Source organism: Melanotaenia boesemani, chromosome 17, assembly GCF_017639745.1.
Source record: "Melanotaenia boesemani isolate fMelBoe1 chromosome 17, fMelBoe1.pri, whole genome shotgun sequence".
Lineage (NCBI taxonomy): Eukaryota > Metazoa > Chordata > Actinopteri > Atheriniformes > Melanotaeniidae > Melanotaenia > Melanotaenia boesemani.
In genome coordinates, this window is record NC_055698.1 from 32,629,726 (window position 1) to 32,773,904 (window position 144,179).

The following is a 144,179-nucleotide window of genomic DNA, read 5'->3' on the forward strand; positions in this document are numbered from 1 at the left end:
CTTGGCTTTATGATATTAAAAGTGAGATTCTCACCATAACTAATGTATTCTGGCTGAGTCCTGTCCTATGATGAAGCCAAAGTTTAATGAACAACATATAGCCTTATTTTTGATTTTTTTATTTATTCATTCATTCATTCATTCATTCATTCTTAAAATAGGGACAATTTATGGACATTAAGCACAATGGCTCTTAATGTTCAAAGCCTCAGGGACCCTCGTGTGATCTTTGAGGGACCCCGTTGGGGGTCCTGGACCCCTGATTTGGATGATGAGATTAAGTCGCAGAAACATTTTTACCTCATGGCGGATCTACAGCACCTGTTTATCTACAAAGGACCTGTTTGATGTGAGACTTTGAATCTGTGATCATAGACAAAAAATGCTGTTGGTTCTGCAATAAATAAAATGATAAATAAAATATTTTGAAGCTGCAGCATTATCAGAGGATCCACTGATGCAGAAGATGAATTCTTTTAATGTTTCTAAGGAAATTTTATGTAATTTCTATTCCTTTGTTGGGTCTTTTAACTTTTTTTTTAGGTTATCTGTTGGTTTCCAGGTCTGTCAGAGAGAAAAAGATCTTGAACAATATTGTTAAAATGTTCTCTAACATCACTGCTGTCCAGCTGACGGAGTTAGAAACCTTGTAAAGAGAGATGCATCATTGATCAGTCTAATCATGATCTGTCATTGGACGTTCATTGTGCTTCTGATGGTAGCAAATCTGTTTTTTGAAAAGCTTGATATATAGAGACTAGCCATTTATTTCTTATGAGTTAGGCTATTTTAACTTATTTTTATTGACTTTTAGTAATTGTTAAGATTTAATTGTAACCGTTCTGCTGCACTGATGTTTTAATTGCACGTGATTAATTGTTAATGTTGTTGTTGTGTGTTTTTGGGGGGTGTTTTTCATCTGTGATCTAAAGTTGTCTGAATCTGAATCTTATTAAACATTTCTGGCTTAAATAATTCCAATAAAACCCACTAGGATCTGATCAGATAACTGGTTGGTTTATCGGGGGAAATGATCAGCTGTTATAGGATCCAGGTTAATGTAGTTAAACTTGGGAACTCTTTCATGACTTAATGTATTTTCCAGGTAAAGTAAATGTATATTTTTGAAACAGATATTTTTACTGTATTTGAATATGTGACTGTGAATAATGGTGGGTTTTCTGTACTCAGGTATCATTTATTTTGTAAAAATGATTAAATGAAGGTGAAAACCAGCTGCTTGAAGCATCTGACTTTCACCTTTTCCAGCCTCCTGATCGTCTGTAAACACAGAGGGGCGGGTTGAACTCACACGACACAACCCATGAAATAATCCTCCTCTGGGAGCTGAAGCTGGGATATTTCCGGGATTGTTTGTCACCGGCGGAGGACACCGTTCATCCCTCCGTCACCGCGGCCACCGCCCCGGATCACGGACCTGCTGTGAGGTCCCTGCTGCCGGTTTGTGCAGGGGAAGCCCGGTCGGTAGTGGCGGAGGGGTACAACGTGACCTGATAACAAGGAACCTCCGGGAAAACCGTCAGTCCTAAACTATGTTCAGCGCAGCGGCAGAAAGGGGTCCGGCAGGGGGGTTTCCGCGGAGCGATACGACCTGCGGTTGTTATCGCGAGATTAGGAGTCGGAGGAGGAGGCGTTTACTGAACACACACATACGGAGGGGTGAGATTTTGGCTTCGGTGCCAGGAGGCGGTGGCGCGGCCGTCGAGTGCCCCCTTCGGACCGTGTGGGACACCCCGTGTCTGAGAGGCGGAGACGGGACCCCCGCTGACGTCAGAGGGCCTGTCTGTTTCCTGCAATAGAAAGTGAGATAGAAGGTGAAGCAGAAACAGAGCTGAAACCTCGGTCACCAAAGGTGTGCTCCCACCGTGACAGGAGCTCCAGCCGCACCTGTGAGTACCAACCCTCCTCCGGTCACCTGCCTGCTTTGGGAGCGCGTGCCCGCCTGCAGCCGGAGCGGTTCCGACATGCTTATGCGGTCCGGTTTCAGCCTGCCGTGAACTCTGGGTGCAGCCCGGTCGGTGGGAGGCGGGCGGTGTTTGCGCAGCCTTGTTGTTTTTTGGGGCTTTTGGAGGGGACTCTCGTGAAGCTCTCCTGAACTTTAGGTAAGCCCTGAGCGTGTTTCTGTGTCACTGATGTAGCAATAAGCACGTGCGGGGTGGAGGTTTTGACGGCCGAGTGTTTGTTGGAGAAGGGAAGCGTCCCATTGGAGCTGCGGCGCAGACAGCGAGGGGTTTTCCCTGACTCCGCCCTCTCTTCCAGGGCGTTCACGTGTTGCAACAGGCACACAACACGCCATTCCCACGCACGCACCAAAATCCTGTGCATGTCACCACCCCCTCCCCCCTACCCCCCTACAGTTACATAATCCTCGCGGAGCTTCCTCAGGTGTGGAAGCTATCACTTCTTGGTCACCTGATCGGGACGCGGTGTCCTTTTTTGTGTGTGTTTTTTTTAACCTTTTCACTGTAACGGGGTGTTTCCTCAAATATGCGCACGCGCTGACAGAAGGGAACGCGCAGGCTGGGACTGGAGGCTGCAGGTGAGTCCGTGTGCGCCGCTTTCACGCGACCTGCTGCAGAAAGATGCACCGTGAGATGATGTCATCGCTCCAGCAGCGCCACATGTAGCATGTAAGGAGAGAGCAGCATCCAGCTGTAGTAGGAGTTATGTAATAATGAGGAGAGACAAAGGCTGCAGAGATGCTGCAAAGGCTGAGGAAGCTCTTCATCATCCTCATCATCAGATGGGATATTTATCCGTGACTGTGTGATTTCCTGTCTGCCTGCAGAGGTGAGGTTTTTCTCTGCGGTTGTTTATGCTCATCAGGTAGCTTTGTGGGTTCAACCTTTAACTTCAGCTCCCACCTCTGCTCATGGCTCTGAGCAGAATTTGCATGCTGGTTATTTTAAGCCTCTGATCTTTCATTTTGTTAAAGGGCAGTCAGAGTGAAAGCAGTTCCCCGCGAAGGCGTTCTGAGACCCGGTTCAGCTCCTAACTTGATTGGGAGGTTTGTGATGCTCGTCTGCAGGAACTCTTTGAGTCGCCGAGGTATCAGAGAGCAGCTGCTGCAGAGGCTAAAAAGAGGCAGAACGTTTTCACGTAGGAGTTACACAGCAGCAGCCAGGTCCCACCAAGTCCCACCGGGTTCGGTGCCACCGGGGTCCCACCAAGTCCCACCGGGTCGGTTATACTGGGGGTCCCACTGGGTCATTACCACTGGTCCCACCAAGTCCCACCGGGTCGGTCCCACCGGGCCGGCCTGTCAGGGACTCAGTCACCCTCCCCGGCAGCTCAAACTTCATCTTCATCACCTTTGTGTTTCTCTCCTGCAGATGCACCCAGACGAAGGCTCAGGACTCGACTCTCTGCAAGGTTAAAAAGTCCCAGGATGCACCTGTGAACCGAGGAAGAAGATGCCGCGCACCAAGCAGAACAACCCCAAAAACCTAAAAGGTGAGTTTGCACTGTCTGCTGGTGCTGCTGAGTTTTGGGTGGAGGGAGGTCTGGTCGCTGCGTTGTCAGTCTACAGCTGCAGGTGTGTCAGGACGCCCCTGAGCATGTGCAGAATGTGTAAACACACACCGTTTTCTCCAAGTGAAGCTGTTTAATGTGAGTCTGGCGATCTGAGCTGGTTCCATCTATGTTGTTTTGATTGGTCTAGCAGAAACTGGAGCCACTTCAGGAACCTTCAGGTTCTGGTTTATGGATTCTGGGTCGTTTTGGAGATCTTTTAATGCCCCAAAACACCCACATTGTCTCTTCGTCCTCTGCTACCTTTTTAGTTTATTCCGACCAGGTATGAACATGCATGACAGAAACAGTTTGGTGGGTTTGTTAGACCGGGTCATCAGGATGTCCTCCAGATGGAGCATCTCTCACAGCTACGGGTGCTCGTTTGCTGTCGTGTTTGCTCCAAACATTTGTGTTTTAAGGAGATGGATTCTAGAAGTTTCCTCCAGACCTGCTTTAATCCTGGTGTGATAGATGAAGCAGGTGGTGGAAACCTTCCTCAGAGGTTTTCTCCATATTAACATGACAGCATCACACAGTTGCTGCAGGTTTGTCGGCTGCATCCACGATGAGAATCTCCCGTTCCACCACATCCCAAAGCTGCTCTACTGGACTGAGATCTGGTGGCTGTGGAGGCCGTTGGAGTCCAGTGAACTCATCGTCATGTTCTAGAAAGCAGGTGGAGATGATCTGGCTTTGTGACATGGTGCATTATCCTGCTGGAAGTAGCATCAGAAGATGCTCCACTGTGGTCATAAAGGGATGGACATGGTCAGCAACAATACTCAGGTAGGCTGTGCTGGTTAAACCAGGCCACGTTGGTACTAAGGGGCCCAAAGTGGGCCAAGAAAATCTCCCCCCACCATCACACCAGCAGCAGCCTGAAGCGTTGATCCAAGGCAGGATGGATCCATGTTTTCATGATGTTTCCAGCAGATTCTGAGCCTAACATCTGAATGTGGAGCTGAAATGGAGACTCATCAGACCAGCAACGTTTCTCCATCTTCTATTGTCCAGTGTTGGTGAGTGTGTGTGAATTGTAGCCTCAGTTTCCTGTTCTTAGCTGGCAGGAGGAACCCGGTGTGTCTTCTGCTGCTTCCTGATCCAGACAACTGCTGCTCTGGATGTTTTCTCTTCTTCAGACCATCTCTGGAAACCCTGGAGATGGTTGTGGGTGCAAATCCCAGTAAATACTCAGACCAGCAAACATGCCACGTTCAAAATCTCTTAAATCCTCGTTCTTCCTCATTCTGATGCTCAGTTTGAACTTCAGCAGGTCGTCTTCACCACGTCTACATGACCACATGCTGCCGTGTGATTGGCTGGTTGGACATTAGTGTAAACAGGAAGTAGAACAGGTGGAGCTGACGAGGTCATGTCTTTATGCTGTGTTTACTTCAAATGGGATTTTCCATTTCTGTTATAAACACGGATGAACACAAAGTTTTCTTCAGGCAAAATCACCAGCTAGAAAAAGTTTTGTTCATTAACAGGTAAAAAACTCTTTTCTGTTCTTTCTTTTTAACTTCCTCTAAAGTATCTCGTAAGTAATATCATGACTATTTGTCCTAATAGTAAAACATGAGTGACTCTGAAAACACGTCATTGATGTTTTGATGACTTTAAATTTTATTTATAATTTACGTCCAGGAGGTCAAACTCTTCTTAGTCCAGGTCCCACATCCAGAACAGTCTGGTCTCTAGTAAAATAACAATGACCTGTAAATAATGATAACGCCTTATTTTTATCTTTTAGAATTACACAGCACGTTATCAAGATGTTTATATAGTTTATATTTAGTGAACTATTCTTTTTAGACCTGGCCTTTAGGGACCATGTTGCCTCAGTTTCCCGGTCTTGCCGATTTGCTCTCTACAACATCAGGAGGATCAGACCCTACCTGACTGAACACACGACCCAGCTCCTGGTCCAGGCTCTGGTCATTTCACGCATTGACTACTGCAACTCCTTACTGGCTGGCCTGCCTGCATGCTCAGTTAAACCTCTGCAGATGATCCAGAACGCAGCAGCACGTCTGGTCTTCAACCAGCCCAAAAGAGCTCATGTCACTCCGCTGCTAATCGCTCCAGAGCTACACTCCCTCTCCACAGTTACGCTCTGCCAGTGAAAGACGCCTAGTGCTCCCACCACAAGGTGGCGCCACATCAGTAGCTAGACTCTTCTCCTCTGTTGTTCCCCGGTGGTGGAACCATCTACCAAACTCCGTCCGATCCGCAGAGTCCTTATCCACTTTTAAAAGCAAGCTAAAGACTCAGTTGTTTAAGGAGCATTTCCACACTTAGCTTAACTCTTCTACTCAGAATGAGGTAGAAAGATTTGTCCAGAACTTTGGCTCAACCAGGTACTGAAGAAGCTGCTGCATTTATGCCCAAGATGATGCTGTTTGATGAAATCATGATGTTGGTATTTAAACAAAGGACTTAAAAAAAAGCATTGTCTCTAGCACTACATGGCAGCACCTGGTCCACCTGGTCCACCTGGACTCCAGCAGTCTGACTAGTACTTAATGATGACGTCCATCTTGTTTGAATTCATGCTTGTGTTGTTCTTCCTCTCAAATGTAAGTCGCTTTGGATAAAAGCGTCTGCTAACTGACTGTAGAATAGAATAGAATAGAATATATGAATGTATATGAAACAGTCACATTTTTATTTAATTTATATACACATTTTATTATTTTATCTATTTATTTCCTCATATTTTAAGTCTGAAAATCTATTTGGGCTAGACATGTTAACGTGTTATAATTGCATTAATGCATTAATTAATTAACGCCGCTCATTTATTTTATCTCTCGTTAATGCTTTTTTTTTTAACTTGCTACTGGCTCTGAACCAGAGGAACTTCATGCAGAGGCTGCATCCAGGCCTCTTCCTCCATGTCTGGTTCTGCTACAGCGGCTTTATTAACATGAAGAGACATTTTCTGTCTGGGACTTAAGAAAGAAGAAGAAGAACAAACATTTCTCTTTGTCCGTCTTTGTTTTGGACCAGAAACTGCTCCAAAAAAGGCAATGAGAAACTTTTTTTTTTTATCATGCTGGATAGAAGTTTTGAGGCCAGGCAGCAAAGGTGAGACATTTTCTATGTATTACATGTGTGCAGCATAAATCGGGTCTTCTTCTGCCTCTGGTTCGGTGAATCTTGGTCGTAGCGAGATGAAACTTCCAGCTGTGGAATCTGTGAGATGTGAGCTTTCAGTAGAGGAGCCGTTTGTTCGTGTTCATGAGGAAACATCATCTGTGTTTACATGTGATTTCAGACTTTGTGTACCTGGTCTTTTAACTATTGTTGTCTTAACTGTGTTTGTTGGTGATAGAAATGGTTTTACTGAGCTGGTAGCTGAGATTCTGGACTTTCTGTGGATACCACACATGTTTATAGTTACATCTACAGACCTGACGCTACACCCGGAAACGAGATGTTAACCCTTAACTCCCGGTAGCGGAGGCTGCAGGTGCAGAGGTGAAGCTAAACAGTCAAGCTAAGAATGAAAGTTTAGAGAATTTATATCCAGAAATGTGGATAATGAAGCAGTGAAGGTGCATGGATGGAAGTTATTGTGCATATTGTGAATATTTCTCTCTCCTCACCATCTAGAAGCTGTGAGATTCTCATCCTGCTTTCTGTCTGTTCACCTGATGCTGATATTCATCACATATTGTTCCTTCTGTGTTTAGAAGGAAGCAGCTTCACAGCTTTAAATTCATCCTGCTGACTTTTTACCTTTTAGTTAGTAAATCCTGAACATTTCATCCTTCTTTCTCATAAATATGTGGTTTTGTTACATTAATATTTATTAGAATATTACAATTACTTTTATTAATATAATAGTTACTTTTATTGTTAAAGTTACTTTTATTATAATATTGCAGTTAATATCTTCCATGTAATTGTCATGTTTACCACATCCATCCTGCAGGCCAGATTGGACCCTCTGGCGGGCCGCTTTTGGCCCCTGGGCCACATGTTTTAACACCCCATAATGAGTTGAGGGATGGATGGAAACTCCTCCAAGATAAAACCGATCAGATCCAGAATTTATTGATAAATCAGCAGTTTGACCTCAGTGAAGCTGGATGGACCTGACCCCCCCCCCCACACACACACACACATATACACACACACACAAAGCAGCAATAGTGAATCTTTGTTGCTGATGTTGTTTACTGGTGATTTTATGATGTAAACAGAAGTCTGTGAGTCTGCATGTTGACGTCTGTTGCCCACGGTTACCTCCCATCAGCTGTTTACGAGGGAGGAAACTCCAGTGGAAGAAGCTGAAGATGAAGGCGCGTCCTCTGTGTGAGTGCAGCGCTCTGATTGGCTCAGCGGGTGTCGGGTCGTGTTGCGCTGACAGGTTTTCATGTCAGCAGACGTTTGCGGTTCACAGATGGAGGGATTCGTGGCGTTACACGCTGGGTGTGAACATGTGCAGCCGTCTGTCTGTTTATCACAGAAAGGCTTCCCGTCTGCAGCCTCTTCCTTCAGACGCCATCAGTGATTCAGCGGAGCACACGGGAAGCTTGTGTTGGTCTGGATCTGGACTTTTTCTGGATAATTTGATCAGATTCATGAGCTCCATTTAACAGAAAACATCCAGTTTTTATAAAAGCATTAAAATCTGACATCTGTTAACCCTTTCCTCACTTCCCATCTGCTAATCTCTCCACTTAAAGCAAACCACACAAACCAGGAGTCACATGACAGCAGAGACGCTGCTGCTTCCAGAGACGTCCGTCTCACCACGGTGGGACAGAAACTCTGGAGCTAAAAGCCAGAACCAGAAACCAGGTCTTACTGCTGCTGTTTGTGGAGAAAAGTTTGATTCCAGCTCTAAAACCTCTGTTGATGTGTTCTCCTGCAGGGCTTGAAATACCACGTGCATGAGCAAGTTTGTGCACGTACGACTGGAGCAGTGCACCTGATTTTTTACTTGGCTGGTAACTTAGAAGCCCCGCCCTCCCGAGAAGGTCAAGTTAACTTGATCCGCTTTCGTGCCACTTGACTGCAGCCGCCGTGAACGGGCTGTCATCCCCTTCCCCCCGCCCCTCCCTTTTATTTATTTTTAAATACTATAACCTATAACCAGGCGTACACGCTCATGAATTCGTCTTTACCGATTACATTAGAGCGATGCCGGACAGCTGTGCAAACACCAGCGAGCAGCCTGGAGGCGTGCGATCGTCCGGGCGAGCCGGAAGGTGACGGCCCGGCACCGGGTCTCTGTGAACCCTACGCCGGAGCTTCTGACTGCGTTCACGCTGCAGGATGACTGAACCAAATGAGTCATTTGGGAGATAATGTGAAACGAACTTTATTTGCTGTAAACAGGGCAACGAATCAGGTACGCAGTGTCCTGCAGCCTGAACTAGTTCTAACTAAACTACGTCAAATATCTAAGTAGAAAATTAACTTTGCAAAAACTATTTATTACCAATGATTGATCATTTATTCTAACCTGATTGGGCTGTTGGTTATTAAAGTCGGTTTCTGGAAGATGAATCACAGTTTACATCAATATTCTGATGTCTGGCTGATCTTCAGATCAGTGTAGATCCCGTCCAACGTTTTCTGCCCAGCTCTGCATGTCAGCAGGTGGTGGCAGGTACCAGGTCATTAGGGGTCACGGGATGGTGCAACACCTAAAACAGCTGTTGAATTTGTCCGTAATTTATTTATTGTGGGTGTGTCACTTCAGACAGGAAGCAGAAAAATAGGCCATGTTTGATGTTAAGTAGGTTTATAATCAATTTCAAGCAATTTTTTTCCATCTGAAGTCACTTCCTGAAACTTTCACATCATTGTTATGGCTCAGTGTGTTTGATGCACAAACCTTCAGCATGAACGTCTCTGCAGTAAATTCCTGATCAACGGTTTTCTCTTCCAGGTGTTGAGTTAATATTTATTAAAAAAAAAATTGACCCCAAAAAAGGACAGAAATGGATGCGCACCACCAGCTGGTGAAGTCAGAGACGACGCTGAAATACACAGAACAAGCAAATCAGCGGAAGTAAAAAATGAGACGTCATAAAGATTAACTTCTGATTCAGATGACAGGAGTCAGGACCTGATCGGCTTCTTTGATTCTCCCAGAGAGGAAGAGCTGCTTCTTTATTGACTCTCGCCAACAAATAAACATTTAAATCTGAAACTGAGAAACATGTAGAAGAAGAAACACGGAGCCTTTTAAAGGGGCTTTGGTGTCCGTTTGCTGTGATGAAACTGGAACTTTCCTCTTGCAGTAAAAACAGGAGCAGTGGGTAGAGAGAGAAGCGGTTTTGGTTCTTCTTCTGTGGTTTTCTGCAGCTGGTTTGCTCTGCAGGCCCAGCGGAGGAGCATTTAATGTGTCTGAGGATCAGAAAGGAGCTGCAGCTCGTCTCGTCACCAGCTGAAACCTAGCGGGGAGCACCCACCGCACTTCCTCGTTGCATCTGTTTGGCTTCTGGTTCACCCTCTGACCCAGTTCCTCAGCGCTCCTCTCGAGGCCTTTCCTCCAGCACACAGGAAATGCTCATTTCATGGCGTGCTGTCACATGATTACACTCTGCTCTGGAGAAAGTTTTTAAAGAATCCCCCTTTCAGCTGTCATATGATGATGATTTTAAGCTTTTCTGCATAGAGTTGGGAGTGAATCATTATCCTCTCATCACCTGTTCGCACTAGGGTTGTCAAAAAATAATTATCAGATACTAATCAATACTAAAAGTTAGTATCTAGGTAGATATTAATTAGCATGGGTATCGATACTTAAATGCCAATTCAGCGTCTGCTGGTTCACGGAAGAAAACAGTCAACAGTCTGTCCATTTTAAACAGGCACTGCAGCGGACAGCCCCACCTCTACAAGTTCTCTCTGGAGGACCCGTTGCTTACTGTGTTGCAAACTTAGCAACTTGTTGCTATAATTAGCACATTTAAGACCTCTCTAGCAACTCTTTAAAAGACAAAGAAGAGACTAGCAACACGTTTAGTGACTTTTTCTGGTGTTTTTGGAGATTTTGACACAGACGTGAAAACGTCTCGTTTACTCGTCTCAGTCGCGGTGCTACCGGAGGCTCCGCCCCCATCCAGAAGCCCTGCAGCAGCCCAGCTCCGAGCTACAGAAAGAGCAGGAGAAGAAGGAGGAGGAGGAGAAGAAGGAGGAAGAAGAGGACGAGATGGAGGAGGAAGAGCAGGAGAAGGAGGAGGAGGAGGAAGAAGGAAGAAGAAGAGGAGGAGATGGAGGAGGAAGAGTAGGAGATGGAGGAAGAAGAGGAGGAGATGAAGGAGGAAGAAGAGGAGTAAATGAAGGAGGAAGAGCAAGAGAAGAAGGAGGAAGAGCAGGAGAAGGAGGAAGAAGAGGAGGAGATGAAGGAGGAAGAGTAGGAGATGGAGGAAGAAGAGGAGGAGATGAAGGAAGAAGAGGAGGAGATGGAGGAGGAAGAGCAGGAGTAGAAGGAGGAAGAGGAAATGGAGGAGGAAGAGGAGGAGATGTCTAGATGTCAGAAACCTCATAAACAAGGAGAATAAAGTTCCAAGATTTTTTAATGTGACATGAGTACGTTACTAAAGACACCTTTACAGCACATTTCTTCATAAGTGTGGATGTGGTAGTGGGATGGGACTCAGCCACGTTATTACTGTGGACAGAAGTGGCCATGCAGGAAAAGTTAAGTCTGTGGCTTCTCAAGTTAGCAGCTAACGCTAAGGCGTTTGGTTCTCAAGTTAGCAGCTAACGCTAAGGCCGTTGGTTCTCAAGTTAGCAGCTAACGCTAAGGCCGTTGGTTCTCAAGTTAGCAGCTAACGCTAAGGCCGTTGGTTCTCAAGTTGGCAGCTAACGCTAAGGCCGTTGGTTCTCAAGTTAGCAGCTAACGCTAAGGCCGTTGGTTCTCAAGTTGGCAGCTAACGCTAAGGCCGTTGGTTCTCAAGTTGGCAGCTAACACTAAGGCCGTTGGTTCTCAAGTTGGCAGCTAACGCTAAGGCCGTTGGTTCTCAAGTTAGCAGCTAACGCTAAGGCTGTTGTTTAAGTTAGCAGCTAACTCTAAGGCCGTTGGTTCTCAAGTTGGCAGCTAACGCTAAGGCCATTGGTTCTCAAGTTGGCAGCTAACACTAAGGCCGTTGGTTCTCAAGTTGGCAGCTAACGCTAAGGCCGTTGGTTCTCAAGTTAGCAGCTAACGCTAAGGCTGTTGTTTAAGTTAGCAGCTAACTCTAAGGCCGTTGGTTCTCAAGTTAGCAGCTAACGCTAAGGCTGTTGGTTAAGTTAGCAGCTAACGCTAAGGCCATTGGTTCTCAAGTTAGCAGCTAACGCTAAGGCTGTTGGTTAAGTTAGCAGCTAACGCTAAGGCCGTTGGTTCTCAAGTTAGCAGCTAACGCTAAGGCTGTTGGTTAAGTTAGCAGCTAACGCTAAGGCTGTTGGTTAAGTTAGCAGCTAACGCTAAGGCCGTTGGTTCTCAAGGTTCCCATGGGGGAGACCCGGGTTCAAATTAATAGTTGTGATGAAAACATGTTGCATTTTTGGAGGAGTCCATGGAAGTAATTTCGTGCTACTAGAATGACTGCGATATAACCCATGGAGTGTTTTTTATATGAGGACAGACATGCATATAGCAATAACAAAAAAAATTAATGAGAAGAAACTCTTAAGACATTCAAATATAATGTTTAAACATGATGACTATATTGTTAGAAGAATAAAGTTCTCACATTATAAAATTCTGTTTTACTTTGCTTGGCAGCAACAGGCTTCCATAGAAAGACGTCACCGTTGAGCTGCTGGTGGAATTACTGAACAGATTTGGCGTTTAGAGTCAAAATCTTTCCACTGACCAGGCAGGCTGTTGCTAAGTAACAGCTGCTGTAACTAAAAGGTGCAGCAAGTTCCTTTTTTAAAAATTTCCTGCAGAGAGCAAATAAAATGTATAAATTAAATAAGTTTGCATGGTGCTGTAACACTGAGAACTGAGCAGAAAACAGAATTAATAAGATACTGTACCTCCTGAGCACAAAAATGACACAAGTAAGTTAAACTCCAGATTTCTGCTAGTTTTTGTATTTTTCACTTATTTTCAAGTTAATGTCTTTCTTAAGCTTTCTTGAACATCAGATTTTCTGTAAAAAGTTACAAAGCTTAGAGTTATGAATCCAGCATCGTCTTCGTCCCGTCTCTCTTCTGGGATCTCCCCTAACGACGGCTAATCCAGCATCGTCTTCGTCCCGTCTCTCTTCTGGGATCTCCCCTAACGACGGATAATCCAGCATCGTCTTCGTACTGTCTCTTCTCTGAGATCTCCCCTAACGACGGCTAAATCAGCATCATCTTCGTCCTGTCTCTTTTCTGGGATCTCCCCTAACGACGGATAATCCAGCATCTTCTTCGTCGCATCTCTTCTCTGAGATCTCCCCTAACAACGGATAATCCAGCATCGTCTTCGTCACGTCTCTTCTCTGAGATCTCCCCTAACAACGGCTAATCCAGCATCGTCTTCGTCACGTCTCTTCTCTGAGATCTCCCCTAACGACGGCTAATCCAGCATCGTCTTCGTCCTGTCTCTTCTCTGAGATCTCCCCTAACGACGGCTAATCCAGCATCGTCTTCGTCCGTCTCTCTTCTGAGATCTCTCCAGCTAGTAAAAGTCAGTCTGATGTTGTCTTATCTCTTGGTCTTTGTGTTTCTCTCTGTGCTCCTAATAGTGTTGCTTTAAACTCTGGTTATAGGTCTGAGTCCAGTTTAACTTTTCCAACAGCACTGAGCTGCATTCACTGTCTGTTGTATGCACTCATTCAGACGATGCTTTCAGGGTCCTGAAGGGTGATTTTCTCACCTCACCTTTGAGAGATCCCAGCAGCTCCAGTGTTTATGGAACCAGTCTGCATTCCTCCGGTCTTATAAAAAGGCTCCTCACGGTGAGGCCCAGCATGTCTGGTTCCCCGATTTACTGAACAACACGCCGACTGGTGACGGCAAACAACCGCAGTAAAAGGAGGCTGTTTAACGAGCTGGAAAATGTTTACTCTGTAAAACTGATGCAGACATATGCAGACGGAGTTTCCCATCTCTCACTGCTGACGCAGATGATTCTACTTGGAAATAAAGTTTGGATCTTGGTTGATGGAAGCAGGTGTAAACTGACGTCTGGATTAAATCTGTGCAGCAGAGACGGGATTTTTGGCTCTTTGAAGGGAGCCGGATCTTGAGGAGCCGTTCCTTTCAAAGAGCCATTCAAAAGACTGGCTCGTTCTTACAGTATCTTACAAAATTTCACAATATATAAGAATGACAAACAATGAAAATATGTACCTATATGAAATCTACTATACAAGATTAAATAATTATAGGAAAAATATAGATAAAAAAGGATAAACCTGAGCAGTCAGTGCAAATTCTAGTAAATGTTTTGGAGAGAACTCACAGTATTTGTTTCTAAACAAAACTCTCTGCCCATAGATGCTTCACATGAATAGAGCGTGTTGGACATCAGGCTTCTATGATGTCACATGTTATTTATTTTATTTTCATTTGACTCAACTGTGCTACTTCTTATTTACTTATTTATTCATTTATTCATTCAGTCAGTCTTAGCTGGAAGGGGGGGGGGGGGGGGGGGGGGGGGGGGGGGGGGGGGGCTTGGCGTGTGTGTGTGTGTATACGTGTGTGCTTGTGACTGTGTGAAAGATTTCATTGAGTGTTTTTATTCTTATGTTTTTAATCATGTAAAGAACTTTGTGTTGCCTATGGCATGAAATAAAGTTTGATTTGATTTGATGAAGGCAGTGTCAAAAATTTGTATATATAAAGAATGCCTCGCAAATGAACGGCTCACAGCTGTGAATCGATTCCCATCGTTCATTTAAAAGAGCCGTTCAAAAGAATCGATTCGTTCATGAACGTCACATCTCTACTGTGCAGCATCAGTTTCCTGTTAATGATTTTCTCTGAGCTCAGCATTTCCAGAATCAACTCTCACACCGAGCTGTTAGTTTGTGGTGTTACAGCTCTAACTGGTCATCTATAGAGCCCATTTACATGCACACCAAAGACCTGATCATTATCTGATTCCTAGAGTCATCACATTATTCAAGTGATCATGTAAACAGCATAATCTGATTATGCTTTATCAGATAACAGCAGCTATTTGAGTCTAAAAAAAATCAGATAAAATCACCTTGAGCCCGTTTACATTTCATCTTCATCCAGATGAAAACATCCATATAAACCAGATGACTTCAATTAGTCGAATTGATCTGATCTGACTTGTTTACATGCTCCTCTGAATTATTCTAAAAACACTGCTCTACATTTTCTAGTCCGTTTCCGCTGCTGTCCTGTTTGTGCTCGACACAGAAGTCGGGTACGCAGACGCACGGACCGGTTCGTCCATCTTCTGCATCGGTTATAGGGAAGACGGAGCGATACCACTGAAAATCGCAGGAGCAGTGCTGAAAAAAACGGGTAAAAAAACAGAAGAATGACGACCAGGACAACTGTAGAAATTGCGCAAGCTTTTGAATAAAGACTGTGCAAGTGGGCAGAAATAACTTTATACGAGCGATGTCTGAAACAGACATTACTGTTTACGTACATAAGGGAGCATAAATGGCCTTTAGCGTTAGTTGCTAATGTGGGATCTAATAAGCTGCTAAATAGACACGTAAATGTTTTACTTCGTTTATACTCCAACTTCCTGCTGCTGCACGTCGTTGTTTTACTTTTGTGTCTCACTCACACTGTGAGTTAACGGAAGAAAAGACGGAAACGTTTTTTTGCACGTGTGCAGATAGGGGGAAAAACAAAACAAAAATGAGATAAAATACAAAATTAAATCAGATATGTGGATCTACATGGACAAAGACATCGCAGTATTGGGGAGAAATCTAAGCATGTTATCCCAATTTTTTCATAATCGAATATCTGATCTAATAAACCAAACTCAGATTATAGTGTCTACATGACTGCTTAATCTGATACCCCCATGACATATTAAAAATCTGAATTTGGCATTTCCCCAGTGAGAGAAGCTGATTTACATTAGGGTACATAGGTACCTTGTCACAGCTGTAAACATATCCACCAAAAGAAGCTACTTTCGTCTCATTATTTCTGAAGTTTCTGATAGTTTTCCAGCCTTACATCTAGAAATTTTATCATTGTCATAAAGACTACAATAAATCCGATATAAGGGTCTATAAATATGAAGACATCAGAGTATTGGGAAGAAATGTATGTGTTTTAATCCAGTTTCTCAGAACCCAATAATGGTAGTTATTTGATAAAGCATAATCAGATTATTCTGTTTACATCACCACTTGAATTACCAGATAACTTCAGAAATCGGGTAAAGGTCAGATTTTTGGTGTTCATGTAAAAAGACTCACTGAATCACTTAAATGCCCCAATCTATGACTTGTTTTGTCTGGAAACAGGAAGATCTATGAATCACAGCAGCTTTAATGAGAATTTAATAATATTCCACTCAGAGTGTAATCAGAGTTGGAGAGAATCAAAAGGATGTGAAGGAATGAATCAAAGCAGAATGTAAACTCGTCTACTTGTCAATGCTGTTTTTTTTTAAGAACAATGTTCAAGAAGGGACAGCGAATGACCTGACTGTACTATAAAAACGTCGCTGTGTGGTTTTTCAGTAATCTGGTGCATCAGATCATCAACCGGTGAGTTGTGACCAAACCTGGACATTAATCCTTTAAAAACGGAGCGGCCGCCGGTGGCCACTGGAAGTTTCGAGTTAGCATAATTTCAATGAATCTGCCCTAAAATAAAAACTATAATAGCTAGAACAATAATTTTTTATCTGAAAGCTAAGACCCTCACATTCTCGCACGTCTGGAGTCGATGGCACAGAGGAAATACTCGGCGAGCAGGTGAGGGAGCTGCTGCCAACTTCTAGTAGTATTTACACAATAAACCTGCAATCTGGCTTCAAAAACAAACAAAATATATATAGTCAAATAACTTCGTAACCATTTAATATTCTTTTTATTTAAAAGTGTTTTGGTTCGTTGTTTTTGTCTGTTCATTTAGAAACACTAACCCCAACTCAGTTTCATGAAATTTCGTTAGACTTTCAGTCTTTAACCTTTTTTCTGTTGTACACATTCTAGGGATGTAAAGCAGGTAAAATGCTCCATGAAATGACACCACAGTGAAAAAATGCATATGTACAGTATATATGTAAGTTGTTTGGTATTGCAGATGAAGCCAGTGAATCAGTGAAAATGCCTTTTGTACTTCTAAAAAGTGTGTATCACACAAACTAAAAGAGACAAAATGTGACTCGTACAGTGTAAAGCATCATTTTCTTTATTTTGGTACATTTAGAAATGTTTTGGATCACTTACGTTTTGCGTGTTTATTTTGCGAAATGTGATAAAAAAAATCATATTTTTGTGAATTTTTTCATACTGCGTACTCTACTGCAGTTTTTAAGGGGTTAATTAACATGATATTGTGCAGTGATGAGAGTTAACTGAAGTTCAAGTAATTTTTTATTGTTCCTTATGGGAAACTAAGTCCTCATCACATCAAAAACATCAAATAATAAAATCCACTCTCACGAATCAAACATGGTTTTCCACTGGAGTCACCGATAAAAACCACAGAGGAAAAAACACTAAATTTAACATTAAAAAAACAAACCAATGACACTTAAATAATTAAAAATGCTCAAGATAAAAACACTAAAAAAAGAATAAAAACAACAAAAATGATGATTCAGTAAAAAGAATAAAATCTGCAGCTGTTTAAGATGCTAGTCCACGTGGAACAAAGGTCTGTTTGGGGTCCGCGGTTCTGAATCTCAGACCTGAGGGAAGCAGTTAGGGTGCTTCCGGTTTCCCACAATGCCTCTGGCTGGCTGAGGAGGCCTCCTTCCCCACCCTGATTAACTTGCTAGAATCTTTCCAAACCAGGAAATAAAGAAAAATGTTCAAACCGATTCAGTAATTGCTGCTGCTGCAACCCTGGTGCAGGGAAAGGGTTAACGGCCTGCAGGCTTTCTGCGTGTTGTGTCACGTTCAGGCACCAAACTAGTGTTTCCGTGCAGTCCCCTCAAATTACAGCGTGACTGCAGAGATTCACACAAAGGGAACTTCTCTCCCAGAGGCAGGGACAGACCGGGTTTTAGCAACAGTAGCTACAACAGACAAGCTGAAACTGGTCCAGGGATGCTGGTTTAACTGGAACCCCAGAGAGGCTTTCGCTTTGCAGGGACAGGGCGGGACCGACTCCTGAATTTTACAGCCTGATTTTGTGAGAATGAAATTGAAAATGGTGAAAAGACGAAAGTTGTTTTTCTCACTTTGCCATCATGAAATCTGGGTTAATGTGCGTTTCCGGTTTTAATCAGATGAATAACACGAAATCTCGCTGAGTGGGGGTTTAATGGCCGGCTCGTGCACTCAGGGATGCAGAATGATGGAAACTGTGGGAACATCAGCTGTTTTTCATGCTGTATGAAGTCTAATTGTGCTGGTTTGTCACACCGGCAGCTGTTTAATCACTCTGCTAAATGAAGGGCGGTTTCCTCCTGACGCATCCGCCCTCAGGGCGACACCTGGAAACATCTGGTCTGAAGGAAACCAATTTGTCAGGACGTCAGACGGCAGCTGGTTCGTGATTTATTATGATATTTAAACACAAACTAAAAATGTTTATACACGGTAACAGCAGGTTTGATTTATTCATTTTACATTTGTTTATTCAACCAAGTAAATGGAAGTTGTGGTTTAAAGTGTCCAGTACCAAACACATGATGTAGGTCGGTAGGCAGGCCAGTGGTTCCCAATCTGGGGTCCAGGAGCCCCCAAAAGGGCCCCCCAAAAAGCACAGGGGGGGTCCCTGAGGCTTTGAATATTAGGAGCCATTGTGATTAGTGTCCACACATTGTCCCTATTTTAAAAACAAACGACTATATGTTAATTTAATTAATTTAACTTTGTCTTTATCGAGGGACAGGACTACATTGTTTACGGTGAGAATCTCACCAAACCAAGTATGTTTGAGCACGGGTTGGGGAGGGGGGTCATTGTTAGTATGCATGAAGGGGGTCCCCGAGGAAAATAGGGTGGGAACCATTGATGTATGCTACCAAATCACGCCACAAATCATAAAGATAAAAAAGGAAAGAGACATAAAACATCAGAATGATTCATCAATAAAGTTGAAAACATGAAACAAAAAGTCCTCTGAAATATTCCAGAGGTTTGAATGAGAACTTTTTTTAAAGCAACTCTAACTTTACGACCTTACAACACGTTTGGATTATGTTCATTCGTGGAGCCGTCGTTACCCTTGCACCCCGGACATTTTCCCCGTCCCAAAACACCACTTTACAGCCACATTTCGCCAGCACTCTAGCAACTGGATATCAAGATGCAAAGCATGGCTGCATTCACAAGAAACGTGAGCTGCTATCGGAGAGGAAACGAGAGAAAGAGTGACTGGTTATTTCACCCTGATCTGCCTTGTCTCTTGCTTTGAGTTTTTTGTGGTTGTTTGCTGGTTTTAACCCTCAGGATGTTCCTCCCACCTCATCTGGCTGCAGACTCTCAGTCTGACTGTCGCTTTATTTGATGACTAATCCTGTATCTGCCACCTTCGCCTACCTGTCCAGGAAAGATCGTGTTTGTTTCTTCTGTTTGGAGGATAACATTTTGTTTTTAAATTGTTTCCCGTTAACCCTTAAAACTATCTCTTCTATCATCACCAGTTTCTCAGGTATGGTAGTGTATACCTGTGGGGTAAACTGTGGTTGATAGCTAACCTGTAGCTGCCCTTTGTCACCGATTCTGTTCATAACTTTTATGGATTCTTCTGAGCAACTGAACTCTGAAGACTACGTTTAGTCTTTTTTCTTTTTTTTTTAAATACACTTTAGTAGAAACGTAACAAAACCAAGTACATTTAAAACATGTTTGTTAAGCGATGGCATAAAAATTCTGTAATATTTAATATTCCTGTGTTTTTAAGGTCTACCTGGAAAACAACAGAGTGTAATATACTTGTTTTTTTAACATTTTTACTCGGTCAGTGTTAACGTTCACTAAAGCGTCCTATGATATGCAGACTTATTAAATTCAGACGTTTAAGGGATTCAGTTGTGGAGGAACACAAGTTCCAGACTATTTGTGAGCATTATATGTTTAAAATGCAACCCTGTTAAAGATGAAATGTGTCAACGCCTGAAAGTCTCTGGTTTTTGTTTTGTTCATGTATTTCTTTTATGTGCTGACCAAAGCCTGGAGCAACATTCTGCATCACATCATGACTAAAACATCACCAGGACTGTTTAAAACCACTCCCAACCGCCATTGGCTGGACAGCTACCGCTGTAGGCCTGTCTTTGAAGATGTGTTGAGTCTGTGTTTCTGCAGAGCAGGAACCTGCTGAAAATCAGTTTTTACATCGTTTTAGCCTCAAAATCTGACAGCTGAGGACGTCCTGGAAGCATGTCTGCACGCTGGCCGCGATTAAAGCTTCAGCTTCTACAGGCGGGTCTAGATTAAAAAACAAAAACTGGTTTGGAGTTTTAAGGGTTAAATGATGACGACATCGTTGTTCAGTAATGGTCTGTTAAAGCTTCTTCTACCTGTCACAGGTAGGAAAATCCAGCCAGTCACTCCACAGGTGACTCGGTACGTCCAGTCAGATTATCGGGTTTAAACTCGTCAAAGTGAAGCATAAGTGACGGACTCAGACCAGGTCCAGGTAAATTGGACCTAATGAACCGTGACCCCCCTCATACTCCTCAGGTGTGTGCACACATGTACTCCCCCCTCCCCTTCCTGGAAACTGGGCTGATGAAGAAACCCTGCCTGCAGTGGTGGCGCAGGACCAGGGAGAGGATGAGGATGAGGAGGCAGCCCTGACACAACCGGGCTCTGGCAGAGGCGGTGTTGGGTTTAATGGTTCTGGGGAAAGTGTGACGTGAGGGAAGCTGCTGGATGGAAATACATTTAAAAAGCTTTAAAAAAAAGTGCTGAAATTTAAAGAAGAGAGGCTGAGATGTGGCAGCCGGAAACCCTTAAAAGGCTTCATGTGTGGGGGCGCGTTTCTGAGCGTGTGCAGAACTGGCATTGCCCAATGTGAGGGTTGCCAGGGAAACAGAGCAGCATGAGTCTGACTGCAGGTGCTGTTCTTGTGTCCGACTGCTGGAACCTCCTACGGATGGAGGGCTGGGGGCCGAGTCGGGCTCAACGGGACGAGGGGGGCTAAACTGAATCTGCTTTATGTGCACTCATACGAGGAATCTGACTCCAGGTTTTCTTTCGTCTTCTACAAGAGACAGACGAGGACAACGTCCCCAGTTCTGAAAATTACACAGGATATAAAACAGATAGAAAGTAGAGAGTGAAGAGCCATAAAACATGAAAATAATTAGAATAAATCATAAATGCTGGATTCACAAATTAGTGTGAGGCATCAGGAAACTTCTGATTACAGGTCTGATCAATCAGCTGCAATGATCCCTGATCTCCTGATCCTCTTCAACCAGCACAGGCACAGTGCAGCTATTTAAATTATTGTTCTAAATATTAAACAATTATTTGCTTTTCTTATAAAATTGCTTATTTTTCATATATTCCTAAAACCTTTTTTGATTTTCTTATTTTACCTGATCTAAAGTTTGCTGCTGCTTGTAATTAGTGAGCGATTATAAAACATCCGTGAGTTCCCGGACTCCTGCGGGAGAAGGTAGATGAACTTTTATAAATCAGGAAGATGATGTAAAGATATCAAAGAAATTAAGAGTTCAAACTTTAAGAAGTGAAAAATAATGTTTCAGCCACAACAACCAGAGAAATCATTCAGGATGCAAAGAAACCTCCACGATAACTTCAGCTGACAGACAGGAAAACCGTGGTTGGCTGTTAGAGGTTGCTTAGCAACATAGTGATGTTTTTATGGTGAAATGTGATAAATAATGCTGTTATCATGGATCATTGTGGATTTACCAGATAGAGTCTCTGAATAAAACTACATTTAGTGGCTGGATTGTAAACCTCCTGGACGGGATAGAAATGCTGGAAATCCCAGTTTACAAACTACCGCTCCTGAGATGCTGATGGTAGAAGAGGATGGACCTCAGGAGGCAAATTAATAACTGTCATCAGATTAATGGCTAATTTTTAAACTAGTTTCCAGAGAGGATCCGTCCCTCCGCCAGACCGGTTAAGGTCCGGGTTCTGGGGCGGATCCATCCCTCCGCCAGACCGGTTAAGGTCCGGGTTCTGGGGCGGATCCATCCCTCCGCCAGACCGGTTAAGGTCCGGGTTCTGGGGCGGATCCATCCCTCTGCCAGACCGGTTAAGGTCCGGGTTCTGGGGCGGATCCATCCCTCTGCCAGACCGGTTAAGGTCCGGGTTCTGGGGCGGATCCATCCCTCTGCCAGACCGGTTAAGGTCCGGGTTCTGGGGCGGATCCTTTCCTCCGTCAGACCCGTCCTACTGATTTTCTGCTCATGTTCTGGGTCTTGGGATTATCCGGGTGAAGTCCGGGTCGAGGGATCATTTTAATCTGACTCTAAAATGTCTTTTAGTGGATTTCTGCTAAACCTGCTGAGCTGTGCAGCAGCAGCGTTTCTGCAGCCTCGAAGATGAAAACCTCCAGTAAGAACTTGGAGAGGAGAGTAGAAAGAAAGCAGCAGTGAGAATGTGGAGATTTCTGGGTGTGACAAACTTTCAGGGGGTTAATCAGGAGGAGGAGGAGGAGGAGGAAGGTTGCTGCCTGCTGGCAGAGCTTCATCCTCTTGTGTAACTCGGGCCATGCCTTCCTTCAGCTGCTGTTGCCATGGGGAGAGATGTTGGAGGGGGCGGGGGGATTGTGAGCTGCCGTGGTCCCTGATGTTTCTCATAGTTCCAGGAGGAGGAAGCTGATTGGTTGTAATTCTGGATGTTTTCAGCTGAATCTCAACAAGAACTTGCTGAAACAAACAACCTGTCAGAGATTTGGTGTTAAATGCTGCAGCCGTTGATGTGAGTCAGGTTCAGGTGTTCAGCTGCTGCCTGTTACCATGACGATGACTCACGGCTAGTTCAGGCTCAGGACGCTGACAGAAACCTGGATTCTCACCCAGATTCTCAGACTCCTGGGACGCCGCTATCACCACTCATTTCCTGAACCGATTCCATTTCAATTCAATGTCCATTCATTTCCAGATATTTTTGTAGCAGTACCAACTTTCCTTGAAAGTTAAAGATGTTCTCAGATAACTAGCTTGTTATAAAACATAGTCTTTACATGAGCATTAGATATCTGGGAGTAATCAGATTACTGTACTAATCTAATATGACCCGTCTACATGCACTTCTGATATACGGTATTTGTAAGACTTGTCTGTTGATTATTGGATTTATTTCAGAGTAAACATACGTGCACGGTGACATCACGTCACAGGGCTCAAATATACAGAAATATATGAGTAACGGTGCAGATGGCAAAAATAATTTAGGTGCACAACCCAAATTTGTAAAAATTTACCTTTAAATTTAATCTTATAAAATATTACAAAAATCTTAAAAAAGCTAAATGTAAAGCTAAATTGAGTTTTTTTAAATCAAATAAAACTTTATAAAGCGCTTTTCATGCTGAAAGCAACACAGTGATTTAAAAAAAAAAAAAAAAAAATTCAAGCATATTTCAATTCGTGCACATTAAAAATAAATAAAACTACATAACATAAAAAAACACTCATTAAAATCTTTCACACAGTCACACGCACACACATGTACACACAGGCCGTGGCGCATATATATGTATATATGTGTGTGTATATGTATATATATATATATATATATACACACACACATGTATATATATATATGTGTGTGTGTATATATACATTTTTTATTTTTTTTATTTTTTGTCGGTCTGTATCTAATAAGAACATCAGTACTGTAAATCACATTATAATAACGACGCATCGATGCAGAATCATGGTAGAAACCATTAAATTTAACATTAGATGAACTCTTCAGTTGGGTGTAAACAGCTGATCTTTGTAATTAACGGTTGTTGACAAACAGCTGACCCATCACTGTTTAAAGAGGAGGCGGAGCTATGTCAGGTCCAGGTTAACGGTGGTCATCACACCTGCCGGTCAGCGGCGTCTCCAGCAGACCAGACACCTGATTGGATCATTGCTATGAGCTGATTGATGGGTATTTATAGCCTCTGTGGGAGTGTGAGGGTGCACGCCACAAGTAGGTTAGCAGCTAATCTGATGTTGACTCGGTGTGTGTGCAGAGGAATTAAAGACCTGTCTGTTTTTAGAGCTTCATCCTGCTTTGTTTGGCTTTTTATAGCAGAGAGAGCTGCGCAGCTCGGCTTGGGGAAGTCTGTGATCAGGAAGGGAGGGCTTTCCCTGATGGAGAGAAGGGATTTAAAAAAGAGAGGAGGAGGAGGGAAGACGAAGGCAGGCGGGGAGGAGAGAGGGAAGTGGTGCTGACGGAGGAGAAAGCAGGCAGAAGTGAGAAGTGAAAGCTCAGAGAAACAGCTGTGTGGACACAGACCTCCGTTTTCTTCTTCTGCTCTCTGGGAGAACACGCTCGGGAATGTCGGCTGGTAGTGTTTGGAAATGTTTGACTTGGGAATGTCAGGAGTTTCCCCGTGAGCGAGTGTGAGGAAGTGTCCTCCTCTTCCTTGTTTATCAGGTACAGTGAAGCTCTTTGTTTTTAGTCTGGGTTTGGTGTGGGCGACTCTCCGTCCTCATGACATCACTTTGCTTTTCCTCATCGAGCCTGAGTTGGTTTTCTCTTCCCGTCAGAGCTGCTGTGGTTCTCCAGAAACCCGACAGCTTTCCTGACAACATTCAGCTCAAAGTCATGTTGCTTTCTCACCGCCGCTCAGTTTAACAAGTTGTGCATTGGAAATCAAAGCTGTGCAGAGCTGTAAACCGACCAGACCGAGCAGCTCTCTGACCTCCCGGCTGGTTCGGCTCAGAGCTGAAATTCAGTCACGTAGCAGCTCGTCCAGAGGAGCAGACCCGTTAGGATGGTTCAGCTTCTTAATTTCATTAAATCATCATCTAGTTTGTTCTTCCTGCAGCTTTAAATCCTGTTAACCCTTAAAACGTCACTAGAAATCCATCACCAGTGTCTCAGGAGCGGTGGTGTGTATCTCTGTGGGGTAAATGTGATGGATATTTTACCCTTTAGCTGATCTACAGAAGTTTTCCAGGCATTTCTATCCCGTCCAGGAGGTTTACAATCCAGCCACTAAATGTAGTTTTATTCAGAGACTCTATCTGGTAAATCCACAATGATCCATGATAACAGCATAATTTATCACATTTCACCATAAAAACATCACCATCACTACTATGTTGCTAAGAGACCTCTATTTAGACCTGGACATGATGATGAAGCCACTTCCTGTCAGACTTTCCACCAATCAGAGAGCTTAGATTGACGGTAACGTCCAATCAGGAGCAGCCAAAGATCAACCAGTGAGCAGAAAGTTCTATGTGTGTGTGAAAAGAAGAAAAATAATGCTCCTCTATGGCTGGAATAAAGCCAAGAAGACGTTTCTGATGCACGGTGGCGCCACAAAGCAGCTGAGCTGGAGTTGGTTTAGTGAGGATAGCAGGTAAATAGTAGCAGGAATAACTGGAAATGGTTATTCATGGGCTCATAATCTGACAACTGAGGCTGTCCTGGAAACATCATGTCTGCATGCTGACTGGGATTAAAGCTTCAGCTGCTACAGACTGGGTTAGATAAAAACAATAAAGCAGCAAAAATGACTTGGAGTTTTAAGGGTTAAACATCACACAGTGATGCAGAGGAGACAAACTAAGTGGATCCTGATGTGCAGGTGTCATCTGAACCAGGTTTCTCTGAAGATAAATGTTAAATAACGAGTTATAGGATGGAAACTTTACTCTGGGACAAAGACAACTTCTTCTGTCTTCTAACGCCATGGAAATCTGTTTGTTTGTTATTTTAACAAAGAGAAGCAGAGTTGAAATGATCAGCTGACTAATCAGCTGATGGAAAAAAGTAATGACGGGAGGAGCGGGTGAGACGTGGGAGTAAGAAAGGGCGATGACAGAAAAAGGGAGATGAGGAGGAGGAAGATGAAGATGAAGCAAAGAAGGAATGGTGTGTGTTCTGAGTTACGTAACGTTTCCTCCTGCTGATGGTGGAGCAGCACAAGTGGAGGTGGAGGAGGAGGAGGAGGTGGAGGAGGTCGGCAGCCTTTCTGTGGAGGCTTCACCTGAAATCCTGAGCCGGGAAGTCGTCTGCAGAAGTTTTTTCTCTTTTCTCTTGAGTGTTTGAATGCAGGCTGGTCCAGAGTGAAGCTGACATGCTGCTCAGTTTTCAGTTGTGACGTGTCCGTCGGTGTTTACATACCACTTCAGTCACATGTATGCAGGAACACGTATGTTCAACATCAGGTATTAAAGCAGATGGTAGCATCTGTAGACAGAAAGTAGAGGCTGAAAGCATCTGCAGGAAACCCAGAGAGAGTCTGCAGACAAGTTACAACACGCAGTAGCACGCCTCCACATGCTGTAAAACACTGACACACTGTAACATACCTACACACACGGTGCAACACGCCTACACATGCTGTAAAACACCGACAAACACTTTAACACATGTACACACACGCTGCAACACACCTATACATGCTGTAACACACCTGCACACGTTATAACACGCCTACACACACGCTGTAACGCACCTGCATATGCTGTAACACGCCTACACACACACTCTAACATGCCTACACATGCTGTAACACGCCTATACATGCTGTAACACACCTGCACACATTATAACACGCCTACACACGTTGTAACGTGCCTGCATATGCTGTAACACGCCTACACATACTCTAATGTGCCTACAAATTCTGTAACACGCCTATACACGCTGTAACGCGCCTGCACACCCTGTAACACGCCTGCACATGCTGTAACGCACCTACATATGCTGTAACATGCCTACACACGCTGTAACACTCCTGCACACGTTATAACATGCCTATACACGCTGTAACACACCTGCACACGCCTACACACGCCGTAACATGCCTATACACGCTGTAACACACCTGCACACCCTGTAACACACCTGCACACACTGTAACACACTTAAATACGCTGTAACACACCTGCGCACGTCACACGCCTACACATGCTGTAATACACCTAGACACGCTCTAACATGCCTACACACGCTCTAACGCCTACACATGCTGTAACATGCCTATACCCGCTGTAACACACCTGCGCACATTGTAACACGCCTACACATGCTGTACCACACCTGCACACGCTGTAATACACCTGCACACACTGTAACACACCTAAATACGCTGTAACACACCTGCACACGTAACACTCCTACACATGCTCTAACACACCTAGACACGCTCTAACATGCCTACACATGCTGTAACATGCCTATACCCACTGTAACATGCCTGCGCATATTGTAACACGCCTACACGTGCTCTAACACGCGTGCTCTAACACGCCTACACACGCTCTGACACGCTCTAACACGCCTACACACTCTCTAACACGCCTACACATGCTGTAACATGCCTATACCCACTGTAACATGCCTGCGCATATTGTAACACGCCTACACATGCTGTAACAACCATGAAATTATGGTCTTTAAATCTTTAAATAGTAATTTAATGGCTAGAAATAAATATTGTGAGTGATGGTGTCCAGGGACCCGGCAGCTGGTGGTGATGTGTTACGACCCCCATCAGGTGTTATTATTCGACCACCCGGTTTCTGGATTCTGGTACAACGTGTGAAGCTGAGATTTGATGCTTATGGAAAACAAAACATGCAACTAAATGTAATTTTGTTTTCATCTACAGACTAAACAAATATGGACTAAAAAATTTAAACTTAAACTTTCTGGGTTTTTATTTACTCATCAACATGTCAGCTCCCTGAAGGCGGTGAAAAACTCAGTTTTTCAGTCTAAATAAGAGGAGGATGAGGAGGAGGAGGAGAGGCAGGCAGCATGCCGAAGCTGAGCTCGAACATCATCCCACTGCTGTTCTGTAACCTGATCAATGACCTCACGTCCCTTCAGCTCCATGTTTCCTGACAGGCCGCTTCTCACTGCACTCGGCCTTCAGATCTAATTAAGACTTGTCTCCCTTCCTGGAAAGCTCTGCGGGTGTAACGGTCTCAGCTCCTGCAGAAGAACAGCAGCTGCCAGCTGGAGGAAGATCCTGTTAGAGTCCTCTGATGGAGCGTCAGAGCCTCCGAGTTATAAATGTCTCGGAGGATGAGCGTCGTCTTCAGGCCTTTCAGCAAAGTTTCCGTCCTTTCACCGCAGTCAGCGGACTGAACCGTGTACCCGGATACTTCAGGAAAAGTACTGATATCGTTGATCCCTCCGGATCTTTTTCCTGATCTGTTTCACCTGTTTGTTCTTCTGCTGTTTAAGGCAAAGTGAACACCAACAGCAGAATATTTCAGGGGATTTTAACTCATTTTATCAGGGCGCTACCTCCATGTTTAGCCATGTAGCTCATTCCACAGAAACAACATCTTCACCAGTTCTGCCTGGTTGTAAAGGTCCGGCTGCTGTTGGTAAACATTATGGGATGATTACATGTTCTACCCCTCTATGGTTATGAAAGAAGTGGTTGTCAAACAACCCCAAAGGTGACATGCGTTGGTGTTCATGACCCCCCCCAAACGACTGAGTGTGATATATCAGATGTGTCGTCCTGCAGCAGCCTCGACGTGAGGCTGGAAAAGTGTCTGCAGAAATAAGGAAGATGAAGTGGTTTTTAGTGGATTCTGTTAACGGCGGTAACAAGGCACCCACATGCCCAAAATCAGCTTTTATTGCTGATATTGGGCCAAATTCTGTTTTTAAAAATTGCTTGAGTAATAACTTTATTGTTTATGCATTAATGCTTAAAAAAACTACCATGTTAATTTCACAGAAACAGGGTGTTTATGTCTTTACAATGATGCATTCATTTTGACAGGCCTAATAAAAATCCCAAATTTATTTGATAAATATAGGATATATAAGCGCTTTGAGTACCTTGAAAAGTGCTTTAAAATCAAATTTATTATTTTATTATTATTTTTGATTCATTATTTTTTTGTTTTGTTTTGTTTTTTTTGTTTTTTTTACAATGATCTGGCGACTGCCGGAAATTATTATAGGACACCTGTGGGGGTTGGGACCCCAGGGTGAGTAGGGGGGCATTAAAGGACGAATAGTCCCCTCCTCAAAACTGCTATAAAAGCATTAGAGATTAATATTTTTCCATTTTTTTTCTTTAATATTTCAATCAACTTAATTTCTTAAGAAAATCACCAAATATTTAAATGAATAAATCTTGACGAGAGAAGCTGGTTTTGGGCATGTCGGTGCTTTTTTACGGCTGTGAACCAAATCCACTAAAAAACACTCGGCATGTTTTCCAGCCTTACATGCCGAGGGTGCAGCGGGATGACCCGTCTCATACATCATACATTAACCACTCAGTCGTCACATCTGACGACTGTAAAAGAATTTATTAGAACTCATATTAGTAATTAATCATCTGTGCTTAAATGTACTCGGTTTGAATAAATGAGGCAAGGGTGCATCCTCTGACAGAGAAGACGGTGATGTCGGGTCGGCAGCAGGTTGAATGAGTGTGTGTAGCCCAGATTAACCCAGTGGAGGTTACCGGTTGGATTACCTCACTGTGCTGCATCATCAGCAGCTCAGCTGTCATTAACTCAGATGTTCCCACACAGATGAGGCTCAGTGTCCTCGCACAAACACAAACACTTGACAGGCGGCGTCTGCAGAGCGATCAGCTGCTCGTTTTTAGAGACACAGCGTTAATCTGCTGAGCTGACTCACTACTTATTTCAGTGCCAGAACCAACCTGATACTGCAGCCAAATTACAGCATGCCATGTTGATCTACGTCCTCACCCGACGGTGACGCTGCACAAACTGTGTGGTCATGCCGCAGGGCGTCTCTGGAAAACCTGCAGAATTCCCCACGGTGTTTCTCCCAGTATAAACCAGTGTGTAACAGCGTTTAATCCCAGTATAAACCAGTCTGTAGCAGTTTTAAATCCCAGTATAAACCAGTCTGTAGCAGCTTTTAATCCCAGTATAAACCAGTCTGTAGCAGCTTTTAATCCCAGTATAAACCAGTCTGTAGCAGCTTTTAATCCCAGTATAAACCAGTCTGTAGCAGCTTTTAATCCCAGTATAAACCAGTCTGTAGCAGCTTTTAATCCCAGTATAAACCAGTCTGTAGCAGCTTTTAATCCCATTATAAACCAATCTGTAGCAGCTTTTAATCCCAGTATAAACCAGTGTGTAGCAGCTTTTAATCCCAGTATAAACCAGTCTGTAGCAGCTTTTAATCCCAGTATAAACCAGTCTGTAGCAGCTTTTAATCCCAGTATAAACCAGTCTGTAGCAGCTTTTAATCCCAGTATAAACCAATCTGTAGCAGCTTTTAATCCCAGTATAAACCAGTCTGTAGCAGTTTTAATCCCAGTATAAACCAGTGTGTAGCGGCTTTTAATCCCAGTATAAACCAGTCTGTAGCAGCTTTTAATCCACAAACTGCTGGTTAAACCAGCAGCGATCAGAGTCCACAGACGTTAAACCAGCAGCGGTCAGGGTCCACAGACGTTAAACCAGCAGCGATCAGGGTCCACAGACGTTAAACCAGCAGCGGCCAGGGTCCACAGACGTTAAACCAGCAGCGATCAGGGTCCACAGACGTTAAACCAGCAGCGGTCAGGGTCCACAGACGTTAAACCAGCAGCGATCAGGGTCCACATACATTAAACCAGCAGCGGTCAAAGTCCACAGACGTTAAACCAGCAGCGGTCAGGGTCCACAGACGTTAAACCAGCAGCGGTCAGGGTCCACAGACGTTAAACCAGCAGCGATCAGGGTCCACAGACGTTAAACCAGCAGCGATCAAAGTCCACAGACGTTAAACCAGCAGCGGTCAGGGTCCACAGACGTTAAACCAGCAGCGGCCAGGGTCCACAGACGTTAAACCAGCAGCGATCAGGGTCCACAGACGTTAAACCAGCAGCGGTCAGGGTCCACAGACGTTAAACCAGCAGCGATCAGGGTCCACATACATTAAACCAGCAGCGGTCAGAGTCCACATACGTTAAACCAGCCGCGGCCAGGGTCCACATACGTTAAACCAGCAGCGATCAGGGTCCACAGACGTTAAACCAGCAGCGGTCAAGGTCCACAAACGTTAAACCAGCAGCGGCCAGGGTCCACAGACGTTAAACCAGCAGCGGTCAGGGTCCACAAACGTTAAACCAGCAGCGGCCAGGGTCCACAGACGTTAAACCAGCAGCGGTCAGGGTCCACAGACGTTAAACCAGCAGCGGTCAAGGTCCACAGACGTTAAACCAGCAGCGGCCAGGGTCCACATACGTTAAACCAGCAGCGATCAGGGTCCACAGACGTTAAACCAGCAGCGGTCAAGGTCCACAGACGTTAAACCAGCAGCGGCCAGGGTCCACAGACGTTAAACCAGCAGCGGTCAGGGTCCACAGACGTTAAACCAGCAGCGGCCAGGGTCCACAGACGTTAAACCAGCAGCGATCAGGGTCCACAGACGTTAAACTAGCAGCGGCCAGGGTCCACAGACGTTAAACCAGCAGCGATCAGGGTCCACATACGTTAAACCAGCAGCGATCAGGGTCCACAGACGTTAAACCAGCAGCGGTCAAGGTCCACAGACGTTAAACCAGCAGCGGCCAGGGTCCACAGACGTTAAACCAGCAGCGATCAGGGTCCACAGACGTTAAACCAGCAGCGGTCAGGGTCCACAGACGTTAAACCAGCAGCGGTCAGGGTCCACATACATTAAACCAGCAGCGGTCAGAGTCCACATACGTTAAACCAGCCGCGGCCAGGGTCCACATACGTTAAACCAGCAGCGATCAGGGTCCACAGACGTTAAACCAGCAGCGGTCAAGGTCCACAAACGTTAAACCAGCAGCGGCCAGGGTCCACAGACGTTAAACCAGCAGCGGTCAGGGTCCACAGACGTTAAACCAGCAGCGGTCAAGGTCCACAGACGTTAAACCAGCAGCGGTCAGGGTCCACAGACGTTAAACCAGCAGCGATCAGGGTCCACAGACGTTAAACCAGCAGCGGTCAAGGTCCACAGACGTTAAACCAGCAGCGGTCAAGGTCCACAGACGTTAAACCAGCAGCGGCCAGGGTCCACAGACGTTAAACCAGCAGCGGTCAAGGTCCACAGACGTTAAACCAGCAGCGGCCAGGGTCCACAGACGTTAAACCAGCAGCGATCAGGGTCCACAGACGTTAAACCAGCAGCGGCCAGGGTCCACAGACGTTAAACCAGCAGCGATCAGGGTCCACATACGTTAAACCAGCAGCGATCAGGGTCCACAGACGTTAAACCAGCAGCGGTCAGGGTCCACAGACGTTAAACCAGCAGCGGCCAGGGTCCACAGACGTTAAACCAGCAGCGATCAGGGTCCACATACGTTAAACCAGCAGCGGTCAGGGTCCACAAACGTTAAACCAGCAGCGGTCAGGGTCCACATACGTTAAACCAGCAGCGGCCAGGGTCCACATACGTTAAACCAGCAGCGATCAGGGTCCACAGACGTTAAACCAGCAGCGGTCAAGGTCCACAGACGTTAAACCAGCAGCGGCCAGGGTCCACAAGCGTTAAACCAGCAGCGATCAGAGTCCACATACGTTAAACCAGCAGCGGCCAGGGTCCACATACGTTAAACCAGCAGCGGCCAGGGTCCACAGACGTTAAACCAGCAGCGATCAGGGTCCACAGACGTTAAACCAGCAGCGATCAGGGTCCACATACGTTAAACCAGCAGCGGCCAGGGTCCACATACGTTAAACCAGCAGCGGCCAGGGTCCACATACGTTAAACCAGCAGCGATCAGGGTCCACAGACGTTAAACCAGCAGCGATCAGGGTCCACAGACGTTAAACCAGCAGCGATCAGGGTCCACATAAGTTAAACCAGCAGCGGTCAGGGTCCACAGACGTTAAACCAGCAGCGGCCAGGGTCCACAGACGTTAAACCAGCAGCGGCCAGGGTCCACAGACGTTAAACCAGCAGCGGCCAGGGTCCACAGACGTTAAACCAGCAGCGGTCAGGTTCCACATACGTTAAACCAGCAGCGATCAGGGTCCACAGACGTTAAACCAGCAGTGGCCAGGGTCCACAGACGTTAAACCAGCAGCGGTCAGGTTCCACATACGTTAAACCAGCAGCGATCAGGGTCCACAGACGTTAAACCAGCAGCGATCAGGGTCCACAGACGTTAAACCAGCAGCGGCCAGGGTCCACAGACGTTAAACCAGCAGCGATCAGGGTCCACATACGTTAAACCAGCAGCGATCAGGGTCCACAGACGTTAAACCAGCAGCGGTCAGGGTCCACAGACGTTAAACCAGCAGCGGCCAGGGTCCACATACGTTAAACCAGCAGCGGTCAGGGTCCACAAACGTTAAACCAGCAGCGGTCAGGGTCCACATACGTTAAACCAGCAGCGGCCAGGGTCCACATACGTTAAACCAGCAGCGATCAGGGTCCACAGACGTTAAACCAGCAGCGGTCAAGGTCCACAGACGTTAAACCAGCAGCGGCCAGGGTCCACAAGCGTTAAACCAGCAGCGATCAGAGTCCACAGACGTTAAACTAGCAGCGATCAGGGTCCACATACGTTAAACCAGCAGCGATCAGGGTCCACATACGTTAAACCAGCAGCGGCCAGGGTCCACATACGTTAAACCAGCAGCGGTCAGGGTCCACAGACGTTAAACCAGCAGCGATCAGGGTCCACATACGTTAAACCAGCAGCGGCCAGGGTCCACATACGTTAAACCAGCAGCGGTCAGGGTCCACAGACGTTAAACCAGCAGCGGCCAGGGTCCACAGACGTTAAACCAGCAGCGATCAGAGTCCACAGACGTTAAACCAGCAGCGATCAGGGTCCACATACGTTAAACCAGCAGCGGTCAGGGTCCACATACGTTAAACCAGCAGCGGCCAGGGTCCACAGACGTTAAACCAGCAGCGGCCAGGGTCCACAGACGTTAAACCAGCAGCGATCAGAGTCCACAGACGTTAAACCAGCAGCGATCAGGGTCCACATACGTTAAACCAGCAGCGGTCAGGGTCCACATACGTTAAACCAGCAGCGGTCAGGGTCCACATACGTTAAACCAGCAGCGGCCAGGGTCCACAGACGTTAAACCAGCAGCGATCAGGGTCCACATACGTTAAACCAGCAGCGGTCAGGGTCCACATACGTTAAACCAGCAGCGGCCAGGGTCCACAGACGTTAAACCAGCAGCTGTCAGGGTCCACATACGTTAAACCAGCAGCTGTCAGGGTCCACAAACGTTAAACCAGCAGCTGTCAGGGTCCACAGACGTTAAACCAGCAGCTGTCAGGGTCCACATACGTTAAACCAGCAGCTGTCAGGGTCCACATACGTTAAACCAGCAGCTGTCAGGGTCCACAAACGTTAAACCAGCAGCGGTCAGAGTCCACATACGTTAAACCAGCAACGCCACTATGGACATGCCAGTATCTTTATGAAATGTCATGATGAACAGCAATGTTACATTTAATTTTAAAAAGGTTGTCGCCTGTTTTTCTGTCTTGGTTACCTTACTTACATATTTACAGAGTGAAAGGTGGATAACATTACAAAACCATTTAGGATAAACCTACGTGCTTGATACACATTTAATGATCAGAGTGAATGGTGGATAATATTTCTATAATAAAAACGATGTAGGAAACGATCTGTGGACTTTGTCTGAAATAAAATGTTGCATCATCCTCTGGACACACACCAGTTGTAAGAGCTGCACCCGCCTTCTGAAATGTGTGTGTCATGTAACATAACGTTAACCAATCATCTCCCTTCCCTCCACTGATCAGGTCTAATACAACAGCTGACCGACCGAGCTGCAGGTTCTGTGTCAGAGCCGGTTACCTTGGCAACGCGTCACAACGAAATAGTTCACTCAGCTTGTTCTTGTGAAAAACTTACGATTTTACCGGTAAACAACTACATTAACGCATTAATAATGTATTTATATTTTTTTCTTTCTTAAGTGACCATTTTATAAGCGGGATAATGTCCTCCTCGGAGGGCATTTTCCCTTATGTATATATATATATGTATATATGTATATATATATATATACATATATACATATCTATATATATATATATATATATATATATATATCATTTTAAATATACTAAAAACTAAAGATTTCATCTGTAATGTTTTTTGAGTTTATTTTTTGGGGGGAGAGGCTTTGTTTGTCCTCTAAGGACCCAAAAGAGTATTAATTTTTATATCTGATGCAGCAAGAAACACAGAATGTGCATCAAAATAAATGTTTTTAGTAATATTTACTACATTTAAAGACTGATCTTTAAAAAAAAGACTCAGCTTCCCACATAAAGGCATTTACAGTTTATTTTATTTAAATAAAAACAGTAACATTGCGTCATTAAATTGGCATGTAACCAATTAAATAATTAGAATAAATAAATATTTGGACTTTTTTTTATAAGAACTGAAGTTGATCAAAAACAAGTTAAAACATTAATCTGTAATATTTTTATATATATATTTTTTTTCCTCAATGAAAAAATAAAAAGTTGAAAACAACAACAATACATCAAAGTAAATCATTTTTTAGTTTATTTAAAGACAAAAAATAGAAAGAAAATACCCAGCTTCTCAACATGTAAGTTAAATAAGTCAATGTGCATATTTTTAAATAAAAATAGTGAGATCATGTCATTAAATGATGAAAAACTAATGAAATGATCTGAATCTGTCATGTTTTTCTATCAGTTTCTGGAAGTAAATGTGAAACATCACATAAAACGGTTTAGATAAAGTTTTAAATGTCCAATCAGGAACTGAAAACAAAACAAACGTTGAGCTGCAGCCTCATCGTCAAAAAGGAAGTGAAACAGCAGCTGTGGGTCCAGAGGTCGTTCTTCCTCCTCCTCCTCCTCCTCGGCTGCAGATTCCTCCCCCTCCAGCAGGGAGGGGGCCAGGAGGAGGATCCCCTGGAGGTGCTGGAGCCGGTTTCAGTGACGTCCCACCTCCTCCCGGGCCTTACAGGAATTCCCCTCCTCGTCACATAGTTCTGAGGAAACAGCAGCGGAGGCCCCGCCCAGCTGCAGCTGATTGGCCGGAAACACACTGACTGCTGGTGTTGACACAGCGTGTGTGTGTGTTCACTTCTTATTTCCCAAACCAGAGGAGCAGCTGAGAGTTCGTCCTGAGTGAGACGCGAACATTTTGTCCTGCAGAGTGAGACCCAGATCCTGCTGGTCCACGCCCCCGACGGAGGTGTCTCATCAAACTGACTAAAGACAGGAAGCAGGCGGCGGCTGTCAATCACCCAGGGTGCTACGGTAACCAGTGTGGAGTGGGAGCTGAGGTGTTTCTGTGAGGCCAGGTTTGGTTTGACGAGGCTGGAGGACGTCAGCTGATGAGTAAGTCTAAACCAGAAGAAGAGGCAGATCTGGAAATATTTCCTTTATTTCTTCATACTAGCTTTATCCTGTCAGACAAACCGGATTCTGTGATCCAGAACGTCAACCTTAAAACTAAAATCCAGTTTTAGTAGCAGAAATAGCTGCATGAACACTATTTACATAAATAATAGAACAAAGTAAATTCCATCTAAATCTCCTCGTCTGTTAACAGAATAAATAAATCCTTCATATTACCTCAGAGAAATCAGATGAAAGGCTCCAGGACCTCTACCTGGACCAGGACCTCTACCTGGACTTAGGAGGCTTCTTTCTGGAAACGACATTATACAAATGCTTTTGAACATTTCTTTAGAAAGCAGCAAACATCTGTCTAGCTTTGACTTCCAGCTGCTGTTTGACACATAAAGAACCTGGAACAGTGGGAAGCTGAATTGAAGCCATCTTGGCAGCGTCACATGTGTCGTCATTCCCAGAAAATCCAAAAATGGGCAAAGAAGTGGAGCTGTGAAGGTGGGTGGTGCCAGCTTAAAACCGCGGTTGTGCGACACTCCTTACTTTCTGCGGATGTTGGATACCTGTCAATCAAAAGGACACATCTCTAATTATCCCAAATTTCAAGATTAAATAACGTCCAAATGGATGCGTTAGAAAAAACTCATCCCCCTCACAGTTGTCATGAAGTTAAACTTGACCTATTAATCCTAAAATGGATTTTTATACCAGGCTTTAAACATGTTTATTTCTGCTGTGAAGTTGGTCTTTTTAACACGGGAGTCTATGGGGGTTTGCTCTGTTTTGGAGCCCCTAGTGGACGAGGGGGGAACTGCAGTTTGTTGTACTTAGGCTTCACTTTTTACCGGCGGAGGCTGCCGCTTGGTTTTTGTTTCCATGGGTAATAAGTCACTTCATCCACAAGTGGGCAGTGCTGAGTTCAGCATTGACTTCTGAGTCTTGACCCTGGTTGGTAGCCGTAATGTGTCACTCTAAAGTTGTTTCCAACCGCCCGACACACCCTAAACACTCGCATATAGTCTCTATTCTACAGTTGTGCTCGTCTTCATTCTTCTTCTGCTTTTTTGTTCCCTTCCTGATCCTCTTTTTCTTCTCTGGTTTGTTTCTTTCTCTGTTCACGTGTCAGCGATTTCTGGTGGTATTCTGCGTCAAGCGACGGATAGCTAAACTCCCTGAAAACGAACAAATTACGTACATAACCGACGCAGGAGACGGACGAAACTGTCCGTCCATCTGCGTATCCGTCTTCTGAGTCAAGCATAAATGGGCCTTTATGTTGGTGAAACATCAGCATCATTTAACCAGTTACTGAACGTTTCCTTTACTTTGGCATAAACAGAGATAAGACTATTTGTCCCACGCTGGGGACGTCTCAGCGTCCTGTGGAATAAAGTTATTTGTACTCATTAAAGAGTCTGACAGCAGTGGGACGAAGGAAACGCTCCTTTTTACAACCAGGACATAAAAGTCACCCAGAGGCTGATACAGGGGTGAGAGGTGTTGGTCATGATGGATGTTCACTTAGCCAACGTCCTCCACTGAGTCCAGAAGACAGCCCAGGACAGACCTGGTCCCCCTCACCAGCTGCTGGTTCTCCTGCTGGAGCTGAAACATGTTGGATGGATTTCTTTATGTCCTGATTTACAGGCTGAGACGTCCTCCTCCATCACACCTGGATCATGTTTCATCCCACCAGGAGGCTTTAATCTGTTAGTTTGGAGGGAAAAACTCTGCTGTTAACTCAGCTTCTACAAGCTTAAAACTACATTTCTGTTTAGAAGATTAGACATAAATCTGTTCAACTTCACTTCCTGGAAGGAGAGCGGCTTCCTGTCCCATGAGGACCCGCCTCGAGGTCCGCCGGTCTGATGGTGGTAAAGCAGAAGCTGACTTCAGACACTGGTGTTTGTGGATCTGAGACGTTCGGCTGAACAGCAGCAGCTTTACTGATCATTTCATCCACTTTCACATCAAAGACAGGCTGATCGGTCGGATTCATTCCTGGGTTTTATGTTCATCTCCACTAAGGAGAAGTTCAGAACATTTGAAATATTTTCCATGCAGGACGTCTTCTGGGGTGGGGGGGCAGGTCGCTCTGTCCTGAACACTAAGACAGATTTTCTTTAATTAATTTACAGTGTATATGATTTTATGTCACCTCCAAATCTGAACATTTAAGCTCAAATCAGGTTTTTGGAGGCGGAAAATAAGCTCATAGCAACAGAAACAGCAGGTAAAAGAAGATGAACACAAATATGATCTGATCTGACGAATGAAAACGTGGTAGAAATTTTATTTTCCAGGGTTGAAACTTCTCTCTTCTTTATTCTGATGGAAAATCAGTAAAAACTCTGGTTAATACAAGGCGAGGGAAACTGTTTCTGGTCCAGTCACCATGACAACGTCCCATTGTTATCCAGTTTCACTCAGTAAATTCAGCTGTGCAGGAATGTGGTGGCTTACAAGAGGAAACTCAGGGGGATCCTCTTCGTTTGGAGGAATCCCATCAGGCTGCTTCTGTTGCCAGGAAAACACAGCGACTCCTTGTTGATACCCAGGGCGTTCACGTGGCTGTTCATATGTAAACAGAGCTGCATACCTCCGTCTGCCCGTAAACACTGTTGCTGTTGCCGTGGTTCTGCATGGGTGGGGTGGGGTTATGTAATGGCTGGCGTGTGCCATGGATGGAGAGGGGCGTGTCTACTATAACACATCATGACATCATCCTCTGAGGCCCGCTCCAGTTTCCCTGCACGGTGCTGTGAATCGCACGGGCTGCAGGACCGACCCAATCTCTGCTCTCCAGCAGCTCTGCAGGAGCTTGTTTCATTTTCAGATTGATATATTATTATATATTATTCATTTTATATATTACATCTTTATTTTGAACAAGTAGTTAAAACTGTTAATTCCAATATAACAACAAAGCCAAGAGAAAAAAGTCGTCTGTATGCTGGAAAATTTGCATCTATCTAAAGATTCATTTAACATCAGATAAGATATATAAACTATAAATATATATATATGTATGTATGTGTGTGTGTATATGTGTATATATATATATATATGTGTATATATATATATACACATATATATATATATATATAAAATTTGTTTTTCATATTATTGTATTATATCAATATATTTACATGTAGAATTTTAAAACAAGTAGTTTTTTGAATATTTATACTATAGTCGCTGCTCCCACCACCTGCACCAAGAAAATTAAGCTAATCATCAATAATAATCATAGTCATGGCATATTTAAAGTTATAAATATTGCTTCATGTCGATGGTGCAGAGATGCTGCTGGCCGTAACTATGCTACAAAACAAAAATAACAGGTTTGTGATTTCTGAGCTTCTGACATGTTCAGTGACGCTCTGTAAATGTCAGAATGATCCTGGTTTGTCGTGGTGGTAAATCTATTGTTTGGTCCTTGTTTTACTCATGTTTTCCAGTGTTTTTGTGAAAGTGCTGCTGATCTGTAAGAAAACATTCATAAAAATACATCACCAAAAATGAAAACAAAAGGTTCCAAAGGAGTGGGTGGAAGCAAAAGCTTATATAACCCCACCGCCGTATATTATATCACATTCTCTCTACCGCTACCAGTCGCTAAACATTTCCATAGAAACAGCTGTGCTACGTTACAACATTCAGTCCATACAATCGTTATCTCCCTATGGAAAATGTTTTTATCATGAAACTATGTAATAACTAATCATCGCGCTAACAACATTACAGTAATAATAGTAATAATATATCAATAATATTATCCTTATTATGTTACATAATCTATAAGCTTAAATAATCAATTATAATGGAGTTATTCAGTAATAACAATAATAACAATAACAGCAATAAAAATAGCAACAATTACAACAATAATTATTAGAGAGATACTCCATCTATTCCAGACCACTTCTGTACCAATCAAATATCTCTTTATATACTGATTTAAATATTTGTATATTTGGAGACCGCCTGTGTTCTTCCCCCATCCTGGTCCACAGTTTGACCCACAGACTGACACACAAAAACTTTTCCTGCTGCTTCTCACCGAGGGCATTTTAAAAACTGTGTCCCTCGTAAATTATACCCCCACCTCTCTGGCTGAAAAGCTTCTGTTTATGGTAATAAGTTCCTGCTTTAAACATAATCTGTGCTGCGTGATAATTAACCAGGTCCTGGAGTTTTAGTAATTTGGATTGTAAAAACAGAGGTTTTGTATGATCCAGATAACTGACCTTATGTATAACACAGATTGCCCTTTTTTGTAATATTAATAACGAATAAAGTGTTTTCTTAAAATCATTGCCCCAGACCTCTATACAGTATACTAAGTAAGGTACTATTAGTGAACGATAAAGAATATAGTGATTTGTAATCCAGGACCTGCTTCATTGTATTTATGATCGAGATATTTTTTGCCATTTTATTTTCTATTTGTTTGATGTGAGAATCCAACTAATTTTATTATCTAGTATCACTACAAAAACTTTATTTCTTTTACATATTCAATAATTTAATTTATGCGTATGTTATATCATCTTTCTTTTTATAATTACCAAAGACCGTTGCCTTAGTTTTTCCTATATTCAGTGATAATTTGTTATCAATCCATTTTTTAATTTTTCTAATTCATTATTTATAGTAATAACTAGCTCCTTATAATCCTTTCCAGAAAGAAAGATATTTGTATCATCTGCAAATAATATTAATTTTAGCAACTTAGAGACTTGAAATATATAATTTATGTATATGTTAAAAATTTGGGGCCCAATACTGGCCCCTGGGGGACACCACAGGCAATCTCCACACAGCCAGACATGATCTCCCATCTTCACAAACTGTTGTCTTTCAGATAAATACCTAGTAATCCAGCTCAACGCCGCTCCCCCAACGCCATACAGTTGCAGTTTATTGAGAAGTGTAGTTTGATTTATGGCGTCAAATGCTTTTCTACAATCTATGAATATAGCAGCTGCATGCTTTCCTCGATCCAATGCATTATTTATTATTTCCACTGCTTCCATTAATTCGAATGATGTCGAACTCTTTGCTCTAAATCCATATTGACTGTAGTTCAGTAATTCATATTTATTCAGGAAGTTTTCTAGTCTTTTGTTAAAAAGGTTTTCTAGTATTTTTGAGAATTGTGGGAGGAGTTACACTGGCCGGTAGTTTGTGTACTGATGTTTGTTCCCTTGCTTAAATATCGGTATTACTTTAGTTATTTTCCATTTCTGTGGGAATGAGCCAGTTTGGAACAATAAATTACAAATACAAGTTAGTGGCTTTAAAATGCAATCAGTACCTCTTTATTAATACCATATCAATACCATCAACCAGTAGACAGTTTGTTTTTACATGTCATGACAACAGATTTCACCTCCAGCTCGTCCACGGCTGAGAGGAAGATTGAATGAGGATGAATCCTTATCAATGATCCACTCACAGCGTCTTTTACATGATCTGGAATATTTGCTGCCAACTCTGGTCCAACGTTAATAAAAAAGTTCTTCATTCCATTTACTACTTCCTTCATGTCATAATTATCACCACAGTTGTCAATAAAATATTCTGGATATGTCATTTTCTTTGTCCCACTTCATCTTAGTTTATTCAGTATTTCCCAGATGCCCATTTTAATCCCTTTGGGATCATTTTTCATCTCGATCGGACCATCAGTTTCACCGTGTTCTGCACATGGAACAATTCTTCATAAAGTCTCTTGACAAATTTTAAAGTTCAGTTTTTTTACGTTCAGGCCTGAAATGAAGCTGATTTTAGTGGCGAAGAATAAAAATCACAAGTTTTACTATTTATCTAGAAAATGAACCTCTGACATTACAGAATGAATAATTATTTACGACAGCTGTTATATTAAATTATGTTGGCTTATAGTGAGTTTATGGGACATTTTTGTCCTAAAAAAGTATAGACAACAACAAAGAGGACATTAAGTAATCAGATTACCAGTTTTCTTTGGAAGTGGACGTCTTTGTCCATAAAGACTTTAGACGGTAGTAAATTAAACTTGAGGGTTAATGGTAAGAATTTACTTTGGAAATAAAGACAACTACACTGGAAAGTATGGAAATCTTCTTTTGGGGGGGCAGGTGTACCATAAACACCCAAATGGCTGCCTATAAATATATAATACACACAATATGCTTCTATAATAATAATATCCCGGGTTTGTTTTTAAGGCCCGTCTTCTCCGTATGGTGTAAAAATCATTGTTTATATTTCTTTGTAAATAAGTTGTTGTTTGGAAGTTCATCTGCTGAACGTCCCTGTGTGCTGTAAACCCGAGGCAGCAGATATGATGAATATTGATCACAGTAACAGCGGCTGCATCACCTCCCACCCGCACACATGGCCGACAGAAAGCAGCTCGTGGCCTGAGTGGAGGAACTGACCCCCCACGCTGTCCGGTGCATCCTGCTGCAGCCAGGCGGGAAGCGTCCTCATCGCTGCGTCACTCAGCTCCGTCCTCTGGTTGAAAATGTTTTCTCTTCTGTTTCAGATAAAATCGAAGAGGCACAGAAAGAGCTGAAAGAACCGAAAGATTCGCAGAAAGGTGAGGCAGCCTTTACTCTTTTAGTCTCACATCTCAACATCTGGTTCGCTAAAAAAAAAAAAAGGTTTTTGGTGATCTGGTCCGGCTCGTTTCCGTGGAGCTGAAACTGGAGGCAGAAGCAGCTGCTGAGGAACATCTGGATGTTTTACTGGATTTTAGAGGCTCCGTTCTGTCTGAAGATGCTTTATTATTCTTTTAGTTAAAAAAGAAAACTGGACAGAGCTGGGAAGTTTTTATTATCTTTAGTTTACTGGGACGGCGCAAGTTAATGAACATCAAAACCTGCCGAATTATTGATAAAATGGTTCTCTGCATGAAGTCCTGAGGCGGGAAGAACATGTCATAAAAACCAAAAACCATTTCAGATAAAACGAAGACATAAATGAAAAAATAAATATAACAGAATTTAAAAAGATTGATGATCACAGACCCCACCATCCTGTAATTCTAGTTTGAGATGAAGCTTAAAAACAAAGGAGGTACTACGAGTTTCCCCCCTCACGGTGATCCCGGTAGCACGAGGTTCCACCCCACTGTGGTCCCGGTAGCACGAGGTTCCCCCCTCACAGTGGTCCCGGTAGCACGAGGTTTCACCCCACTGTGGTCCCGGTAGCACGAGGTTCCCCCCTCACAGTGGTCCCGGTAGCACGAGGTTCCACCCCACAATGGTCCCGGTAGCACGAAGTTCCCCCTCACAGTGGTCCCGGTAGCATGAGGTTCCACCCCATGATGGTCCCGGTAGCACGAAGTTCCTCCTCACAGTGGTCCCGGTAGCATGAGGTTCCACCCCACGATGGTCCCGGTAGCACGAAGTTCCTCCTCACAGTGGTCCCGGTAGCACGAGGTTCCCCCTCCCGGTGGTGCCAGTAGCACAAGGTTCCAGCCAACGATGATCCCGGTAGCACGAAGTTCCCCCTCACGGTGGTCCCGGTAGCACGAGGTTCCCCCCTCACAGTGGTCCCGGTAGCACGAGATTCCCCCTCACGGTGGTCCCGGTAGCACGAGGTTCCCCCTCACGGTGGTCCCGGTAGCACGAGGTTCCACCCCACGATGGTCCCGGTAGCACAAGGTTCCACCTCACGGTGGTCCCGGTAGCACGAGGTTCCACCCCACGATGGTCCCGGTAGCACAAGGTTCCACCCCACGATGGTCCCGGTAGCACGAGGTTCCCCCTCACGGTGGTCCCAGTAGCACGAGGTTCCACCCCACGATGGTCCCGGTAGCACAAGGTTCCACCCCACGATGGTCCCGGTAGCACGAGGTTCCCCCTCACGGTGGTCCCAGTAGCACGAGGTTCCACCCCACGATGGTCCCGGTAGCACAAGGTTCCACCCCACGATGGTCCCGGTAGCACGAAGTTCCCCCTCACGGTGGTCCCGGTAGCACGAGGTTCCCCCTCACGGTGATCCCGGTAGCACGAGGTTCCACCCCACGATGGTCCCGGTAGCACGAAGTTCCCCCTCACGATGGTCCCGGTAGCACGAGGTTCCCCCTCACAGTGGTCCCGGTAGCCCAGTCGGGTCTCTGTTTAAAAAATAAAATCAACAGATCAAAATGTGAGATGAATAAAATTCTGGAAACTATGAATTTTTTGTCTCAGGATATAAAATAATGAAATTCGAGCTTTTTAAAGAACTTTTTTTAAGACGAGTTCTCCCTGGAGATGACCAGCTAGTGATGCAATATTTGATGTGGGGAAAAGCAAAAATTATTATTATTATTATTTTTTTTTTTTCGTTAGAAGTTCTGTAAATGGAATAATTTTAGTATTTCAATGACTTTTAAAGGATGACGGAGAATCCAACCCCAGGATAATTAAAGTTCCTTCCCTCAGAAGAACGACTTCGTGAACATCATAAACGGGTTTTTAAGACAGGTGATTAGAAAGCCGAGGGTGGGCCTGTTAACGGGTTTTTGTGTAAAAGCTGAACCTGCAGACCAGAGTTCAGCTGAAGGTTTAAGCGTCATTAGAAAGAGAATCGGCCTGAACCAATCAGCTGTTTCCTCAGCTGATTGCTGATGGAAAACTAGAGGCTTTTAGTAAAAGTTTAGCTTATTTACAGTGTGTGTGTGGAAGAGATGAAGTCATGTGAGCCGCATGTCATCATGCCAGCCGGCCTCGAAGGAACCCTGACCTCATCCTGGGAAATACCAACACGAGCCAGGAAACTGTGGCAGGGCTCTGCGGGTCTTATGTAACCGGGCCTGGAACCACGAGGCTGCTGAGCGCTGCCACCAGGTCACAGCTTGGTTTTCTGATCGGCTGGTTGGCATTTGGGGAAAATGAGGAGGAAGAGCTGAGTGTGTGTTTATGTAATGATGAGTGGGCCTTGTGTGTTAGTCAGACCCCGTTAGTCCGCTGTTTAAAAACCACAGAAGAAGTTGATGAAGTGATTTCGGTGTTATGTAACAGCAGCTCCGAACACCCACAGATGTTTCTGTCAATGAAAATCATTGTTCATCTGACAGCTTTTAGGTTAGAATTAAAATAATGTTCCAGGTTTTTAACGTCATGAAGAACAAAGACGGTTTAATAATTCTTTTTTCTGCATTTACTGAAGTCATTTATTTTTATGTTTTATGTAAAATCTGGTGCATCTTTAATGCTTTTATGTTTTGTGTTGCTAAATGAATTTAAATAAATAAAATTAAAACTAAAAATTAAAATGAAATAAATATAAAATAAAACCAAATTAAAAGTACTTTTATAAATAAAATTGATGTATAAAAATGTTTACATAATTATTACTTTCGAGACCGAAATGGATCTTTCGAAGCTGATGCCGATTGCAATATTTGGCAGAAAAAAAATCTGATAAGTGAATAATCAGCCAATTAATTAAAAAATATATATATATATTATAAAATAACTTTAATAACTTTAATGTAATTTATTTTATATTATATATAATCATCCTGCAGCTTTGCTTTTTCCATGTTGATCTTTTTCATGTTTGTCGACAGATGTGACCCACAAATGGCTACGTTAACTCTGTTATATTCATTTAGAAAATATTCCACTGATTCTCACTGCCGGTCACACCAGGATCATCTCAGCACTGATAGGCTGTCACGTTGTAATTCTTCACTAAAGTTAAAGGATTTTTGGTTTGAATTCATTCTCATCAGCTGATCAGAAAACAGGTCTACTGGCAAACATCTACACATTTAAAATCTTGATACCCATAAATTAGACTTGTGTATTTGTGTTTCTGTCTACAGAGAGCGGTCGCAGAGCTGCAGACATCAAAGGCCTGAAGAGGAAAAAGGTTGTTGCAGAGAATCAGCTGAAAAAAATTCCCAAATCTCCGGTGAAGAAGCCCCTGCAGTCGAAATCATGTGATGCTGTTCACGAATCATCATCCAAAGAAACAACACCTTCCCGCTCCTCCTCCTCCAACAGTCCCTCCCACAATCCTTCAGCGTCCCCCAGCAGGAAAACAGAGTTCCAGTATGTCCAGCCAGTTGCAGAGTCCCCAGACCAGGGGCCACGTTCCTCTGAAGCTGAGAGGGTGAAGCCGGAGGAAACAGCTTCTCCATCGCCCAAGCAATCAGAAAGTGAGGACAGTTTACAGACCGCTGCTGAAGACTCTCGGCCTAAAGACAGCAATACCCGCGAGCGAAGCCTGGAGGGAGGTTCTTACAGCAGCAGTGCTCCCCTCGATGTCCTGCTGAGAGCCATGGAGCCCGACTTCAGCACGCTGGCTGAGAGGAAGAACTCAGTTCAGGCCATTAGTAAACCCAGCGGGGAGGTCACAGCACTGCCAGCTGTCACTGTGGGTCTGCAGACCCAACCGCCGCACATGCAGACCTATTACATCGACAAACAAGGTAACTTCATTGGGATTGCAGCAGCGCTGCAGGGGGGCGCGCGGACGTCCACACCGGGAACATCGCCGCATTTTATGTCTGTTGCTTCTAATCCAGAAAAGTCTAGTTTGCACATGAACTTTAACCCCGGACCACCGGCTATAACTCACGCTCCGGCTCCATCGGACTCCAACACTCTGCCACAAAGCCAACCGCCAGTGGTGCACACATGCCATTCCCTCTCTGCCAGTGTTCCCAGTGCCATTCAGGTCCCAATGACGCCTGGCAGCAGCCATGTGCCAATGACCAATATCATGAACTTTGGTGCTGAGCAGGTATCCAAGGAGCAAAAGCCCAAGAAGCTGGGAAAGTATGTGTGTGAATACTGCAAACGGGCCTGTGCTAAACCCAGTGTGCTGCTGAAACATATCCGGTCCCACACTGGAGAAAGACCGTATCCCTGCATCACCTGCGGATTCTCCTTCAAAACCAAGAGCAACTTGTATAAGCACAAGAAGTCCCACGCTCACGCCATAAAGCTGGGGCTCATTGCACGCTCTGAGTCCGGAGGAGGGTCTCTGTCTCAAGAATCAGACAAAGCCACGGGGACACACTCGGAGGCCGAGGAGAGCGGGGACAGCGATGAAGAGGGTAGCGCTGCAGACCTGGACCCTGACTCCTTGCAGAGCTGCATGGCAGCTTCAACTGAAAACAGTTTACAGAGCGCAGGTACGACCTCGGCGGAGGGAGACTCACTGGTGAAATCGTCCCCAGGTCAGAGGGCCCATGAGCCAAAAGTCACAGCAGCGCTTCCAAAAGTCGTTGTGTATCCAGTTAACGTGTCTCCACTGAGGGCTGACAGTCCACGGGTTACAGGTGCAGCACCTGAGCAAGCCGCTGCACAGCGACAACGGGAGTTCCAGACCGCCAACCTGAGATCAAGTATCACAGTCCTGTCGTCTCTGAGGGAGGTGGACGGTACGAATCCCTCGCTGGACACCGTAAGCGAGGATGAAGACCAGCAGTGTAAGCCCCCTCTGCTGAGTGGGCATGCTCAGCTTCAGCGGCAGCAAGCGACGGACTTCTCTCAGCAGCAGCAGCCCAAGTGTCTGCTCAGCCCCCGGAGTTTGGGAAGCACAGACTCTGGATACTTCTCCCGCTCTGAGAGTGCAGATCAGGCCATGAGCCCTCCCAGTCCCTTTGTAAAGATAACTCCACCAGGAGACACAGACATCACAAAGACTCCTCTTCCCAGTGTCCCTCATGTGGTTGCCACAGTGATGCATGTAGCAGCTGAGCATAGACCACGGCCCACAGAGAGACCGATGCGGCCGCCGTTAGAGGCCAGTGCACGCTCTCTGGAAGAGCGCATCTCCAAGTTGATCTCTGATAACGAGGCTGTAGTGGACAACAAGCAGCTGGACAGCGTGAAGCCTCGGAGGACCTCCCTCTCCAGGAGAGGCAGCATAGATTCCCCTAAGTCGTACATATTTAAAGACTCGTTTCAGTTTGATCTGAAACCTCCAGGAAGGAGGTCCAGTTCCAGCTCGGACATTCCCAAATCTCCATTCACCCCCACAGACAAGTCCAAGCCAGTGTTTCTCCTCTCCGTTCCCACTCAGTACCCCCCAATGGACTGTCTGCCTATTACAAGGAGCAACTCGATGCCGACGACACCCGGACACTCTGCTCTTCCCCTTAACGTCCCCCCCGTCCCCCACCCACTGAGAGTCTGTCAATCATTTGATGACAAAATCAGCTTGCTTAATGACGATGTGTTCTCCTCCGCCCCACCAACCCCAAATGTTGCCATCCATTCTCGTACTCTGGTCAGACAGAAAGCAGTGGAGGACTTTTCCACCAATGAAGGGCACGGGCTCCCGACCGTTCGCTCCATGGATGAGGGCTACCACGGGCCGAGCAGCTCCACAGAGCTGGTGCAGAGGAGCAGATCGTTTGAACACGGTCCAGACAGAACCAGGAAGCCCCAGCAGAACAAAGGCACCATGTACGAATGTGAAACGTGTCGGAATCGGTACAGAAAGTTGGAGAATTTTGAAACTCACAAGAAATTCTACTGCTCTGAGCTTCATGGCCCGAAGAACAAACATGTGGCTGTGAAAGAAGCTGAGCAGGATGTTTTTTACATCAGCATCCAGCAGCCCGTTATTGAGAGATCGAGTGGGTCAGGGATCTCGGATCAGCAGACATCAATCAGGAAGAGGAGGAAAATGAAAAGTGTTGGCGATGAGGACGACCAGTCTCCGACTGACACCATTCCTCCATGTTCAGTTAACTTTGCGTCCCAGATAGCTCCAACACACGGAACCTTTCCTCAGCATGGTCTGATAGACATCCAGCCCAAAAACAACCAGTCAACGCTACCTCAGGTCCAGCTTGTAGCACGAGGGATGAACACGGTGGATTCCAGACTGTCCCCGATACGAGAGACTCAGATCAGCAGCTCCAACAAGGCTGAGCTGCAAAGGCAGGGCAGCGGCACCTCAGTCATCAGACACACCAACTCTCTGAGCAGACCAAACTCGTTCGAGGCGGAGTCTGTGGACAGGATCTCTCCTGCTGACGGTATGGAGAAGGATTCTCCAAACAAACCCAACACAGACAGGCCAGCAGGTGTCACAGCCGACACCTACCATGAAAAAATGTCCAAACCCACTGCTGTTGAGTACGGAAAACAAAGGAAGGAGCAGGGTAGCGATGGCGCCGTCAGTGCCAACTCCACGCCCGTCCATCAGTCTCGCCTTGTCCGTCAAAGTAACATCCAGGTTCCTGAGATTCTGGTCACAGAGGACTCAGACAGGGAGCACGAAGCACAGCCCACTGAGCCGGCGGACAAGCCTGCAGATCAGTTCAGCTGGCCTCAGAGAAGCGAAAGTCTTTCAAAGTTACCTGCAGAAAAACTCCCCCCGAAGAAGAAGAGAATTCGCCTAGCTCAGATGGAGCATTCTTCAGGCGAGTCCAGCTTCGAGTCCAGCCTGTCCCGCAGCCTCAGCAGGGACAGCAGCCTCTCGCGTTGTTCCAGCATCTCTGCCTCTTTTGACAGGGAAGAACTGTCTCGATCAGAGAGCCCATCCAGAGCAGAGGGTCCCAGTAAAATCCAAGAGCCTCAGGGTTTGTCCACTGCCTTCAACACCCTCGGCGTGCCTGGAATGATGAGACGAGCCGCATCTGAGCAGATCAGCTGTACTCAGCCCTCTGTGGAGATTTCATGTGACTATCGTAGCAAATCCTTTGACTGTGGTAGCGTGTCTCCGAGTAGATCTTTGTCACCTGTTGGTCAGCCAAAGACTGGACAACTGCCCCAAGCTGCCCAGGTGCCACTAATTGAGCGAAGACGTGGGCCGTTAGTGCGGCAGATGTCTTTAAAGATCGGCCCGGAAAGCCAGCAGCCTGTTCGAAAACCTTTAGACAAATCTCTCATCACAAATATCAGCTCCTTCACCAAGAGTCGATCCCAGCAGATTCACATTGCCAGCAGACATCCCGTGGCTCAGCCGTTTGTCCTCCATGCAGCAGCGACGCCGCTGCAACACGATGAGCAGATGGTGCAGAGCATTAACCTGGGCAGCCCCACTCAGCAGCCTCAGATCCACGGCCTTCCTCACCCCTGGCATCAAACTTCAAGGGTTCAGATTTGCCAAAAGATTCAACAGCCGCTTAGCCAGATCTCGGTTTGTCGTGAGAATGTCCACAACAGATCAAGTCCCTCTGAGGAAAAGAAATGCTTTGTGCCCAAATACCAACTACAGTGTCCCGCTCTGAGAGCCAGACAAACGTTTTCCTTCTCCAGCACGCAGGCAGCTCAGATAGCTTTGCCAATATTAACAATTCCCATCGCCAATCCTGTTCTGAGCATCTCCAAACCATCTGATGGAATCCAGAATGTCTATGTTGCCAGTCAGCAGACCTCTGACATTAAGACACAGACCGTTGTTTTGTCAGGCGAACTGCTAAAGGACCCATTTGATCAGAACCAATCGGGTGTCGTTCCACTGCCACAGATCCTGATCACCCATGAGCAAATGCACCCTGCATCCTCTCTGTCCAGTAAAACAGCTTCGGCTCACAGCGTGGAGGCCGACGTCAAGAAAGACCGGAGTGTAGATCAGCCTCCATCTCTGGGCTCCCTACAGAAACTGGCCTCGGTGACACTGTATCCTCAGCAGGAGCCCACCGCTTCCAGTAAACGCATGTTGTCCCCCGCCAACAGTCTGGACATCTACATGGAAAAACACCAGAAAAGGGCCAAAGACGAGCATGGTGTGGCCTGCCTGACTGACGGCAGGTCAGTCAGTTACCTCAACTCAAAGATGTCCGAGGTGACGCGGCAGCGAAAGCTGATGCTGGTCAGGCAGGTCTGCACAACAGAGCCAGTGGACAGTCCCATCGAGACCGAGGCACCGCCTCTGCCGGACGTCAAACCAGACGAGGACAAGGACTCAGATGATATCAAACCCATGTCACCTGATGCTGCAGGGCTGGAAAAACAAAATCCTGAGGAGGCAGGTCTGGTTCTAAACACTCCACCGGGGAGTCAGGTGGCCTCTCTGCAGGCTAACGCCACCCTGAAACCTCAAGAGAAAGCTGAGGAGCAGAGATGGACTCCGGCCAAATCGCTGATACGACCGTCCAGTTTCCATGCCGCCCAGGTAAAACTGACCACATCTGTGTCTGTGGTGAACACCAAGGACACCCACCGCCTGTCCTTCCCCAGCCTCAAGACCGCCACCACCTTCACCTGGTGTTTCCTGATGAAAAGGAAGCCGCTTCACGTCCAACAGACGGACCTGAAGACGTCAGCATATACCGTCTGGACAGTCTGCTCCAACAACCCTAACCCGCTTGGGCTGCCCACCAAGGTGGTCATGTCTCTGTTCGACTCCAAGCAGAGCTCCAAGAAGATCCACTACACATCAGCCATCAGAACTGACGGGAAGTCGGACATCTTGTCCTACTCAGGCAAACTGAAGGACGTCATGCCCAGGGTGAGTTTTTAACCCTTATCAAACCAGATCAGTGAGCTTGTTTACATGACAGGATCAGGTTATTGTAATAATCAGATCTGACGCGTCTACATGCACTTCTGAAATGTGAAATTTTAAAAAGCCTTTTGCCAGTCAGTCAAATTTCTTTCGGAGTACGTATGTAGTGATGTAGCTTCCCGTTATTTCCTAAACATCCGGTCTTTGTTGAGCACAGTGACACCTGCAGCCTTAGGGTTAGCTGTGCTAATGTGGAAGCTAACAGGCTGTTAGACATTTAAGTGTGTAGTCTAACACGATTTCTTTTGTGTTCTGTCTTTTTAATGGAAGCAACACAATTTTTTGGACATGAGCAGATGTAAAAAATAAATCAGATACAAGGGTCTAAATGCATGAAAACATTGGAGTAGGGGGAGAAATCTTGGTGTGTTGTTCTGATTTCTCATAATCCGATTACGATGACCACTTAATAATCTGATAACACCAGAAATTAGATAATAATGAATTTTTTAATGTTCATGTAAACAGAGTGAATGAATCTATAAATATGTCCTCTCCCTGTAGGTGCCAGTGACACACAAGTCTGGATCTGCTGAAACCAGAAGTAAAGTACAACCAGAACCTCAGACCAGCAATGATTCAGACACTCTGCCATCAATAGAGCCGCGACGGGTCAAAATATTCGATGGCGGGTAAGATTTAGAAGAGTTAATTTGACTTTTGACCAGTTAACATTAGTTTGATCATGTGACCCTGCAAACCAACAGATACAAGTCTAACGAGGAGTATGTGTACGTACGCGGCCGTGGACGAGGGAAATACATCTGTGAGGAATGTGGGATTCGCTGTAAGAAACCCAGCATGCTGCGCAAACACATCCGAACCCACTCGGACGTGCGGCCGTACCACTGTGTCCACTGCAACTTCTCCTTCAAGACCAAAGGTCAGAATCTGTGAAATGTGTCTTAATTTTAATAATTAATGCGTGGGTGGTGGCTGAACCAAGCTGCCAAATTTACAAGAGAAATTCAGCTAAAAAAAAACTGCACGTAAAACTCCAAACTGTCCAATCAGAGGACGGATGGTATGTCAGCTTCTAGACCAGGGGTAGCCAACGTCGGTCCTCGAGGGCACCAATCCGGCAGGTTTTCCAGATTTCCCTGCTCCAGCACACCTGACTCAAATTAAATGGATCCAACAGCCTATAAGGATCTTCACAATGACTCGTTAGTTTAAGTCAGGTGTGTTGGAGCACGGAAATCTGGAAAACCTGCTGGATTGGTGCCCTCGAGGACAAACGTTGGCTACCCCTGTTCTAGACGTTTTATCGGACTGTTGAGAAACCAGACATTTCCCCGGAAAGCTGCTTGTATCTTTTGGGTTTTACCCGACTGGTGCATCATCTTCGGTTGTTTCCAGTCATGCAGCTTTTAAAGGCTCATATCAAACAAACCAAAAATAACTGATGATATTCAGGATGCAAGACGTCTGAATATTTCTACGGTTTAGATGTCAGTTCAGCTCTAGAAACCTAAAAAACAAATCTATGTGACGTTATGGCTTCCAGTTGCAGCGCATCAGATTCAAAGCTCTGCTTCTGGCTTACAAAACAATAACCCAAACGGCTCCGGTCTACCTCCACTCCTTAATCCAGAGCTACACTCCCTCTCCACAGTTACGTTCTGCCAGTGAAAGACGCCTAGTGCTCCCACCACAAGGTGGAGCCACATCAGTAGCTAGACTCTTCTCCTCTGTTGTTCCCCGGTGGTGGAACCATCTACCAACCTCCGTCCGATCCGCAGAGTCCTTATCCACTTTTAAAAGCAAGCTAAAGACTCAGTTGTTTAAGGAGCATTTCCACACTTAGCTTAACTCTTCTACTCAGAATGAGGTAGAAAGATTTGTCCAGCACTTTGGCTCCACCAGGTACTGAAGAAGCTGCTGCATTTATGCCCAAGATAATGTTGTGATGAAATTGTGATGTTTGTATTTAAACAAATTTAAACTATTGTAGGGAGGGGAAGGGAAAAATGCTCTACATGACAGCACCTGGGTCCAACTGGACTCCCAGCAGTCTGACTACAACTTCAGGATGACGTCCCTCCTGGCTGATTTCTGGCTTGTGTTCTTTCTCTCAGATGTAAGTCGCTTTGGAGGAAACGTCTGCTAAACGACTGTAGAATAGAATAAAAATCTTTCTACATTATCCAGGAAAGATTTAATCTTTAAATCTGAGAAATGCCCATCAGTTGAGTTCCTGATATCTGGAACCATCTGCTGTAAATCTGGGTCAGAGTTAATCTGATTGTTGGATCTTTTTCCTGCTCAACCTGCAGCTTCAGACTCTGGAATTCTGTCTCTCTAAGCTGAAACTCTTCCTGACCGGAATGCTGCCTCTTCCCGGCTGGGAAATTAAAGACGTTGCTCCTCCGTCTCTAAGACGGTATGATTCACCGCTCTCTATCGAACTCGCCTTCCCACGCCTCACTGCAGAGCGGTGCTCGGTGTCAGCAGCCCACGTTAATTTAAAAATGTCTCCATCACTTACTCACCCTTTCCGTGCAGCGTTCCCGACCAGCGCTCGCTCTTATGTAAAGTCCTTCTGTTCCAGCTCTGCCCACCTCACTGCTTCTCTGTTTGCAGGAAACCTGACCAAGCACATGAAATCCAAGGCCCATAGGAAGAAGTGCATGGAGATGGGGGTTCCTGAGGGGGTCATCGAGGACCAGGATGCAGAGGACTCTGGTACGATGCCTTCCTTGCAGGGGAACACAGTGGAAAATCACAGCTTTGTTAACTTATCTGTTACTCTCCGAACCTTTTTTCCAGAATTTTTCATGTTGCCGGAGTGAGATGCTCTGTTGCTATGTGGATCAATCACTTTCCTTCGGTCTAATTAGAAATTCTAAAAGCAGCCTCTGCCTTGGATAACTGGGAGCTTGTGTGGGCGCCAGGCGCAGCGTTTACAGAGGAAATTGCTGCATCTAATTTTAGAAAGAGAGAGAAGCTGTCTAAAAACGCTCTGTGGTCCGAGTTTGTTTTTCCTCCTACGCCTGCGACGGAGCTGAGGGGTGGACAGGCGAGGGGGCAGAGTTCTGTAGCACAGAACATCTCAAACGCCGTGTGTTTCCACTTTAGGAATGATTTAACCCTTAAACCTCCAGCAGGTCTCCCTGAGGTCCATCTCTTCCACCACCAGGAGCGGTGGTGTGTATCTCTGTGGGGTAATGTGATGGATAGCTACCCTTTAGCTGGTCTACAGAAGTTTTCCACAGTCCACAAAAATCCACAATGATCCATGATAACAGCATTATTTATCACATTTTATCATAAAAAACATCACCATCACTACTATGTTGCTAAGAGACCTCTATTTAGACCTGGACATGATGATGAAGCCACTTCCTGTCAGACTTTCCACCAATCAGAGATCTGTGTGTTATTTCTACAAAGTTCTGTTAGTAATAAATTCTGCTTTCTTCTTCTGGTCGACCTTTAAGCTGCTAAATCTATTCATACATTCATTTTACATCATTTTGGCCTCAGAATCTGACAGCTGAGAAACATCATGTCTGATGCAGGCTGGTTTATTCTGGGATTAAACTTCTACAATAAAAAAAAAGTCAAACTAATTTTGGGTCCTAAGTGTTCATGTTGTTCTGGTTTCTGTTCTAATCAGGAGACCGGAGTCACGTGAGCAGCGCTGACCGTGCGGATTCAGATGGAGACGACTCTGATGGCCCTGATGATGAGGAGAACGATGAGGAGGAAGAGGAGGACAGCCAGGCGGAGTCGGGTCTGTCCACCAACCCGTCGGTGTCCGCCAGCCCACAGCACATCCCCTCCAGAGACACTGAGGTTCCTCCGAGCGCGCTCCTCGCTCAGATGTCCATCAGCTCCGTGTCCCTCCCTGTCCCCCACCCCTCAGACTCTGACCTCATGATGAGCCCCGTGTCCCTCAGCAAGCAGGTGTCAGGGTCCTGCTGCAGTCCGGCCCCCCTCCCTGCTTCCCCTCCACCCGCCACCTCCGACTCCTACACCTCCGACCCGGAGTCGGTCCACATGATGAGCCCTGTGTCGCCCTGCAGGCAGATGTCCATCGACTACCCCGACTTTGATGTTCCCTTTAGCCCCCCAGTTCCAGGCCAAAGCTCCAAGCTGGGCCAGGTGAGACCCTCCTTCTCTCTGTCCACTTCCTTTCTGTCCTTTCCGTCCCCCCCTCCCTTTGAGTCCTGCATGGCAGCACGTCAACCAAGCTGCTGAAAGTCTTGAGAGTGAGTAAATCAAATAAACTTTATTTAAAGAAAGAAACGCAAGTGAGATTATACTAAAATGTGAGAAAGAAGCCGAGGTGACATTACTTAATGATGACAAGAGAAATAGCCGGAAATCCAGATTCTTGGCTTTAAAAAAGTATTTGATATTATCATCTACAAATGAAATGAAAAGCTATCAGCTCCCCCTCTTTGCCCATTTTTGGATTTTCCGGAAATGACAAAATGCGATGGGAACCGTCCAATGAGCTTCATTTAAGCTCTTCAGAAACCTACGGAGGCTCCGCCCATTCCTATGCCCAGCCGCATAGGCTTCACATCTTACCGATGGAGGGTGACGCTTGGAGGAAACATGACCATACGTGTGTGGTGACATCACTTCCTGTTGTTGAACGTGACGGTGCCTGTTAGCATTAGTTGCTAATGTGAGCGGTAATATGCTGCAAAAAACTATAGATGGATGTAATCTACACTGGTGAATGAAAACATCTGAATGTGACATCATCTCAGCAAGAGAAGCTGATTGGACGGAGGCGACACACAACAAACCAGATTTGTGTATATATGCTAAAATCTCGCAGAGTCTCGGTAAGTCACGCAAGAGTAGGGTCACGTTACCGGAAACGACGTATAAAAAAAAATTAATCGATATTGGATTTATTTGATTTGAATTGATTAAAATCCTAGGCCTAGTTACCTGTATAAAAACAGTCCTTCAGGCCACAAACAGACGTGCTGATGCCGACGGCTGCTGCACTAGAAGACATGGAGTTGTCTTTTGATGGTGGAAGGTAATGAAAGGACCTTGGAAAATATGGATGCTGAACAATTTGTCGCCAAATAGAACAACATGTCGGCTATTTCGAACCATGTTGGTTGGTAGAGAGATGAGACACTACAGGTAGTTGTGTCAAACACCAGGGGACACATGTTTAATCTCCACTGCCACCTACAGGACAACCACAGCTATAAACTAATCTAGACGATGTTTTATGTGTTGCGGCGCAGACTTTATTGTGATTCCTTAATACTTCGTATCTGCCGACGAGGACAGCGCTGTGGATATTTGGACTGATGACATTAGACGGTGATACGACGTTACTGATGAGGGCATCTTATCATTGGTCCATTATGTAAACTCTGCTTCATCTGACAAACTGCTTTTAACAATCCACACTGGAATATAAAACGGATCTCCTTTATAATTAAAAGCTGGTGAAGAACGTGTCAAAAGGCTGTTAATTTACTATTTTATCTGTAGTCTTTAGGCTGAAGTACATCATAGTACATGATCTGTTTGTGCTGTTGACCAAATTAATTAATTGCAGTAAAAGTATAAAAACGTGAATAAATAAAAACATGAAAATAAACATATGGACGGTAAATCAGAATGGAAAGGATGTCTTCAGGTCTCCCAGACAGAAACCACAACCAGAACTAAGATGTTTTCTCTATCCACAGGTTCCCGGGCCCCCCCCTGCCGCCGGGCCCCCTTACGCCGGCCCCCGTGCCACTCCTGCTGCAGCACCTGGTGACTCGTCCACTCCGGTTGACCGCAGCACGCAGACGTGTCAGGTCCCTCCACAGCTGCCCCACCCAGCTGGACCAGAGGCCCACCTGTTCAGCCACCTGCCGCTGCACTCCCAGCAGCCAACCCGCTCGCCCTACAGCATGGTCCCGGTCGGAGGGATTCAGCTGGTCCCCGCTGGCCTGACTACTGGCTTGGCCACCTTCGTACCGATCCAGGCCGGTCCAGTCCAGCTCACCATCCCAGCTGTGGGGGTGATTCACAGAAATACAAGCCCACTGCCACCTCCCAACACCCCCTCTCAGCCGGAGAGCCTGCAGACCCAGCCGCTGCTGGTACAGGAACCCATCAGCAGCGTGGTACCGTGCTTCCCTCTGGGGCAGGTCACGGGCCTGGAGACCCTGAACCTGATGGGCCTGACCAATGCTGGCCTCACTCCCACCCAGCTGCTCCCCCAGCAGGGCCTCACCCTCAATGCCACTCTTGGCTTGCAGGTTCTGGCTGCCAGCCCGACCTCCCAGAGCAGCACTGGCCCACAGACTCACATGCCGGGCCTGCAGATTGTGAACATTGCCCTGCCCGCCATCATCCCAGCTCTCAGCCCTCTGTCCACCCTCAGTCCGCTGCCTGGCTCCTCAGAAAGTCCAGAGGGACCGCGGGGGCCCCTGGCTCAGACCGAACCCGCTGCCAGTTCTGTGCAGAGCTGTACACAGGCATCGCCCCCGGACCCGACCTGCACCAGCACCGCAGAACCCACACAGACTGTCGCAAAGGAAGACGGAGAGAAATCCCCGTCACAGAGTCCGCCGGATGGCCCCGACCCTCCAGCGTCGGACCCGATGACACCACGAGCACAGACCAGGATCAATGACTACAACGAGGCGTCCAGCGACGATGAAGACAGACTCGTCATCGCTACCTGAGACACTTCCTGTTGGTTCTAAAACACTTTAAAGCACAGACGCTGGTATAAAACGTGCAATCAGAATTCTGACCAATTTGTTTTCTTTTTACTTCTTCGTTGGTTCTGGACGATCTCACTTTTTTGTTCTTTTTTGTACATGTTGTAAAGACAATTGTGCCTTTATGGAATTTGTTGTAAATAATTCCTGACGACTTCAGTGGTTGTTTGTGTTTATATGAAAGAGATAAAAACATGCAGGAAATCAGTTTTTCTTTGGACGATGTGTCATTCGTTAATGTTTGGAACTATAAATGTTGTACTGGTAAATGTACATTTCTATGGATTACTCTGGGCAACGTCTCGGTGTACAGATGTTGTGTTCAACTATTTATTATAATCCATCTCGTGCCCGTTTTGATTCATGAGACCATAGCTATGTGCATTATGGTAGCTTTACATTGCTGTATTAATATTCTGAATTGTATCAGTAAACATTTGTTTATGAAGCTTTCAGCCGTCTGGATGGTCTTTTTGATCGAACAGAGTTTGATTAAACCACTTTCACAGATGACACTCCTTCACTGATAAATCTCAATCTTATGTCGTACATATTCGCTGTGTGTGTATATTTATGTATTCATTCATGCACATAGATACAAACATATACTCATATGTACATACACACAGTGGTCCCTTATTTATTGCGGTTTACATTCTGAAAACACCCAGCGATAAATGAAATCTGCGAAATGAGGAACTTATTAGTTTTTCTCAATTCAAATGCATTTTAAGGCCTAATTATTCCTCCTCTGAGTCTTTATAGACCTTTCCTAAAATATAATGAACATTTTCAACATTCTCACACACTTTATACACTCAAAAACCTACATATACACTGTGTGCAGAATTATTAGGCAAATGAGTATTTTGACCACATCATCCTCTTTATCAATCAATCAATCAATCAAAACTTTATTTATAAAGCGCCTTTCGTACAGGATTGTGGCTCAAAGCGCCTTACATTTAAAAACATTCCCGTCCAATCACCCTCACCCCCAACCCCCATACAGGCACACACACTCCTTCAGCCTAGAATAATTCAAAGTACATGATGCCAGGTGCAGATGGACAAATGAGGAAACCTCATCAGTAGGGGATCCATCTGCACCAAGGGTGGGACAGTATTCTGCCAAGTTTCTGCAACTGCAGGGACACAGGAGCACGGCGGCCCGGGGAGACCTGGCTGAGACACCAGCATGCATGCATGTTGTTCTACTCCAACTGGTACAGGCTTGAAAGCCTACTATCAGTTAAGCATATCAGGTGATGTGCATCTCTGTAATGAGAAGGGGTGTGGTCTAATGACATCAACACCCTATATCATGTGTGCATAATTATTAGGCAACTTCCATTCCTTTGGCAAAATGGGTCAGAAGAGAGATTTGACGGACTCTGAAAAGTCAAAAATAGTGAGCTGTCTTGCAGAGGGATGCAGCACTCTTAAAATTGCCAAGCTTTTGAGGCGTGATCATCGAACAATCAAGCGTTTCATTCAAAATAGTCAACAGGGTCGCAAGAAGCATGTTGAAAAAACAAGGCGCAAAATAACTGCCCATGAACTGAGGAAAATCAAGCGTGAAGCTGCCAAGATGCCATTGGCCACCAGTTTTGCCATATTTCAGAGCTGCAACATCACTGGAGTGCCAAGAAGCACAAGGTGTGCAATACTCAGGGACATGGCCAAGGTAAGGAAGGCTGAAAAACGACCACCACTGAACAAGACACACAAGATAAAACGTCAAGACTGGGCCAAGAAAGATCATAAGACTGATTTTTCTAAGGTTTTATGGACTGATGAAATGAGAGTGAGTCTTGATGGGCCAGTGTGTGATCAAAATGTTATTTTTTCTTTGTGAGCCTTTAGGTCACGACAGTCTGCTCTGATGAAGCATCTCAGCCTTTTTTCTGCTTTCCAGTTGGTGGATTTAATAATTAAATCCAAATTTAAATTAAATTTAAATTGACGGAGCAGTTCTTTTGCCCTACATACATACATACACACTCATATGTACATATATGCATAAATACATACATTCATACAGAAATTACATAAACACACATACAAACATACATATTCATACATACATGCACATACACAGACGCATACATATACACATCCACATATATACAAACATACATACACACATAAATACATACATTTTCATATATACATACATACAAATATAGATGCCCAAAATGTAATACTTCAATACATACATTCATATATACATGTTCATAGTTTACAGTGATGCTTATAATGATGTTTACAGGGATGACGTTTACAGTGATTAGGTTTATGGTGCATGCATGCATATGCTCACATTTGTGCAAGTGTACATACACACACATGGACTTAATCACCAAAGCTCATTATTCTAGTGTTATCTACAGAGTTTCTCTCTTTTCGTCAAAAGGTTCGATACAAAAGTCAAACCAGTACTTTTATATTAATGATGGTCTGTTGAGATAAATAACATGATTGTTTCATTTCGTCCGCAAATCATTTAGATGTAAGTTTACCGAAGTACATTTAATACACCAACAGCAATATTCACTACTAAAAACATGACGTGGTCAACAGCAAGTTCACCTGATGGGATTAAAATATCAGAAAATTAAAAAGTCTTCTCAGCTTAGACACTGTCCAACTTTAGGAGACTGTTCCCAAACTTTATCATGCAGCATCTGTGGAGAAATGTTTGGCTCAGCAGGACAAACCAAACATTTCATGCAGGAAAATAAGCCGTGTCATCACCATGGGAACAGAAACACATCCACACACACTCCATATGGGGTTTTAACTAAACCCTCAGACATCAACATTTTACCCAACAAGCATAAAATGCTGCAGCCACATTATTTACGTCCAGATTAACACTGATTACATCAAAAGTTCCCTCACCAGCATTTAACCTGGACTAAAGATGTTCTTCACTCTCACAGCCGTGCAGCTACTTGTGTGTTGGAGAGGGACAGATGTGGACAGTATATTAGGACAGTATATGAGGACAGGGACAGATGTGGACAGTATATTAGGACAGTATATGAGGACAGGGACAGATGTGGACAGTAGATGTGGATAGGGACAGATGTAGATAGGGACAGATGTGGACAGTATATGTGGATAGGGACAGATGTGGACAGTATATGTGGACAGACCAGATGTGGACAGTATATGTGGACAGGGACAGATGTGGATAGGGACAGATGTGGACAGTATATTAGGACAGTATATGAGGACAGGGACAGATGTGGACAGTAGATGTGGATAGGGACAGATGTGGACAGTATATGTGGACAGGGACAGATGTGGACAGTATATTAGGACAGTATATGTGGACAGGGACAGATGTGGACAGTAGATGTGGACAGGGACAGATGTGGACAGTATATTAGGACAGGATATGTGGACAGGGACAGATGTGGACAGTATATTAGGACAGTATATGAGGACAGGGACAGATGTGGACAGTATATTAGGACAGTATATGAGGACAGGGACAGATGTGGACAGTAGATGTGGATAGGGACAGATGTGGATAGGGACAGATGTGGACAGTAGATGTGGACAGGGACAGATGTGGACAGTATATTAGGACAAGGACAGATGTGGACAGTATATGTGGACAGGGACAGATGTGGACAGTATATGTGGACAGGGACAGATGTGGATAGTATATGTGGACAGGGATAGATGTGGACAGTATATGTGGACAGGGACAGATGTGGACAGTATATGTGGACAGGGACAGATGTGGATAGTATATGTGGACAGGGACAGATGTGGATAGGGACAGATGTGGACAGGGACAGATGTGGACAGTAGATGTGGACAGGGACAGATGTGGACAGTATATTAGGACAGTATATGTGGACAGGGACAGATGTGGACAGTAGATGTGGACAGGGACAGATGTGGACAGTAGATGTGGACAGGGACATATGTGGACAGTATATGTGGACAGGGACAGATTTGGACAGTAGATGTGGACAGGGACAGATGTGGACAGTATATTAGGACAGGATATGTGGACAGGGACAGATGTGGACAGGGACAGATGTGGACAGTATATTTGGACAGTATATGTGGACAGGGACAGATGTGGACAGTAGATGTGGACAGGGACAGATGTGGACAGTAGATGTGGACAGGGACAGATGTGGACAGTATATTAGGACAGTATATGAGGACAGGGACAGATGTGGACAGTAGATGTGGATAGGGACAGATGTGGACAGGGACAGATGTGGACAGTATATGTGGACAGGGACAGATGTGGATAGTATATGTGGACAGGGACAGATGTGGATAGGGACAGATGTGGACAGTATATTAGGACAGTATATGTGGACAGGGACAGATGTGGACAGGGACAGATGTGGACAGTAGATGTGGACAGGGACAGATGTGGACAGTATATTAGGACAGGATATGTGGACAGGGACAGATGTGGACAGTATATTAGGACAGTATATGAGGACAGGGACAGATGTGGACAGTATATTAGGACAGTATATGAGGACAGGGACAGATGTGGACAGTAGATGTGGATAGGGACAGATGTGGATAGGGACAGATGTGGACAGTATATGTGGACTGGGACAGATGTGGACAGTATATTAGGACAGTGACAGATGTGGACAGTATATGTGGACAGGGACAGATGTGGACAGTATATGTGGACAGGGACAGATGTGGATAGTATATGTGGACAGGGACAGATGTGGACAGTATATGTGGACAGGGACAGATGTGGATAGTATATGTGGACAGGGACAGATGTGGACAGTATATTAGGACAGTATATGTGGACAGGGACAGATGTGGACAGGGACAGATGTGGACAGTATATTAGGACAGGATATGTGGACAGGGACAGATGTGGACAGTATATTAGGACAGTATATGTGGACAGGGACAGATGTGGACAGTAGATGTGGACAGGGACAGATGTGGACAGTATATTAGGACAGTATATGTGGACAGGGACAGATGTGGACAGTAGATGTGGACAGGGACAGATGTGGACAATAGATGTGGACAGGGACAGATGTGGACAGTATATTAGGACAGTTTATGTGGACAGGGACAGATGTGGACAGTAGATGTGGACAGGGACAGATGTGGACAGTATATGTGGACAGGGACAGATGTGGACAGTAGATGTGGACAGGGACAGATGTGGACAGTATATTAAGACAGTATATGTGGACAGGGACAGATGTGGACAGTAGATGTGGACAGGGACAGATGTGGACAGTATATGTGGACAGGGACAGATGTGGACAGTATATTAGGAGAGGATATGTGGACAGGGACAGATGTGGACAGTATATTAGGACAGTATATGTGGACAGGGACAGATGTGGACAGTAGATGTGGACAGGGACAGATGTGGACAGTAGATGTGGACAGGGACAGATGTGGACAGTATATTAGGACAGTATATGTGGACAGGGACAGATGTGGACAGTAGATGTGGACAGGGACAGATGTGGACAGTATATTAGGACAGTATATGTGGACAGGGACAGATGTGGACAGTAGATGTGGCCAGGGACAGATGTGGACAGTATATTAGGACAGTATATGTGGACAGGGACAGATGTGGACAGTAGATGTGGACAGGGACAGATGTGGACAGTAGATGTGGACAGGGACAGATGTGGACAGTATATTAGGACAGTATATGTGTACAGGGACAGATGTGGACAGTAGATGTGGACAGGGACATATGTGGACAGTAGATGTGGACAGGGACAGATGTGGACAGTATATTAGGACAGGATATGTGGACAGGGACAGATGTGGACTGGGACAGATGTGGACAGTATATTTGGACAGTATATGTGGACAGGGACAGATGTGGACAGTAGATGTGGACAGGGACAGATGTGGACAGTATATTAGGACAGTATATGAGGACAGGGACAGATGTGGACAGTAGATGTGGATAGGGACAGATGTGGATAGGGACAGATGTGGACAGTATATGTGGACAGGGACAGATGTGGACAGTATATGTGGACAGGGACAGATGTGGATAGTATATGTGGACAGGGACAGATGTGGATAGGGACAGATGTGGACAGTATATTAGGACAGTATATGTGGACAGGGACAGATGTGGACAGGGACAGATGTGGACAGGGACAGATGTGGACAGTATATTAGGACAGGATATGTGGACAGGGACAGATGTGGACAGTATATTAGGACAGTATATGAGGACAGGGACAGATGTGGACAGTAGATGTGGATAGGGACAGATGTGGATAGGGACAGATGTGGACAGTATATGTGGACTGGGACAGATGTGGACAGTATATTAGGACAGTGACAGATGTGGACAGTATATGTGGACAGGGACAGATGTGGATAGTATATGTGGACAGGGACAGATGTGGACAGTATATGTGGACAGGGACAGATGTGGACAGTATATGTGGACAGGGACAGATGTGGACAGTATATTAGGACAGTATATGTGGACAGGGACAGATGTGGACAGTATATTAGGACAGGATATGTGGACAGGGACAGATGTGGACAGTATATTAGGACAGTATATGTGGACAGGGACAGATGTGGACAGTAGATGTGGACAGGGACAGATGTGGACAGTATATTAGGACAGTAGATGTGGACAGGGACAGATGTGGACAGTAGATGTGGACAGGGACAGATGTGGACAATAGATGTGGACAGGGACAGATGTGGACAGTATATTAGGACAGTTTATGTGGACAGGGACAGATGTGGACAGTAGATGTGGACAGGGACAGATGTGGACAGTAGATGTGGACAGGGACAGATGTGGACAGTATATTAGGACAGTTTATGTGGACAGGGACAGATGTGGACAGTATATGTGGACAGGGACAGATGTGGACAGTATATGTGGACAGGGACAGATGTGGATAGTATATGTGGACAGGGACAGATGTGGATAGGGACAGATGTGGACAGTATATTAGGACAGTATATGTGGACAGGGACAGATGTGGACAGGGACAGATGTGGACAGGGACAGATGTGGACAGTATATTAGGACAGGATATGTGGACAGGGACAGATGTGGACAGTATATTAGGACAGTATATGAGGACAGGGACAGATGTGGACAGTAGATGTGGATAGGGACAGATGTGGATAGGGACAGATGTGGACAGTATATGTGGACTGGGACAGATGTGGACAGTATATTAGGACAGTGACAGATGTGGACAGTATATGTGGACAGGGACAGATGTGGATAGTATATGTGGACAGGGACAGATGTGGACAGTATATGTGGACAGGGACAGATGTGGATAGTATATGTGGACAGGGACAGATGTGGACAGTATATTAGGACAGTATATGTGGACAGGGACAGATGTGGACAGTATATTAGGACAGGATATGTGGACAGGGACAGATGTGGACAGTATATTAGGACAGTATATGTGGACAGGGACAGATGTGGACAGTAGATGTGGACAGGGACAGATGTGGACAGTATATTAGGACAGTAGATGTGGACAGGGACAGATGTGGACAGTAGATGTGGACAGGGACAGATGTGGACAGGGACAGATGTGGACAATAGATGTGGACAGGGACAGATGTGGACAGTATATTAGGACAGTTTATGTGGACAGGGACAGATGTGGACAGTAGATGTGGACAGGGACAGATGTGGACAGTAGATGTGGACAGGGACAGATGTGGACAGTATATTAAGACAGTATATGTGGACAGGGACAGATGTGGACAGTAGATGTGGACAGGGACAGATGTGGACAGTATATGTGGACAGGGACAGATGTGGACAGTATATTAGGACAGGATATGTGGACAGGGACAGATGTGGACAGTATATTAGGACAGTACATGTGGACAGGGACAGATGTGGACAGTAGATGTGGACAGGGACAGATGTGGACAGTAGATGTGGACAGGGACAGATGTGGACAGTATATTAGGACAGTATATGTGGACAGGGACAGATGTGGACAGTAGATGTGGACAGGGACAGATGTGGACAGTAGATGTGGACAGGGACAGATGTGGACAGTATATTAGGACAGTATATGTGGACAGGGACAGATGTGGACAGTAGATGTGGCCAGGGACAGATGTGGACAGTATATTAGGACAGTATATGTGGACAGGGACAGATGTGGACAGTAGATGTGGACAGGGACAGATGTGGACAGTAGATGTGGACAGGGACAGATGTGGACAGTATATTAGGACAGTATATGTGTACAGGGACAGATGTGGACAGTAGATGTGGACAGGGACAGATGTGGACAGTAGATGTGGACAGGGACAGATGTGGACAGTATATTAGGACAGGATATGAGGACAGACTGTTATAGACAGACTGTCCTCATATCCACCTGTCAGTTTAGTGCAACACAAAGAATTACCTAATTATTTTATCTTATCCAGGTTCCACCAGGAAACCCGAACACGACCTTTAAACGTTTACATTCGTATTTGTGTGTTTTGGCTGAAGTTTAATAATAAAACCACTAACCAGCTACATAAAAGGGCTGATAGAGAATCGTAACCACTGATCATCATGTTATCTTCAGACAACAACACGCTGGTTCCCTCCTGCTTCTGTCATTTATTAAACGATTAACTCATGAGACGTCGCGGGTCTCTGGACACCACAGCTGGTGGAGGATCTTTCTGCTCCCCCTTTCCTCTTTTTCCGGGCCTGGTGTTTACGGTGACATCAGCAGTGTTTTCAGATGTTTGTTTCTTAGATCTAAACTGGGTGCATGGTTTTCTTGTGTTAACATCCTCGGATAAAGCTAACAGCTGGTCATCTTATTAGCATTCACCATCATGACCTGTGGACCTGAGTTGAGAAAAGACCTGCTCTATGAAGAATCAGAGAATCTTGAGCTGGATCCAAAAATACTTCGGTGTCCTTCCCAGTGTTCCTCTTTCCTGATTAAAAGACCCACAGAGCTCATTGCACAGCAGGAGGAGGACTGACGGTAACGAGCTGTCAAACTTCTGCCTCATCTGAAGAATATTCCACTGATAACCTCCTTGATCCGCCCCGTTCAGGGTGACTCATCCATCTACAGCAGAAAGCCTTCCTCCTCCTCTTCCTCCTCCACTGGCAGGGGGAAGGTGGGTGAAGCTGAAGCAAAGCCAACAGATCCCCCTGCAGGTCAACACCGGCCACTGCAGGTTCAGACCCCAAAACACCTCGGATTGAACATCCAGGCTGAGCTGGAACCAAAGACATCCTGAAGCTGACATCAGAACCAGTTGGTTTACACAAACAAGCTTCATTTTCCACCTATTTCATTTTTATTAAGCAGAACTGGAGCACAAAGCAGGTCAGAACCTGGTGAGAACTTGTACAAACGTTCTTAAGTCTGACGAGATCAGATTGAAGTAGGTGGGGAGTTGGGGGAGGGGGCCGATAGCACCCTGGTTCCCGGGGTGTGCAGCTGGAACATCGGGGTGTGTGCTGGCCTACGCCGGATGGCTGTCTGGGGGGGCCTGGTCCTCCTAGGCATGTTGCGGGCCCTCTGCCTTTGGGGGGTGGGGCGGCCGCCTCTGGGCTCCTGGGCCCTTCGCTTGGGCTGCCCTGGGTGGCCGGTCCCTGGCGGGGCCGGCGGCTGCTGATCTTGGCCCACTGGGGCCTGTGCCCCGGGACCGTGGGGGGCTCTTGCTGGGGCTCTCCTCTGCCGCCCTTCGGGTGGAGCTGGAGTCGTCTTCGTGGTGGGGTGGCTTGGGTTGGTGCTCCAGGTCTGCTGCTGAGGGCCCGGGCCTCTGGCCCTGGTCTGCCTCTGGCCTCCGTGGAGGCGTGGTCGCATTTGCATGATCTCACTCACCACTCTTCATCACTGATCCCTCCTCTTCCTCAACACAGTCACTGAGTGGTCCAGTGGGTTTTTATACTAAGGGATAATTTTTTTTTTTTTGTATTTTTCCTGTGAGTTAGTATCTGGTCGCTGTTTTGTCTTTTTGATTTGGTTATTATTTAAAAACTCTTAATGACTAGCAGCCCTGTTTTTTCTGTGTGTGTGTTTCTGCTTTTGTAAAAGTTGTAGGAAATGTTCTGGTGTGTTCATGTACAGGTGTAACAGTTTGTTGTCTGGTGATGCTGTGGATTGAAGGGTCGTTTCCTTCTGTCTGTGATCTTTTTGTCTCCTTTCTTCTTTCCCATTTGCTCTTTTTGCTATTTTCCATCTTTTTCTGTCCCCTCCGGTCAGGTCCAGCAAGATTACATAGATCCCGTGATTCAAAGTAAATAAATAAATAAATTAATCACATTATCAAGAGGAGCCTTACCCATAGGCCTCCCCTTGGCAGAGCAAATTTGTTCAGCACGATACAGAAACCAGATTATCATTTTGCTGCTATGATGCTGGACAGGACAAGTTAAAAAAAAAAAAAGTGACGAGATCAAACTGCAGAGAAACTAAGTAAATTATACAACCACTTTATGCAGCGCTCATTCCAAGTCAGGGTCGTGGGAAAGCTGGAGCCTATCCAGGCAACTAGCAGGCGAGAGAAAGGTTGACCCGGACCGGTCGCCCGTCCATCACAGGGCCAACAGAGAGACAATCACCAACTCACACTCACTCACTCAGAGAGACCTGTTAACCTAACGTTCCTACGGTGGGAGGAAGCCGGAGAACCTGGAGAGAAACCACTGATGCTCGGGGAGAACATGGACACTCCACACAGAAAGGCCGCTCCTCTAACCTCCCCCCAACTGAGGATCGAACCAGCGAACTTCATGCTGTGAGGTACCACCACACCACTGTACGTCGTACATACATATACATACGTACATATAAACGAACAAATAATTTTACAGTCATGACTGATGTCAAATATTAAAGGAGTATTAACTAATAACAGAAATAATAATAGTGATGATGGATCAGATTTATGCCACTTTTCAATTCAATAAACAAATTCTATATAAATAAATTATATTAATGGTAAATATAAACTAAGAAATAAGCAATAAATAAGATTTGATGAGTTATAACTGTAAAAATGTACATTAAATAGAGATAAAAAAAATTATAATACAATAATATAAAATACTCTAAGTAATATTAAATAGGTTATATAGGAGTATATCATTTTAATGTTAAATAATATGAGATATTATAATTAAAGTACTTATATTTTAAAATCATATTAAATAATATCAAATTAGTTATAATTATATAACACTAATGTTTAACAATAATGAATAAATAATAAATGATCATATTAAGTAAACAGCGTATTGAACAAATTATATTAAAATAAAATTATATTATATACCATAAATAATTAAGTTATATTTATTCAATTTTAGTTAAATAAAACGTCAAAAAGTCAAACACACTTCTCTGTTTAAAAAGTGATAATTAAACTATACGAGCTCTTCAGCCACATTTTACATGTTTTGTTTCACCACAGTCAGATTTGCTGACTGGTGCAGCAGCTGCTGGAGGACGGCGCCATCTGCTGGAGGAATCAGATGTTTCTGCTTGGGACGATGAAGAACAGCAACCTTCGTCAGGATTAAATGAATCTTTAGTTTGTTGTGGTAACAGTGATCCAGCTCTTCTTTCACCTTTAATCCATGTTTTCCACTGATCATTTTACAGCTTTTAAAACAAGTTTCACTTCAGAGATCAAACGTATGTTTTTAGATTTAACCCCTTCAGTCACGTCCACATAAAGACCCAAGAAGAAAAAATTCTCCACAACTTGGTCTATCTTCATGTTCCTGGTATCTAGAGACATCTAGGAACCTCTAGGGACATCTAGGGACCTCAGTGGTTCCCAGGGTCAGAAATGTTGTGTCTGTTACTATGCCCGAGTAAATTACAATAAAACAGAGAAGAAAGATTTGGTTCCCTATCTAACAGAGGATAAGAGCAACTAAATCATTTCAAAACATTAATGTTTGACCTAAAGTACACTTTCAGTCTGGTTTTGGGAACATCAGGATCTAGACGATAAATAAACACCATCGTCTTGTTTTTATTAGTTCTATACTATAAAAACTATTAGTTTAATATGTCTGTAATGTTTTCATGTGACTGATTTGAGTTTGAAAATATAAAGAAAATTTTATATGAAGTAACTTCTACATCAGTTTAATACTGGCATCCATATTCTACTATAATTGATGTTATTTGCTTTATGAAGAATCAGGGGCGGAGCTAGAGAGGTAGCCCGGGTGGCGCTGCTCACCTTTTAAATCTGAATGGACATTTCTGGTGCCACCTGAAGTGACTGACAGGTTGCTGGAGGAGGAGGAGGACAGAAACATCTTTCCAGACCTGCATGGATCACCAGCATCACTCCACCAATTTTAAAGTAGTTTCTTAATTATTCATCCTTTTGAAATATTGACATGTAGCTGCAGATTTCTAGAAGAGATTTAGTTCCTGTGCAGGTACAATATTAATGTTATGTAAGGATATAAACCTGATCTTAGCATGAAGATACGTAGCAGTGCTAATCTAGTTCTATGCTAGCACTAGATTAGTTTTAATATTGTGGTGAAACCAGGTCATATTTAGTTTCAGTGAGTGTATTTAGGGACTACACATCAACGCAGTTCATAAGGACTTTCATTGGCACTAAACATAAACTATAAAGATGCTTAGAGAGAACCTCAATATCTGCGTGGACTAAGCTAGCGCTACATGATCCAGTTTCATTTAAACAGGAGGCTAGCAAGGCTGCTAGCTGGTTTTAAAGTAGCTACAGCATGAAAATGTGGAGAAACAGATCCTGGAACCAGACTGGTTTAATAGAGGATGATATAAAAGAGAAAGGAAGGTATTTCAGACTGACCGGAAGAGAAGCCATTCATCCAGATTATTCATATAAAGACGTTTTATTTATCATGCCTCTTATGTGACCACAGTTATCACTGCAGTGTAATTTCCTTTCTTAGTAACCCCCCCCCCCCGATGAAGTGGTGCCCACGTCTGCCCCCATGTATAAAAGTCTAGCTCCGTCACTGCTCAGCTGATTTCATGGAGCAGTTTTCAGTAAATATTCCTGAAGTTTTCAAAATAAGGATAAATTCAATGTTAGGACCTGATAACTTCTCTGTTATAATAAACTCTGTGCAGGACCAACACATCAGAGAGGGAGGAGGCGAGGAGGAGGAGGAGGAGGAGGAGGGAGGCGCGCATATAAAGTCAAAGCGCTGCACGCGGGCTCCAGTGACAGCAGAGAGTCTGAGGATTCACCGTCCTCCACCTCTGAAGGATTACTCTGAACATGGATCTAAACGTTTGGATTTCCGCGCTGTTGGCGACGTCCTGCTGGATTTTCTGCTCAGGTAACTTTTTCCTCCAGAAACTAAAATGCTGTTTAAAAGTTCCGGGTGCAGACCGAGTTCTGACGGTGTCGTTTCCCCGCAGTCCGCTCCGCTCCAGCCGCACCGACTCCCTCCGCCGGCAGCCCGCCGCACCACGTGCGCAACAGGCGCTGCTCGTGCGCAACTTTCCTGGACAAGGAGTGCGTCTACTTCTGCCACCTGGACATCATCTGGGTCAACACACCTGAGTGAGTGGCGCGCGCGTGCTAAAGTTTATGTTTGTTTATAATGAGAAAATAAAATCAACCTGACAAACTTCTCCTCATTCATCTCCCTCCTCTCTGTCCATCCAGGCGCGTGGTCTCCTACGGACTGGGCAACGCTCCCAGGGCGAGGCGCGCGCTCGCGGACTCCATGGCAACCTCCCGCGCACCTCGCTGCCAGTGTCACCGGGAGAACGACGGCGGCTGCACGAGCTTCTGTCTCAGGTGCGTCACTTACTACAGAACAGCCGCACAGTCCGCGCCAGTCTGTCCTTTTACCTCATGTAGGAGCGCGCGTGTCTCTGTAGCGGTTCTCACTAACATGTGATCCCGCGCGCAGGTATGACACGGAGGCCGAGACGCTGACCGGCTCCCCGGAGGATGCAGGCTGCGGGACGCGGTGCAAGCGCGCGCGGACCGGAGGAGACACGAGCGGGACAGAGAGGTAAGACAACCCGCTGTGTGGATAAAGCTGTTCTTGGGAAGACTCGGCCCACCTTAGACCAGGTCCTGGATCAAAAACTACAAGACAAAGTCTTCACATCTAGACTGAAATACTCAGCTTGTAGATTCATTAAAACAGCTTCTGATAAGTGAAACTTTGATTTAATTTTTGCTTTTATTCATTTTAATTATGGCTTGCTTTTGGTCTAAAGTTGTCTTAATGCAAAAAAATAAAAAAAACATTAAATGAATAAAAACCAAACAGAATAAAGGTTTCACTCATCAGAAACTGCGTTTTGTTGAATCAGAATTTTCTGTAGAATAATTAAGTCCAGACAGGATCTGGTCTAAAGTGGTCTGAGAGACCAAATAAACCCCACAGCACAAGGCTTAGTTTTATTTTTACAAGTAAAATAAAGTTTTCATGAATCAGAATGTCTGTTAAAGAATCTGCATGCTGACTAGAATCATTTAGTCCAGATTTGAAGAGTCCAAGTCTTTTAGTTTTTAAACAAGGCTGGGTCTAAACATTTGTGGAATCTTCTTAATGTCAATCAGAAGCCAACTTCAGTCAAGTAAATAAAGATAAACACTAAAGCAGAGTCATTAGAATAAAAACCCTTCCTGAGGGTTCTCGATCTGGATCTGTAGACTGAGCTGCATCAGTCCTGGAAAATCTGGAAAATCATCAGGAATTTAACTTTGTCATGTTCCATCATGTTGGTCTGCTGAACCTTCAGGTCCAGGTTTAGGTCTGCAGAGCCTTCAGGCCTGGGTTTAGTTCCAGGTTTAGGTCTACAGAGCCTTCAGGCCTGGGTTTAGTTCCAGGTTTAGGTCTACAGAGCCTTAAGGCCTGGGTTTAGTTCCAGGTTTAGGTCTACAGAGCCTTCAGGCCTGGGTTTAGTTCCAGGTTTAGGTCTACAGAGCCTTAAGGCCTGGGTTTAGTTCCAGGTTTAGGTCTACAGAGCCTTAAGGCCTGGGTTTAGTTCCAGGTTTAGGTCTACAGAGCCTTCAGGCCTGGGTTTAGGTCCAGGTGTCTGACCCTGGCTTGTCTTTCTGTCTGCAGCACCAGGATCAGTCCCGGTAAACCGGTTTGGCCGGCAGCGCTCCGGTCTGTGCTGAGGACTCGGCTGCTGCTGGAGACGTGGAGGATGAGACGGCGCCACCGGACCCGCTCATGGCAGGACAAGGGTTCGGTTTCTTAGAACCGATCCACACCTTCATGGCTTCATCAGGAGCGCCCACGTAGCTGCTGAGTTTACTCCAGACCGGTTTAAGGAGGACCCGGTCCAGGACTCAGGCTCTGTTCTGGACTCAAAGCATTTCAAAGACCAGAGTTGCTGACTGGACCTCGTCCTGCAGGACTTTTCCTCTTGTTATCAGATGATAATTTATGTCTCTGTTGTTATTTATTTATTCTCACAGCTCTGGAGGCCACATTGGTCCGACTCATGTTTGGTTTGTCATTTCCATGAAATGGTTCGAAGGTGCCGAATTCTGGCCAAGCTTTAATAAATTTATTCACTTATTTAACACCAACAAGCATCTCTTCCTTCATGTGTTCGTTGGAGTTTTCTGAAGAGTTTTAACTAAACAAAAAGTCAAAGTGGCTAAAAGATGAAGATAGATGAAGACGAGGAGTCTGGATCAGCTCCGTCTTCGTCTCCAACTCATCCCGATGGAATGATGCTGCGGTTTGGAGCATCTCTGGATCTGCTGACAGTCAGTCTGGGGTTATTCAGATAGTTACTGCAGAAATGGACCATTATGTACAGCAGCTACACCTCCTCTTCCTCACATCAGCTGACATGGTAGAAAATCCCTCCATCAGCTGATTTACTTCAAGTCTGCAGGAAAAACTTTGTGTTTTTGTAATTATTTAGTTTTTGAAGAGTTTGAAGCAAATGATTCTTAAATTCCCTTAAAATAAAATTCTTAAAAAATTCTAAATAATGCAGATTATGTAAATGATGAGAAATGAATTTCCATCTGATTTCAAAACTTTATAGAAACTAAAGGATCAGGTTTTAAATGCAAGACATCCACCTTCTTCAGATTGTCATCAGTGTTTCCATCCTCACTGCTGATCAACCACCTGATGGATTGATCATCATCCCAAAGAGCTTCAGGTTCATCCAGGTGAGTCTAAATATGGTTTCCATGACGAGGGCGTGCTCTGCTCTCGTCTGTGTGACGTCACCTGAACTGGCAGGAAGTCTCAGCGACGTTGTCCGAACGCCAGAGCGTCCTCCATCAGACTCACTTCCCGAGTGTCCGAGCTGCAGCTGGAGGAGATCCGTGGAGGAAAATCGCTCCATGTCCTCAGAAGCGCCAGAGCAGAGACTACGGTGTTAAAAATAAAAATACGGGTTTCGTGGCTCTGAAATCAGCTGGTTGAGCGACTGACTCGTGTCCAGAGACTGCAGCGAGTCCAAGCAGCGGCTTCAGGCTTGATTCCAGGCCTGGAAGCCTGCTGCAGGGCACCGGCTCCGTCTCCGACCTCCTTCCCTGTCCAGCAACATTAAGACTGTTACAGCTGCATCCACCACGTGATTGGACAGATTCTGTCTGGAAACCAGCAGGTTACAGAATAAAACACAAGAGCAGAAAACGTGGACTTCAGGGCTGGTCTTTAGTTCTTTTTGTTTTATAGATTTATTTATTTATTGTTTATTTCTTTACTATTATTTATGTATTTATCATTACATTATTTAATATTTGTTTATCATTATTAATCTATCATTTAAATGTAGTTTCATTCCAGATTTATTTTTCGGCAGTTATTTGGTTTGTATATAATTGTCCTGCGCGGCGGTGTGGTGGTTAGCACCGCAGCCTCACAGCAAGAAGGTCGCTGGTTCGAATCTCGGCGGGGGGGGGGAACCTTGAGGGCGTGGCCTTTCTGTGTGGAGTTTGCATGTTCTCCCCGTGGATGCGTGGGTTCTCTCCGGGTTCTCCGGCTTCCTCCCACCGTCCAAAGACATGATGTTAGGTTAACTGAGGAGACCTGTCCAGGTGCCCCTCACCTGCTAATGCTGGGATAGGCTCCAGCTTACCAGCGACCTGTAATGGACCAAGCGGTTCAGAGAATGAATCAATGAATGAATAATAATAATATAATTGTACATTCCGGCGTTATTTGTCCCTTTTCCCGGCAGCTGTAGTTTTAAGATGGCAGATGATGGCTGCCCTGCCAGCTTATCCGTCGTATGTACGGACAAATTCTTCCCTCATGAGGATGTGTCAGATCAGTAGCGGAGGTCATAATACACCAATGATAACACACATGCAGACATTTTGGATTCTGGCCTGTAAACAGAAAATGTTACATAATGCCTCTTTACTTAGATTTTATTGCATTTATTTTTATTTATTTTGTTTAATTTTTTAATTTATTATTTAAATATTTTTTATAGACTATATTTGTCTTTTCAACTTAATTTCATGGGTAAATATTAATTTATCTTTATGATATGGGGCACTTTATGGAAATAAATGACATATTATTTATATTTTTACTATTATTAAAACAGGTGACATCAGCAGGTGATTAATCATCTTTTGGAACATCCTTCCACTCCGGGTCCTGGTCCTGCCGGAACAAACTGGACTGAAGTCAAGATTTGATGCAATCTGCTGGTTTTCCTTAACTAAGCTGTTATTGTGAACTGATTTGTTTGTAAAGTCCTGAGATGACATTGTTGAGAAGTAATGTTATACAAATAAAAATGAATTGAATGAAATAGTTTGTTCTGTCCCTCCAGGCTGCCGTAGTAGCCCTGGGGAGGGAGAAACTCTAGATGTAAACTGTTCAGGGTTTAAATATGAGTTTATTTGAGGTCAGCTGAGTGTCTAACACTCAAACTTTGACCTGCTGGAGTCACTGATCCAGCTTGACTGAAGATATAATCATCATCTGCACACCTAGTATCGGTGAGACTCTTCCACCTTGCTGATGACCTTCGTCAGCTCGCCGCCATGGCGCTGTTACCTCGATGTACCTGCACACCAACAGGGCTGAACAGCAACACAAAGAACTCCCCCGAGATTTCAGCTCCAGGCACAAGTCATTAGTCTGCTGAATAGCGTGAGCGCTAACATAATGGCTCATTAGACAGCGAGGAATCTCTGCAACTTGCCAGGAATTCTGCAGCTCAGGGGACAAACAATAGAAGTCTGAAAGAGGAGTATGGGCGGGGCTCGCTGGCCTCGGCCTATGACGTCTGACTAACGCCTGGCTCTACCTCCACACGCCCAATTTTCCAACCAGCTCTCCCAGGTGTGCCCAAGCATCTCACGAAAGCCGACAGAGGGGATTAATTACTGTAGAGCCGAAGTCAAACTCAGGATCAGCTGAAAGCTCCACCAGAAACCAGACCGGGATGGTTCCTGGACCGGGGGGGCATGACTAATTCTGGGTGTGCCATCATGTGAAGAGGAGGGCCAATTATTGGAACCTGTACAGGTGTCTTCCAGCACTCTGCCTGTAATCCACCTCTCAGACCCAGCTGACCCCCCCACCAACCGAGCATCACGAATACTGAAGAACTTTACTGGAAAATCCCTAAAATATTCCTGAAATGCTGCACTGCTGGTGGACGTGTTAATCTGGATGATCCCACCCCCAAGACCCTACACTGGATGGATGGATGGATGGATGGATGGATGTGTGGGTGTGTGGAAGGATGGACGGATGGGTAATGGGTGGATGGATGGATGAGTGGGTGGGTGGATGTGTGGATGGATGGATGTGTGGATGGATGGATGGATGGGTGGGTGGAAGGATGGATGGATGATGGGTGGATGGATGGATGGGTGGACGGGTGGATGGGTGGACGGGTGGATGATGGATGGATGGATGTGTGGGTGGGTGGATGGATGGATGGATGGATGGATGGATGGATGGATGGGTGGTTGATGGATGGATGTGTGGATGGATGGATGATGGATGGATGGATGTGTGGGTGGGTGGATGGATGGATGATGGATGGATGGGTGGATGGATGGATGGATGGATGGATGGGTGGATGATGGATGGATGAATATGTGGATGGATGGATGGATGGATGGGTGTGTGGAAGGATGGACGGATGGGTAATGGGTGGATGGATGGATGAGTGGGTGGGTGGATGTGTGGATGGATGGATGTGTGGATGGATGGATGGATGGGTGGATGTGTGGGTGGAAGGATGGATGGATGATGGGTGGATGGATGGATGGGTGGACGGGTGGATGATGGATGGATGGATGTGTGGGTGGGTGGATGGATGGATGGATGGACGGGTGGATGATGGATGGATGGATGTATGGATGGGTGGTTGATGGATGGATGTGTGGATGGATGATGGATGGATGGATGTGTGGGTGGGTGGATGGATGGATGATGGATGGACGGGTGGATGATGGATGGATGGATGGATGGATGGATGGATGGATGGATGATGGATGGATGGGTGGATGGATGGATGGGTGGATGATGGATGGATGGATGGGTGGGTGGGTGGATGGATGGATGATGGATGGATGGGTGGGTGGATGGATGGATGATGGATGGATGGGTGGGTGGGTGGATGGATGGATGGATGATGGATGGGTGGACGGATGGATGGATGGATGGATGTGTGGGTGGGTGGATGGATAGACGGATGGTTGATGGATGGATGGGTGAATGGACGGATGGATGGATGGATGTGTGGGTGGGTGGATGGATAGATGGATGGACGGATGGATAATGGATGGATGGATGTGTGGGTGGGTGGATGGATGATGGACGGATGGATGGACGGATGGATGATGGATGGATGGATGGATGATGGATAGATGGATGGATGATGGATGGGTGGATGGATGATGGATGGATGGATGGATGATGGATAGATGGATGTGTGGGTGGGTGGATGGATGACTGATGGATGGATGGATGGATGGATGGACAGATGGATAGATGGATGGATAGATGATGGATGGATGGATGGATGGATGGATGGATGGATGGATAATGGATGGATGGATGTGTGGGTGGGTGGATGGACGGATGGAGGACGGATGGATGGATGGATGATGGATGGATGGATGGATGTGTGGGTGGGTGGGTGGATGGATGAATGATGGATGGATGGATGGATGGATGTGTGGATGGATAGATGGACGGATGGATGATGGATGGATGGATGTGTGGGTGGGTGGGTGGATGGATGGATGGATGGATGGATGTGTGGGTGGATGGATAGATGGATGGATGGATGGATGATGGATGGATGGATGGATGTGTGGGTGGATGGATGGATGGGATGGATGTGTGGGTGGATGGATGGATGGGATGGATGTGTGGGTGGATGGATGGATGGGATGGATGTGTGGGTGGATGGATAGATGGATGGATGGATGGATGTGTGGATGGATAGATGGACGGATGGATGATGGATGGATGGATGTGTGGGTGGGTGGGTGGATGGATGGATGGATGGATGGATGGATGTGTGGGTGGATGGATAGATGGATGGATGGATGGATGATGGATGGATGGATGGATGTGTGGGTGGATGGATGGATGGGATGGATGTGTGGGTGGATGGATGGATGGGATGGATGTGTGGGTGGATGGATAGATGGATGGATGATGGATGTGTGGGTGGATGGACAGATCAGGAATAATATTTGAAATATCCACCTCCATCAGACCACCTCACTGCAGCATCGTCCTCGTTGCTGCTTTAAAAAGAGGTGTGAACATTCCGCATCTTTTCAGCTCCTGACCTCAGAATGAAGATGAAACTGGGAGAAAACACACGCCCTCACTGTAACGTGTTATTGCTGGCGTCCATATTGCGGTTTGTTTTGCCCTCCTTTGTCGCTGTGTTTGTTTCTATTGCTAGGCAGGAGACGAAGCTCCCACTCCACTCTTTCTTCTCCCTTTCTCTCAACACATGATGAAAATCCCTCAGAGACGATGATGGATGTCACTGATGTTCAAAGAGCAGCAAAGACTTAAAAAACACATTTTACCAACACTTACTGCAACCGTCTGTGTTTTCACTGGTGAATGAAAATAAAACATCAAAGCCCTGATGTAACGTTCACCAGAGGGTTTGAATGTTTTTCACCAGCTGACAGTCGCAGTTAAAAAAAACACGAAGCAAAACTCCTTTTCATCCCCACCTATAGACCGGGAAAGTAAATTCTGAGAATTTCAGGGATAAATAAATGGTTTCCACTGGACAAGTTTGTTATGTTTACAGATATTTGTAGAATCTGCTGCAGTAACACACTGTGACAAAAGTTGCTTGAGAGTTAAATAAACACAGAAGCGTTTCTATAATATCCAGTAACATGGTTCTGGAAGATTCTCCCACCAGCAAATTAACTGGTGACAGGTGAGGGTGCCAGGACTGGGTATAAAAGCAGCATCCAGCATTTAGTTTTCCCAACATGGATGGTCACGTTGCACCACTTTGGTCTAAACTCCATCAGAAAATCATCAATAAGTACAACAAATATTTTGTTTATTTTTTATTTAACTTTCATTTACTTAAAAACACCCCAGACCATCTAAACCAAACATTAAATATTTTGTAAATTTTAACCATTAAAAGTCAGCTTGATTATTTAAAACATAGGTTTCCATTTAATAAATATTTAAAGAAGAGAGAATGATGTGCAGATGAGAAAAGGCTTGGTCACTGTGTGTTATTTCTATATATAAATATATATATATATAAATATTTTATATTTATATATATATATTTTTATATTTTAATCATCTAATGTATAAAAGTGAATAAAAACGAGTAAAACAAGCAGCCAATGATGTGTTTTACCAGCAGGTGGTTACTTTGGGTGAAGCTGCTGTAGGACTTTTATCACGGCTGCACAAACACACTTCAATGATAAAAAGAAAAAGCTGTTTTTATCCAGATCATCAGTTTTATCAGAGTTTCTTCATCAATGTCGGCTGTTTAACTTCAGTCATCACATCTGCTGCTTTTAGGACAGAAATTATCACCATGGAGACGGTTGGTGAGATGATGCTGAATGAATTCTGCATTATGATTTAGAACATGGTCGAGATGACGTAGAACAACATATAAAAGTACATTACATGCTGCATTTACTGACCCTGGGATATCTGACATTTACCCAAGAGAAGCTCAGTTAATAGTAAATATTTTGATTATAATATTATATTGATTAAAATTTTTAATAATTTGAAAGCCCTTATACAGGCCAGATTTAAACACACTGGGGCAGGGACTCAATTAAAATAATTAATCTAATTAATCGAGATGATGAGATGAGATGATGCTTTCTGAAGAAATGTTCAAAAGCATTTTTATAATGTAGTTTTCAGAAGTCCAGGTAGAGGTCCAGGTCCAGGTAGAGGCCCTGGTCCAGGTAGAGGTCCAGGTCCAGGTAGAGGCCCTGGTCCAGGTAGAGGTCCAGGTAGAGGTCTAGGTCCAGGTAGAGGCCCTGGTCCAGGTAGAGGTCCAGGTCCAGGTAGAGGCCCTGGTCCAGGTAGAGGTCCAGGTCCAGGTAGAGGCCCTGGTCCAGGTAGAGGTCCTAGAGCCTGTCATCCGTTTTTGCTGAGTTAATATTTAGGATTAATTTATTCTGCACATGCAGAGGAGATTTAGATGGAATGAAAGTTAATCATTGTTCTATTATTCTGTTATGCTGGCATCAAAATATATAAACAAATAAAGCTTAAAGACCTGGAAGGAGTGTTCATGCGGGTTTACACGTTTATAGTGGAGGGAAATTAATTAACACTGAAAAATCTGATTATTTCTCTACCAAAAGTTATAAGAAGAATATCTATAGCAAGGATCAGCAGACCTCTGGGGCCAGGGTCCTACATGTTTTAGAAGTTTCTCTGCCCAAGCACACCAGGTACAAATAAAAAGCTTGGTAAGTTCTGCACCAGCCTCTCGGTTTGCTGCAGCAGGGAAACATCTAAAACCTGCAGGACTCTGGCCCTAGAGGTCCAGAGCTGGTCTACGATCATGACATCTGAGCAGCTGAAATCTTGGATTCAGCAGGAATGGACTCAGTATTTTAAAAAGAAGCTGATGGAAACATGATGTCTAAAAGGATTCCACTCGTTCATGTCGGAGACATGCGACACACCACTGAGGGTTGGGCTGATTTCTGCTGGGGTGGCTGCCAAGTGGTAAACGTCCACTCATTGTGTCAGGTCTTTTTATATCCTCTTTAGTTTTGCTTTTCATTGTATATGTTCATGCTCTGCATTCCTCTACACTGTCAACAAAAACCTCTGAGCCAAAACAATAGCACATACGCAGGCTGTTGTGTTTCAGCTCTGCAGGAGTCAGAGGAGCAATGTGAAAATCCAGCCCAGTATCATCATTCCTCGGGTTTTAAAGCAACATTAGCAGAGTAAATGAACTTGTTGCAGCAGACTTTAACAGATATCCAGTTTCTCTAACTATGTTGGGTTCAGCTGGAGGTCACAGATTTAATCCCATCCTGAGGTGGGAAATAAGGGAGCAACAACAACATGGGACGAGCTGCTCGAGGCGCTCTGTAAATACGGGAACTTGCAGGAATGAGGAGATTCCTGACATGTGTGCACATGGATGCAACTCTGGGTGTAAACAACTTCTCTGAAGAGAGGAAGCCGACATGTCTGTGCACGGTGGTGAATCAGGGCATCGGGAAGTGGCTGGTCTCTACCTTTCTGAGCCAGATTCTTCAGTCATCTCCAACATACTTTTTAGCCGAAGTTACTGACTCATGTTGGATAAGAATTCACCAACTTCAGTTCCACTTTAAACCTACGTGATCCCACATGAAGACACGTCTACCTGCCATGTCTTCCTGAGTTCAGCAAACTAATTACTCTGGATGCTTTTACCTTGGCTTGGAGGAACCTTGGAGTTATTCTGGACTAGGATCTGTCCTTTGACTCACATATAAAACAGGTTTCTAGGACCACCTTCTTACACCTACGTAATATTCCCACAATGAGGACTATCCCGTCTCAGAGTGATGAAGGAAAGTAGTTCCAGATTGGATTATTGTTCTGCCCCTTTCTGAAAAGTTTCCATCTGATCCAAAACACTGCAGCAAAGGTTCTGGCGAGGATCATCAGAGATCATATTTCTCCAGTTTCATCTTATCCTCATCAGCTTCCTGTTAAATCCAGAATAAAACTTTCTTCTTCAGATTGAAGGTTTACTGGTGGTTACTGGAGGTTCTTAAACTATAACAGGAAGCAGAACCTTCAGTTAGACCCCTCTCTGTGGAACCAGCTCCCAGTCTGGCTTCAGGTTTCAGACCTCCTCGCTACCTTCAGATCATCTTCAAACTTTCCTTCCTAATTGTAGGACTGGCTCGGTGATCCTGATCCATCCTTTGGTCCTGCTGCTAGAGGCCGAGGCTGCTGGGGGACGTCCCATGATGCACTGGGCTCCTCTCTGCTGGGGGGCGTCCCATGATGCACTGGGCTCCTCTCTGCTGGGGGACGTCCCATGATGCACCGGGCTCCTCTCTGCTGGGGGACGTCCCATGATGCACCGGGCTCCTCTCTGCTGGGGGACGTCCCATGATGCAAAGGGCTCCTCTCTGCTGGGGGACGTCCCATGATGCACCGGGCTCCTCTCTGCTGGGGGACGTCCCATGATGCACCGGGCTCCTCTCTGCTGGGGGACGTCCCATGATGCACCGGGCTCCTCTCTGCTGGGGGACGTCCCATGATGCACTGGGCTCCTCTCTGCTGGGGGGCGTCCCATGATGCACCGGGCTCCCCTCTGCTCTCTTTACTCTCTATGTAGAAACATATGTTATCCAATATCTGTGTTGTTGCTGTCATTCATTTAGGTTTCTCTTCTGGGTCTGATGGAGGTTTTCCTCCCGGGTCCTGGTCCTGATGGAGGTTTTCCTCCCTGGTCCTGAATCTCATGGAGGTTTTCTACCTGATTCTGGTTCTGATGGAAGTTTTCTACCTGGTCCTGGTACAGATGGAGGTTTTCCTCCCTCTTCCTGGCTCTGGTGGAGGTTTTCTACCTGGTCCTGACTCTGATGGAGGTTTTCCTCCCTGGTCCTGGTCCTGATGGAGGTTTTCTACCTGGTCCTGGTCCTGATGGAGGTTTTCCTCCCTGGTCCTGGCTCTAATGGAGGTTTTCTACCTGGTCCTGGTCCTGATGGAGGTTTTCCTCCCTGGTCCTGGCTCTAATGGAGGTTTTCTACCTGGTCCTGGTCCTGATGGAGGTTTTCCTCCCTGGTCCTGGCTCTAATGGAGGTTTTCTACCTGGTCCTGGTCCTGATGGAGGTTTTCCTCCCTGGTCCTGGTCCTGATGGAGGTTTTCCTCCCTGGTCCTGAATCTCATGGAGGTTTTCTACCTGATTCTGGTTCTGATGGAAGTTTTCTACCTGGTCCTGGTACAGATGGAGGTTTTCCTCCCTCTTCCTGGCTCTGGTGGAGGTTTTCTACCTGGTCCTGACTCTGATGGAGGTTTTCCTCCCTGGTCCTGGTCCTGATGGAGGTTTTCTACCTGGTCCTGGTCCTGATGGAGGTTTTCCTCCCTGGTCCTGGCTCTAATGGAGGTTTTCTACCTGGTCCTGGTCCTGATGGAGGTTTTCCTCCCTGGTCCTGGCTCTAATGGAGGTTTTCTACCTGGTCCTGGTCCTGATGGAGGTTTTCCTCCCTGGTCCTGGCTCTAATGGAGGTTTTCTACCTGGTCCTGGTCCTGATGGAGGTTTTCCTCCCTGGTCCTGGTCCTGATGGAGGTTTTCTACCTGGTCCTGGTCCTGATGGAGGTTTTCCTCCCTGGTCCTGGCTCTAATGGAGGTTTTCTACCTGGTCCTGGTCCTGATGGAGGTTTTCCTCCCTGGTCCTGGCTCTAATGGAGGTTTTCTACCTGGTCCTGGTCCTGATGGAGGTTTTCCTCCCTGGTCCTGGCTCTAATGGAGGTTTTCTACCTGGTCCTGGTCCTGATGGAGGTTTTCCTCCCTGGTCCTGGTCCTGATGGAGGTTTTCTACCTGGTCCTGGTCCTGATGGAGGTTTTCTACCTGGTCCTGGTCCTGATGGAGGTTTTCCTCCCTGGTCCTGGCTCTAATGGAGGTTTTCTACCTGGTCCTGGTCCTGATAAAGGCTTCTTTGGCTAGATCAGTATTTTAATGAACTGGTTTACGCCTCTCGCGTGTTAACTGCTGGGATAGGCTGAACTGGATTAAGCGGTACAGATAATAAATGAATAAAAGGTTTCTATGAACACAGTTATTATTACCTGGACTAATGTGGATCATATGATGGTTTGTTTTAACTGGAGTATAATGAATTGGATTAAATTGGACTGTGTCTTGGCTTGGCTGATCAGATATTTGCATTACCAGCAGTTGAACAGGTGCAGGAGGAATTCATTGTCTGTCCCGGTATGCTACTAAGAGAGGATACTTGCCTTTAATTCCACATTAGCGGGTTAATGATGACTTCCTCACACATCCTGTGTTTGTTTGGTGCCAGAAGAGCAAGATGTGATATGGAGGCAGTTTATGGGAGATGTGACTGGTTATCTAACGCTGCCGTTGATAACGCTGCAGCTGCCACTTTTACTGATGTCATATTACGGAAAATGTTAAGTGACATGTTCATTTTTTATATCCTGTAAAAGTTCAGTATGGTCTGGGTTGGGTGGTGCGTCCACTACTGGAATCATCCAGTAACAGCTGTAGAACAGCTAGAAAAGATACGAATACAGACTGTGTAGCCGGTCGGCTGTTAACCCAAGGTTAGGAATAAATCTCTTCTCAGTGTCAGTTAAAATTATTACAGCAGAGTTGTTAACAAGTCATTTTGTGCAAGTCCAAGTCAAAATCTTTGATCTGAAATCCAAGTTTAGGCTGTAGCGCTAAATTCATTGCTGCCATAGATGTTTATATTAAGTTCTTATTACAACAGCTAACAATAATAATAATAATAATAATAATAATAAAAATTAAAATAATAATAATAATAATAAAAAAATTTAAAATAATAATAATGATAATAATAATAATAAAAATTAAAATAATAATAATAATAATAAAAAAATTTAAAATAATAATAATAAAAAAATAAATAAATAAATAATAATAATAATAATAAAAATTAAATAATAATAATAATAATAAAAAATTAAAATAATAATAAAAAATTAAAATAATAATAATAATAATAATAATAATAATCCATCCATCCATCCATCCATTCTCTTCCGCTTATCCGGAGTCGGGTCGCGGGGCAGCTGCCTAAGCAGGGAAACCCAGACTTCCCTCTCCCCGGCCACATTCACCAGCTCATCCGAAGGGATCCCGAGGCGTTCCCAGGCCAGCCGAGAGATGTAGTCTGTCCAGCATGTCCTGGGTCTTCCCCGGGGCCTCCTTCCGGTGGGACGCGCCCGGAACACCTCACCAGGGAGGCGTCCAGGAGGCATCCTAACCAGATGCCCGAGCCTCCTCATCTCCTCTCGATGTGGAGGAGCAGCGGCTCTACTCTGAGCTCCTCCCGGATCACCGAGCACCGGTGAATAATAATAATAATCAAAAATTTTAAAATAATAATAATAATAATAAAAATTTTTTTTAAATAATAATAATAATAACAATAATAATAATAATAATAATAATAATAATACTACACTGCCTGGCCCCCAAAAAAATCCCCCCAAAAAGAAGAAAAAAAGACCATCCACTGAAATATTTGCTCGGACGTCCTTTCAGCAGCTTCTCTGTGCCATCGTCTCAATAAGCTTCAATGTCACAAGATTTTTTCCTCCAGGCACTGAGCCATCAGGGAAGATAGAAAAACCTGCCCATTATGTATATTCAGTTAGTGAGCTGACCTCATTCTTTAGGCACATAATGTTACTGAACCTAGACCTGAACCTAGACCTGACCAACTGCAGCTACCCCAGATCATAAACTGCCCCCACAGTAGCACTGGGGATGATGGCTGCATCACTTAATCTGCCTCCTTTCTTACCCCTGATTTCCACCGGGTGTGTGTTAGCCATGTTAGGGCTGTGCCGCGGCCTCCACTGCTATTCAACGGTTTGGTTTCCACCAGACGGGCGACAAGACATTCATCCTGGAACGCGGACACCCAAACGATTCTCCAATTCTCCTGTGATTTAGTGATCTCGCAGATCCAACTAGGTGGACTGCACTCACGGGCGCTCCGCATCCGACACGCTCCTGGCGCCACGGAAGTCAGAACAAAACGGTAGAGCAGCCGGAACGCTGCACAGACGCACCCGTCTGAAATCAGGGGTTAGCCTGATGCTTCCATCACTGGAACAGGGTAAATAATAATAATAATAATAATAATGCATTTTATTTCTTGGCGCCTTTCAAACACCCAAGGTCACTGTACACAAAAAGAAAAAAATAAATAAAAAGACAATAAAAATATAAATTACATAAGAGTTAAAAGAGATAACGGACATTGATATAAAAATTACACAAAACAGTCAGTATACATGGGTTATAGGGAGTAGGCCAGTTTAAACAGGTGGGTTTTGAGTGCAGATGTGAATGATGGAAGGGAGCTGATGTTCCTAATCTCAGATGGAAGTGAGTTCCAGAGCTTTCGCTCTGCTCCCCATGGTAGAGAGACGGGCAGAGGGAACAGTAAGGTGAATGGAGGAGGATGACCTGAGAGCACGGGAGGGAGTGGCAATATGGAGGAGATCAGACAGATAAGGAGGGGCCAGATGGTGAATACCTTTGAAAGTGAGGACCAGTAACTTATAGTTAATTCTGTATTTTATTGGGAGCCAGTGGAGTTGTTGAAGGACAGGGGAAATATGTTGAAAGGAAGAGGTGCGAGTCAGGATACGAGCAGCAGAGTTCTGGAGAAGCTGCAGTTTCTGAAGTGATTTATTGGGAAGACCGAAGAGGAGTGAGTTACAGTAGTAAATCTGGACTCATCAGACCACATGACCTCCTTCCATTGCTCCAGAGTCCAGTTTTTTCTCTGGTTAGCCTCCCTGGTTAGTGGTTTTCTTGTTGCTACACAGCTGTTCAGTCCCTTGAGTTCCTTCACATTGTTCATGTGGTTAATTTATAAAGCGCTTTTCATGCCGAAGTGCTTGAAAAGTACTTTATGTGCCCCCCCCCCCTAAAAAAACCAATTCATGCATATTAAAATAAAACAAGCCCTCACACACCACGATAAATAACATAGCAATTAAAAGTTTCTCACACACTCGCACACATGCGCACACACACAAAGCTGTTGCCCCCCCATTTTGCACAAACATGACTCCCTAATTTCTCTCTCTAAACTGAATGTAAAGTAAAGAAAAGTAATAATTGTAAAAAAAAAAAGTAGTATAAAATGAAAATTAAAACATAAAATAAATGACATAAAATAAAATTGAGTTGAAAGCTAAGATAAAAAGGCTGAAAGCCTGTTTTTAAAAACATCAAGTTTCATCAGCCCTGAGGTTACTGGCAGGCTGTTCCACAGATGAGGACCGTAACAACTACCAGAGGACCCCACGGTCGGCGAGGGCTCATAATTTAAAAGCAAGCCAGATAAATAAGAGGCCCAAGACAACTAAGACATTTATTAACAACTACATGACCCTTGAAATCAATCCTGAAACCCACGGGGAGCCAATCCAGCTCTGGTCCCACCCTCTGGTGCTCGTCAGAACCAGGCGGCAACCTCCGGCGGTAAAATGTGAAGCCTACGCGAAGTACAAAAAACTGCAGTGCCCCCCTCGTCCACTAGGGGCTCCAAAACAGAGCAAATCCCCATAGACTCCCATGTTAAAAAGACCAACTTCACAGCAGAAATAAACATGTTTAAAGTCTGGTACAAAAAAACATTTTAGGAATAAAAGGTCAAGTTTACCTTCATGACAACTGTGAGGGGGTGAATTTTTTTCTAACTCAGCTGTTCGGATGTTATTTAATCTTGAAATTTGGCATAATTAGGGCTGTGTCCTTTTGATTGACAGGTATCCAATATCTGTGGCAAGAAGGGAGAGTGCAGCACAACCGCGGTTTTTAGCCGGCTAACAGCTTCTTAGCTTTAGCCTGCCTACCTTTCTTTAGCTTGTTAGCTCACGTTAGATCCGAGTTGGCTCAGTTATCTCTTAGCTACAGGCAGCTCGGACTTTGATAGACGTCAGTCATCCACCCCCACGTTCACAGCCCCCCTCTCAGCTCCGCCACTTTGCCCATTTTTGTATTTTCCATGCATGACGACAGCAGGCGTGACGCTGCCAAGATGGCGGTGGTGGGAACGCCCAATGAGCTTCACTTTTGCTCTTCAGAAACCTACGGGTGACGTCACGGAGGCTCCGCCCATCTTTTATATACAGTCTATGGTCAGAACTCTGCTGAGTTCTGGAGTAATTGCAGGTTAGAAATGGACTTTTTGGGAAGACCATGAGAGCAGACAAAAAAGCATCAACACCTCGGTGCTGAGAAGAGAGCGAGAAATGAGTGGACTCTGGAGATGTTTTAAGATGCTAAAATCCTGCTTTGGTGACGTTTCTAATGTGGGAAATAAAATCCAGCACAGAGTCAAAAAGAACATCCAGGTTTCTCACACACTGCAGCAACAAATAGCAAAAATCACAATAAAATCATAAATTACATTAAAATGATTAAAGCAAGATGAGTTAAAAGTTACCGTGTAGATTTCATGCATAGACATGAGAAAAGAAAAGTTTTTAACCTGGATTTAAAAATGTCGACATTTAGTGAAACTTTAATCTCCACTGGCAGCAAAACAGCTAAATGCTGCTTCTCCATGTTTAGTCTGGACTCTGGTCTGGACCCTGGCCTGGCTTCGGGGACTGGACTCTGGTCTGGCCTCTGATCTGGGCCTTGGTCTGGTCTCTGGCCTGGAATCTGGTCTGGACCCTGGTCTGGACCCTGGCCTGGCTTCGGGTCTGGACTCTGGTCTGGGCTTTGGTCTGGTCTCTGGCCTGGAATCTGGTCTGGACTGACCCTCTTCTCTTTGCTACCATCTCAGTCATTGCACAGAAACGTGTTTTTCCAGGATAAACAGATAAAGTGCTGCAGGGTGACGGAGCTTCTATGAAGTAACAGGTAAAGTTTGAGTCTGGATTTATAAAGATGTTGATATTTCTGGTGTGAATATTTCTAGAGCAGCTGAAAGCCTTGCTGGTGGAGGTGAGGAGGACAGAAAGAAAGCCGATCTGAGCGGGGTGGGGTGTTAACCTGGACCAGGTCAGACTGATGAGGAGAGGAGGTAGGCGGCCTTGGATGTAAAGAGTATTTTTAACTGGCTGCGATGTTTAACTGGAAATCGGTGAAGCTGTTGCTGATGGAGGTGATGTGGTAGATGGAGGGGGTTCTGGTTCTAACCTCTCCTGGTCCGTTTTAAAGTGGATGAAGGTGAAAAAGGTTAATAGACTTTATTATATAGCACTTTTCTAGTCATGTTGACAACTCAAAGCCCTTTACACCACGTCACATTCACACACACACACACACAAAGCGAGTCTCAGTCGAGTCTGAAGTCCAAGTCCCAGACCCGAGTCCCATGTTTACATCCAGGTCAGAGCTGCTGCATCAAAAAGGTTCATCACCGAAGAAAACTTTTATTCTTTTTACTTGTGTCTGTTTTATTCTCATTTCACAAACTTTCTCAACTTCTCTGGTAAATTCGCTTTGGTCTCGTGCTTCTCGGTAACCTTCAGATCGGACAATGTTCATTAATGGAGGGATTCTTGCTGCTGTGCAGGGACCGATGAAGTCCAAAGCAACGGCGAGACGGACACTGACATCACTGCTAACCATCAACCGTCATCTGCTTCGGTTATGAAAGCGTCTCTTTTGTTTCTCTGTTGTGCATTCCAGACATTTTTCCTGCAAAGCTTTGCCCCATTTCCCAAAGCGTCTGTCAGTGTGTCCCCCCACCACGTCCCCCCAGCCCGGTGCAGCAGAGGTCCACGGTCCGACGGGTCCCGGGCTCCCGTCATGTCAGAGGGAAGGCGCTGAAGTCGGCGGAGTAATTACAGCACAGAGAAGGTAAATTCCTACGCTGAGCTGCAAACACATCACACTGAGAGAAAACAGAGCAAGACTTCAATCTAAACCCACCACAGAGACATTTTCCTGGTGAAAGTATCTGAAAATAGCTTCTCTACGTATTTACATGTCGTTATTATCCCCTTCCCACTCAACAAGTTATTTCAAAACAGCTTCTATGTTTTATCTCAGAGATAAAAACTGGGTTATCTTGGCTTGTTTAGCCTTGTTTGATACCACATTTAAAACATAATTACATCTTTTAAAACCCAACACAGCCAACATTTAAAGCAGACGAACGTCTCCGTCACACAAACACAGCGGCTCGTGCTCACGTCTCATCCAACCCGGGGTCCCCCAGAGAGCACAGGAGGTCCCCGAGGCCCTTCACAGCCAGCATGGTTTGCATTAAATGCCACACTGACACCAGCTGAGGTGTTTTTTTATTATCTGGTGTTTCATGCACATGGTACCAGAGTTCTGGGAGCCTGAAAACACTTTGCACCATTTCATTAATGGGACGTCTGAGAAACGCCACAGTAGAGATGATTCATACTTATTTTGAAAAAGAAAAAACTAAGGCTCTATGTTGATTATTAGCTTAGCTTTGGTTTTATCAAAGGAATCAGACAGAATGCATAATTTATAATAACAAGCAGCTGAAGAAGTCTGACCGGCTTCTGTCGCTTCAGGGTTTACTGGACATAGCAAGACTCATTTAGAGAAGCAAACTCCGGTCCCTTGAAAACCGGGTCTCTTGGTCCAGACTAGAGTCGAACTTTGGTCCAGCTGAAAGTAGGGTTTTCCTGGTTGTGTGAAAGCAAACGGAGCATCCAGTGAAGCAGGGACAGGAAGTGATGTAGATCATGGCGGATATCTTACTGGACACATTCTGCTGGAAACCGGATCAGGTTTGAAACCAAAGTAAAACCAGAAACCAGATGATCCTTTTTTATGATGAAATGAGATAAATAATGCTGTTATCATGGATCATTGTGGATTTACCAGAATAAAACTACATTTAGTGACTGGATTGTAAACCTCCTGGACGGGACAGAAATGCTGGAAACCTCGAGGATCTAACAAGGTTTTAAGGGTTAAATAAATCTGTGCAGGTCTGACCGAGTTGCATCATAATTCTTCCCTGGACAACATCAGACATGAAGCTGACATTTCCAGCTGTGTTTAGGTCAGAAAAGGGCTTTAAAAAGTCAAGCTTTTCTAAAATTAAAGGGGTGAAGAATGAGAGCCTCCGAGCTGAAGTTTCCTTTAAAACTTAAATATGATGCATAATAAGTTAAACTGGAACAGCTGGCAGTGTTTTGTTTATTTATTTTTGAAAGTTAGTGAGCTAAACCACCGGAACAAACAGTTAGGTATCCAGTTTGTGACACTGAAGCGGCCTGAAGCGCTGAGCTGCTGTTTCCCTACCATGACTGGGCTGAATTTAAATAAACATCCATTACAGGCAGTTAATTTGACTCCATCTGTCTGCACACGACCACATTTCCTAAATGAAGCCCTGGAGACACAATCCAGCAGAAAGCCTCTAAACTGAGTTTCACTGTTTATCTGAATGTGTTTGAGGGTGAAAAGCTGCGGCCTGTCATTAAGCGCGAGACTGTTTACACCTTCAGCTGCTGTATCTCCTCCGACTCGGAGCTGCAGCAACTCTCCGACCGAGTCGCCCTGCCCCGCCGCCGGATAACACACCCTCTTCCTCGCTGCTCTGCTGCTATCTGGCTGAAACCAAACAAGCTTGTGTGCACCTGCAGCGCGTTCCCAAACAAAAGTCAAACTTTGTCAACAGCCGGCGACCGAGCGGGAAACTAGCACATCCTCAGACGCCTCAAACCCAAACAGAGAGCCAGATTATCACGACTGAAAGTGAACTTCAGCCCATACTGACAGCAGGGATGGCGATGACATAACACGCCAACACAAAAGCCGCAGGGTAAATATAACTCCGTTTAAACAGCAGCTCGCAGCTACCTGAACTCAGAATAATCCATGATGTTAATTAACCCTTTAATGTCCTGCTCTTCCTTTTAGACTGTAGTTGATTTTACTAAAATGTGTGGAAATAAACTCGCCTGAGCCATCTCTACTACCGGTTTTGGGCATGTAACATGAAAACTAAGTGTTTGTAATCCAGTTACTGTTCCCAGCTTATTAACTCAGTCACAACCATTTGTTAGACAAACAATGTTTGTTTTTACTGTTTGTTCGTGGTGGAAAGAAAAAATGCAAAGAAATATTTCTTTCTTGCTTTTCTTTATGCAAACTTTAGAGTTAATGTCAAGTTTCAGCTAAAAGCTGTGATATGTGGAGTTCCTCTGGGGTCTGTCCCGGGACCTTCAGATTCTATATTAATGACAACAAGTAGAAAATAAATAGAATTTCAAATTAACACTAAACATAAGTAAAATTAAACCAATAATAAACTATCTCAGAGATATGTTGGAAGGCCTGTAGAGACGTGATAAATAACACCAGGCTGTTTAGTTTTTATTTATGTTTTACAGTTTCACTTAAATCCTGCTGGTGTCCTTTTATACATGATAATGTTGAATTTAATGTTAAATTTAACATTCAGTGTTTTAGAGGAGATTTCAGAATATCAGGATTTATACCACCGTGTGTTGGAATAAAGCTGGAAAAATATCCATTTCAGCCTTTTTTATTAACCTTGCCCTGTCCAGCTTCACAGGAGAGAGGGAGATTTCACTAAACTATGTTTGGTTTTGTTTATTTAAACCCGTCTTGTTGTGTATGTTTTGCATTTTGTCAATAAATAAATAAATAATCAGTAAAAATCCCAGAGCAAAGATAGACACATGACCTAAAGGTGACTTCAAACCTCCAGCAGCATTTGGTGGGAGGAGGAGGTTCGGCACACAAATCATCTCTGCTTCATCTGCTCCTACTGTGGGATTTACCACCTTGATTGATCCCCTCTGAGATCTTTATGGGGGCTATTTGGGACTCCATTCAGGGTGTGATGACCTTTCCTGGGAAGCAGTGGGCAGGGTGGTGAAACGAGGGGGTCAACCGAATCCTCTGCTGTGGACAACGTTCACTGTCTATAACTGTGTCTTCATTACAGTTTTTCACAAAATAAAGGCAGTATTTATAAAATTTTGACCAAGTGTAATTGGGATTTGCGGGTGTTTCCACTGAACAGTGTAAAATCTCGTCCTGTGAGACTCTCCTCTGAGGAGAAAGGACATTTCTAATTCTTTGTAAAAGATTTCTGTCGCCTCCTGCAACTACTTCCTACTGCGCCATCGTTACATGAAATAAACTGGTCACGTGACCCCCTACGTCACGTCCGGGGCGTGTAAATGCGATTACACCTTTGTGACATGCTTCTAGATCGACACGTCTGAAAACCCACCTCACTGAATCTTTGAAACCACGATGAATCTTTGCAGTTTTTAAAAAGATGGTTTCAGACCTAAAAGCAACTCACCAGGAGCCAGCTCCTACAACATGAATCAACATTTCATCATAACACCGATCTTTAGCATGAAAGCAATTCCTGTGGGTGCTTATTTTAGTTTTTTCTGCAACTTTCTAAAAGTTTTCTTTTAATTTTGAGATAACCACTGAAGGCAGCAGCTTGTATCAGGAGGAGGAACTGCAGCAAAACGAACAGTCGCCACGTGAGCCTCAAAGTTTAGTGCCATAAAATCCACTACAAAACAGGAAATGTGATCATTAGCTGAAGTGGCTGCAGGAGAACAACAGATTTCATCTTGTGGAAACTTAACTTGGAAGGGAAATCTGAAGCTGTTTTATTCAGCCAGCTCCTGGGTTGAACAAAGAAGGTCTGGAGGGGCCAGTTTTCAGACCAGTAGGTTCATGTCCAAGACCAGCGCATTCCTTTGTTATGGTGTAGTATTTCCTTTTTACTAATAAGATGACATTTTTTATTAGAGAAACAAACTTCTTACTCCTGGATGGTCGCCTTCATGCTGACACATTCTGCTTTAAGTAGGAGTACCCATCTGATCAATCAGATTTAATCTGTAGAGTCCGATCTGAGCCAATCCCAATGCTCTGCAGTCACTAATGTAGTGAAATGTGTTAATAGTCATAGATGTTTTCTTCTTTTTGCTCCTTACAGGAACTTTGGTTCAGCAGTTTAGTGATTTGAAGAGGGAGTGTTGGGGGGAGGGCGGTCTGTCAGACCATTACAGCACAGCGGACATGAAGAAGACACCTGCAAAGCCTGAATCTTCTGCAGCTGTTACATTAATGTAGATATCTCCTGCAGGTGTCTGACAGGGTTACCGGAGTTCAGCCTGAATCCTGAACACCTGCAACATTCGTAGTTCCTGCATCAACTGCAGAGGACAGGTGGTAGAGTTACTACATCTACAGCTGACAGGTGGTAGAGTTACTACATCTACAGCTGACAGGTGGCAGAGTTACTACATCATCTACAGCTGTCAGGTGGTAGCGTTACTACATCATCTCCAGCTGACAGGTGGTAGCGTTACTACATCATCTACAGCTGTCAGGTGGTAGAGTTACTACATCATCTCCAGCTGACAGGTGGTAGGGTTACTACATCATCTCCAGCTGACAGGTGGTAGGGTTACTACATCATCTCCAGCTGACAGGTGGTAGGGTTACTACATCATCTCCAGCTGACAGGTGGTAGGGTTACTACATCATCTCCAGCTGACAGGTGGTAGGGTTACTACATCATGTACAGCTGTCAGGTGGTAGGGTTACTACATCATCTCCAGCTGACAGGTGGTAGAGTTACTACATCATCTCCAGCTGACAGGTGGTAGGGTTACTACATCATCTCCAGCTGACAGGTGGTAGAGTTACTACATCATCTCCAGCTGACAGGTGGTAGAGTTACTAAATCATCTCCAGCTGACAGGTGGTAGAGTTACTACATCATCTCCAGCTGACAGGTGGTAGAGTTACTACATCATCTCCAGCTGACAGGTGGTAGAGTTACTACATCATCTCCAGCTGACAGGTGGTAGGGTTACTACATCATCTCCAGCTGACAGGTGGTAGAGTTACTACATCATCTCCAGCTGACAGGTGGTAGGGTTACTACATCATCTCCAGCTGACAGGTGGTAGAGTTACTACATCATCTACAGCTGACAGGTGGTAGAGTTACTACATCATCTCCAGCTGACAGGTGGTAGAGTTACTACATCATCTCCAGCTGACAGGTGGTAGAGTTACTACATCATCTACAGCTGACAGGTGGTAGAGCTACTACATCATCTCCAGCTGACAGGTGGTAGAGTTACTACATCTCCAGCTGACAGGTGGTAGAGTTACTACATCTCCAGCTGACAGGTGGTAGAGTTACTACATCTACAGCTGACAGGTGGCAGAGTTACTACATCATCTCCAGCTGACAGGAGGTAGGGTTACTACATCATCTCCAGCTGACAGGTGGTAGAGTTACTACATCATCTCCAGCTGACAGGTGGTAGAGTTACTACATCTACAGCTGACAGGTGACAGAGTTACTACATCTCCAGCTGACAGGTGGTAGAGTTACTACATCATCTCCAGCTGACAGGTGGTAGAGTTACTACATCTCCAGCTGACAGGTGGTAGAGTTACTACATCTACAGCTGACAGGTGGTAGAGTTACTACATCATCTCCAGCTGACAGGTGGTAGAGTTACTACATCTACAGCTGACAGGTGGTAGAGTTACTACATCTACAGCTGACAGGTGGTAGAGTTACTACATCATCTCCAGCTCACAGGTGGTAGAGTTACTACATCATCTCCAGCTGACAGGTGGTAGAGTTACTACATCATCTACAGCTGACAGGTGGTAGGGTTACTACATCATCTCCAGCTGACAGGTGGTAGGGTTACTACATCATCTCCAGCTGACAGGTGGTAGGGTTACTACATCATCTCCAGCTGACAGGTGGTAGGGTTACTACATCATCTCCAGCTGACAGGTGGTAGGGTTACTACATCATCTCCAGCTGACAGGTGGTAGGGTTACTACATCATGTACAGCTGACAGGTGGTAGGGTTACTACATCATCTCCAGCTGACAGGTGGTAGAGTTACTACATCATCTCCAGCTGACAGGTGGTAGGGTTACTACATCATCTCCAGCTGACAGGTGGTAGGGTTACTACATCATCTCCAGCTGACAGGTGGTAGAGTTACTACATCATCTCCAGCTGACAGGTGGTAGAGTTACTACAGCATCTCCAGCTGACAGGTGGTAGCGTTACTACATCATCTCCAGCTGACAGGTGGTAGAGTTACTACATCATCTCCAGCTGTCAGGTGGTAGAGTTACTACATCATCTCCAGCTGACAGGTGGTAGAGTTACTACATCATCTCCAGCTGACAGGTGGTAGAGTTACTACATCATCTCCAGCTGACAGGTGGTAGAGTTACTACATCATCTCCAGCTGACAGGTGGTAGAGTTACTACATCATCTCCAGCTGACAGGCGGTAGGGTTACTACATCATCTCCAGCTGACAGGCGGTAGAGTTACTACATCATCTCCAGCTGACAGGTGGTAGAGTTACTACATCATCTCCAGCTGACAGGTGGTAGGGTTACTACATCATCTCCAGCTGACAGGTGGTAGGGTTACTACATCATCTCCAGCTGACAGGTGGTAGAGTTACTACATCATCTCCAGCTGACAGGTGGTAGAGTTACTACATCATCTCCAGCTGACAGGTGGTAGAGTTACTACATCATCTCCAGCTGACAGGTGGTAGAGTTACTACATCATCTCCAGCTGACAGGTGGTAGAGTTACTACATCATCTCCAGCTGACAGGTGGTAGAGTTACTACATCATCTCCAGCTGACAGGTGGTAGGGTTACTAAATCATCTCCAGCTGACAGGTGGTAGAGTTACTACATCATCTACAGCTGACAGGTGGTAGAGTTACTACATCATCTCCAGCTGACAGGTGGTAGAGTTACTACATCATCTCCAGCTGACAGGTGGTAGAGTTACTACATCATCTACAGCTGACAGGTGGTAGAGCTACTACATCATCTCCAGCTGACAGGTGGTAGAGTTACTACATCTCCAGCTGACAGGTGGTAGAGTTACTACATCATCTACAGCTGACAGGTGGTAGAGTTACTACATCTACAGCTGACAGGTGGTAGAGTTACTACATCTCCAGCTGACAGGTGGTAGAGTTACTACATCATCTCCAGCTGACAGGTGGTAGAGTTACTACATCATCTCCAGCTGACAGGTGGTAGAGTTACTACATCATCTCCAGCTGACAGGTGGTAGAGTTACTACATCATCTCCAGCTGACAGGTGGTAGAGTTACTACATCATCTCCAGCTGACAGGTGGTAGAGTTACTACATCATCTCCAGCTGACAGGTGGTAGAGTTACTACATCATCTCCAGCTGACAGGTGGTAGAGTTACTACATCATCTCCAGCTGACAGGTGGTAGGGTTACTAAATCATCTCCAGCTGACAGGTGGTAGAGTTACTACATCATCTCCAGCTGACAGGTGGTAGAGTTACTACATCTACAGCTGACAGGTGGCAGAGTTACTACATCATCTCCAGCTGACAGGTGGTAGAGTTACTACATCATCTACAGCTGACAGGTGGTAGAGCTACTACATCATCTCCAGCTGACAGGTGGTAGAGTTACTACATCTCCAGCTGACAGGTGGTAGAGTTACTACATCATCTACAGCTGACAGGTGGTAGAGTTACTACATCTACAGCTGACAGGTGGTAGAGTTACAGCCTGCAGGTTTGACCCCACATGGCACACCATCTGTGACTGTTTTACATAACTGCAGATAGGAAAGTGGAGCTGGTTATCATTCTGGAGGTTTATGTTTAGGCCTAGAGTAACAGAAAGATGTACACAACATTTGTTTGGGTGGTGTTTAAAGCACATGCTTTGTAGTAATCGTCTGACGTCACATACTGAAGCAAAATATGTCTAATTTTGATAAGAGTTTAAAATAAAACTTATTCCTTTGTCAGCTGTAAACACTGAGCAGCTTGTTCCATAATAATCAAGATGTTTCCATCAGAGAGCGTCTAGCTAATGAAGCTATCAGTACAGAGCTCTGAAAGAGGACAGTGGAGATAAGGAAAAACAACAGTGAGCTGTGGGCTGCTTTCATATCAGTGTTTTGGAGGGGTAACGATTGCATTTGCACGATCGCACTCATCATTAAGCACAATTCATTTACTAACAAACACTTACACAGTTACTACCATATCCTGCAGGTTTGATGCCTACATTTATTTACACTTATAGAAAAACAAAATATATACAGTAAAATAAAAATAAGACAGTAATTAAATGCAATTAAATATTAAATCAAGTAATAATACTAAATTAATAGTTAAATATTAGATTAAAAGAAATAGAAGTGGTTTGTAGCAAACTTGTGTCAATAAGCTTTAAAAGGTTAATCACCAATAAGTAAAGTCTAACAATAACTAACAACACCAGTTTTATTTACTTTTTATAGTATTTGAGTTTGTAAAGTACTCTGGGCAGAATGACTTACTGGAAATTTGCTATTTAAGTCATTTTGACCTTGACCTAAAGTTACGTTTCATATACTTGTTGATGTTGTTTTTCTGAGGTTGTTTCCTTAGATAAGTAGTTATTTTTTAATGACTTGTGTGAACTGTCGTTATAAATTGGACTAATGTGGATTTTCTTTAATTGGAACACAAAGTGTCTTGAAATGATTAAGCCTGTTTTTGTCGTGAATTGCTATACAAATAAACCTGATTTGTTACCTGAATTTACAGGGGCTCCTGATGATTTTCTACTTCTTTTTCTTACAGAGGCCGTAGGAGGTTTACTGTTAAGTTTCTTTACGGGCGAAGAAGCTTGTTGTTTCTTCTGTTCATGTTTTGGATGCACAGTTGCTGCTGTTTTCTTTCATTTTCTATCTTTATCTCCTTTTCTTGTCTGTACTCTTTCCTTCTCTCGTCTCCTCACTCTCTCATTGTTCCTCCTTTCAGGTCCAGCATTAAAATGCAACTTGGTATAAACTAAATTAAAAAATAAAGAACAATATCACCTTTACATTCTTTAATAAACCTTTATAAAGCTTGTTATGATGCTGGAAAGGCCAAGTAACAAAAAGAAAAATAAAGAATAAAAAACTAAATCCCAACAGAGGAGATGCTGCATCAAGAACACTGAAAGAGAAGCTGAGACAACCAGTGAAGAAGAAAACTGGTCCATGTATTTAATGCAGAGTGAACCATGGAGCTGCGGTCTGGGGTCGGTTCCTGTGGTGGCAGCCTCAGTGGGCATGAATGGGGTGGCTCCAGGTGTGGACGGAGCCCCAAATATCACTTCCTCACAGCAGATTCAAGCCAGATATGAGGGAAAGTTGTAATTTTTTTGTAACTTTAGTCTTTATTTGGCTCTTCAACAAAATGTAAAACAGTTATATATAAAAATATTGTTGTATATTAACTGTTACCCTGAGATATGTCAAAATTATTGTATTATTATTATATCCACTAGAGGACAGAAGTACAGAGTTTTGATAAAGTTTTTACCATAAAGTTATGTATTAAATATGATAGATTTGGTATTACAGGGTTAAACGGTTTTTTGTGACATATTTTGTGCTGTACAAATAAAATTTGATAATTCTGCTGAGTGTTCCACGTCTGACTGCGAGACATTTCTCCCAGTCGCACGTTTTGGTTGTGTTTACCCATAATGCACTTTGCTTTGTAGTCCACTTCCTGTATTTGGTTCACTTGAAGCGGACTTTGATCCGTGGTTGTAGATGGATCTAGTCTGATCCAAATGACAGTTTGTGCATTTACACTTCCCCAAACGGAGCAACGTTTCTCAGCAAATGGACCAGAATTCAGATCAAAGGGCTGGTGTGAAGGTGCAGGACGTCCTCCACGGAGGAGGCTGAAGACTCGGGAAAGAAACTCATCGCCTCGGCAGAGGTTGTCCAGGTACTTCAAAGCTCCGTGATGGCAGGGCATCAGGGGAAGATGAGATTCGCCTCGAGGTGCAGAAGCGTCTAGATGAGGGGTCACCACCTTCGGTCCTGGAGGGCTGCTGCCCTGCAGGTTTTAAATGTTTCCCAGCTTCAACACGCCTGTGTCAAATGAACTGGATCCCACAGCTTGTTAAGAGCTGCATTCGCCTGTTAATGACGTTTTGATTTGAGTCAGGTGTGTTGCAGCAGGGAAACTTTTAAAACCTGTAGGAGCAGAGGACCAGAGTTGGTGGCCTCTGCTTTAGAAATTGTGGGGCTGTCTTGTTTTTTCTTGTGTTTTTTGTACAATTCTCGTGACCACAGACTACCGTCAGCCAGTCTACGGCAGTAATTCTCTCAGTCCATCCCACTGTGGAAACTGTGATTAGCACCCAGTCAGGAAGAAAAAATACCATCAAGTATTAAAATGGGTTTAATGCAAAAAATATGTGTTATATAAAATGCTGCTAAAAATGTTTTATGTGATGTGTGTTGTGATAAAAACCTTCCAGTTTGGTCTGAAGATGGTGGAGAGGTTGAGCGTCGCCTGCAGAGCTTGACAGGTTTATCAGACGTGTTCAGGTCCGTTATCTGCTCAGTGAAACACCTCATATCCACACGTTCTGCCTGCTTCCACGCAGACATCCGGACAGCAGCGGTGTGTGTTTACGTATCGCTCTCCTCCCAGTCAGCTGACCTTTATCTGCCCGACTGTCAGGACGATGAAACGGCCGCCATCAGAAGCAGGACAAACATCAGAAACAGGATTTTGCATGGCGCCTTGTTTGTTTTTCTTTACGAGGACTTTAAGGGTCACAAAGACGGAAAGTATCTAATGTCCCTTTGTAGAGACAAGAAATTTAACCAGCTGAGTCAAAACAGCTGGAAGGAAAGTTGCAGAATGCCGTTGACCCGCCACACCTGAGGGCTGGGTTGGGTTTAAAGAGGCAGCAAATGTAAGGGGCCTGGTGGAGGGACTGGACACCAGAGCTTCAGACCAGGTGTTTAACGGTTTAACCTTTTTAACCACGGGGAACTTTCCGGTACAAACTGGCCATTGGCTCATTTAAATATCAACACTGTATTTGTTTAATTTGTATTCAATAACTAAACCAAAGCCACTTGCAGTTCAAAAGCTAAAATCTTGACATGATACAATGAGATCATCACAGACATATATATCATATATCACATGTATGTGAAACTACACATACGAGACTTCCTTAGGTTAACAATCCATGGAATAAAATCAGACTCCAACAAGAACACATTTAAAAGCTACAGTCAGGCTTATAGACACAAAATATACTGGGATATATACTGGAATATATACTGGGTTATATACTAGGTTATATACTGAGTTATATACTGGGTTATATACTGGGATATATACTGGGATATATACTAGGTTATATACTGGGATATATACTGGGTTATATACTGGGATATATACTGGGTTATTAACTGGGATATATACTGGGTTATATACTGGGATATATACTGGGATATATACTAGGTTATATACTGGGATATATACTGGGTTATATACTGGGATATATACTAGGTTATATACTGGGTTATATACTGGGATATATACTGGGTTATATACTAGGTTATATACTGGGTTATATACTGGGATATATACTAGGTTATATACTGGGTTATATACTGGGATATATACTGGGTTATATACTAGGTTATATACTGGGATATATACTGGGATATATTCCTGGTTATATACTGGTATATATACTAGGTTATATACTGGGTTATATACTGGGATATATACTGGGATATATTCCTGGTTATATACTGGTATATATACTAGGTTATATACTGGGTTATATACTGGGATATATACTGGGATATATACTGGGTTATATACTAGGTTATATACTGGGATATATACTGGGATATATACTGGGATATATACTGGGTTATATACTAGGTTATATACTGGGATATATACTGGGTTATATACTGGGATATATACTGGGATATATACTGGGTTATATACTGGGATATATACTAGGTTATATACTGGGATATATACTGGGTTATATACTGGGATATATACTGGGATATATACTGGGTTATATACTGGGTTATATACTGGGATATATACTGGGTTATATACTGGGATATACACTGGGATATATACTGGGTTATATACTGGGATATATACTGGGATATTGTATTAACCTAGAGGAAAAAAAAACAAACCAAAAAAAAAAAAAACACAAATGTAGGGACTGGAAAAATGTTTTATCAGTAGAACAATTAAGTACAGGCTGGCGTCGCCACCAGGACGTGGTCCTGATGCGTTCATGGACCACACAGCAGGCTGGCGTCGCCACCAGGACGTGGTCCTGATGCGTTCATGGACCACACAGCAGGCTGGCGTCGCCACCAGGACGTGGTCCTGATGCGTTCATGGACCACACAGCAGGCTGGCGTCGCCACCAGGACGTGGCCCTGATGCGTTCATGGACCACACAGCAGGCTGGCGTCGCCACCAGGACGTGGCCCTGATGCGTTCATGGACCACACAGCAGGCTGGCGTCGCCACCAGGACGTGGTCCTGATGCGTTCATGGACCACACAGCAGGCTGGCGTCGCCACCAGGACGTGGTCCTGATGCGTTCATGGACCACACAGCAGGCTGGCGTCGCCACCAGGACGTGGTCCTGATACGTTCATGGACCAAACCACAGGCTGGCGTCGCCACCAGGACGTGGTCCTGATACGTTCATGGACCAAACCACAGGCTGGCCTCGCCACAAGGACGTGGCCCTGATGCGTTCATGGACCACACAGCAGGCTGGCGTCACCACCAGGACGTGGTCCTGATGCGTTCATGGACCACACAGCAGGCTGGCGTCACCACCAGGACGTGGTCCTGATGTGTTCATGGACCAAACCGCAGCTGTTTTTTAATTTAGCTGAATCTGGTCGTGTGGTCGGACACTTTTTCATCATAAGTCTGGTTTTACTAGTTAATCTAAGTTAAGTTTGAAGGCCGTGCTGGAGGCAGAGGTTGTAAAGGAGACTTTGCATGGCTGCATCTTGCTGCTACATCTGGAGCCGGCACGTCTGTAGAACCCAGAGTTAATACTTATAAATCCCAGTTTGCGGTGTAACCTTGCTGGTCTGGTTTTATTAGCTTTTAGAAAACGATGGTGGTCAGATGCTCAGAGAAAATCTGGACCAATGGTGGGATTATTTTTGTGTTGGCTGATTGTTGGTCACTAACCTGAAACGAGGAGACAAGAGTCAGGAACAAAAGGCCGGACAAAGCCAGGAACGAGGAGGTAGTCCAGATGGGTCGGAGCAGAACTGGACCAGATGAGGATGAGGAAACTTACAGCAACAATCCCGTTAATGATCATCACATTTCACCTTCTGGATGTTATCTCTGCCTTCATTACCTGGAAGCCTGGGCTATCGCTGCAGGTGAGAAGATACTGATGGTATCAGATGAAACTGTTATCCTGAACTCTGCCTCTATCCAAACACGTCTAGAAAAACACGTTAAAATAAACACGAGTAATGCAGCAGTCAATCCAATCGCTCCACACACACACACACATTAATAAGAACATCCAATAAAACGACGTGCACTGAACGCAACAAAGTCCCGAGTAATCTCTGGATCCTCTCGGCTTTACTTCTTCCAGCTCATTTGATTTGCTGAATAGAAGCTAATGCATGGTTTGTTGTCAGTAATTCACCTGCAGAAGGTGTGATCGGCTCGGCTGCCAACATCTGTGTTTATTGGATACCACTAACAGTCACTGCTGAACACAACATTTCCACTGAAGCCCTGCCGTCTCTTTTCATGGTGCTCATTCCTCTTAGTCATATTTACCGTGTAGGTTGGGACACAATAAGACACACCTGGTCTCAGATCCACTTTTCTGGTCCTCCAGGAGAAAAACTTCCTCTCAGATCAAATGAACTGCCTCCCTCAGGCTAAAACAAAAGGTTAATATATGTTGTGTATTTATCATCTATCTGAACCCTCATCTCCTCATTTTATCTGATCCTGGAGATTCTTTGGAAGGATTTAATTAAGTTTGAGTTTTTCTAATCTCATTTTGGCCTTATTTGTTTTAATAAAACGCTGAAATGCATGCACAAGTTTACTGCTAAAACCTGAACTTTACTAAGTAAAGCATGAGATGGTCAGTCAGTGATTAACCTTAACTAGACCCTCCTGCACAGGGAGCATCATGACGGCCTACAGTCCAGAAGATGTTAGCAGACAGCAGGAAGCAGCAATGCTAGCATGTAGCATAGCAACATGACGGGAGAAGCTCTACCAAGCATCGGCATCCAAACCAAACACTGTCACATGCGAATGTAAGAAAACCACGAGAACAGCTCTGTCCCCTTTAGAGCTTCTGCTAATTTCTCCACTTCAGGCAAACAAGGTGCCAAGCCAACTTTATTTTTAAAAACACTTTACGACAGCAGTCACTGAACAAAGAGCTGAACATAAAATAACTAAAAACAATAAACATTAATTAATAAAAGACAAGACAATAAAATCAGTAAAACAATAAACACAACACAGGTCCTCGGCACCTCCAGCTGATCTGCTAACCGGAGGGACCGGGAGGGACCGGGAAGGGCCGGGGGGGACCGGGGGGGGGGCCAGGAGGGCGAGGACATGTGAAGCAGCTCAGAGAGGTGGGGGGGCAAGGTCATTTAAAGACTTGAAAACAAATAACAGGATTTTAAAATGAACCCTTAAAAGAACAGGCAACCAGTGCAGTGTGGCTAAAACTGGATGAATGTGCTTCTCTTTCCTGTTCCAGTCAGCAGACGAGATTTCTGAGCGACGCCAGAGCATCAGGCATCGCAGCGATCCAGCCGCGTTGTTATAACAGCATGAATTACTGAGTCACATGACAGCAGAGACGCTGCTGCTTCCAGAGACGTCTGTCTCATCACGGCGGGACAGAAACTCTGGAGCGAGCAGCCAGAACCAGAAACCAGGTCTTACTGCTGCTCTTTGTGGTGAAAAGTTTGATTCCAGCTCTAAAAACTCTTTGTGTTCTCCTATGACTCCGCCTTGTATGTATATGTGTGTGTGTGTGTGTGTGTGTGTGTGTGTGTGTGTGTGTATATTTATTTATTTATTTATTAGGGCTGTCAAATGATTAAAAAATTTTAATCATTTGATGTTGTTTTTCATTTTCAAGCAGAAGCCAGTGATTGTAAATCTTTCTGAAATCAGACGAAACCACGTGAACCTGATCTTTAAGCCGAGGTCTCTGAAACGCTGGTGTTTCCAGGCAGAGTCACCATCCAGTCTGGATGACAGAAGACATCCTGCTGGCAGCGTTTCTGCCTCCACGCAGCTCCGTTTGTGCAGGCAGATCTGTGCCGATGGCGTTATCCACATTCCTCATCTGAGGCTGGAGTTGCTGCCAGCTCCTCCTCCTGGTTAAACATAAAATATCTTGGCAAGGCGCTGATGTTCCTCCTGTTTGTACAAGCAGCTCTGCTAATTCCTGACCTGTCCCTCAGAGACCCCCGGCAACAGGATCCAGGATCAGAGGTGAGCCCGGAGGTCAGAGGCCAGGCCCCTGGTGGGCTGATTAAAGCCATCAGAGATGCAGCGGAAACGAGGCCGACAATACACTTTACAGTCCCCGACCCTCCGGCTGCACCATGAAATGTTTCCTGGCGTTGCTACGGTGATCAGAACAGATAAACGGTACGTGACCCAGACGGACGTTGTCCAATCAGCTCCAGCGTGATGAAACGACCCTGCAGCACCACGCTGCCTGACTGATACCACAAACACTCTGAACAGCTGCATTAGCTCGCCACCGTGAGCCGGAGGCATCCTGATGGCCACACGGAGCAGAGGCAAGCAGAAACACACACAACAAACCTGGTTTACTTACTTTTATAGTTCAGGTCATCTCAATCCTGGAGAACAAAAATGTCTGCTTTTAGCTTTACTGCAACAGAGGAGCAAAGACCAGCAATGACCCATCGTCTTCATCCATTACTCCCAAAACACGCCATCCTGTTTACACCTAAGCAAAACATTTTCTACAGATTCAGGAATTTCTGGATCAAATCTCCTTTGAGCCGAATCTTCCTCAACTCATCTGCATCACAGCTAAATATTTCAAACTTTTAAAATCAAAATCTTATCAAAAACTTAAAACGTTGGAAGAAGCTGATTAACCTTCATGAATCACGGCACCTGATCCAGGTTTCAACCTGCAGCGTCCACAGTTTCAGTCCTGTCCTCCAGTCACGTAAACATCATGTGACACTCAGCTGTGAAGTCACACGGACTACGTCTCCATAAACATCCGAAAAACCATGGAGGACAGAAAATGTCCAACTTGTAAAATGTCCTAATGAAGTGATTAAAGATGGTTTTACTGAGCAGAGTCGCTCTAAAGTTTATACAACCAGGATTTGTGTCTGATGTTCACCTGGATGAGGACACATGTTGTCCCACTGCTGGAGTGTGTGATGCAGAGATCATGCAGGGCGAAACGAGGAGCTGTGGTGGAAACCAGATCAATAGACTGCTTAGTTTTTCCTACAAGTAGAAACCCGATGGCTGTACGACGAAGCTGGATTTTCTCTTACCCAGGTAACTGCATGGTTAACCCGGCGTTTTCTGTACAGCAAAGCTGGTTCACTTCTTACCGGGTAAATCACCATGGCAACTTACGCTGCTCCAGAGCAGGTTATGTTCTGGATCAGAGATCAAAGAGTAAAAAAACAGCATATCCTGACCAATCAGATCTCTTAGAAAATGTCCCGCCCATTTTAAAAGGATCCCATGGATGTTGGTGCGCAGATCATGAGGCTTAGGAGAGAAAGAGTTGTTAGAGATAGAAGAAGAAATGAAGCCTTGTCTCAGAGCGCTGAAGAATGTTTCTGTCCTTGTTCTGGACTTGTTCCTGCTTAGCTCCACCAGGGCTGATCTGAGTTAACGAGCTCAGTAATAAAGCTCACACGTGGCCGAACTGCAGAACCATTTATGGAACCACAACTACTTGTGTCGTCATCGTGAGGAATTAATATTCCAACACAAACGCCCACACGGGGCGGAGCCTCTAAAGAACTGAATGGAAAATAAAAAGGAAGGAAGGGAACCGAGGGAGCTCTGCCCCAAACGTCTGGGCCATAATAAAGTGAAATTAGGTGATCAGAGTGCTGTTAGTTTATACTGTCCCATGAATTAATATTATATCTCGCCAATTTAAGCATTAACAGAGTTGGCATTCCTTCCTGGCTGTTGCTACGGCAACAGTGCTGCTTCTCGCCTGGATGATGCACTGCAGGGTTTCTCCTGGACGGGATAGAAATGCCTGGTAAAACTGGTAAAACCTGGTAAAGGGTATCTATCCATCACAGTTTACCCCACAGAGCTGGACACCACTGCTCCTGAGACACTGGGGAGGATAGAAGAGGTGGTACTGGGAAAGCAGGAGATCTACAGGAGCTTGAAGGGTTAAATTCCATCTCATGGACAAAGTTTAGAATTTAAGAAGAAAATATGTATTTATCAAACACGACCAGATCAGTCGTCTCAGTCAGAATGAGCCGTTGATAATCCTCCATGTTCCTGAACATTCCAGCTCATTTACACTCATTGACCAACATGGTAACACCCGTTTAGAAATCACCTGGAAACTGACCGTATTCCTCCTCAGTGTGATGGAGAGGAAAAAAGAACAAATTCCTTCACCACCAGGCTGTGGACACCATCCTCTTCCTCAGCACCATCCTCTCGCTCCACCTTTGTGTTGTCAACATCCCTGCAGTTTTTCCATGAACTTCCACGTTCCGGTTGGCAGGAATCAGCTGAACAGCCTGAATGGAGCCACTCTCCCCACTTCAGGCATCATTTCATGCTTCAGGCTGAACTTTTTCCCATTCATCACCAACGGAGCGATCCGTTTTCCACATTTCAGGAATCACTCTGCTTCAGGTAATGTCTGAACACTGCAAGTCATCCCGTGTGGTTGCAGACATGATGTAAGAGAGCAGGTAAAACTACAAAGAGAGGCGCCCCGGTCTCCTTAGGGAAGATTACATGTACAGAAAGCATGCTTGAAGGCATCTGCGAAGGATTTTGGAAAAAGAAATTCCTCACATTCACGCCGAGTGACCTCTCAGTTCACACACCAGCATTACTGAAGAGCTGGAGAAAGGAGCCTTAATGTTTCCAGTAGAGCGACGAGCTGGAGCCTTTGTCATGCACACATTCCTCCGACACATGGAGCACATTTACTCAACGATGGCCTGACACCTGACCGCTCGCAGCCGGGACTCAAACCCGATGCTCAAAAAGGAATAAAATACAACTTTGACATTACAACAAAAAAAATGCAACGAAATTATTAACTTGATGCTCGGAGTGCTCGCAACTAATGTTTGTAGTTCGAGGCAGACTGACACATGGAGCACATTTACTCAATGACGGCCAGACAGCTGACCGCTCGGAGCCAGGGCCCAGAGCCGGGACTCTGAGCTGGGGCCCAGAGCCGGCGCTCTTAGCCGGGGCCCAGAGCTGGGACCCAGAGCCAGGACCCAGAGCCGGGACTCTGAGCCGGGGCACAGAGCTGGCGCTCGGAGTCGGCGCACAGAGACTGGACTCGGAGCTGGGGCCTGGAACCAGGGCTGGGAGCCAGTGTTCAGAGCCAGTGCTTGGACCCGGAGGTAGGCCAGCACATCTGCTGTAGGTTTTCCTTCCTGGTTCTGGTTCTGATGGAGGTGTTCCTCCCTGGTTCTGGTTCTGATGAAGGTTTTCCTCCCTGGTAGGGCTGCACGATTATGACCAAAATAATAATCACGATTATTTTGATCAATATTGTAATCACGATTATTAATCGCGATTATTCACTGTGTTTGGAAAAACATGTATTTTTATTGCACCAATTATAAACAAACTACTTTGCAACAATTTTTTGTGAAAAAGTAAACTTTAAATTAGAATAGATGATAAATAATGCAATAAATACATTTACCATACATTTTTGAGAAGTTAATGTAAATTTTGGGGCTACAAAAGATGCTAAATCAAGAGCCGTTTAGGTGCCAAAAGAACCGGTTCTCTGAAAAGAGCCGAACATCCATCACTAGTAATGGATGCTAGTGTGGGAGGGATGTTGTGAGAAAGGCAAACATTGAAGAAAAGACAACATAAAAATGTTTAGAACAGTAAAGAAATAATAAAAATTTAATTCTTCAGTCAATATTTTCTTTGTTTTTTAAGTTTAATTTTATTAAGTGTAATGTTTTTTTTAATTAGGAGTCTGCAACATGTCACAACACTTTTTAAATGTTAATGTCGACACTCTTCATTAATAAACATTAATATCTGACGGTAAGCCAGCGCAGGACCAGCCAGCAGCAGTTATGTACGTTTCATTTTCAGCCTGGTCATGAAACAGATCTTCTCCTGCTCTGAGTCCAGCTGCTGCGTGAGGACCAAGCCTCTTCTGAGTGCTTCTGGACGGGGGAGGGGTCGGAGCACCCCCCCCTTGTTGAAGAGTGAACTATACGCTCTTTCACGTCAGTCTCCAAAAGTCTCCAATATCACCAGAAAAAGTCGTTAGATTAGTCGCTAGTCGTTTTTTAAAAATAAGTCGCTAGAGGTGAGTGAAAACTAGCAACACTGAGTACAACTAGCTGCCGACTGTAAAAGGTGCACGCCCTTGTTCTTTAGGTGTTGTGTTATATGTTCTTCTGTGGGTTCTGATACCTCAAAGAAAGACGGAGATCCGACTTACTGTTAACTGTTTATTCTCTAGCCTTTTTCCGGCTCACTTCCTGTGTAACCCCCCAAACAGGTCCGTGGTACAACACATAGTTTCTCACTAACATTCCATTACACAACACCTCCCCCTTAAGTAAGATCTTCCCATTTTCTCTCTGTGATAAACTCTTAAATGTATAAACATATCAATCCTCTAACACCTGGAACCTGAGTGTTATCTTACTCTGATTATTGCATACATCAACTAATAGAACACATCTCCACATTTCTTCCTCGTTTTTTTTTCTTTTTTTTTTTTCCTGTTACAAAAGAGTCTTATAAATCCAGACGTCTGGGAGGGCGTGAGACTCTTCCTGATGCTGTAATGTATGTGTTGGGTGCATCTTTATCTGTATGTGTGTGTTTTTCTGTTTCTGTAGTGGTGCGTGCAGGTGAGCCCGTGTCTCCTGGCTCTGGGGTGCCCTCCGGTCCATTGGTTATGTCCAGTGTAGGTGTCTGTGTGTTGTGAACTGGGCGCATGTGTGTGCGATTACGCCTAACTGAGCCTTCATCAGTGTTGATGATGTAGGATCTGGGTGTTGGCGCTTTCTGTACAACTGTCCCATGCTTGTTTTCTTTGGGCAACCACACTTCTTGCCCTGGCTGCAGCTGCGGCAAGACTCGAACTCTGTGGCGTTGGTTGTACCGGCGCTGCTGGTTCTCTTTCGCACGCCTTTCCTCGATCCGGAACCGCCTGATGTTTGGCCACCAGGGGCGAAATGCAGCTGGAATCTGGGGAACGCCTGTGCGAATCTGCCTCCCCATGAGGAGCTGCGCTGGAGAGTAACCACTCTCCAGGGGTGTGGCTCGGTACGTTTGCAGCGCCGCTGCCTTGTCGCCTTTCCCTTTCCACAGCCCTTTGACTGTGGCAACAGCCCGCTCTGCCTCGCCGTTGGCCTGTGGATATCTGGGGCTGCTGGTGACGTGAGCAAATCCATATGCTTTGGCAAAGGAGTGGAACACTGAACCACTGTACTGCGGTCCATTGTCGGACATGACAGTCTCTGGTGTCCCATGGCGAGCGAAGGCTTCCTTTAAAGCAGCCACTACTGTCTCAGCCGTGGCCACTCTGAGGTGTGCTACTTCTATGTAACGTGAAAAATAGTCCACGACCAGCAGGTAAGTGCTGTTTTCCCAACAGAACAGGTCGGTGCCGACGCGTTGCCAGGGTCTATCTTGCACTGCTGTCGTCAGCAGCGGCTCTCTCTGTTCTGCACGATGCTGTGAGCAGATGTTGCAGTTCTCCACCATCTGTTTGATGTGGACCGACAGTCCTGGCCACCAGACTGACTGGCGGGCCCTAGCTCGGCATTTAACGATCCCTTGGTGCCCACTGTGCAGCTGCTGCAATATCTCCCCCCTCAACTCACCCGGGATGACGATGCGTTGGCCTCGAAGGAGCAGCTGTCCATTCAAGGTGAGGCTATCTCTTTCAGACCAGAATGGAGCCAGCTCGAGGGGTAGTGCATGTCTCTCTGGCCACTGTGACTCGCAGTATCGGATCAGCTGTGCACAGATTAGATCGCTTTTCTGCTTTGCTGCTATCTCTCTCAGCCGCTGTTCTGTGGCAGGGAGGCTCTGAGTGACGGCGTCCAGGAACACTTTAACCTCGGCCTCTTTCTCCTTTTCCTCCGCCGTAAAGGTGTGTTGGATTGGGGCCCTGGATAAAGTGTCTGCTGTTATCAGGCTCTTCCCTGGCACGTGCACGATGTCAAATGAGAATCTCAGCAATCTCAGTCTGAAGCGCAGCACTCTTGGTGGGAGTTCGTCAAGAGCCTTGGTGCTTAGCAATGGCACTAGGGGCTTGTGGTCAGTCTCCAACCTGAATTTCAGACCCAGCAGGTAGGAGGACAGACGCTCGCATGCCCACGTAGCTGCCAGAGCTTCCTTCTCAATCTGAGCGTAGTGTCTTTCCGTGTCTGACATGCCTCGAGATATAAAGATGATTGGCTTCCACGCTCCATCTGGCTGCTGCTGGGTGAGGACGCCCCCCAGGCCAAAGGATGAGGCGTCTGCTGACACGCACGTCTCTGCAGCTGGTGAATAGGCCCCCAGCACCTGTGTGGAGCTCAGTTCTGACTTAAGTCTCTGAAAAGCCTCTTTCTGTGGTGCTCCCCAGCACCATTCGTTCTTTCCACACAGCAAATCTTTAATTGGGCGAGTGTATGACGCGAGGTGTGGCAGAAACTTGCTGAGGTAGTTCGCCATGCCCATCAGTCTTTTCACCCCCTCGACGTCAGTTGGTGCAGGCATGTCTTGTATGGCTTTGATTTTGTCAGGGTCAGGTGTCACGCCGTCCGCGGAAATGCGGTGGCCCAGGAACGTAATGCTGTCCTTGCTGAACTCACATTTCTCCCCGTTCAACGTCAGTCCCTCTTCCTGAAGTTTCCTTAGGACCTGACAGAGTCTCTCGTCGTGCTGGGCCTTGCTGTCCCCATACACCAGGATGTCATCGGCGTGACACACTGTGCCTGCACAACCCTCCAGCATCTGCAACATGCGTCGCTGAAAGTGTTCGGGTGCAGAGGAAATCCCGAACGGCAAGCGGTTAAAGGCATATCGCCCGAATGGGGTGATGAAGGTGGTCAGCAGTTTACTTTCCTCCGCCAGCGGGATTTGCCAGAAGCCAGAAGTGGCGTCCAGCTTGGTAAACACTTTCCCGCCCGCCAGCATGCCCAGGGTGTGGTCAACGGCTGGGAGGATGTGTCGTTCCCTCTGAACCCACCTGTTGAGGTGTGTCAAGTCCACACACAGCCGTATCCTGTAATTGGGCTTTGGAACCACGACCAACCCGGCACACCACGGCGTGGGCTGTGTCACCCTGGAGATGACACCTATGCTGACCATGTGATCTAGTTCCGTTTTTACCTTGTCACGGAGGGGAAGAGGCACGCGTCGTGGAGAAGACAGCGCATATGGGACGGCATCTTGATCCAGAACGATGGTGTAGGGCTCCTTTAATTTCCCTAGCCCCGTGAATACAGATGGGAACAGCGCCTTGCAGTCCTTTTGTTGAGCTTCCACTGCGTGGATGCGCTGCACCAGATTGAGGGCCCTGATCGCTGGGAGGCCTAACAGAGGCTTGGACAATTCATTGACCACATACACCTCCTGTCTAGTGGTTTTGCCCTTCAACGTCAGACTCCCTTTAAAACACCCCTCAACCTTAAGCCTGTGGTGTCCTGGGCCGTACAGCACTTTCTTTGGCTGCTGCAGTGCACCATGAACTCTTCTGGAGTATGTGCTGCTGGGAATTGCAGTGACTGCCGCCCCTGTGTCCAGTTTGAATGCAGTCTCCTGTCCGTTCAACAGCAACTCACCAATCCATTCATCTTCTCCTCCCGACCTCACTTCTCCCAAGAAAGCGAAATCCTCCTCCTCACATCTCTTGTGCTGTTGTGTGATGTCGTGCACCCCTTTGGCTGACCTGCACGTTTTAGCGTAATGTCCCTTTTTGTGGCACTTTCGACACTCGGCATCCCGAGCTGGGCATTCTTTCCATGGATGTTTTTTAGCGTTCCCGCACCTGCCACACTGTAGTGTCTGACTGTCTGTTTTCTCGTACCCCACTTTACGCCCTTTCTGTTTTTTCATTATGGTTTCTATCTGTCCTGCTGTCTGCTCGGCCGCCCGCAGCACCGGCTGTTGTTTCTTTACTGCTGCACTTTGCTTCACTTGAGTCATGGCTTTTTCGAGGGTGAGTTCCGCATCCAGCTGTAAACGTTCCGACAGCCTGGCATCTAGGATTCCCACTACAATTCTGTCCCTTATTAATTCATCTCTCAGGGCCCCGAAGTGGCAATGTTCAGCTAGCGTGTGCACGGCAGTGATAAAAGACTCCACACTCTCACCCGGTTGCTGGTTCCGACGGTTGAAGCAGGCTCTTTCATAAATCACATTCCTTTTGCTGACAAAGTGTTTTTCGAATGCCGCCGTGACAGCGTCGTATGATTTCTTCTGAGCTTCAGTCAACGGCAGCACATTTAAAACATCTTCAGCCTCCTCCCCCGCCGAGTACATAAAAGCATTCACTTGAAATTCCTGGGACTGTCTGTCAAGCCCCGATGCAATCCTATAGCGATCAAATCGCTTAATCCACATCGGCCATCCCTTCGGATTTGAAAAGTCGAACTTACTCGGCGGGAGGTACTGAGGTAGCTGTAGCGCGGTGGCTAGCTGTGGCTGAGCTAACGGTGGCGTCGGTTGGGCTTGTGGGTTTTCTTCACTCATTTTTCGCCTTTCGTTGTCCTCACAACATTCCGTCGTCCTCCCGTTTCGGTACACTTGCGTACTACCACTCTTCTGACACCATGTTGTGTTATATGTTCTTCTGTGGGTTCTGATACCTCAAAGAAAGACGGAGATCCGACTTACTGTTAACTGTTTATTCTCTAGCCTTTTTCCGGCTCACTTCCTGTGTAACCCCCCAAACAGGTCCGTGGTACAACACATAGTTTCTCACTAACATTCCATTACACAACATTAGGCAGCTTAATGAAGCTTTGGCCTCGCGTTCGCCCCCTGGTGGTTGGCGGACTGCAGGTTGAGAATGTGTGTGATCAGAGAAGCAGCAGAGCTGCGTTTTTAATGTAAATATCGCTGACGATCAGGTTCATTTAATTGTGGCCACCAAAATCGTGATCACGATCAAAATCCGATTAATTGTGCAGCCCCACTCCCTGGTTCTGATGGAGGTTTTCCTCCCTGGTTCTGGTTCTGATGGAGGGTTTCCTCCCTGGTTCTGGTTCTGATGAAGGTTTTCCTCCCTGGTTCTGGTTCTGATGGAGGTTTTCCTCCCTGGTTCTGGTTCTGATGGAGGTTTTCCTCCCTGGTTCTGGTTCTGATGAAGGTTTTCCTCCCTGGTTCTGGTTCTGATGGAGGTTTTCCTCCCTGGTTCTGGTTCTGATGGAGGTTTTATCTCCACTGTCTCCCCGTGCAGCTCAGGATGAAGGACTGAATCAAAAAAGAACTGATCACATCTGCTGGTTTATTCTTTTAGGGGTTTCTGTTCTAAATTGACAAAAAAAAAAAAAAAAAAATAGTTATAATAGTTATTCCAAACTTTGTTAAACCATCTTGGTATGAAATCAAAGCTGAAACTGGTGAGATTTCATCAGAGGTGGAAGCATCACCACAGATGCCTCAGTGGTAACGTAAATGAGGATGGAACATAGGAGAAAAAGATCTTTGTCTTTTTTTCATAAAATAGTGGTCCAGAGGTTTTAGTAAAAAGGTAGCGAGGCAGATTTCAGTCAGGTTCTCATCATCTGATGACAACTCTGTCCCGCTGTCTTTAAACTCATCTCCAGCTCTTCTTCTGTGTTGGTGCTGTGTCTCTTATCAGATGTTATTTTACCCTGGGGAATAGAAGTTGTGGAGGCCAGACAGCAAAACTGAAACAGAATTCATGATGATGAATTTAGCTTCTTTTTTCTTCTCTTTATTAGATTTATTCCAGACAAGTCAACATCATTGTACCAAACACAATAAGGATACAATCTTTACCACAGATATGGGCACATTAACGCGTTAATACAATAATTCATTACCGCCGTTAATTTTTTTTAATCGCGCGTTAAGTTTTTTTTTTTGCTGGCCACTGGCTGTGACCACAGGGACATGGCGTCCATGTCTCCCTTCCCTGCTGCAGCGGTGCGTTTGATGTAATCAGAACAACTATAGACCTGTCTCTAACCTCTTTTTTTTCCAAGATTATTGAGAAAGTTGTATTTAACCAGCTTCATGACTTTTTAAATGAAAGTGGAAATCTTGATAAATTTCAGTCCGGCTTCCGACCTCATCACAGCCCTGAAACAGCTCTGGTCAAAGTGTTAAATGACATTAGGTTGAATACTGATTCTGGTCAAGTATCAGTCCTGGTTCTGCTGGATCTCAGTGCTGCGTTTGATACTGTAGATCACAGAATCCTGTTTTCAGGCTGGAAAACTGGGTTGGACTTTCTGGAGCGGTTCTTAACTGGTTCAGGTCCTGTTTAGAAGGCCGGAGTTATTTTGTTACGGTCGGCAGCTATGAATCTGAGCGAGTGACCGTGACTTGTGGAGTCCCCCAGGGGTCAGTCCTTGGACCTCTTCTGTTCAACTTGTATCTGCTCCATTTGGGTTAAATATTACAGAACTTTAACATTAATGATCACAGTTATGCTGATGATACACAACTTTATGTCTCTGTCACCAGATGTCTGCAGTCCAGCAGACTTATTGTGTCAGTGTCTGGAGCAAATAAACACCTGGATGAGGGAGAATTTTCTACAATTGAATGAAGACAAAACTGAGATTATTCTGTTTGGTAGCAAAGAGAAGAGGGTCAGCATTGGCAAACACCTGGAGACTCGGGCTCCTAAAACCACCGACCAAGTTCGTAACCTTGGAGTGTTGATAGACTCAGACCTGACTTTCAGCAGCCACATCAAAGCTTCACTAAGAAGCTTTTTACCAGCTCAGAAACATCAACAGAATTAAAAGTTTAGTCTCCCAGAAAGACCAAGAGAAATTCATCCATGCATTCATCTCCAGTAGGCTGGATTACTGTAATGGTCTTTAACAGGACTTCCTAAAAAGAGCATTAAACATCTGCAGCTCATCCAGAACGCTGCTGCTAGAGTTTTAACCAGGACTAAGAGATCTGAACACATCACATCAGTTTTGAAATCTTTACACTGGTTTCCAGTTTATACTGGTTTCCAGTCAGTCACAGAATATATTTTTAAACCCTTCTGATCATTTACAAATCCCAGAACGGTTTAGGTCCAGAACACATATCTGTGTTTTCAGTAGAGATATCGTTGATCTGTGTGTAGAGTCGACAGGCTGATGGCCATTCCGATATTTGGCAGAAAAAAATTCTGATAACCGAATAATCGACTGAATAATTAGGAAAATATGTATGAATAAAATATTTATTTAAAATTTGTACTGTAAAAGGTTTCTTTCTATGGCGCATTAATATAGCTTCCAGCTGTACTGATGAAATTATCTTCAGATTTAGACCACAGCTGTTTGCTATAAGCAATATAATAAGTTCCTGGTAGAACATTATTCATGCAGCCCTCTGATGCCATTTAAAGTTAAACCCCAATTTCTCTACTCCATTATTTTCTTGGCCATGAATTCATGACTCATATGAACCAAAATAAGAACCAGAGACTTTTTCTCAGATGTTAACACGTCATCTTGAACATAGCTGCATTTTAAACACTTAATGGTCCCAGATAGTCTGGAACTCATGTTCCTCCACAACACCACAGAGCTGCTGCTGAAGCCTGAGTCCCGTTCTAGCATTTTCTGACGACATAAAACTATGAGCGACAGTATCATGACGGTAGCCAAAGACATTTTAACTTTTCCTCCTCTCTTCTTCACATCTCTCCTCCTTAAACGCATCTTAACACGTAGCTGACTGAGGGATGAACCTCGTTCTGGACTCTCAGATATTTTCTACACTTGCGTTATTTCTGCAGTTACTGGCTTTCAGCCATTAGCTAATGCTACGCTAGGTTGGCATAACCACAGTGATGTTATTGCTAACTAAACGGACAGGGAGTAACTTAAGCTAGGTTAGCAATGCAACGTAAATGTAAAGCATGACCAACGCAACACAACAAGGGTCACTACGGGTCATGGCAGGTTAAACTGGAATTGGAGAAATGCTAAATCATGCTTAATTTCACAACGTCGTTATCAACATACCTGTCCGCTCTGGTCTGCCCACCCCTGTAGTGCTGCCTGGCTGTAGCTACTGCAGTACTTACTGACAGCGGTGAGGATGGAGGACTGAATGTAGTCAGAGCTCCACCAAATGGTGCAACGTCATCATTCTACACGACTTCGACACTTTACAGCATTTATTGTTTTATGAGAAATTTGTAAAATATCAGCATTTAATCTCCAAAACTCCAGCTGATAATGATTATTTTGAAAAGGGCTATAATTGGCCGATTTAATCGGCTGGCTGATCAATCGGTCAGGCTCTAGTCTGTGTTCATGCCGTCAAATCAGCAGGTGGAACCAAAATGTTTTACGTCTTTTTGCAGACTAAGTTGAGTGGGGTTAATTTTCCCATATAATTTGACTTAATATGAAAATAATTATTAAATGGTTGAGGTGTATCTTAAAAACCTTGCACCTCTGCAAGCAGCAGGTGAAACACGAGGCAGGTGGTGGTGGTGATCGCTGTGTTTCTATCTATAATCAACCCACTGACTAAATAAACCTAAAACTTGTTTTGTGATTTAATATAAATACAGATGATTAGATCAGAGTTCTGTTCATCAGCAGAACAGAGACTGTTTTAATGTTTAAACGACTCCTGCTTTCTGATTGGTTAGTAACACTTTCTGTGATGTGAAACAGACTTGTCTTCACATCTCTTTGCTAAGCCGCAGTGGACAGCATGAATGCATTGTTGGGATGTTGGAGGCGATGCATTCGGGGCTTGGTGTGACATTTCTGAGCACTCAGATCACCGTTTGTTTAGGGTTGGAGTATCTGAGTGTAGCTGCAGGAGGTCTGTGCCCAGACCAGAGAGGCCCCACCTGGAAGTACTTCTGCAGGGTCAGAGGTCGACCCGTTGAACCTGAGCGACAACGTCAACATGTCAACAAAGAGCCTAATGAGAGAAATGTGCACAGGAACAAAGAAACCAGCCTCCTTTTGTCACCCTATGAGATCCTTTCTGGTTGGTTTTTATCCAAACTTTCATGCTTTGATAAATAGTTTTGGATTCAGGATAATTTGTTTTTATTGTTCTGAAAAGGGGACATTTTACTTCTCATCATTTGCTTTATTTCTGATCAATGTCTGGATGGAAGCTACAGTTACATAATTATGTTTTCTTTTAACAAACCTAGAAAATTCAGCTGTTTCATCCTTTAGAATTTGATTAATCAGAATGTTTTCTGGTTTCTGTAATAAAAGCACCTATAAAATCTAGTATAACAGAACTACTTCACATGAAGGGAAAATACGTCTGTGAAGACCTGAACTCTGGTGTCTGGGCTTTTAATGGTCGCTTTTGAAGACTTGTTGCCTTTTTATTTCATCTTTAAACAGCTTAGCAGCCTCACACGTGTCATTCTTTCATGTTGATCCTTAATTAACAAAAAACATCAAATCTGAGCAAGAAAAAGCTTCAAGATGCTAAATCTATTGATAGATTCATTTTACATCATTTTAGCCTCAGACTCTGACAGCTGCTACAGACTGGTTTATACTGGGATTAAAAGATACTACAGACTGGTTTGTACTGGGATTAAAAGCTGCTACACATTGGTTTATACTGGGATTAAAAGCTGCTACAGACTGGTTTATACTGGGATTAAAAGATACTACAGACTGGTTTGTACTGGGATTAAAAGCTGCTACACATTGGTTTATACTGGGATTAAAAGCTGCTACAGACTGGTTTATACTGGGATTAAAAGATACTACAGACTGGTTTGTACTGGGATTAAAAGATGCTACAGACTGGTTTATACTGGGATTGAAACATGCTACAGACTGGTTTATACTGGGATTAAAAGCTGCTACACATTGGTTTATACTGGGATTAAAAGCTGCTACAGACTGGTTTATACTGGGATTAAAAGCTGCTACAGACTGGTTTATACTGGGATTAAAAGCTGTTACAGACTGGTTTATACTGGGATTAAAAGCTGCTACAGACTGGTTTAAACTGGGATTAAAAGATGCTACAGACTGGTTTATACTGGGATTAAAAGCTGCTACACACTGGTTTATGCTGGGATTAAAAGATGCTACAGACTGGTTTATACTGGGATTAAAAGCTGCTACACATTGGTTTATACTGGGATTAAAAGCTGTTACAGACTGGTTTATACTGGGATTAAAAGCTGCTACAGACTGGTTTATACTGGGATTAAAAGCTGCTACAGACTGGTTTATACTGGGATTAAAAGCTGCTACAGACTGGTTTATACTGGGATTAAAAGCTGCTACAGACTGGTTTGTACTGGGATTAAAAGCTGCTACACACTGGTTTATACTGGGATTAAAAGCTGTTACAGACTGGTTTATACTGGGATTAAAAGCTGCTACACACTGGTTTATACTGGGATTAAAAGCTGCTACAGACTGGTTTATACTGGGATTAAAAGCTGCTACAGACTGGTTTATACTGGGATTAAAAGCTGTTACAGATTGGTTTATACTGGGATTAAAAGCTGCTACAGACTGGTTTGTACTGGGATTAAAAGCTGCTACAGACTGGCTTGGACTGGGATTAAAAGCTGCTACAGACTGGTTTATACTGGGATTAAAAGCTGTTACAGACTGGTTTATACTGGGATTAAAAGCTGCCAAAGACTGGTTTATACTGGGATTAAAAGCTGCTACACACTGGTTTATACTGGGATTAAAAGCTGCTACAGACTGGTTTATACAGGGATTAAAAGCTGGCACAGACTGGTTTATACTGGGGTTAAAAGCTGCTACAGACTGGTTTATACTGGGATTAAAAGCTGGCACAGACTGGTTTATACTGGGATTAAAAGCTGCCAAAGACTGGTTTATACTGGGATTAAAAGCTGCTACAGACTGGTTTGTAGTGGGATTAAAAGCTGCTACAGACTGGTTTATACTGGGATTAAAAGCTGCTACAGACTGGTTTATACTGGGATTAAAAGCTGCTACACACTGGTTTATACTGAGATTAAAAGCTGCTACAGACTGGTTTATACTGGGATTAAAAGCTGCTACAGACTGGTTTATACTGGGATTAAAAGCTGCTACAGACTGGTTTATACTGGGATTAAAAGCTGGAACAGACTGGTTTATACTGGGATTAAAAGCTGGAACAGACTGGTTTATACTGGGATTAAAAGCTGCTACAGACTGGTTTGTAGTGGGATTAAAAGCTGCTACAGACTGGTTTATACTGGGATTAAAAGCTGGTACAGACTGGTTTATACTGGGATTAAAAGCTGCTACAGACTGGTTTATACTGGGATTAAAAGCTGCTACAGACTGGTTTATACTGGGATTAAAAGCTGCTACAGACTGGTTTATACTGGGATTAAAAGCTGCTACAGACTGGTTTATACTGGGATTAAAAGCTGCTACAGACTGGTTTATACTGGGATTAAAAGCTGCTACAGACTGGTTTATACTGGGATTAAAAGCTGCTACACACTGGTTAATACTGAGATTAAAAGCTGCTACACACTGGTTTGTACTGGGTTTAAAAGCTGCTACAGACTGGTTTATACTGGGATTAAAAGCTGGAACAGACTGGTTTATACTGGGATTAAAAGCTGCTACAGACTGGTTTATACTGGGATTAAAAGCTGCTACAGACTGGTTTATACTGGGATTAAAAGCTGCTACAGACTGGTTTATACTGGGATTAAAAGCTGCTACACACTGGTTTATACTGGGATTAAAAGCTGCTACAGACTGGTTTATACTGGGATTAAAAGCTGCTACAGACTGGTTTGTACTGGGATTAAAAGCTGCTACACACTGGTTTGTACTGGGATTAAAAGCTGCTACAGACTGGTTTATACTGGGATTAAAAGCTGGAACAGACTGGTTTATACTGGGATTAAAAGCTGGAACAGACTGGTTTATACTGGGATTAAAAGCTGCTACAGACTGGTTTGTAGTGGGATTAAAAGCTGCTACAGACTGGTTTATACTGGGATTAAAAGCTGCTACAGACTGGTTTATACTGGGATTAAAAGCTGGTACAGACTGGTTTATACTGGGATTAAAAGCTGGTACAGACTGGTTTATACTGGGATTAAAAGCTGCTACAGACTGGTTTATACTGGGATTAAAAGCTGCTACAGACTGGTTTGTAATGGGATTAAAAGCTGCTACAGACTGGTTTATACTGGGATTAAAAGCTGCTACAGACTGGTTTATACTGGGATTAAAAGCTGCTACAAGACTGGTTTATACTGGGATTAAAAGCTGTTACAGACTGGTTTATACTGGGATTAAAAGCTGCCAAAGACTGGTTTATACTGGGATTAAAAGCTGCTACAGACTGGTTTATACTGGGATTAAAAGCGGCTACAGACTGGTTTATACTGGGATTAAAAGCTGCTACAGACTGGTTTATACTGGGATTAAAAGCTGCTACAGACTGGTTTATACTGGGATTAAAAGCTGCTACACACTGGTTTATACTGGGATTAAAAGCTGCTACAGACTGGTTTATACTGGGAAAAAAAGCTGCTACAGACTGGTTTATACTGGGATTAAAAGCTGCTACAGACTGGTTTATACTGGGATTAAAAGCTGCTACAGACTGGTTTGTACTGGGATTAAAAGCTGCTACAGACTGGTTTGTACTGGGATTAAAAGCTGCTACAGACTGGTATATACTGGGATTAAAAGCTGGAACAGACTGGTTTATACTGGGATTAAAAGCTGGAACAGACTGGTTTATACTGGGATTAAAAGCTGCTACAGACTGGTTTGTAGTGGGATTAAAAGCTGCTACAGACTGGTTTATACTGGGATTAAAAGCTGCTACACACTGGTTTATACTGGGATTAAAAGCTGCTACACACTGGTTAATACTGAGATTAAAAGCTGCTACAGACTGGTTTATACTGGGATTAAAAGCTGCTACAGACTGGTTTATACTGGGATTAAAAGCTGGAACAGACTGGTTTATACTGGGATTAAAAGCTGCTACAGGCTGGTTTGTAGTGGGATTAAAAGCTGCTACAGACTGGTTTATACTGGGATTAAAAGCTGCTACAGACTGGTTTGTACTGGGATTAAAAGCTGCTACAGACTGGTTTGTACTGGGATTAAAAGCTGCTACAGACTGGTATATACTGGGATTAAAAGCTGGAACAGACTGGTTTATACTGGGATTAAAAGCTGGAACAGACTGGTTTATACTGGGATTAAAAGCTGCTACAGACTGGTTTGTAGTGGGATTAAAAGCTGCTACAGACTGGTTTATACTGGGATTAAAAGCTGCTACACACTGGTTTATACTGGGATTAAAAGCTGCTACACACTGGTTAATACTGAGATTAAAAGCTGCTACAGACTGGTTTATACTGGGATTAAAAGCTGCTACAGACTGGTTTATACTGGGATTAAAAGCTGGAACAGACTGGTTTATACTGGGATTAAAAGCTGCTACAGGCTGGTTTGTAGTGGGATTAAAAGCTGCTACAGACTGGTTTATACTGGGATTAAAAGCTGCTACAGACTGGTTTATACTGGGATTAAAAGCTGTTACAGACTGGTTTATACTGGGATTAAAAGCTGCCAAAGACTGGTTTATACTGGGATTAAAAGCTGCTACACACTGGTTTATACTGGGATTAAAAGCTGCTACAGACTGGTTTATACTGGGATTAAAAGCTGCTACAGACTGGTTTATACTGGGATTAAAAGCTGCTACAGACTGGTTTATACTGGGATTAAAAGCTGCTACAGACTGGTTTATACTGGGATTAAAAGCTGCTACAGACTGGTTTATACTGGGATTAAAAGCTGCTACAGACTGGTTTATACTGGGATTAAAAGCTGCTACCCACTGGTTTATACTGGTATCAGACTGGTTTATACTGGGATTAAAAGCTGCTACAGACTGGTTTATACTGGGATTAGCAGATGAAAAAGTCGGAGCTGGCGCTTTAAGGGTTAAATACCATCTGAAAATAATAAAAATGGCCGCTGGTTGTTGCTGGAACTGTCATAACATAATTTGGATCCCAGCAGAAACTGGAGAAAGTCATGTGATCCAGTTTCATGAGGCGGGTTTTTTCTGGCTTCAGCTCTCAGGTGTCTGGGAATCTGATCGCTGCCATTTAAAGGCCGAGACTTGGAAAACAAAAAAAATTGACTAATGTTTACCTCGAATACAAATCCAAGGTTTAAGAAGACAAGTCGCCGTTTTCAGGCTTTGTGGCTCTGACCTTGGTGCTGGTGAATTGTTTGGTACAATAATAGGAAACATAAAAGCTGTAATATCAGCAGAGGCATCTCTCCTGATGCCATTCATCAGCAGCAAGCTGACAGCGACAGGAAAGCTCGGCCAGCACAGAAGAATAGATGTCACTGTGAGCTGCAGGTCTGAGGAGCATGCCTCAGAGTTAAAGTCAGATCAACACGCCAGGATGCCAACAGATGAGCAGAGGAAAGTCCCTCCGACTCCAAACAGAAACAAGCGGCATGATTCCTGCAACAACAACAATCTGTTGTTCTCATGGTCTGCTGGAGGTGATAAAACATTCCCTGTTCAAAGTTTAATCTGCATAAAAAAGGTCAAGATGCTTTCTGATGCGTTTGTTCGCCAAAATCATAAAAACAGGCATCAGCCGCACTTTGTCCCACATGGAACACAAGTCCAGATTGGACCAAGGCCACGGCAGCATCTCAGAGTATTTAGTCTATTCGGCAGCTCATAACATGCAGGGGGGGCTCATGCTTATCGAAGCGTGCCAGACATTCCCGCCGCTGTGTGTGAATGGATGCGTGGACATGTTTGTGTTTGTGTGTGCATGCTCTGACCTGAGCACCAACATGAGCGCTACATGTGAATTCACCTCCTCCAAATTCCAAACACTTGTAGAGACCACGAGCCAAAACAAGGGGATGGTTTCCTGTTTTGTTCTCGGCCCCTTTTGAAAGGAGAGACTCCCACCTTTCCACCTCAAACACACTCCCCTCTTCACTCCTTAGACTGGAGAAGGATGGAAAGTTTGGAGAGGAAAGACGGAAAGCTGTCCAGCAGTGAGTAGTTTTCCACTTCAGCGCATCTCACTCGCAGCTTTTGTTTCTTATCTTTGAGGAAAAAAAGACTGAAACTACCTGTTCCACAAACACACCACGCCCTGTTGCTCAGCAACAACAAGTTCACGAGGATTATCCCGATTTATTCCACTCAAAATAAAACTTTTAAACTTTATTTACTTTTCGTGCAAAGAGCAACACAAAGTGTCTTACTTAATAAAAACAATTTATACATATTAAAATACAATAAAGATGACTTCCGGGTGGACTAAGCATGAGATAGGCAACAGAGGCTCGGAGCTCCTCGGTCAGCAAGGAAAATGCTGTATTTATTCAAACTTTAACTTTAACATATAGTTTTAGACTAAAGAGGCTCTTATAATATGCCCAGAAAAAGCAGACAAAGCTTCCCAAAGACACAAAGAACCTTGGACGAGGAACCGATGGAAGGCGACGCAGACAGCCTTTGTGGGGAACTACAGGCGGATGTAGCGATGGCCAACCTGCAAACTATCCTGCAACAACTACGAGAATTTCGCCGTGAAAGTGCAGATACCCTCAGTGAAATAAGTGAGGTCATTAAGGAAACTAATAACAGAATTAATGAGGCTGAAATGCTCATTTCGGAGACAGAGGAAAGCGTACAGGGACTGGAGGAGGCTACGATGGAGCTGATTAAGCTGCAGGCTAAACTGGAGGATAAGCTGACAGACCAGGAGGGACGAGCGAGACGGGACAATATAAGAATTCATGGCATTGCGGAGGGATCTGAGAACTCCTCCACACAGGTGACAGTATTTGTGGAAGAACTACTAAAATAAAAGCTGGAGTTAACCCCCACCGTCGACCTCAAGATTGAACGGGCTCACCACGCTCTGGGCCCGAAACCTACCACCAAAGCTCCCCCCAGATCCATAGCGGTCAAATTCTCAAACAGTGAGACGAAGGAAGAAATCCTGTAAAAGGTATGGCAGAAAAAGGGGTTCCTGCACGAGGGGAAAAGAGTGTTTGTGGATCATGACTATGCACCGGAAACCCTCGGGAAACGGTGGGAGTACACAGAGGCAAACAGGGTGCTGAGGGAGGATAAAATACGATTTCAGACCCCTTTTCCAGCCAGGATGAGGGTGTTTTACGGGGGCGACCCATGCTTGTACAACTCGGCGCAGGACGGTACGAAGGACATGATGAAGAGAGGTTTGTCTGTGACGATATTCAAACCCCCGACGAGCTGGGCCGACAGGGTTAAAGAATTAATGTGGCAGAGATCCCGGTCCCCGAGCGAAGGCGAGCAGCAGACGTGCTTCTTCAAGAAGAAACTGGATGCCTTCAGACGCACAGACAGATGAACTTGGTGTGTATCGACAGCATTCTTTCTTTTGTTAATGGTAAGAGGACACAGACATTGCCACTGGTGGACTAAGGATTATCAATGCTTCGAGATCTAATTGGGCTGGGTTAATGACAATTATAATAAAATGAGTGACCGGGGAGGATATGACATACAATGACCATGAAAAACTTTAAGGAGGGCCCTCCACAGACAGGGACTAAAGGAGGCTTTCCCTCTGAGCCAGGGAATGATCTTGGCTCTTCCAGGGTCACAAGTGAGACCTCAAAACTGGAAGTTCTGCTTGAGGTACTAGCTAAGAGTACCAAGTTCACGGTTATGAGAATTTGTTCTGCTGTTGGCTTTTGTTGTGTTATAGTTCTCTTAAAATTCAGGTGGAGAGGGGATAGAAAAGGACTTTTTTTTGTTCTTTGTCTTGCAATGGAAAGAAGCAGAAACAAACCACTCAAACCGGCTTCTTATAATGTGTGAAAGGTGTCAATCCAATCAAGAGGAGTAAGATTCTTGGTAAAATGAAAAAAGACAGGGTGGATATTGTATTTCTCCAAGAGACCCATTTAACTAATTCTGAGCATGCTAAATGTAAGAGACAGGGCTTTAACCAGGTCTATTCAGCATCTTTTAAAACAGGACATAGAAGAGGGGTGGCAACGCTGATATCAAGGATAATATTTGAAAAAATGACAGAATTCACAGATAAAGAGGGAAGGTATAATACGGTAGAGGGAAAGTGGAAGGATCAGAAATTATTCTACTAAACATTTATGCACCCCCGGGAGCAAAGTGGGGATTTTACAAATGCATATTTGATTTAATGATTAAAAAAGCCCAAGGTGTGGTCATCTGTGGCGGGGACTTTAATTTTAAACTTGATCCAAAGTGGGACGCATCAAAACCAACTCAGACATGTAATAACACAGTAGTTAAAAAAGTAAGAAAGATGATGAGAGATGGGAGTCAATCGATGTTAAGAGATTATACCTTTTATTCCTCACCACACAAAACCTATTCTAGGATTATTTTTTTATGTAAAGATATCAGTCTAGAATTGGAATAATGGACCATAACCCAGTGTACCTAGATTTAAACCTGATAAATAAGAAGAAGCAGCGCACCTGGAGGCTCAAGCTAAGTGTACTTAAAGAAAGAAAGAAGGATGAAATAAATGAGGAAATTTTACTATTCCTTTCGGAGAACGAAAATGGGGAAGTGTCCCCACATATGGTATGGGACGCAGGTAAAGCAGTTTTAAGGGGAAAATTATTGCAAAATTAGCTCTGCAAAAGAAGCTCAGGGAGGAAAAATTAGTTCACCTGGAAATTGAACTTAAAATATTGGAAGGAGAACACAAAAATAATACTGAACCAGAACTTACTGATAGAATTAGGGAAATTAAAAAACTAGATATTCAGAAAAAAGCTAACTTTCTTGAAACAGAGGTACTATGAAGGTGGTAGCAAATCAGCCAAAAACCTGGCGTACAAATTAAGAAATGAACAAGTGAAAAGAACAGTGCATAAAATTAAAGATCCACCATCCAAACAGGTCGAGCATGATTTTAATAAAATTCAAAGCAGTTTCGAAAAGTATTACAAAGATTTATATTCCCCGAAGGCTCGTAAAGGGGAAGAAACACCAGAACCTCTGTTGGCTTCACTTGACCTCCCAACAGTTACAGAAGCCCAGAATAAATAAACTCTAGGCTTAAACCTAATAAATCTCCAGGCTCTGATGGGTTCACAGCAGAATGGTATCAAACTTTTAGCGACACTTTATCCTATTATTACTTAACACTTTTAACTGGATCCTGGAAAAAGGAGAAATCCCTCCATCTTGGAGAGAAGAGAGAATTATAGCTGTGATACCAAAAGAAGGAAGGATAAGACTGATTGCTCCAATTTCCGCCCTGTTAGCTTATTAAACCAGGATTATAAAATTTTAGCAAAGCGTTTAGAAACAGTGCTTCCAGATATCATACAGCTAGATCAAACAGGTTTCATCAGACAGAGGCCGACACAGGACAGCGTCGGGAGGACTTTTCATATAATTAATCATATAAACACATAAACACACAAACTAGAAGCTAGAACCAGAAGTTTTGTTAGGACTGGATGCAGAGAAGGCATTTGATTCAGTTAATTGGTCCTTCTTATATAGAAGTATTTAAGATATTCCAGTTTCATGAAAACTTTATTAAGACAATACAAGTTTTATACAACAATCCATCAGCTAAAGTACGAATTAATGGAGGGCTACCAAATTCTTTCAAATTAGAAAGAGGAACTCGTCAAGGATGCCCTGTCTCTCCACTCTTATTCGCCATTTTTATAGAGAATGGGAAGATAGAGGGGATCATAAAATTGCCCTGCTTGCGGACGATATTCTGATATACTTGAGATCTCATCTACCTCTCTCCCAGAACTGCTCATAACCCTGAGGGAGTATTCTCAGGATATAAAATTAACACCCATAAATCTTAAATTTTAACATTCAATTACTCTCCTAGCCAATCGATAATAGACGCACTTAAAGTAAACTGGGAATCCAAATCAATTAAATACTTAGGCGTCAACATTCCAAGGGATCTAAACACGATTATCCTTGAGAATTATGACCCCCTAATCTCCAAACTCAAATCTGACCTGTCAAGATGGGATCGTGTGCCCTTTTTAGGATTAGGGCAGAGGCTGGAAGCATTAAAAATGAATGTTCTTCCCAGATTATTAAATCTGTTCAAAAACGTACCAGCAGAGATTCCTAAGGAAAAATTTCTAGAACTCGATAAACTGATATCCCGATTCATTTGGCAGGGCAAGAGGCCAAGAATTCGTTAAAAGACTCTTATATTGGCAAAAGACAAAAGAAGGCCTCTCCCTGCCAAACATGAAAAATTACCAAGCAGTGCAGATAAGAATCCTGGTTAATATTTGTAAACCGTCCTATAAGGCAAAATGGAAGGAGATAGAGTGCCACATATCGAGTACCTTCCCATTACAAGCGATAACTGGGGACAGCGGGTTGGAAGGATATTTGAAAGACATAAATCCCTAGATAAAGATACCAATCAGGATTTCGGCACAGGATTATCAGGGAAGACAAGATTAAGGAACCTTACTGGATCTTGAGATGGATAGGATATGAGTCAGATTTCAGATTGGATGTGAGATTTAAACAGTGGGCAGATAAAGGGTTAACAAAATATAGCGATCTTTTGGAGGATGGAACACTGTGACGATCTGTTTATTTAGGATCTTTATAGATTTTTACAACTGAGACATCAAAAACAACGAAGAACTTCATCAAATGTCTTTTGGTCGAGTGAAGATATTTCAGCTTGGCTACAGGTCAGACCCTGGACCTGTCGGCTGCCTTTGACACTGTCAACCATCATATACTGTTCTCCAAACTCTTAGAGCTTGGCATCTCAGGATCTGTCCTCTCGTGGTTTACATCCTACCTCACAGGGAGATCATTCAAAGTATCTTGGCGAGGGGGCGTGTCCAGATCACATGGGCTGACAACAGGGGTGCCTCAGGGCTCGGTGCTCGGCCCTCTTCTCTTTTCCCTATACACCTCCTCACTCGGTGCAGTCATTAGCTCTCATGGTTTCTCCTACCACTGCTATGCAGATGACACTCAGCTTTTCCTTTCTTTCCCACCTGATGACACAACCGTCTCAATGCGAATATCAGCATGCCTTGCTGATATCTCTGCATGGATGAAGGATCGCCACCTTCAGCTAAATCTGTCCAAGACTGAGCTTATTGTCTTCCCAGCCAGTCCTTCTTTACCACCACAGATAAGTGTGCAGCTTGACTCAATCACACTAGTGCCTACATCTTCTACCAGGAATCTTGGTGTCATGGTAGACAACCAGCTGACCTTTAAGGACCATGTTGCTTCGGTTTCCCGATCTTGCCGATTTGCTCTCTACAACATCAGGAGGATCAGACCCTACCTGACTGAACACACGACCCAGCTCCTGGTCCAGGCTCTGGTCATTTCACGCATTGACTACTGCAACTCCTTACTGGCTGGCCTGCCTGCATGCTCAGTTAAACCTCTGCAGATGATCCAGAACGCAGCAGCACGTCTGGTCTTCAACCAGCCCAAAAGAGCTCATGTCACTCCGTTGCTAATCGCTCTCCACTGGCTTCCAGTTGCAGCGCATCAGATTCAAAGCTCTGCTTCTGGCTTACAAAACAATAACCCAAACGGCTCCGGTCTACCTTCACTGCTTAATCCAGAGCTACACTCCCTCTCCACAGTTACGCTCTGCCAGTGAAAGACGCCTAGTGCTCCCACCACAACGTGGCGCAAAATCAGTAGCTAGACTCTTCTCCTCTGTTGTTCCCCGGTGGTGGAACGATCTACCAAACTCCGTCCGATCCGCAGAGTCCGTATCCACTTTTAAGACCAAGCTAAAGACTCAGTTGTTTAAGGAGCATTTCCACATTTAGCTTAACTAAATGAGTCAGAAAGATTTGTCCAGCTTTTTGGCTCAACCAAGTACTGAAGAAGCTGTGTGCACTTATGTCCAAGATGATATTGTGTGATGAAATCATGCACTTATGCCCAAGTTGATATTATGTGATGAAATCATGCACTTATGACCTACTTGATATTGTGTGATGAAATCGTGATCCTGTATTTAAATAAAATGACAAAAAAAAAAAAAAAAAAAAAAAAATTATATGCACTGCACTAGCACTACATGACAGCACCTGGGTCCAACTGGACTCAAAAGCGGTCTGACTATCACTTAATTATGACGTCCCATCTTGTTTGAATTCATGCTTGTGTTGTTCTTCCTCTCAAATGTAAGTCGCTTTGGATAAAAGCGTCTGCTAAATGACTGTAGAATAGAATAGAATAGACCCTGGCAGAGGAAAAATATCTAAGAAATACAGAAGCTAGAAGGGGTGAACACGGTATATATTAAGGAGAAATGGGAGGAGGAGAGTAACATCACGATAAAGATGGAGACCTGGGAAAAAATTACATTACAACAATGGAAGAGTACTTCAGCTCCGGCTTGGAGAGAAATTGATTGGAAAAACATAATTAGGTTTTTTAGAGTCCCAGCTGAACAACAAACAGCCTGCTGGAGATCCTGTGGCAACAATAAAGCAACTAATTTTCACATATTCTGGGACTGCCCCGTCGTTTCTAAATACTGGAAAGACATTAGAACGACCATGGGCAACATATTGTGGTTCCCTCGGGCTTGGAGACTCTATATTTGGGGTTAAGACCAGACAACATGAAGGGTATGAATATAAATATATGTATAATATTCTACTGTTGGCTAGTAGAAAAACGATCACAAGGACATGGTTGACGAAGAACTCACCGACAATCAAAGACTGGACCAAAGTGATTAAAGATATTTTTGTAATGGAGAAGCTTACATCTATCTTGTAAGGAAGTTTGGAAGTGTGTGGATTTGTGGACTACCTGTCGATGTGTAAAATTTAAAAAAACACTCCTTGTTCAGACTCCACAACAGGTTCCTGTTATTTTATTTACATTTTTTTTCATTATTATGATTTACTTTTCTTTTTTTTTACTTTTTTGTTTTCACTTTACTAAATCCACTCAGAGTTATACAAGTTTGCAGAAAGCAGGCATTTATTGTCCATGTTGTTCCCATTATAAATGTATACACATTCCAGGTGTTTATTCATCAGCACTCTCATTTCTATCTAATCTTCTCTTATGATTTATTTGGATAGGTGTATGTGTTGAAGAGTGCAGACTGTATGATCTGAACTTTTCCAAATAAAAAGTTTGATTAAAAAAAAAACAAAACAAAAAAACATTAAAGATAAAATAAGCTTCACACACCTAATCTCTCTGACATGAGTTCCAACCGTTAATTTCTGTCTCTGACCTGAATGTGGTGTGAAATATTGATAAACATCTGGCTCGATGCTGTGGTGGCGAATCGGTGTCTTAGGGGAGGAGCCAGCCCACCCACGGCCACGGATGAGGTGTGGAGGATCCCCACGAGGAAACACGCTGGAGTTAAAAACATTAAAACAAGGATCACATAACCCTAAAAGCAATAAGAACAGACAAAAGCAACAAGAATAAAAGAAAACGAATAAGTAAATAAATCACTAAAACACAAATAATTTAAAATTCAACCTAAAGCTGAGCTAACAAGGTGGTGAGCCTCTTTTTTAAAGCATCAACAGCCTGAGCTTCTCAGCCAGGAGGCTCCACGGACAGGAACGAGGCCTCTTTTAGTCCTGACTGCAGGACTAGTTTAAAGGCCGGGACTAGAGGACCACAGGGTCCGCGAGGGTTCATCATTTAAAAGCAGGTCCCATAAATAAGAAGGCTGGTGGCATTTTTACGCTGGTTTTTCTAGTTTTTATACGACATTTGTAGATGCTTGTAATTTGTAAATGCTCATCCATTTTTTCCGAGTTGGTGCAGCTGGAACGCCAACTACCTGGAAATTACCTCACTTATTCTCGGTCATTCGGAATTCTGAGACAACTGGAACGCACCATTATTCCCAGATAACTGGGCTGGGTCTGGTTTCCACTGAAAGTAATGTAGAAGATAATTATTCACATTTTCTACTGTGTTCCAGGTGAATTTATTCTGACATACAGCTCTCCCAGTTGTCATTTATTGTGGGAAAATCATTTCAGACAAGAGGTGGAAAAACAGGCCTTAGGAGAGGATAAAAAAAAGGACTGTATCCAAATATGACTGCTTTGTAAAGGTTATTAAAATAATCTCAAAGGTTATTTTCTGCAGATTCGGTCTAAAATCCATAAAAAAAATATTTGAGGTTAAAAAACTGAACCCACTCAGAGTGGGACCACCATCTGTGGACCTGTGGAGTCCAGAAACCTAGAAATTACTCCCGAATCCCAGTGGAAATTCCCTCTGTTCATTCTGTAAAATATTGATGGTGGAGGTGTTTCCTTGTTCCAGTAAAAGTGAAGAATGAGGATCTGATGATGACATGTTGAGAGGAATCCCTGCTGTAAATAAACAGGGAGGGGGGCTGAACGAAGGGGGGGGGCAGCTCTTTTATTACAACAGTTGATTGTTTTCAGAGTCAAAACAACGCGCGGTCAATCCGCTGTGGACTGGCATTGTAATAACAAACAATCCTTATTTTGTACCTCTGAGGTTTACACAGTCTGGATCTGGGGGGGTGGCAGCAGCGAGAGCGGCAGCTGCAGCCAAACTGGTTGAAGTATCTGCAGGACGCCGGGAAAAGCAATAACAGGAACCTCACAGACGCCCTGCAGCGCTGCAGATAAGAGCCACGCCGAATAATGAAGGCTGAGAATGTTCTGGGACAAAACGCTGCCTGGGACCGCGGCACCGTCCGGGAGAACACGGTGTTGATGAGAAACACTTGTCTCACTAATTGACTCATTTTCTGTCTTTATTCCTCTAACAGCTCTAACGTCATGGGAAAGGAACGACAGCCTGAGGAATGCCGCCTGATCCGAGGCCTTTTGTCACCTCTCCGCCTTCAGAGAAGGCTGAAATGATGACACAGACCTCGCTGCACCGGCTGCCAGTTAAAGTCCTCTAAATGAAAATATTATGAACCTTTAACTGGAAACAAACACAATTATTATCAGTTTGTATCATCAGCAGCCAGGAAAACATCTTCAGCTCAGTTATGTAAGTCATATGAAGACACGTTGTGGTGGAAAGGAGGTCAGAAGTTTCATGTCTTTAACCCTGCCCACCCCCAACAATACCCACCCCCCACTACAAGGTCAAGTCCATTTATTTTCTTCTGGTTTTCTAAACAGTACCAAGTCACAACAGAAGTAATGTCAAGTTCCCTTTCCTCTAGAGCAGGTTTACACCGCGTCCATCGCCGTCACTTCCATATCCGGGACACCGCGTCCATCGCCGTCGCTTCCATATCCGGGACACCGCGTCCATCGCCGTCGCTTCCATATCCGGGACACCGCGTCCATCGACGTCGCTTCCATATCCGGGACACCGCGTCCATCGCCGTCGCTTCCATATCCGGGACACCGCGTCCATCGCCGTCGCTTCCATATCCGGGACACCGCGTCCATCGCCGTCGCTTCCATATCCGGGACACCGCGTCCATCGCCGTCGCTTCCATATCCGGGACACCGCGTCCATCGCCGTCGCTTCCATATTCGGGACACCGCGTCCATCGACGTCGCTTCCATATCCGGGACACCGCGTCCATCGCCGTCACTTCCATATCCGGGACACCGCGTCCATCGCGTCACTTCCATATCCGGGACACCGCGTCACTTCCATATCCGGGACACCGCGTCCATCGACGTCACTTCCATATCCGGGACACCGCGTCCATCGCGTCACTTCCATATCCGGGACACCGCGTCACTTCCATATCCGGGACACCGCGTCCATCGCCGTCACTTCCATATCCGGGACACCGCGTCCATCGACGTCACTTCCATATCCGGGACACCGCGTCCATCGACGTCACTTCCATATCCGGGACACCGCGTCCATCGACGTCACTTTCATATCCGGGACACCGCGTCCATCGACGTCACTTTCATTTCCGGGACACCGCGTCCATCGCCGTCGCTTCCATATCCGGGACACCGCGTCCATCGACGTCGCTTCCATATCCGGGACACCGCGTCCATCGCCGTCGCTTCCATATCCGGGACACCGCGTCCATCGACGTCACTTCCATATCCGGGACACCGCGTCCATCGCCGTCACTTCCATATCCGGGACACCGCGTCCATCGCCGTCACTTCCATATCCGGGACACCGCGTCCATCGCCGTCACTTCCATATCCGGGACACCGCGTCCATCGCCGTCACTTCCATATCCGGGACACCGCGTCCATCGCCGTCACTTCCATATCCGGGACACCGCGTCCATCGACGTCACTTCCATATCCGGGACACCGCGTCCATCGACGTCACTTCCATATCCGGGACACCGCGTCCATCGACGTCACTTCCATATCCGGGACACCGCGTCCATCGACGTCACTTCCATATCCGGGACACCGCGTCCATCGACGTCACTTCCATATCCGGGACACCGCGTCCATCGACGTCACTTCCATATCCGGGACACCGCGTCCATCGACGTCACTTTCATATCCGGGACACCGCGTCCATCGACGTCACTTTCATTTCCGGGACACCGCGTCCATCGACGTCACTTCCATATCCGGGACACCGCGTCCATCGCCGTCACTTTCATATCCGGGACACCGCGTCCATCGCCGTCACTTTCATATCCGGGACACCGCGTCCATCGCGTCACTTCCATATCCGGGACACCGCGTCCATCGCGTCACTTCCAAATCCGGGACACCGCGTCCATCGACGTCACTTCCATATCCGGGACACCGCGTCCATCGACGTCACTTCCTTATCCGGGACACCGCGTCCATCGACGTCACTTCCATATCCGGGACACCGCGTCCATCGACGTCACTTCCTTATCCGGGACACCGCGTCCATCGACGTCACTTCCATATCCGGGACACCGCGTCCATCGACGTCACTTCCATATCCGGGACACCGCGTCCATCGACGTCACTTTCATATCCGGGACACCGCGTCCATCGCCGTCACTTCCATATCCGGGACACCGCATCCATCGACGTCACTTCCATATCCGGGACACCGCGTCCATCGCCGTCACTTCCATATCCGGGACACCACGTCCATCGACGCGCTACGAGTGATTTTGTTGTTTGTGTCAAAGAATTTCTGATTATTAAAACGTAAATCGTTTCACACATGCATTAACCAGTTAAATCTGGTGGAATCCATTAAAATGTCAAATATTAACCTATATAACCTTTCTTCCAGATGAAACGCTGACATTAAAGAATGAATGATGATAAACTGTAATCACTGTGAAACTTTCAATGGAAGTCAATGGGACATTTCTGGCTATGAAGGTCCCCAGAGGGAGTTTCTGATACGACATAAAGTCTAAATGCAATCAAATCAATTTTGTTGCTGGTTTGTGACCAATCTGTAACTTGCATGTAGATATTTTTGGCCATAAAGTCACCAGAACAAATGTAAAAGAGAGAGAAAGACACTGGATTTACAAAACGTTGACAAAAACTTCACGCCGCTAGCAGCAACGCAGCCAAGACGATCACGCGGTTAATAGAAGAAAAAGTTGAGGAAAAATGGCCATAAATGTCGGAGAAGGGGTGAAGGGTTAATGTGTGACAGCAGCAGGGAAATGCCTCCCTTCACCAACTGATTAACCGCTTTAAATACAGATGCAGACTCACGCTGAGCAAACAACAGGTTTATCTGAAAACTGCTGGAAGTTGAAGGTAAACATTCATTAAAACGTCATTTCAGCTGAATCTGAGATTTGTGGTGAAAACAGATGAAACTGGAGATCTGACAAATCACCTTTATATGCTGCTAAATGGCTCTGTCTCATTGTAAAGGAATTATAATGGCTCCCTGGAATATTTTCCCAGGAGAAAACCTTGGCGTTTACACATCATTATGTTTCTGAGCTTTCTTTTCTGGTGCGATCACTGAGCTTGTCGGCACCGGCCTGATATGCGACTTTCTAATGTAAGATTCTCATGGATCCTTGTTTTTGTTAATCTTCCTGAAGATCTGCAGCAGCCGAGCTGTGATTTTCATGGTTTTAAACCTAAAACGGCTCTAAAATGATGCTGTGACACGTTTAATGTGGTTTTTAAAAACCGGGGTGCTCCTGCTTGTTTCTACACATTAAGCTGCATAATAATGATGAGGACGTGAGAACGGGTGAGAGCCGTCCTCGTGTCAACAGTTCATGGCTGAACAAAGCCGCTGGGCCTCGAGGCGATGGAGGATCTCCACCTCTTAGCTCGCTGCTCAGGTCGAACTGGATGAGTCACATGTTCCTCCTCAGCAGCAGCTTGTTATGATGGGCAGGTTTGTGTTTTACCGACTTTGATCTCTCAGCTACTGGATTTCTAATTTGCATTGGATTGGACTGAAAAAATGTTGCCGTGGGGGAAATGGTTTTCATAACAAAACACTCCCTGACTGAGCTGCAGCCGAGTGTTCAGGTGAGACTCGGCTCAGCAGGTAAAATCCAGTTGTCCTCCTAAATACTCTGCTCCACATCTAACAGAAAATTTAACTCTGACGGAGAAAGAACAAAAAATAACACCATCAGAGTCCTCTGTCCTCTGATGTCCATGGAGACGTTTCTGTCCTTGGACGTCATAAAAAACTACATTTGGTCATCAGACAAAAAGAAAGACCCCCAACCGGACCAGGAGGATGGCCGTCTTCCCTGGTTCTGGTTCTGATGGAGGCTTTTCTTGCTGGTTCTGGTTCTGATGGGGGCTTTTCTTGCTGGTTCTGGTTCTGATGGAGGCTTTTCTTGCTGGTTCTGGTTCTGATGGGGGCTTTTCTTGCTGGTTCTGGTTCTGATGGAGGCTTTTCTTGCTGGTTCTGGTTCTGATGGAGGCTTTTCTTGCTGGTTCTAGTTCTGATGGAGGCTTTTCTTGCTGGTTCTGGTTCTGATGGAGGCTTTTCTTGCTGGTTCTGGTTCTGATGGAGGCTTTTCTTGCTGGTTCTGGTTCTGATGGAGGCTTTTCTTGCTGGTTCTAGTTCTGATGGAGGCTTTTCTTGCTGGTTCTAGTTCTGATGGAGGCTTTTCTTGCTGGTTCTGGTTCTGATGGAGGCTTTTCTTGCTGGTTCTGGTTCTGATGGAGGCTTTTCTTGCTGGTTCTAGTTCTGATGGAGGCTTTTCTTGCTGGTTCTGGTTCTGATGGAGGCTTTTCTTGCTGGTTCTGGTTCTGATGGAGGCTTTTCTTGCTGGTTCTGGTTCTGATGGAGGCTTTTCTTGCTGGTTCTGATGGAGGCTTGTAAGCTGTTTGATGAAATCAACCATCCATCGTATTACTTACCTATTTTAATATACTTTTGTTTTATTAGTATTTATAAGAGCTTTTTATTTATTTAATATTCATTGCATTTTATTCTAGTCTCTCTATTAAATTTTTTATTTGTAGCTTTTTAAAGATTTACCTTTATTTTTATATTATTTTCATTTTTATTTACTTTTATTTCAGTATTTATTGTATTATATATACTGTTTTAGTTTATCAATTTAATATTTACTTGTATTTTGTCTTTTTCATTTCATTTTTAAAATAAATTATTTTTGCTTTGTGTAATTGTAAATATTTATATTTACTTTTTTCATTATTTTTTTATTTATTGCTTTTTATTTATTGTTATTAACATACTTGATATTAAATGTATTTTTTTGTCATTTTCGCCTACTTTATTGACATAAATGTGGAGGCATCACCAGGATAAACTGAACCTCTGGTCTGACTTTTCTCAGCTCCACATCTGCACTCAGAAGCTTTGGATCTTTGGGATCCGTGTCTGGACAGATCTGGACTGTACAGCGTCGCTCGGTAATAACATCGCGTGCTGGCGCCTGATGCAGTCCTGTTCCCAGCTCTCTGACCATGACATCACAGGTTTAAGGTGTTGGCGCGACACGGCGGCTCGTGCTAAGTCGGCCTGACAGCTGGGGACACGAAGCAGCATTCCTGACATGCTGCCCTGCTGGGAGAGCAGCCTGGAGATCATAACGTGCAGAGCCGAGAGGACGAGGCTTAAACAGGATTTCACTGATCGTACTGGAGCCAATAAACAAAGTCTCTGAGTTCAGTCAGAGAAGCTGATTTCATATTTCAGCTACGTTAACAACACAGACTGGAACAGAGCGTTCAGATCCGTTTCTTCTGACACCACCCTGCTGAAACTGGAGGAACGTTAAGATAATGACAGTTATAACCACATTAGACCTGGATGCATAAAAAATCATTGTCAAGTTTCCTCCAGGCAACAAACTCCAGTTAAATCTATACATAGGTGGCAGAGTTCAGCCTCCACCTGCCTTCCACACGGTGCAGGTTGACTGGAAAACAAGCTCAGGACCAACACCCTCGAACAGGTCGATGAAGCTGAACCATGAACGCATCACGGACCACACGCTTACCTTCAGGAAGCCGACGTCCTGTTTCCCTTCAGGATTAGACCAGAAGTTCTGAAGATAAATCTGTCCCCACGAAACCTAAAAGATTTTTTAAAAATCTAGTTACAACTGATTTAATCATTTCATGTCCAGCTTCCTTTCCTTTCATTTAACATTGCAAACATATTCGAATGAATATTCGTATTCACACGGATACGTAACAATGTTCGTGGAGAAAAACACCAGCAGCTGATTGTTCTGTATGTAGCTGTACAAAAACCTCCAGACGTCTGCTGCATTTTCATGTAAATTAATTACAATACTTGCATTTTAAGTTATTAAAATGTTTGCGTTTTTACACACAACAAAAAGACTTTTTCCTGCTCAGATATGTTTTGTGTGAGTTTAGGTACAGGGTCAGAATAAAAAAATGAAAGTAAAATCACATGTATGAGGTTGAGCTAAAAGAATGAAACCAAACAGGCAGGTAAATTGGTTTAAAGGTAAAATATTAAATATAAAAAAAGTAGTCAAAAACAGCCAATTATAGCCCCAAACCCAGAGGGTTAAATCTTTTCAAAGCACTTTATTTTTATTTTCGTTTATTTTTGTTGTTTTTATTTGTTGTTTATCCGTCTCACTGATCTAAACTCAGTCTGCTATTGATCTGATTTCCACCAAACCCCCTTATTTCTCAACACGAGTTCCACACCATGCGCACATACAGACACGTGCATGCACACGTGGGTGCGCACGCTCCAACAAACAAACAGAGAACACATAAATATGTGGCTTCATCCACCTAAAAAACTGATTAGTGGATGACTCGTTCAGCACGAGTAAACATCTATATGGACCATAATAAACAGGACTGGGCAAATTTTAATCTCAGTTACGATCAGGGCTACGATCATAAAAATGAAATGATCCAATTATTTGCTCCTTCCAAGTTTCCTCTTGTGCTGTTTTCAGTTGCAAATCGAGCACCACTTGCAGCGCTCTGCTGCAGACTCCTCCCACAGCTGCAGACTCCTCCCACAGCTGCAGACTCCTCCCACAGCTGCAGACTCCTCCCACAGTCCGCTTTGGTTTTATTCAGCATGAGCTGCAAACACCTCTCAAGAGACCTCGTCCGTGTGTATATTAAAAGAAAAAGGCTGAAATCTAACAGCAGTGTAAGTTGTAGCAGATCTCAGCACCGTCTCAGGTAAAGATGGCCTCCTATCCACTTCCAAGATTATCACATCATGATGACAGAGGAAAAAGATGAAGTTTGGGGAAGCATTTGGATCCTGAGAAGCTGAAAAAGCATCACCTGGAACGAAAGCTTTCCTGCTGCTGTGTTAAAATGTTTGTGTGTGTTTGGGATCGGTTGTGTAGGGGCCTGTCAGATAACAACCAGATCTCCAGAGTATCCCAGAATAACAACGCCCCGGCCGAGTCAAAGGCATCCGGGATGCCATCTGATACGCCTTACCCAAACGGTGTGAAATCTCCTCGCTGAAGAGATATGGCGTGACTCATGAGGAAAAGTGTAAGAGTCACGAACACCCTCATCATTGTGATGGTTCAGTCCACTAAAATCAACCATGGAATAACAGGGGTTCCGGATGTTCCTAACGGGTCCAGCTCAGCCACCATGTTTACCGGCAGGGGACGGAGGCGTGGTGAGCAGCCTGAGACCTTCTCACCTGCCTGATGCATGATGTCATCTGTCTGCTATCTGACTTCATACCAAACGGCTGCTAATCCCTATCCTATCAGGGCCTGAGGGCTGCAACATCCCTCCTCTTCTTCCACCGATACTAGGGGTGAAAAATCCTGAGCCTGAACATTTTTAAGGTGTTCCTATATTTAGGCCCGAGCACCGAAGGCGGTGCGAAGGCCTATTGTAATTGCTCCGTTTCTTCCTTATTAGGCCCGAGCACCGAAGGCGGTGCGAAGGCCTATTGTAATTGCTCCGTTTCTTCCTTATTAGGCCCGAGCACCGAAGGCGGTGCGAAGGCCTGTTGTAATTGCTCCGTTTCTTCCTTATTCTTCTTCTTCTTCTTCTTCTTCTTCTTCTTCTTCTTCTTAAACATTGGAGGCATTTTTGGGGACCTGAACATGCACGAAAACGCGCCTATTTTTGTGTACCCCCCCAAAGGAATGCGAAAAATTTGATATTTTGGGGTGCTTGGGACTGTTCGGGCAAAATTGAATGAGAGCGCCACCTATTTAATATGCCCCGCCACTGCACATCATCAATCTTTATGAAAATCGCTACATATATTCTAAATGTTCGGGCGAACAAAAAATCCTCTTGGAGCAACAGCCTACAACCAACAGGAAGTCGGCCATTTTGGATCAAAGTCGCCATTTTGGCGTTTTACTGACATTTTCAAAATCTATCTCCTCCTAGAGATTTCATCGTACCGCTACCAAAATAGCTCAGGATGTCCAGAAGGCATGTGTCTTTAAAAGTTATTGAAAGTTTTCTAATAGGAGAAAGGGCATGGAGGGGGTGGGGCCTCAAAGTTTGGTGTCTCGCCGTGAAGAACGAAAGTGATATAACTTCCACATAAAACAATGTATCTGAACCAAAATGGCCATGTATGATGCCAGTCCCATCCTGAACACATTTACATGTCAATATTTGGGTTATGAATTGGCCACGCCCCCTGGTGACAGGAAGTCATGGTTTTTACTTGGAGACCCACTTATCTGACGTTTTGGACACAACCAGGTCCAAACTGGGTCAGACAGCAGAAAACAAGTTGGTGATGATATCTGGTGAAAACCATTGCTCTACGCTGCAGGGCGAGACCGTGGCGCCATGGCGAACTTCGATAAGACGCCATGACATCATAAATCGCTATAAATCCCTCAATTCTAATCCAATCCCCATCAGGCTTGCAGAGATTAATCAGCATCCCGCCCTGAACAGATCCATATGACCAATACCAGACTAGCCCTAAGCCCCGCCCACTTCCAACAGGAAGTGCTTTTTTTCATACGCAGGGATCCATCTTCTCAGGAATGAAACTTACAGACTTGAAAGTGCTTCACAACAGGTCAAACCCTTTCATGATACCACAATAAAAATCTCAAGATGCTTCGCCAAACGTAACCATGGCGAATAGTGCTCCGACGCCATCAAACAGGAAGTACTTCTAAGTGACCCATTGTACTGCTGATCTCGACCAAACCTGGCAGGAAGGAACGCGGTCAGGTTGGGAACTCAGCCGCATTGACATATGCTGCAAAAATTGCAATATAGCCCTATAGCGCCCCCTACAAATATTTAATTGATCATATCTGCCCACTACATTGACCAATATGGCTGAAGTCCAGTATATTGATAGAACTTGGAAGGATGTACAAAAAAGCCTCCAGGACCTATATGATAACTTCAACAGGAAGTCGGCCATTTTGAAAAAATTGTCATTTCCGGGGTCATTTTTGCATGTTTCTTTGCCTTGCATTTGAACGAACTCCTCCTACAGATTTTATCGTATTCACCTCAAACTCAGTCTGAACACTCCAGAGGCATGCGTGGTCAAAAGTTATTGAAAATTTTCTAATAGGAGGTGACGTTCAGCGGCGGCGCCTCATCAAGTTTTGATGTTTCGCCATCAAGCATGGAATCCATTATTTCTGAAATACAACACTCATTTTGCACCAAACTGCACATGTTTCACTTCAGTTCCATGCCGACCACATCTACATGTCCAGATGTTGTCATCTGGACATTGCTCAACGCTGCATGGCGAGACCGTGGCGCCATCACAAGGTTGGATAAGATGCCATGACATCATTATTGAGTATAAATCCCTCAATTTTCATCCAATCAGCATCACACTTGCACTGATTAATCAGAGTCTGCTCCTTAACAGATACATGTAACTACTTCTGGTCTTGGCCTAAGCCCCGCCCACATGAAACAGGAAGTGCCTTTTTCCTGCAGCAGGGTCCCTCTCAGCAGGGATTAACCTCACACACTCAAAAGTGCTTGAGATCAGTTCAAACCCTTTCATGATATTAGAGAAAAAAAACCTCAAGTTCCTTCCTCAAGCAAAACATGGCAAATGGCGTCCACCGCCATGAAACAGGAAGTACTTGTAACTGACCCAATGTACTCCTGTTCTCCACCAAACTTTGCAGGGAGGACAGTGGTCAGGCCTGGAACTGATTCAAATAGACATATGCTGGTTATTTGGCTCTATAGCGCCCCCTATGGTTATATCATTCGCCATGAAACAGGAAGTGGCTCTAGCTCTGCTGTCAGTTGACCAGTTGAACTGATATTTTCCTGTTCTCATTACAGTTCCAACCTGAACATGGTTCTACATGAAAACGACTATAGCGCCACCTAGTGGCCACGTGGAATTTTCCTCTTGATGACATCATGCTCCGGTTTGTGTGAGTTCAACACAGTTTGTATGAAACAAGGTCATGAATGCTTCAGATCCCATGACTGGAAAGGCTGAGGTGCAAGCTGATCCTCTCATGACGAAAATCACCTCTTGATGGAGATAAACTCTGGAAGAACGGGTTTATGGCTCTGGGAAAGAGCGGCTGTGTTGCTGGAGTGGGGCTGTTGGTCGATGGGGCGGTGCAATAGGCCGAAGCGGCGCCAGAGGTGCGAGGGCCTCCAACGCTGCTTGCAGCTTTAATTCTTCTTCTTCTTCTTCTTCTTCTTCTTAAACATTGGAGGCATTTTTGGGGACCTGAACATGCACGAAAACGCGCCTATTTTTGTGTACCCCCCCAAAGGAATGTGAAAAATTTGATATTTTGGGGTGCTTGGGACTGTTCGGGCAAAATTGAATGAGAGCGCCACCTATTTACGATGCCCCGCCACTGCACGTCATCAATCTTTATGAAAATTGCTACAAATATTCTAAATGTTCGGGCGAACAAAAAATCCTCTTGGAGCAACAGCCTAAAACCAACAGGAAGTCGGCCATTTTGGGTCAAAGTCGCCATTTTGGCGTTTTACTGACATTTTCAAAATCTATCTCC

General features: G+C 44.7%; 2 protein-coding genes and 1 long non-coding RNA gene across 6 annotated transcripts in view; 2 read left to right on the forward strand and 1 right to left on the reverse strand.

Moving 5' to 3' along the window:
* The first annotated feature begins 1,646 nt into the window (after positions 1-1,646).
* hivep1 (HIVEP zinc finger 1) lies at positions 1,647-58,710 on the forward strand. 4 transcript variants are annotated; one of them, XM_042011933.1, is made up of 9 exons: positions 1,647-1,910; positions 3,354-3,474; positions 42,625-42,678; positions 45,901-51,494; positions 52,056-52,183; positions 52,259-52,434; positions 54,135-54,236; positions 55,171-55,658; positions 57,227-58,710. In XM_042011933.1, the coding sequence occupies exons 2-9, from the start codon at positions 3,435-3,437 to the stop codon at positions 58,214-58,216; spliced, it is 7,572 nt and encodes a 2,523-aa protein (XP_041867867.1). In that variant the 5' UTR covers positions 1,647-1,910; positions 3,354-3,434; the 3' UTR covers positions 58,217-58,710. The 4 variants fall into 4 exon arrangements, with proteins under 4 accessions (XP_041867867.1, XP_041867869.1, XP_041867868.1 ...); XM_042011935.1 differs by lacking the exon at positions 1,647-1,910 and adding an exon at positions 2,044-2,123; XM_042011934.1 differs by lacking the exon at positions 1,647-1,910 and adding an exon at positions 2,321-2,560.
* A 12,587-nt stretch (positions 58,711-71,297) lies between these two features.
* edn1 (endothelin 1) lies at positions 71,298-74,178 on the forward strand. Its single transcript, XM_042012509.1, has 5 exons — positions 71,298-71,588; positions 71,671-71,815; positions 71,921-72,055; positions 72,171-72,275; positions 73,341-74,178. Exons 1-5 carry the CDS (start codon positions 71,528-71,530, stop codon positions 73,477-73,479), a joined length of 585 nt encoding a protein of 194 aa, XP_041868443.1. The 5' UTR covers positions 71,298-71,527; the 3' UTR covers positions 73,480-74,178.
* A 64,305-nt stretch (positions 74,179-138,483) lies between these two features.
* LOC121628338 overlaps positions 138,484-144,179 on the reverse strand; it is a 14,174-nt gene continuing 8,478 nt past the window's right edge. Inside the window, exons 2-3 of the long non-coding RNA XR_006008151.1 lie at positions 139,200-139,274; positions 138,484-138,776 (exon numbers count right to left, since the gene is read on the reverse strand). This is a non-coding gene — a long non-coding RNA (uncharacterized LOC121628338). The remainder of the gene's footprint in view (positions 138,777-139,199; positions 139,275-144,179) is intronic.

Excerpts from the sequence above, each read along its gene's own strand:
- edn1 (XM_042012509.1), top strand. The coding sequence starts at position 71,528 with ATGGATCTAAACGTTTGGATTTCCGCGCTGTTGGCGACGTCCTGCTGG. Across the intron at positions 71,816-71,920 it reads ATCTGGGTCAACACACCTGA|GCGCGTGGTCTCCTACGGAC; the intron begins GTGAGTGGCGCG and ends CTGTCCATCCAG. Across the intron at positions 72,056-72,170 it reads TGCACGAGCTTCTGTCTCAG|GTATGACACGGAGGCCGAGA; the intron begins GTGCGTCACTTA and ends TCCCGCGCGCAG.
- hivep1 (XM_042011933.1), top strand. The coding sequence starts at position 3,435 with ATGCCGCGCACCAAGCAGAACAACCCCAAAAACCTAAAAG. Across the intron at positions 42,679-45,900 it reads ACCGAAAGATTCGCAGAAAG|AGAGCGGTCGCAGAGCTGCA; the intron begins GTGAGGCAGCCT and ends TTCTGTCTACAG. Across the intron at positions 54,237-55,170 it reads CCAGGATGCAGAGGACTCTG|GAGACCGGAGTCACGTGAGC; the intron begins GTACGATGCCTT and ends TGTTCTAATCAG.